The sequence below is a fragment of the Lygodium microphyllum genome, chromosome 19, assembly GCF_053477565.2.
Source record: "Lygodium microphyllum isolate KBCC chromosome 19, Lygodium_microphyllum_v1.1.10, whole genome shotgun sequence".
Taxonomy (NCBI): domain Eukaryota; kingdom Viridiplantae; phylum Streptophyta; class Polypodiopsida; order Schizaeales; family Lygodiaceae; genus Lygodium; species Lygodium microphyllum.
Window position 1 is genome coordinate 99550182 of NC_141153.1, and position 144179 is coordinate 99694360.

The window sequence follows — 144179 nt, forward strand, 5'->3', positions numbered from 1 at the left end:
AGTTCAAGTAATATAAGTCTGGTCTTTGATCAATTAGATTTTCTAAAGGCATCATATCTACTTCGTAGCTTAAAGTCTAGTCTCAAAGTACAAAATGTTCATATGCATCAAAGGTTGGTCATGAAATACAAGATATCATAGTGATCATATTGATATTTTAGATTATGCATTCATACATTTCAAGGTCTACCTTAATGTATACGCTTCCCTTAGAGACTACCTTGCTAGTACTATGGAATCTATGTGGCTAGTTGAGGGGATATAATAAACATACTAGTGGCTAATATTGAACTCATTCCCCTTGCCTTCCCCCCTACCTTGCAACCCCCCCCCCCCCCCCTTTTACAATTGGAGGGGACAATTGGTGGGGGCCTACCCCCAATGTATATGGTTTTTACTTTTTGGAAAAACTCCCCCCTCCCACCCCCAATGTAGATAAACTATTGCGGAAAGTAATGACAGCCATGTGTAAAGTGTTCTCATACATCTCATAGGGCCAACGCTCACTAGGCGACAAGACTACCCACTTGAGATCTATTTGGAGTCGAGTTTGTTGAATTAAAGGAAAATCGGTAGGGATCCACCATGGATGGAGCTCCCATCTCCATGATAGGAATTGGTGGGAGGTGTTGAGTTGAATAAGAAGAGTAATAAATGTGATTAGGCTCAATTGTATGTTTGTAACCACTAGGGCTCCCACACACCTTCTTGCCCATCAATCATCCTTGGCTCATGTACTCAATGTTGATCACCATTGCCACTCCTCAACTTAGTGGCTTGCATATACTCTATGCACATGACTTAACATTCGGTTACCTTGCCTCATGTGCTTTACAAGCACTTGCCACCATCTTGCCACTCGATCAGTTCACTTGTCCACTACAAGCAGTTGAGGCTAACCCAACTTGCCACTTAGATGCTGCACACGAAAGGAAGCACTTGATTGTTGCTAAAAATGACAATCACCACCACTCAATTGATATCCATAAGACACCTACACACTAGAGTCTTATTGAGACACACTCTACCTCTGTTGCATGCAAGAAAGCACTTGAGTCCATGCCAAAGCACTCAGTTGATACTCAAATTTACATATGCTCAAGTGACACTCAGATTTGACATCACCACCACCTAGACTTGTGGTAGATGACCAATCGACATGACCCATTGCACACATAAACACTTAGTTGCATAAGGCATCTTAGGCACTAGCACTTATAGAACACACATTAACATGCACACTCCACCATCACACTATCACTAGGGCACTTGTGCACGCCAAGGTTTGCAAGCATAATTAGGTTACTGCACTTACACACATAGTTGCACACATATGCACTTGTCTTTAGGTTAGAACAAGACCACCTTCAATCCACAAGGACACACACTAGTACATACACCAACCATAGACCCATCTCATCGTAGTCAAAAGAGCAATTAAGATTACACTAGTTACTTAAATCCTTAGGGCTAAAGAAGGACAAACTTTGACCATAGGACCCATGCCTAGGAGCCATGATCAAACTAAGTGCAAAAGGAAAAAAGTCTAATGAGGCTTGAACATAAGAAAATGGTTGCCACCAAGAGCAAATGCCAAAGATTATAACTCAAACTAAATTGACACATAAGAAGGAAAAGCTTAAAGGAGCTATTTGTGCATGTCACACCCTCTATGCAAGGAAGAAAGCCTAGTTGAGCACAGTTTGAATCAAATTCATTAATTGAAATTGCTAAAAGTGCTCAAACAATTCAAAACACAAGTGAGAAATAGAACCAATCAAGGGGAAACAAATGAAAATTTAAAATCAAAAGCTAACGTTGGAACTAACCAACAACAAAGCAAGGGGAAGCTCACAAGGGAATGCGTGAAATGAGTAGATCATGTCAATAAGGACCAAGTGTCACAAGTGCATGCACTCGCATAATAGATAATAAGTTTCATCTCCCATTGATAGCTGGCCATCAACACCACAATGTGCTCTTACACAAGTAGAAATCAATAAAAAAAAAGTACTAGTTTTTTCATTGAGAGGGTTATTCAACTCATATAACAAGAAAGGTAAAGATGCACAATACTCAGTATGGACAAGAAACTACTCTTGCAAAATGTGCCTAGAGAACTGAGAAATTTTTTGGGTAGCTTTTGTGCTACAATACAATAAGAACCTAGCCAACTAACCAAGTAGGAACTAGGAGAATTGTAATGAATGCTACTTGATCAAAACAAGGATACACTTGAAAAACTCATGGATCTAACCATACTTGCTCAATAAGAGAGAAAATATGGAGTGAAATAAATGACACAAGAAGGGTGCAACATAATAGTGGGCTTGCAAGATCTCTGAATGACTCAATCACCAATCTTGTGCGAAGGAAGTCGTTTGTGACAACTCCAACACCTTGCAGGTTGGGACGCATGTAGCCAACACACTATGTACAGGGATTGGACATCACATTGGGGGCAAGCAAAGATTCCATTGATAGCAAAACAACAAGAAAAGTATAGAGTGGGGGATGACCCCTAAAACTTTTGCAGAGCAATTCGAAGAAGTGTGTGAGGTGAATAACCTCACATCTAATTTAGAAAGTGCAAGCTTTTGGACTATGCCTCGACAACAAAGGACGAACATGATTGATTAGGTTGGATGCTAGTGAGAAATCATAATTTTCTACTCTTAACAATCTATTCATCATGCAATTCACCAAATTTGGATATGAGGATATTCTCATCATATAGCTCATGAACTTAGAATAACACAAGGGAGAGAATTTACAAGACTATGTCTTCAAGCTTGATTAAAAGAACTCCTATTATTGGAGAGATACCAAATGCTAAGGCCTTTGTAAAGGATTTTGTAAAGGATATCTGAGATAAAATAATCTACAAAGCAATGGCTAGCAATTCTACATTGGATGGGTCTAATATCAAGTGTACTTGATAAGGCTATACAAATTGATTACCTATATCAAGAGCGAAACTAAGACAAGAGAGGAATGGAAGGACATGACGTTGCATCCATGAGAAGTAGCTCAAAGCTTAGCACAACAAAAGAATTGCTTGTGGCCTTCAAGCAGAAGTGGTTTGAGATATCCAAGCTCATAGACATCCTTTAGCAACCATAGCCATAACATTTGTATATCCAATGTATATGTCCTAGAGGCAACATATACAATGCGGAGACAACCATTTACCATTCGAGTGTGTTCAAGACCCCCATCACTGTGTACAAATTGTGGATGCTTTGAGCATGAGGGATTATGAGTGTTTGATAGTGTAGAAGTAGACAATGAGTTTAGGGATTATGATTAAGATGTAGAGCAAATCAATAGACCCCAAATGTCGAGAATCGAGGGATCACTAGTTGACACCAAGGTGATAAGTGTTAAATATGAATTAGAATGATTGGCACATTTAGAGGTCTTAGATCATAAATGATCAAGGTACAAGCCCACAAACCCCATCTTAACTCTCAAAGTCCTTGCGACATAAGGAGATCAGGACATCGATGAGGACTCTCCTTAAGAGTCAGACACAACTAGTTCAAAGTTGAATGATAGCACTAACACAAACCCTGAGATCCCTCAGCCCCATAAAGCTAAATGAATGAAGAGGAGGTTACCCGTGCACCTAAGGAGACAAAAACTAAAGGATACTCAAAAGATTGAGACTTTGATGATGATAACCAAAAGAAACCACAAGATCTTCGCAAGAAATCTACTTGATTTATTAAGAAGATCATGTTATAGTGATGCTTAACACAAAAAGGGAGGAGAAATTTGGTGAACCAATCAAAGGACTTGCAAGGGTTAAAGAGGTAAACCTAGCCAAGGAAAAATCCCCAATTCTATATACATAGCTAATGGCCTTGTAGGACAAACAAATGCTCCAAGGCAAGTTAGATGAAGCCAAATAGGCCTATGAATAGCCTAGATTCAAAAGACCTCTATCCTAAATATGGTACAAGCGCTCATGAAGACACAGGAGAGAATCGCAAAGGAATGGCTTAATCAACGAGATGAGGAAGCCTTTCACAATGCATGTCAGCTTCAAGGTAGTTGAAGTAGGTTCCTTAAACGCCACAATTATGGGTGATACCTAGTCCAAATGCTTAATCTCATACATAAACCTTGCCTTGATGTGCATGTTGTGGGTGGTTCAAGTAAGGCCTTGCTACATGGGCTTGAAGAAGTAGGGTTTTGCTAGAAATTGTGTGCGCTAACTCTACCTCCAACCTTCTCATTATGTCTTCATCTCCTTTGTGCATATCCTCATGGTACAAGAGACACATGTCCATGAGCAAGTCTTCTTGCTCCTTTATGAATGCGGCCATTTCTTGTTGCATCTCTCTAACAAATTTAGGAAATGCATATGGTTTGGGTCGGGGCAACTCCATACACAATCAAACTTGCCCTTGCTTCAGTGCTTGTAAGCAGTTTCCCAAAGTAGAATATGAAAGATGCTCAAGGCAGGCCCTTACAACAGACTCTGTAGATAGAATCAAGCCATAAATCATTCAAGTTTTGCTTACATATGCCCCTTAACATAGCGTCTTCCATGAGGGCCTTGGGGATTCTACTAGTCAACGAGTTGGGCTTTGATGTAAGACTTGGACATGGTGTGGAAGGCTTGAGTTGTGACCCTCTTAAGTCTTTGTCACAATAGTGCTTGGAAGGCTAGTTTTCATAGCTAATGCTGTTGCCATTTGATAGATCGATTGCTGAATGGGATTGCGCTTTAAGCCAAGTGGTGGGTGTGGCAGTTGAGCTAATTTGGTATTGGCTATTGAATAGGGGGGCTTTGTCTTTTATCCAGTATTTGGCAAGTTGCTCCCCTTCCTTGCTTTGGGTGTGTGCTCGTGATAGGGATTGGGGCTTCTGTAGCTTTTGCCTTGGCTCCAGGAGGTGTCAAGTAAATGCACTTCTTGACATAGTCAGCATTACATTGCGCTTGATATTTGAAGGGACTACTTACTAGAATCACACACCTTATGTCTTCTCTGTTTGAAAGAACATAAAAAGATGGTGGGACACTTTTGGTCTTGATTACCACCATGAGTTTACACTTGCCTAACAAGAAGTAGGCCTTGCCACCATACGAATGAATTTTGATGTTGGTTGGCACAAGTGATCACTGGTCTAGTTGATTCCAAGATCGATAGGGCAAAGTATTGAAGCTGAAGCCTTCTTCGATAAGAGCTTCGACCTTGATTTCTTAAGGAGCTGTTAATCTAATCCTAAGGTAGACAAGTGGGATGATTTGTTCCTCGTCTACGTTAAGATCAGTGCCTATTATATCTCTCATATAGAAGCTCAATGGTTGTGTCTAGTGATCACATTGCCATGGTGTGGATACACATTTGAGCACCACTCGTGTCGTCTTAGTATATGACATCTAAAGCCAACGTTCAAGTTGAAAGTTCAAGTAAGGTCCTTATTAAAATCCTAAATAAGATTGTAATTGCAAAAAGACAATAGGTTGAAATTTGTTATTTAAGCTTCCAAAATAATATTTTGAGATCAACATGAGAATGAGTCCAATAAGGTTAAAAGTAGGGATTGGAGGTCACAGTATCTATGGAATTTGTCACTCCAAGCTCCAAATTAGTTGTTTTAACATAAGCTTTTGCCTAAAGAGAATTTTAGTTGGAGAATAGAATACTAGTTTTTCATGTTTCAAGAGTAAAAGGCAAGTTGAAACTCAAGTATATTGGTAAAAAAGATATGGTGGCTTTGTAAGATCATAAAACATATGCAGCAAGAAAGATGCAAGTAAGTTCAACTCAGGAATGAAACTAAGTAATGAGTTGATGGATGCTCCAAAGTTCAAGCCCAGTACAACTATAATTATACCAAATCAATTATTATCAAAATGAAATACTGTTCAAGGACAATGTAACTATGATTGTACCAAATAAATGATTATCAAAACCGATGTGTAAATTTGCTTATTGTTTGGGAAGTTTTGATTTCTAATGTGGTTAGAGAGACAAATATGTTAAAAGTAGGAGCGTGGGGTGAGGATTTTCAAAGGGTTGGAGGTAGGAGGCAAAAGGCCTACATCTAAGGCGATTGTTGATATTATTGAAAAGCAGAGAAGCAAGTGACCACAAATGACTCATTGGATGCTTTGTATTGTACAGCAGATACATTGTATCCTTGGTGCAAGTAAAAAGGATTGCTAGGATATCCCTAATGTAGCCAAGCCATTCCTGCAATTACTCAGCATGGTTTTTCTCTCATCGTGAATGGAGTGAATGTCTGTCGAGAATTTCTCATTGTATTTTTGAAGTACACGAGTTGGAAGTAATTGGCTCCACCTTCTCCGACAATGCACAACCGACACAATCTATCTTGCATACCTCTCTCTATTTTGTATATCGTTCTCTGTTGTTATTTTATGTTTTATGTATGAACCTTGTTCTCGATTGTTAGTTAACTTCAACATATAAATCTAACAGTTTCTTGGCTTGCCTGATTTCTATCTCTGGATCTTGTGTTATTATTGTGATCCTGTGTTTGACAAAAGACTTATCAAATTTGTGGCAAAACTGTTGAGGATATCATAGGCTAAAGGCCCTTAGGACTAGCCAAAGGGAAACTCTTTCTCATAAACTTAAACAACTACCTGCCTTGCTCTTGGGCTAGGAACAACAGACATCGTGCTATTGAACACCGTTATAAAATGAAAAAGCTGGAGAAAGCAATATTTAGTACAATTTGAGGTAACTTCATCAATACAGCAGATAGAACGTTCAGCTTTTCCATTATAAAATGGAAAACCTCAAGAAGACATGCATATACAGTACCATTTGAGGTAATTTCGACAATACATCAGCTGGGAACTTGATGGAAAGTCTAAAGAGCATTTTGCAAACCAAAGGTTGCTGGAGCAGTCTATATATGTGTAATACAAGTTCATATGAGAAAATTAAGACCAATGCAAACTTATAGCTAGATTAAGCCTTGTTCACGAACAAGCAACCCTCTCATATCATCAATCTGTATTTCTCACCATCTCCTCCATATGTCAACCAGTTTACAGCCCCCATAATATTGAGATAAAGCTCCAGTCCATTTTACAACACATCAAAGCAAGCAATGTGTTTTTGGTGGGTTTGTCACTTACAGTGCTATAATGGTATGCTTGCAAGTGAACTTCACAAATTCTACGAGACTCCAACTTTCCTCAACTCAAAATCATCTATAAACAAGGATGAGTTCTGAGTTCTCCTGTTTTGGAAGATCCTTGTCCTTAGCATGGCTAACATTATGTCAGTAGAGATACGGTGCTTGTGTGAGATGTAGACCAAGTAACCATTGGAAACCAAAAAGGGTTTCTCACCAATTTAACGCCCACGTAAGGGGAGTTTGCTGTGGAAAGGGGGAATATTGGCTACCAAAAAGGTTTCGCCCCAATGGAACGCCTATGTAAAGGGCAGTTTGCTGTGTAAACCATGCTTGCCTTTCTACAACAGCCCCCTGCTAAGGGTCCCTAACGAGCATAGACCTTATGCTATGGTAACACCACTAATGATGCTGTGAGATTGTTATCACTAAAAGGTAAGTGTATTCGGATAAACCCTCTTCAAGATTGAGATGATCTGATTCAAAGATAGAAATGTACTAATCAATACAAATCTAGGCATAGATGCTCGCAAGCTCTTAACCATTGCAGATATCATCTCCCTTGATCCGAGCTTCAACCGAAGGACTCAACCTGCCTGCTCTCTTACGCCTTGTAACTAATGATCTAAGTAGGTGCTGCAAGGCGTTGTCAATAGCATCACCAGCCTTGTGCAGATCACAGACTACCAACTCTTTCCGAAGGCTTAACTCCCTCAATAGTTGAGCAGCAGCCGCAGCTGTGCAGGTCCGGTCCAATGATGGTTGGGGCCTGAACAAACAGAGAACTGGAGGTTACACAAGCGTAAGATGTGGACAGCAAACAGGCATGAGATGTACAACATATTTTTGTATTGACATGTTATTTTAGGTGTCCTCACCTCAGATTATGCATCGCAGAAGCCTTTTCAGGGGACAGTGAAACAGATCTCATGTACTGCTCGGACCATGTCTTTTTTGCAAAATCCTGAAGCATAAATAGCCGTATATGTCAATTACCTCCTTAGAATGTTCTTCACATTCATATTCACGCTAAAGTGTTGTGTATTAACACCAAGCTATGCCAACTTATCAGCCAATACTATCATTAATAGAATAATGTATTGAGAAAATTTAACTGACCTGCAGTCGATTCACCATTGCTTTGGAATTAGTCCATGTACCATCAATCAGTATAAAGTTCAGCACTGGTTTATGATTTTCCTGAAAACAGCCAAGTTTCACCGGTTATATTAAAGGCAAGATTTTTCAAATAGTCGACCCATTCATTGATACACACAGATCATAACCACTTAAAAAGAACAATGCAGGATAAGGTGTGCATTAACATAGAATACTGCTAGCCACGTGTCATTTTCCTACACATGCAAGAGCCTTGTTTTCTTGGAATCATAGCTCAATGTCTACCAGGGCCCAAGTGCACATGTAACCATCAAAGATGAGCTGAAAAATGAGAAGGCTATGGCTGAAGCTCAATAAAGAATTTGTAATAATTGCCTTAAGGCTCCATATATGCAAGCCATGAGCATGCAATTCTGGATTGCATATCCATGTCAAACAACATGAGACTTAAAACAACAAATTTCTTCTACCAAGAATTAACGAGCTCCTTACCACTTCATCACAATCACGATTGTCAGGATATTTCAATACACAGCATTTGGAAACTAAGAAACTTTTCATTTTGTTGAAGGGACACTTCAAAGAGTGTCAAAAAACCAATCAACAATAACATTCATACTGGTTATCCTGGCAATCATATACAGTGTGAAAGTTTACAGAACAGCTCTTGCCACCAAAATAATATTTTAAAACTGCAACAACTCTGAAAGTGCCTTGTAGATATCTACAAAAAGCAGGTGTGAATGGACACACTAGAAGCGAGTAAAATATTTTTCATGTTTGGTGAAGACCCATGTCCCACTCGAGAAGAATTAAAGCCTTTGATTTGATTCTTTCTCAAACATTTACAATATAGTTACAAAAAGAGCTCACACCGTAGACATGGGGCAACTCATACATGCATAAGATGCATGTGTGATGAGACCATTCTTCAAGTTCAGGGAATGATAGCAAAGTTGAGTTTGCATTTGCAGAGGGTCTTGCACAATGTCACGTCTACCAACCTGAACAGCCCATGCAAAGCAGCAAGCGACACAGAGATTAATTTTGGAAGTGGTCTTTTCAAAGGTTCATGGCACCCAAGGCCGACTTCCTGGCTAGCATAGTTGTTTTCACTTGATTGTTGACCTACCTACTCCTCATCAGCCATCGCACCTTTTTATCTAAAAGGAGGGCGTATGGCCACCTGCACACTTGTACTTGCAATTTCTTGGCATGCAAAGAGAAACCTGATGTGTGCTAGCACTCGCCATTGTATGCTATATTCTACATTCTATATTCTATACTCTATTTTATATATTCTATACTCAATTCTAGCACTCAGCCATTGATGTTTCCGTGTACTATGTCTTTTGTGTTTGCAATTTGTGCATTGACTCTTTATTATTCCACTATGCCTTGCTCCTCTAGCATGATATCAGTTTCTGGGTTGGAGGAGTTATTTGTTGATTCTATCCTCAAGGCTCAGTTGATCTAGAAGTTTTTCCTGTGTTGGAGTGCTTTGATGTTGTTGTGAGCATGAGTTGATAATGACCACTTGCATTTTGGTGGTCAACCACTTGTGAGTTGGAGCTTGGCGAATGTTAGTTTAAGATGGTGGAATGACCAACATGACTGCACTAATTCTGACTTAGGGATGTCAGTGGTACTTATTCAATCTAGTGGTGTAAAAATTCCATGGCACAGCATGCAGAATCTGAGCAAGGAATAGAGAGTACACAACATATTGAGAATAACTAAGTTTTCTTTAATCGCAAACAAACTCATATAAAGATGGCTTTGTCCACCTGTTTGTTTCCACTGCAAAGCTTAGACAGCAATCTAGATGGATATTAGGTGAAGAGATTAAGGCTAGTTGAAAGAACATATATTGGGTGAAAAATAGATGATCATGGTTCTGAGGGGTCCTCCCTTTCAGAGCCCACAAAGGTGGTCAAGTTGGCATAACCAACATAAGTATTAACCTTTGTAGTACGCCAAGAAATATTCCCTTTACTGTCGGATCAAGGACACTTCCCTCGACCCTAACGAAGGAGGCCATTGGCCCCCATAGGACCCCCCAACCAACAATTGCCTATACAACCCCTAAGACCCAAATTAGGGACCCATGATAATTCCAACACCCCGCAACTCCATGCAATGTGCCTCTAGTTGCTATCAGCTTAACTACTCTCTCTTACCCAAAGGCTAGATCCACAAAGGTCATCTTTTTACCATCTAATCACATAGACTTTATCAGACATAGAAGTCACAATCCAACCAATGTTCGAAGGTTCACGCCTTCTACACCATCCACTTCCTCTACTTTGCATGTCTACATAAATTAATGTCATCATGAACCGTTATGCATTATATTTATGAAATTGTAATCATGTTTTGATGTTCCATTTAAACAGTCAGCCATTCTTTCATTGCATTAGCAAACATGTTCTCGTTTGCTTGAGTATACATATGAGTGTACAGACTGCAAGAAAAATTGGCTGCCACATTTTTGTACAACATTGTCCTACGGCAAACATGAAATACAAATATTGAAGTGTTTCCGAAGCATGTGATAGTGAAGGTGTTTGTTATGTAACGTCGTTGCCAATCTACATTATTTGTTTATTACGTTTGAAGTTTCCTTTTGACAATAATTGGTTTTTTGTATCTTCAATCACCCCTCATGAAAATGCCGCCTTCAAAATTATTTAGTTCTTATGAAAGCCCAACACCAAGTCTTTGAAGATAAACTCCAAGTAGATCCTTCATAAGAGCTTTCGTGACAATATCTACTCCATTCTCTACTCTACTATCCCATCCTCGATCCAATCATGCATGTAGTGATATTCAATGTCTATATATTTGGTGTATGCATAGAAGTTTTGACAATGGCAATGCCACTTTGGTTGTTACATCTTAGCACAATTAGCTCTTCATCCTACACTCCCATCATAGTTGTCAGGTACAAAAGGTGCAATACGATACGGTACGATAAAATATAGTACTAAATAGTACCTTAAGATTTTATAAGGTACGGTACGATATTAGTACAAAAAAAAACTTGATTATTTTGGACTAAAGATAATAGAATAGGTGTTTCAAGTCTAAATAGCAATGCTATCAGAGTATATAACATGAATATTTGTCAAAATCCCATGTTGTATGCGCAACATATGCTATTGCTATCTACAACTTACAACTACATAGATGGGAGTGGATACATAATACACCATACACGAATGATCATACAAATAAGAGAAGTGTGGGCTTGAGAGAGAGAATGTTGTGTGTGTGTGTGTGTGTGTGAGAGAGAGAGAGAGAGAGAGAGAGAGAGAGAGAGAGACTTAGGGGAGATGGTCGCATGCGTGCACCCCCAAACGCATGGGTGGAGGGGCTATTTTAGATGCCCAAACTCATATGCTGGCACTCCGTTGGTCTCTTTTTCGCGCCATGTGCTTGGATCATCATCCATGGGTCGTTAAAGCCCGTTATTTTATTGAGGATCACGGGCTTCTGCATGGTAATACTCAAATCCGGGGTTCTTGGTGGCATGTTCTTAATGCCGATTCTCGCTTCTCCAGTTCTTCTTCATCTCTGCTTGCCCATTTGGTGTGTTCCTGGAGACAGGTCCTCCGGAAGGTGCAGTGGCATCCAGCGGAGGATCGCTTAGCTACTAATTCTTTTCAATTGGAACTGTTGGCAGTCTCGCGGTTAATTTCGTGGGAAGGTAAACATGAGCTTCGACCAAAATTCAACCGCATGGCACGTTTGGGCTTAACTTCGGTAGCGGATGCCACCCTTGCCAGTCGCAATGTGTTGATATCATTTCGTATAGCCAAGAGGCTTTTCAGGATCCCTCGTGGATACAGGTATTTATGGGAACAGCTTTGGATGGTGCTCCAGAGCAGACAACCCTTTCTTGCCCTTGCTACGAATCGTCCCTGGCAGGACTGGGACTTTGCAGGCCGGCTGAATTTAGAAAAGGCTTCAGCTAACCAGATGTATCATCTTCTGATTAAAGATCATCAATGGCTGGTTACTAAAGCTAATACTCTATGGGGATTGCATAAATCCAGGTCATGGTGGAGGGTCACTGTGATGGAGGGCTGGTTGAACAAGACACCCTTCAAATATAAGGTCTTTCTTTGGAGGGTGATGATTGGTGGTCTTCCGCTTGCTTCAGCCCTTTCCAAGCGTCGAATCTCCAATGGCAACTGTTTCTTTTGCACCACCACTGTGGAATCTGCCCGTCATCGTTTTATTTCTTGCCCCATCTCTCAGAAAATCTGGTCATTCTTGTCGGCCGTCTGGCGAGCGGTGGTTGGTTTCTCGCTACGCCCGTTTGATTGGGTTTTTGCGCGGCCCAAATATCCCACACCGACACAGCCTCATATGAAGATCTTGTTTCACTTTCTTCGATATTGGGGCTGTTGGCATAACTGGACCATTAGGAATGCTTTTCTTTTTGATTCCGCCTTTAATATTCAACGGCATATTGCGCGGCTTAAAAGTCTCTTGTATTGGCAGATAGATCTTCTTCGGCACTCTGACATGCTCCCTCGGGAGGACTTACGTCCCTGGCATATGGCAATTTCCTTTGTGTCTTTGCCATGACTTTGTAACTCTTTGGTTGTTTGGTTCTTGTAGAGAGTCAGTGTGTACACATGATGGGGTCGAGCCATCGTGTATCTTGTAATCATGCAAACTTGTACCTTTTTTCATAATTAATATAATTACCTTTTACGAAAAAAAAAAGAGACTTAGGGGAGAGAGAAATAAAAAAGAAGGGAAAAAAAGGGAAGGAGAGAAAAAAAGAAAGTTGTAGACTTGAAGAAGAGTGGACAAGAAGTACCTATTTTTTCGTACTAAATTGTACGAATATGTATAGTACCGTACCATATGGATCAATCCATACTACGTACGGAGACAACCTTGACTCTCATATGCCATAGAATCCTCCTTAACCATGTTATTTCACATGCAATAGAACAAGTTGCCTTGTATTCTACTCCGATAAAAGACAATGCCACTGTTTGTTGCTTCTTACCAGTCCAAAAGAAGAATCGTACACCCAAAGAAAAACAATAGCAACAAACAAATTTTCAAGAAACTCTCACTTTCCCAATTTGAGTCATGATTCTCAACCAAAAAAGTATCAGAACTATATGTGATACCATAGTCAAGAGTTCTTGTTGAGTATCTAAGGACCCGCATTTCAACTTTTCAACAACTCTAACAGGGTTTGTTATAGAACCTACTTAAAATACCAATAGCAAAACTAATATCTAGCCTAGTATTGAACAAGTAGATGAGATTGCCAACCAACCTGCAATACCTCCTCCTGATGTCTTGTAGTGCTAATGTATCCTCTTTGCATTGATCTCCAACTTATAGCTATCTCCTTGCAATTTACCATGCCAAATGTCTTGAAGATCTCCTGTAATACTTCTTCTAAGAAATAAAGATCTTTACTAGCTCTTGTCAAACTTCAATACCCAAACAATAGTGCAACAAGCCCAAGTCTATCATTTCCACTAATTAGTTACCAAGAATAGAGTACGGGAACCCCCGGAACGGAAGGAATGCCCAAAGTTAGGGAACGGGAATGGCATATATATATATATATATATATATATATATATATATATATATATGTATGTATGTATGTATGTATGTATGTATGTATGTATGTATGTATGTATGTACATATATATACATATGTATATATAGTATATATATGTATACATATATACGTATATATGTATACATACATATATATATATATATACATACATATATATATATATATATATATATATATATATATATATATATATAGAGAGAGAGAGAGAGAGAGAGAGAGAGAGAGAGATGGCGGACGATCGTGCCCTGTCCGTCACCTACCTGCGGAAGCCCTGTCCCTGAGCCGCCTGCGTTGTCACTCCCTACCAGCGGACGTCAATCTGCACGCGGGCGCCTACCTGTGGATGGTTGAGACTCGCTGCAGACGTCCGTGTCTACACGTTCCACCTCGTTACCGTTTCGTTTCCTGCCTTCCCGTCTTGTGCCTTGGCCATCCGTCGTCTGCCCAGGTCGGGATCTTGACTCCCCCTGCTGTGCGACCGTGCTCACCTGCTCTGCGTCCTGCCTGAGGTCTCCCCTCAGACTCATGCACAGCCCGTTCTGCCCTGCCCTTGCCTATCCTCTCGACCCGTGCTGCCTCCCTGTGTGTGACCTTCCTTCTCTATTCCGCGCGCGTGCGCGCAAGAGAGAGAGAGAGAGCGAGGCTTGCGCCGTTTCTGCCTCCCGTGAGCTCTTGCCTCGGCATCTAACCGGCACAAGTGGTGATACACCATGGCTGGTCTGGATATGGCTTTTATAGACCAAACGGTGGCAGCTCTTGGTCCGGATTCTGATACAGAGGAACCAAAGGATATGGTTCCTTGCACAGAGGAGATGCCCCTGGTCTTGACTTCCAGCCTGCGGGCAAACGCACCAAGCATACTTCGAAAGAGACCATGGATCATCAGGAACGCTCTTATGCTCAGGTTGCCTCGGATTCTGTGGATTCTCGGGATGTTGACTGGGAGCATTTACTGGAGTTTGCCAATACTCTGCTTGGCGATTATGTTCAACATAATTATGAAGAAGTGTTTTCTAACTCTACAACTGAAGATGTTTTGGAAGCCACTGTGGACCCGAAAAATGTCTTGCGCTCATTTTCAGTGTTTTATGAACGTGTTGTTATACTCTTCTTCACTGGTAAGCTCCCAGTGCTTTCCCGTATTCGCCAGTGGCTGCACAGTCTGCTACAAGGGGAGTGTGTTGAAGAGATTTTTGTTGGGCCCCGAGGCTTTTACGAGGTGCTGTTGAAATCTGAGCAGCATCGTGTTGATCTCCTGTATAAACTGCCATTGTTCTTTGATTGCCGTTTGGTCCATGTTGTGCCATGGGACCCAATGGCAGATTTTCAGCGCCTGCTTCAAAGTGAATGCCCGGTGTGGGTTGAAGTGGAAAATTGTCCGGCTGTCTATTGGCCACTGTTAAAGGATGCCATAGCCGTGGTGGGCACTGTTCTGGTCCCCCCGAGCCTCAGGGCCGTGAATCGTAACCGTTTGTGTATGTTATGGGACACTGCTAGGAAAAGGCCTGCTTGGTTACGTCTTAATTGCTCTGGCATGCATCCTTTGCACTTTCACTTAAAATGGGGTAACTTTGTCGGGCATTGCTTTTCGTGTGGAAAATTGGGGCATTTTATGGCTGAATGCCCAGAGAAGCAACCGACTTCAGATGCTGAGCATGTTGTGCTGCCCATGGAAGATATGGTGCTTGATGCTCCATCGCAGGATGCAACCCAGCCACCTAAAGTTTTGGATAAAGATAAACAACATGTTTCGGGTTTGGATTCCCATGGCAATGACTGGGTAGATGTACGTGCAAAAAAAGGTAAAAGGTTTGATGCTGGCATGGCGTATACTGTGCCTACTGCTTCACAAGCTTCCATGCGCACTTATATGCACAGGAAAGAAATGTTGTCTTCAGAGCACACTGCTCATGATATGGTTTCTCCTACTCACCGTAATCAGCCTACTAGGAAAGTATATACAGACGGTCCAAAGGGTCCACCTGCTAAGTTCGCTTTTGATACTAGAGGTAATGTGGTTACCCCATGGGATCGTCGTTAACCCCATCCCATCCCCAAGACAGATATACCATCTACCTCCAAATCTAGCGGTCAGAACTCTTTTGCCGTGTTAGCTGATTTTTTGGATGAGGGAGTCCTTGACATTCTAGCAGAAAAGGTTAAATCGAAATGTCAAGCAGAAAAGGTTAAATCGAGGCAAGCTGTGCCTCGTACCTGATTTTCTTTTTGAATACACATGAAGATAGCCACGTGGAATGTGCGAGGCATTTGTTCTCGCCATAAGCAACATGCCATGTGGACTGTATTGTATGAGAATCAGTGGGATGTCTTGTGTGCTGTTGAGCACAAGAGTCACGGTGAAGCAGGAAAGTTGTGGATTGCCATGGCTTTCACTTGTTTTATGCGGGGACACATGCCATGCATTATTCTGGTGTGTTTATGATTGTACACGAGAAATATCAGCCTGTTCTTCTTAAAAATGATGTACATGGCCGTTTTGTGGTAATTGAAGTTTTATTTGAAGGAGAGATCTTATGGTTACTTGGCCTTTATGCTCCGAATGATCCTTTATCCCGTCGGGATCTTTGGAATACTTTGCAGTCCTCCTTGTCACTTGGCAGACGGGGTTTTTTGCTGGGGGATTTTAATATGTGTGTTGATTCTTCACAGTCCACATCAGAGCATTCGGTGATGGATGCTCCGGAAAGTCATCTGTGAAATGCGTTTGCTCTTGCCGTACTTAAGCAAGATCTCTGGTCTTGGCTACACCCTTCTTCTACAGGGTTTACTTTCCATTTTGCGCAGTATGCAACTATATGGTCGCGGTTGGACCGCATATACATAATGTAGAATGATGATTTTCTTCCTGAGATGCTCAAAATGAAAGTGTTGCAGCAATATGCCTTGTCGGATCATTTCCCTCTACAGCTTAAGATGCTTGCACAACCCATTGCACCTTTTAAGCAGTTTCTGGATAGACTCCCTTTGCGTTTGAACTCGTCTTGTTTGAAGCATTCAATCTTTCAGGGCTATATGCAGCAACTGATTAAGAGATTCCTATTGGACTTCTCCTCTGAGGGCAATGCTTTGTTTGAACGATTGCTCTTTAATGTGCAGCGGGTTGCTCGGCAGTATGGGATCCATCATGCCTCTCTTTGTTGGCGGCGTCAACAAGCAGCAGAGGACTTACTGGCTTTGGTTCGTTCTCTGTTGGTGGACACTCCAAATAATGTATTTCTGCTGCCACTGGCGATGCGTTTGGCTGATCTTATTAAAGAGTTTCAGTTGAAATCTTATCAGCAGGCTAAATTGTAAAATTTGACTGAGACTTTGCAAGATAGTGCTTGTCAGACTCGTAAGTTCTTTCGAGCTCTACATGCATCTCTTGCTCGAGAAAATATGACTAGACTCCAGGATCCAGAAGGTCAAATGGTCATTGATCCTCAGACTATTGCGAACATGTGCAGGAATTATTTTCTCGACCTTCTTGGTTCTTCTCCTTCATCTTCTAACCAAGTTACTCATGCACGTTCAATTTTCGATGATTTGGTCCGCAATTAGGTTCCACATGACATGCAAATTACTTTGGAGACAGATATTTGTGAGGCAGAGGTTATGGATGTTTTGTTACACCTGCCCAAGGATAAGTCCTGGTTGGGATGGTCTCACCAATGAATTCTTTGAGGTTTTTGCTACTCAACTGGTGAAACCATTGACGACTATGTTTCAGCAGGTTTGGGAAACGGGGTTCATGCCTTCCTTATGGAAAGGTCTTATCAAACTGCTTCCCAAAGTTCCTTTGCCGTCAATGTTGAAACATTGGAGACCAATTTCTTTGATGGGTTCGATGTATAAAATCTTTTCCAAAGTGATGGCGAATCGGCTCCACAAGTATCTTCCGGCCATTGTGCATCCTCTTCAATATGGTTTCATTAAGGGCCGAAACATTTTGCATAATATCTTAAATGTGCAAATGGCTATTGACTTTGCAAGGCACTCTAAATAGGAAGTGGTAATGATTCAATTGGACCTGGAAAAGGCGTCTGATTATTTAGACTGGTCTTTCATTGCAGAACTTATGTCTACTATGGGTTTTGACACTCGGATGTCCTGATTGATCTACACCATTAGTGCTGCGGCTTCTTCGCGAGTTATGCTAAATGGCGATGTTACCGAGCCATTTGTCCTTGCATGCTCTGTGAGACAGGGTTGCCCTTTTAGTCCTCTCTTCTTTGCCCTTGCGACTCATCTGGTTCTTTCGATGTTATCTTCTATTGTAGCTTCGACTCAATTGGCTGGATTGTCGCTTCCTTCTGGACAGCACTTCATTAGTCAATCTTTGGCTGATGACAGTTTTATGATTCTGCGGGCGGACAAGGATAATCTTCGCAAAGCATTGGATATTTTGACGCTCTTTGGACACGCATCTGGTCTTCATATCAATGCTTTCAAATCAGCCATTCTCAGTTGCACGGAGTCAGATTTACAGTCATTGGGCTGGCAGGGACTGGTTGCTCCCCGTGGTTCCATTGTCAGGCATCTTGGGTACCCTTTGGGTGTTGATGTTCGGCCAAAGCAACTACTAGAGTGGATTTTACAGAAACTGGCAGCTAAGTTTCTTTATTGGAAGTCGCAGGCTTGGCCCTTCCATGTTTGCCTCAAAGTAGCTCAGACAATTATGTTGCCAATGCTCATATATTTCTTGCCATTGCTGCCTTGGACTGATACTACTTTGAATGCCCTTACTCAATACATTCGTTTCATGTTATGGAAGGACTCCTTGCATGCAGGCATTTCATGGATTTCTTGGTCACATGCATGTACCCCCAACACATGGGTGGTGGGGCTATTTTGGATGTCGAAACTCATATGTTGGCTCTTCGTGTCAGAGTGCAACGGTGCGGAAGCGTAGGACTGAGAGAGAGAGAACGCAGAGAGAGAAGAGAGAGAAAGAGACAGTGGACGATGAAGATCTGCTGTATAAAGAATGCTGAATACAAAGATATGCAGATATATACACGGGCGCAGTGCGCTGGACTGCGTGTCTCCACCTCGACGATGCAACCTGCTGTTCACCTCAAAGTCCGCTGCAGTCTGCACTGTCTGCTGTCTGAAATCTGCGAACAGAGACGGAATCTGCGCGTGTCACCGGTCTGTAATCTGCGAGCAGAGAAGTGTACCAGACTGCTGAAAGTGCCAGGTATAAATAGCTGAAAAACCGGGGGAAAGAGGGCGCCAAAAATAGCCAGGCGCCGACTGGCTGCTGCAGGTCGGACTGCCACTGTGCAGTCCGACTGCCAGTCCGACTGCACCAGCCTGCTGCCCCTGATCAGGCTATGATCTGATCTCTAACACCCCCTCTCAGAGCCTAGGCAGGGCAGAAGCCTGAGGGATCTGGAATGTCTCCGAAGTAGAGCCTGAGGAAGCGCCTTCGTAAACAAATCCGCAAGATTGTCCTCCGTCTTGCAATACTCCACAGTGATGGTCTCATCCAGAAGCTTTTCTCGGATGAAGTGGTACTGGATCTCTATGTGCTTCGTCCGGGCATGAAAAACAGGGTTCCTTGCCAAGGCAATGCAACTCTCATTGTCACATCGCAGCAATGTAGGACGAGTCTGGGGGCACCCAAGCTCCTCCAATAATCGCCGAAGCCACACAACCTCACATGTGGTGGAAGACGCGGCCCGATACTCCGCCTCAGTAGACGAAAGGGCTACCGTGGGCTGCGTCTTGCTACTCCATGAAATAACACCTGCACCCAAAGTAAAACAGTAACCTGTAGTAGACCGCATGTGGTCCACGTCACCGGTCCAATCCGAGTCGCTCCAACCTGCAAGTACAAGATCTGACCCATCTGTCCCTGCGGGGTAATGAATCCCTAAATTAGACGTCCCCCTCAGATACCGAAGTATCCTCTGAGCAGCCTGCCAATGCACCGTCTTAGGTTCACTCATGAACCCTGCCAAGAGCCCAACAGCAAAACATAGATCAACCCTGGTGTTGAGAAGCCAAATCAAAGACCCAATTAACTGTCGATAGCGGGACGCATCCGCCAAAGGAGAAGCTGAATGGGAAGTGGCCTTCCAGTTCGGATCCATAGGAGTAGATAGGGCCCGACAATCCTCCATCTCAAAAGACACCAAGAGCTCCTGTACATATCTCTGTTGAGAGATAAAGATCCCCCTCTGAGACTGATAAATCTCATGGCCCAAAAAGAAATGGGGTAGACCCAAGTCCATCATCTCGAACGTCTGATGTAAAGCTGACTTCGTCTCTTGGACCTGCTGTGCATCATCACCTGTGACAATCAAATCATCAACATATAAGACAAACAGCACACAACCATCCTCGGAAGTGTGAACATACAGCTGCGGATCGGCCTTGGACCGCCGATATCCCAACTGAGACTGGAGGAACGAATCAATCTTCTCGTTTCATGCACGCGGAGCTTGCTTGAGGCCATACAAGGCCTTCTTCAACCTGTAGACTTTCCCATCTGAAGAACCAAAGCCAGGAGGGTGCTCAACATAGATCTCGTCCTTCAAATCACCATTGAGGAAGGCCGACTTCACATCCAACTGATAAACAGGCCATCTTCTATGGCCAGCCAAAGCAAGAACAGCTCTAATGGTCGCCATACGAGCTGTGGGGGAAAAAGTATCATGACAGTCAATACCTGGGCGCTGTGCAAAACCTTTAGCAACAAGGCGAGCCTTGTGCTTATCCAAAGAACCATCGCTAAGGTATTTAGTCTTGAAGACCCACTTGACTCCAATCACCTTCTTCTTCGGGGGGCGGGGTACGAGTGACCAAGTGCCATTCCTCTCAATAGCCTCCAACTCAGCTTCCATAGCTTTCTTCCATGGTGCGGACTGTAAAGCCTCCTTCACGGAGGTGGGCTCTCGATCTTGCATAACATGGGTCATCAAACAATAGTTGGAGCAAACAAGCTCCGTAGAGTGTGCCTGGTGCCTCCGTGACCGCCGCGGATCATCCTGCGGTCCCCACTCCTCAGGAACGCTCGCGATCCCTGAATCACGGAGTGTGTCACGGGCCCAGCGAGGAGGAGGCCGAACCTCCCCTCGTCGTTCTCCATCAGCAGAAGACTCTGGAATATCCACCGGCGGTAACTCCTCAGAGGTGTCCGGTGGAACAGTAGACTCTGTGTCAGAAACAAAATCATAATCAAAAGGCACGGGCTCCAGTGGAACTGTAGAAGGAGCTCAACTCTCCCCTGGATCTCCAAGAACGGGATGCTCCTCACCCGTTGAAGTAGCCGGAACCTCCACAAACCGCACATCACGGCTAGTGTACACATCTCGCTTGACGGGATCATACAGTCGGTAACCTTGGGACTGGGAGCTGTAGCCAACAAATACCTGTTTTCGGGAAGCTGCTTCAAATTTATCACGGTGAGCCTTGGGAATGTGAACATAGGCATCACACCCAAAGACCCGAAAGTAAGAAACATCTGGCTTCGTTCCAAAATAAGCCTCAAATGGAGTCATCCCTTCCACGGCCGAAGTAGGGGATTGATTAAGGATGTGAACTGCAGTAGCCACAGCCTCGGCCCACAGAACCTGAGGGGTCTGTCGGTGCTCCATCATGGTGCGTGCCATCTCGATCACACTGCGGTTCTTCCGTTTAAGAATACCATTTTCTTGAGGAGTATTGGTATTGGCAAACTCCTGGTGAATTCCTCTATCTGCACAAAACCGAGCAAACTCATTAGAAACAAATTCACCTCCCTTGTCGGATCGCAAGGTCTGCAACTTCCGGCCCGATCAGTTCTCCTCAAAGAGAAGCCAATCCTTGAAGTGCGAGAAAGCTTCTGACTTTAATGCCAAAAAATAGGCCCATGTCATCCTGCTGTAGTCATCCACGATCAGCATGAAGTACGAGCTCCCACGCAAGGACTCATTCCTCATAGGGCCACATAGATCCGTAGATACTAGCTCCATCGGTGAAGTAGACCGCCGCGAAACTGTGTGGGGAATGGCATCCCTATGCTGCTTCCCCCGAATGCAGGAGCCACATGGCTGCTGGCTCACCACTATATCCGGCAACCCTCGAACAAGCTGTCCACGTGACGCCCTCCGAAGATAGTCATAGTTCAGGTGACCAAACCGAGCATGCCATAACTCTGACTGTGACTCAGAGGTAAGAAGAAGTGTAGAGAGGGCGGTGGAAGACTTCAGTTTATAAATGCCATTCTCCTCATATCCGGATGAGAACACCTTCCTCGATCCACGATCAAGGACTCGCACCGTAGTACTGTCAAACTCCACCAAAAGGCCAAGGGAGCAAATCTTATGAACTGAAAGGAGATGGTACCCTAATCCTGGTACATGCAAAACCTCTCAGGTATGGGTACCACCTCGCCCATCGGGAATAAGCTGCATCTTACCCCGACTTGCAATAGAAACTGAAGAGCTATCTCCAATGAGAATCTGCCCACGCGAGGGTCGCAACTGGGCAACACCATCTGATGAAGGAGTCATGTGCCGTGAGGCACCACTATCAACAATCCACTCTCGAGCCTGGGGAGCCGTCATCGCAACATCAGAAGCATTCGGTGAAGCGTCCTCAGTGACAGCTAGATGAAGAAATGTAGCTGATGAGGGTGCAGCCACCGCTCCAGAATCCTTGGTATCCTTCTTCTTGGTGTCCTTCGTGTCTTTGTCAGGGCAATCCTTCTTCCAATGGCCAGTCTGTCCACAAATATGGCATGTGGAATCTTTGTCCTTGTCCTTCTTGGACTTGTTATCCCCCTTCTTCTTCTTTTGGTCCTTCCCCTTCTTCTGAGAGGCTTGACCTGTCAACGCCTCCGACTTGGAAGCATTCTGTCCCTTTAACTGTCCCTCTTGGTCCAAGACCATAGGAACCAACTCTTCCCACCGAAGAGTAGACTCTCGTCCCGAAGCTATAAGGGCAGAGTAAAATGTACCGAATCGTGGCGGCAACTGGGACAAAAGTGTGATCGCCATGTCTTCGGAGGAAATCGGCTTCCTCGCATTCTGAAGCTGTATCTGAAGCTGCCTTAGCTTGTTAATGTACTCCCGCAGCGAAGAAGACTTATTTACGGACAAGGTCCGCATCTGTACCTCCAAAGAAACCCGCTTCATTAGGGTCATCCGATTGTACATCTGATCAAGCTCCAGCCATATCTCCCGAGCCACCGTCAAGTGCTCGATATGAGCGATCACGGCTGTAGTGCATGATAGAAAGAGAAAGGATCGAATCCTGGCATTCAGTTTGTCCCAATGAGACTGGGCCTTGGCCAAATCCGCACGAGCATCGGAAGAGAGTTTGGACTCATCTCTTACCGAGGGCCGGTCAATCTTCTCCTGTACCAACTCCGCCAAATCATAGGACTCAAGAATGGCCAACATCATGACGCGCCAAATGCGGTAGTTGTCGCCGTCGAGCTTCTGACCTGCAGGAAGAGCCGGTAAGACAGGCACCTTCCGGTCCATAATCGCCTAGAACTCCAAGTCAATCTCTGTAGACATCTTCACCTGCAATGCCTTCACAAACGCAAAAGCAGCCCCCTCTGACTAGGAAAACTCAGCCTGCTAAGGTTCTTTCTTCCGCGTCCTGAACCTTCTTCACCCGCCGGAGGCGATGAAAAAGCAAAAACCTGCACTTGTAGGCTGAAAACTCAAACTTCCTCCGCGTCAAACAGCAGTAAACAGCAGCAAATCCACCACCTGTACTCCTTTCCTGTGCGCCCACACTCGTTTCAGCCTTGTTCCAAGGCGCAGCCCTCCTGTCTGCCCTTAAACGCAAAAAACGCAAATTTGTGTCGCGATGGAAACTCCTCTTCAGGTTGATTCTGTGCTCAGTCAGCCCTCAAACACTGCTCTGATACCATGTTAGAGTGCAGCGGTGCGGAAGCGTAGGACTGAGAGAGAGAGAACGCAGAGAGAGAAGAGAGAGAAAGAGACAGTGGACGATGAAGATCTGCTGTATAAAGAATGCTGAATACAAAGATATGCAGATATATACACGGGCGCAGTGCGCTGGACTGCGTGTCTCCACCTCGACGATGCAACCTGCTGTTCACCTCGAAGTCCGCTGCAGTCTGCACTGTCTGCTGTCTGAAATCTGCGAACAGAGACGGAATCTGCGCGTGTCACCGGTCTGTAATCTGCGAGCAGAGAAGTGTACCAGACTGCTGAAAGTGCCAGGTATAAATAGCTGAAAAACCGGGGGAAAGAGGGCGCAAAAAATAGCCAGGCGGCTGCATTAAATGCAGCCGACTGGCTGCTGCAGGTCGGACTGCCACGTGGCAGTCCGACTGCCAGTCCGACTGCACCAGCCTGCTGCCCCTGATCAGGCTATGATCTGATCTCTAACACTTCGTTGGTCTCTTTTTCGTGCCATGTGCTTGGATCATCACCCGTGGGTCGTTATAGCCCGTTATTTTCTTGAGGATCATGGGCTTGTGCATGGTAATACCCAAATTCGGAGCTCTTGGTGGCATGTTCTTAATGCAGACTCTCGGTTTTCTAGTCCTTCCTCATCCATGCTTGCTCATTTGGTATGCTCCTGGAAATTAGTCCTCCAGAAGGCTTGGTGGCATCCAGCGGAGGACCGCTTACATACAAACTCTTTTCAACTGGAATTGTTGGCAGCCTCGCGATTACTTTCCTAGGAAGGCAAACATGAGCTCAAACCAAAATTTAACCGCATGGCACGTTTGGGCTTGACTTCAATTGCGGATGCCACCCTTGCCAGTCGCAATGTGTTGATATCATTTCGTATAGCCAGGAGGCTTTTCATAATCCCTCGTGGATACCGTGATTTATGGGAACAGTTTTTGCTAGTGCTCCAAAGCAGACAACCGTTTCTTGCCCTTGCTTTGGATCATCCTTGGCAAGATTGGGACCTTGCAGGTCGCTTGAATTTGGAAAAAGCCTCAACTAACCAGGTGTATCATCTTCTGATTAAAGATCATCAATGGCTGGTTACTAAAGCTAATACTGTATGGGGATTACGTAAATCTCAATCATGGTGGAAGGCAACTGTGATGGAGGGCTGGTTGAACAAGACACCTTTCAAATGCAAGGTCTTTCTTTGGAGGGTCATGATTGGTGGTCTTCCTCTTGCTTCCACCCTTTCCAAGCGTCGCATCTCTAACGGCAACTGTTTCTTTTGCACCATCAGTGTGGAATCGGCCCCTCATCGATTTATTTCTTGCCCTCTCGCGAAGAAAATCTGGTCACTCTTGTCAGCGGTTTGGCAAGCAGTGGTTGGTTTCTCCCTAAGCCCTTTTGATTGGGTTTTTGTACGGACCAAATACCCCACACCGGCACAGTCGCATATGAAGATCTTGTTTCACTTTCTTAGATACTGGGGCTGATGGCACAATTGGACCACTCGGAATGCCTTTTTTTTTTATTCGGCCTCTAATGTTCCGGGACATATTGCGAAGCTTAGAGGTCTCCTGCATTGGCAGTTAGATCTCATTCGGAACTCTGATTTACTTCCTCGGGAGGACTTACTTCCCTGGCATATGGCAATTTCCTCTGCGTCTTTGCCATGACTTTTGTAACTCGATGGCTTAGAGCCATCGTGTATCTTGTAATCATGTCAACTTGTACATTTTTTTCATAATTAATACAATTACCTTTTACGAGAGAGAGAGAGAGAGAGAGAGAGAGAGAGAGAGAGAGAGAGAGAGAGAGAGAGAGAGAGAGAGAGTCAACACTTAGAATCTAGAGATATGAAGAATTGAAACACATAAATGACTTTAGTAATTTGATCACAAAATCATTGACCAGCCACATGGCATGTACACATAATTTTAAATTGATCTATTAATATCCTTTTTTGATATCAACCATAATTTGTGAAATTGGAGACATAATAATCAAGTTTCAACAATAATAAAGATTCCTAACAGTATAATCAGCAATGGATTGTCGCATTTTATAATCAACAATGTTGCATAAGTCCAACAAGTGTGCATTGCAAAGACACAAAATATGCACTAAACTTTAAAGTCTAAAGATCCAAGTTACAAGAGCTCCAAGTTCCAAGTCAATACTCTAAAGTCCAAGAGGCTAGCCGTTGAGTGCTCTCATTCATGGAAGATGGCTCCACCGTGCCTAAATGCTCATCTTGTTGAACAACATCCTGGCCATCACCATCATCATCACCATCATCGTCGTCATCTTTTTCCCAACATATAAAAGAATCAACCTTTGCAATTGATGTACGAGCTAGCAAGAGAAGATTGGAGCTCATATAAGCTAGGTCATTTGTCTTCATTGTACCAAGACGATTTCTCTTCTTTGAGTGAATATGATTGAATGAGCTCCATAGTTGCTCTAAACAAGAAAAGCTAATTGTTTGGCTAAGAATACGAATAGCCAAACTCTGCGACTTTGGAGCTTCTTCCCCGTAGTCCTTCCACCATAAAGCAGCCCCAATATTTGTCATGTCCTCTAGTGTATTTGTTGGGAATAAAGGCCTCGTGCCTTTAAATGTCCTCGGGTGTGAACACACCCTTAGCACTTGTACTTACACACATATATCTATCTAAAAACCTAAAGGTACACACTCGTCATTGTACCTAAAATTGTGCACACTCTCTACTCTGCTCTCTCTGATTCTCTCTGTCTCTCCGCGTGCAACAAACACCTGCTATCTCGATCTTCATGCCTAACCCGTCGCTACAAACTGGTATCAAAGCACAGAGTGCACGCTCCCTGAGGTCAAAGGCAGCTCGCATACAGCTACTGAGTGTGTGATCGTCGGCAAATAGGAAACAAGTAGCAGTTAGGCAGAAGCAGGCAACATTTCCAGGTAGTGAGCAGGTCAAAACATCATTAATGCAATCAGGCAGGTGTGAAAGACAAGTCACAGGTAGTCGACAAGACTGCTGAATGACGGGTGACAACTCACAGGGGGCAGGCAACTTGTAGTAGACGTGATGGCAGCAACGGGCAGCCGCAACCAGGCGCCAGAAGGCGCACACGACCAAGAGACGACTACAGTGCTGACAACACAAGCGGGCAACGGGCAACGTGTAACGGGAAACAATGGATGGTGTGTTGACCAGCATGGCGACTGACGATTAGGCGTGCGACGGCAGGCACACGACGGACAAAGCTGGCAGCGGGGCTCACGGCGTACGACTGACGGGTCAATGGACCCGTCATCCATTTTTTTTCCTTTTCTTCAAAATCTTTTGAAATTCCTCTCCCTCTAACCAAGGTTCGCATGCGCAAGCACAAAAGGTCAGATTTGTGCAATCTTGGCTCAGAAATTTGGGACTTTTCTCGGATTTAGGGATTGTGATGCAAGACAAGCAAATTTGTCTCAGAAATTGCAAGAATTTGTGACATTTTGTCCCCGACATTTGGGGCTTTTAATGTACATGCACAAATTGCGCTGAAATTTACCCAATTTCTCGACATTTATGCACATTGGACCCCGTTCAATTTGGGGCTTTTGCAGTTTGGGCAAAATTTGTGCACCATTTGGTCATTTAATGTATATGCAAGTTAAATTCCATGCAATTTGGACATCAACACTTGAAAAAATCTGGGGGTTTTGCTGAAATTGCTCTATTTTCGCAAAATTGGCATGTTCTATGCATGATAGAGAAAATGCAGATGTGTGGTTGATGCTTTGAGCACAAAAGATTTGGGGCTTTTGATCGTTCGTGTCAAATTTTATGCTCGTGGGTACATGTACAACAGAAATTGCAGCTAAAATTTGGGATTTCTCATGTAATGTGATGCATATACCCTTGGAACAGCTGTAATCAGTTGTGGAATGCTGTAGCACATGGTTTGGTGCTTTGAAAATTTAATTACAGATCTGAAATCTGTGCTTCTAAGTGGTCATTTATTGCTGGTTGGTACTTGTTTGTACCTTAGTCACTTTGGGGACAGTTTTGGGCCCACATTTGTTGTTTTTCTGTCACATTTGAGCTAAGAATCATGGCTGGCAGCAATGACAGCAGTAATCTAATGCACATAAAGAAGCTTGAAGGAGCACATAACTTTGAAGTTTGGCAAAAACAGTGCTACAATATCCTATTGCAAAAGAAGAAAGCAAAGCCAATTAAAACCAAAGGGGCAAAGCCCGTGGACATGGAACATGAAGATTGGGATGAATTAAATGAGCTTGCACGCTCAACCATCGAGCTATCGATTTCTGATGCCTTGTTGTTCAACATTGAAGGTTTGGATTCTGCATATGCTATTTGGACTAGACTGGAAGAACTGTACTTACAGAAGAGTGCTGCAAGCAAAGTGTATTGGCTGAAAAAGCTTATGGATTTGCGTATGAAAGAGGGTACAGCAATGTCTACTCACTTGAGTGAGTTTAACTCCATTTTCAGCCAGCTGGTTGCCTTGAAGTTCATGATTGATGAGAAATTTAAGGCTACTTTCTTGCTTTGTACTCTACCAGAGAGTTGGGATACATTTAGGACTGCTATGAGCAATTCTAATGCGATCCTTTTGTATGTTGATGTAAAGAGTACTCTACTCATGGAAGAAATGAATCGGCAAAACAATGCATCCACTACGTCTTCTAGTGCTTTGCATACTAGGGGCAGATCACAGCAGAAAGGCAAATATGATAGCAAAGGACGTAGTAAATCACGTGGGAAAGATGTTGAATGCCATCATTGTGGCAAGAAGGGTCACTTTAAACGTGACTGCTAGAAATGGAAGAAAGAGAAAGAAAAGGGCAAGAAGACAAATGATAGCAAGGAAGAGAAGAAAGATAGTCAACCTAAGAAGAGTAGTGTCAAAATTGAAGAGGTGAATGTAGTCACTCATGATAGTGATAGTGAAAGTGACGTACTCTTTGTCTCTTCACACTTTGGTGCACATGTTTTACTTGCAGATACAGATGCTGACATGCATACCTGGATTCTCGATTCAGGTGCTTCCTTTCATGTCACTCCTCATCGTGAGTAACCTCTGCCTATACAGGGGGTCGACATGGTGTTGTCCATCTTGGGGACAACTATACATGTGATATTGCAGGTATTGGCAGTGTGCAGTTGCACTTTCAGCATGGCTCTATCTTCACACTTCTACATGTACGACATGAGCCTCAAGAAGAGCTTAATTAGCACAGGGCAGCTAGATGATGATGGTTTTGATACCACCTTTGGTGATGGAAAATGGAAGATCTGTAAGAGATCTAGGGTTATTGCCAAAGGTTGCAAGAGTGATACTTTGTATCCACTTCATGTATCTAGTTTGCGTGACCATGTTGTTGCCGTGACCGAGCAGCCAAGTGTTTCTTTGTGGCATGGCTGGTTGGGACACATGAGTCAAACAGGAATGAAAGTGCTTTCTCGTTTGAGTTACTTGCCTTGTCTTCGTTATGCTGATTTTGAGCATTGTGATCATTGTATTTATGGCAAACATGCACAAATGTCTCATAAAAAGTCTCTTTTGCTGAAATCTTCTCCTCTAGAGTTAGTACATTTAGATGTATGTCAGATACCAGGATTATCTTTAGGGGGAAAGATATATTTTGTCACCTTTGTTGATGATGCTACACGAAAGATATGGGTTTATCCTATTCGTAGCAAGGATGAAGTGCTTGACAAGTTTAAAAAATTCTTGGCATTGGTTGAAAATCAGACAGATAAGACACTTAAGTGTCTTTGCTCTAACAATGGTGGGGAATATGTGTCCAAGGCCTTTCAGGCATTTTGTGACAGCAAAGAAATAAAGAGAGAGCTGACTGCCCCTCATAATCCACCCCAAAATGGAGTTGCCGAGCGTATGAATGGAACCATACAGGATAAGGTCCGTACGATGCTGTCTCATGCTGCATTACCCCATGGTTTTTGGGCAAAGGCTGTTATGACAATCGTCCACTTAATTAATCGGTCACCAAACAGGTCTTTGGGGGGGGGGGGGAGTTCCCCAAGAAGTATGGTTGGGCAAGCCACCTTCATATGCTCACTTGAAAATGTTTGGCTGCGAGGCTTTTGTGCACATTCGTAAAGAAAAACGCAGCAAATTTGAGCCAAAGTCCTGTAAATGCATTTTCCTAGAATATGGTGACGAGGGTAAAATGGGGTATAGATTGTGGGATCCCGAGAAAAGGAAAGTAGTACGCAGCAATGATGTTATCTTCCGGGAAGATCGCATGCATAAACAGCCCGAAAAGACTGAGAAGGTCCGTAGGGTTGTTTTTTTTTTTTGTAAAATGTGGCTGATTATATTACTTAAAAAAATTGATTACAACGGAGTACTCATGCTCAATAGACCAAGCTGGAGCTGGTGAAAGTCACAGATACATCATATATACAAGCCTCTCAAGGCGGTCTAGGGGGGATAGGGGCAAGAAGCCATGGAGGGGGGTTGTATCGCCATCTGGGGCTGCTTGCCTGCATCACGAAGAACAGGTCCTAGCCACCCCAAGTGCGCATGAAATGACCTCGGAGCTCCTGACAAGCCTTGGACTCGCCCTACATGTGATCCCATCAGCCTCTAAGGGAGTGGATGATGGAGATTCAGAGCTTTGCTAAGGTCGCCTGTACTAAAAGTCTCTCTCCGCCGAAAGCCATTTGACACCGCGCCTCCCAGATATACCAACCAGCAAGACTCCCTATGATTTCCCATACCTCAGAGCGGTCTGCTGTGGGCTCTAGTACCTGGCGGATGGGTAGAGCCTCTAAACCCACCACTGTCCACGACCCTGCCTCGATAATGAACATCGTATCCTTCATCCCGGCCTCATACAGAAGGTGACGGCCTTGGCTAACCGCCTGCCAGCAGAAAGCTCCCAAGAGATACATACAAGGCTGGGTGCTATGCGGCGAAGGATGCAGCATACTCCTCTCCACACGAGCTGTGCCACTTCACATGGCCAAAGGCAGTGCTTTGGGGTTTCCATAGACTGCTGTGTGTAGCACTTACAAACTCTCTCCTTCTACATCTCGGCAAGCCAGCTTCCCACCGCCAAGCCTCCATGTGCCACCAGCCATAAAAAATACGATACCCTCCTTGGCCTCTAGCTATCCCATAGGCGGCACCAGAAGGTCCGTCAGAATGGCTCCGTGATGCTGTGCTCCGCCCAGTGCCTGCTACGTGACGGTGCCCAATCCATATCCTTCTGCATCAGTATGTGTCTGCCAATCCTGGCGGTGTGCTCCAGGAACCTCGGTGGCTTCTTAGCGACCACAGTTGGCCGGCCAAAGCCATTCTCCCAAATCCCACTCCAACTCATCAAGTGGCCTTTCTTCCCAGATCCAGAGGCGCCACTCCCTAAGCTCCTGCCAAAAGACCGAAGGGTCCAGCCACCATGTCTTCCCCTAAAGGCCAACCACCCGGATCCTCTTCCATGAAAGGACACCTATCCCCTCGTTCTGCTACCCTCTATCAAGAGCCAGACGCCCCCCTTCTTGCACTGTGAAAAACGTCCCAGGTGGAGTGCCACCCACTCTTTCTGCCACCTGTAGGGGGATGTCTGCTGGTGAAAACCTAGCGGCCCATACCTCTCCGGGCTCTATCGGCTCTCGGATGAGGAGAGCAAGCCAGTCCTAAGGTATCGTTGTATCTATCTCCCTTCTCCTTAGCTCCACTCCTCGCTGGCAGCCTGATACTTGCTACAACACCTCGTCCACCATCCTGTACACCTCCCGCCATGTCTTGATGGTACGAGCTGGGCCAGCCTCCCAACCAGCCCACTAGATGTGGGGGCGCTCGCCAATCTGTGCCCCTTCCCAGTCCCTGACCTTGGGGTTCCAAATCACCGTCTGATGGTCTATCTCCTCCAGGCAGCCTGGGGGGCTCTAGATTAGGGCCTTACAGAGGCCCTACCACACGTAGAGCAAGCTGCGTAGGAAGGGTGATCTGGGGGGGGGTCATTTGGGCTGACGTGAAGATCCATCTTAGGGACGGTCTCCACTCACCACCAAGCCTCGGTTTATAGTCCTGAAGACTCTCCTGCAATAGGACCTTCCAGGTCTGCCCTCCCGATGTGAGGCTGCGGACAACTAGCTTTCCCAGGAGGGCCATACTCTGATACTCTGGGTCTATGATCCCAAGCCCTCCCTCTAACCGATATCGTATAATGGTCGCCCACGCCACCTCGCCTTGGAATCCCTGGAGCCGTTTGACCCGGACCAAAGGAAATTCCGCACTAGGAGGTGAAGCTGCATTACGCAGAAGGAGAAGCACCAACACGAGGCGATGTACCAAGCCGTCGCTAGGAGGACCTGGTTAACTACCGGGGCTTGGCCGGCTAGTGAGAGGCGAATCGTGCTCTAGTAGATCAACTTCCTCCGAATAGAATCGAGGATTGGAAGAAACTGTTGGGTGGGAGTGATGTCGAGTCCCACCTGGAACCCTAGGTACTGGACGGTCTGCCCTCTACTCACCCATCTAAATCCTAGGTGGACGCTCCACTTCGTGCTAGAGTCCCGGTCTGTGAGGAAACCAACCGACTTTTGCCAGTTGATTTTTGCTCCCGCTGCAGAACAGAACACCTCAAGAGCCAACCTCACTCTCTCCAGCATCAACTCGTCATCCTCCACGTAGAGCACTGTATCATCTACACACTCTGAGTCTAGCAACTCGGTCTCCTCTCTTACTGGAAGTCGGAGGCCACATGATCCGCTCACACATGACCTGAGGAAGTGAGACATTGCCTCTGCAAAGAGAATGAATAGGTACGGGGCCAGGGAGCAGCCCTGTCAGACCGATCTCTCCCGCCAAAACTCCTCCCCTCGCCTCCCTCCTATGAGAACCCTGCTGGTGGCCGATCTGTAAAGTGCGGGGACCCCAGAAATCCAAGCCTGGGGGAAACCTAACCTCACCATGGTGCCCTCTAGGAAACCCCAGTCCACCCTGTCATAGGCTTTCTCAAAATCCAATAGTACGGCCAATCTCTGCCCACTATGCTATGCCCACTCTCTCGCCTCAAAGAAGGTGAATACATTGTCCATGATACTCCTATCCTGGACAAAGCCTGTCTGCGTGTCATGGATGATGTCTGGAAGCAAGGGGCGTAGTCGCCTACCAATCATCTTTGCTAGTGCCTTATAGGCCAATGACAATAAGGTGATCAGTCTCCACTAGGAAAGCTCCAACTGGTCTCCCCCTTTGGGGAGAAGACTGATAAGGCCTGCCGATAGACTCCCTGGAATCTGTCCTAAAGTGAAAATCTCCTGAAAGGCCATCAATAGGGGATCCTTCACCACTTCCCAGAAGGTAGTGAAGAAAGCCTTAGAGAGGCCATCCTCTTTCGGGCATTTCTGCCCGTCCTGTGTATGGAAAGCCTCCTCTACTTCCTTCTCTATGAAGGGGGCTAGGAGGGAGCATCCCATCTCCTCTGTGACGAGGGACAGGATGTTATCCCACACCTGCTGTCTACATCGTTGTTCTCTAGCTAAGGCTGTTTCCTGCTAGAAGAGGCAACTATAGTAGTCGGTGGCAATCTCCATCACCTTGTGTGGGCTAGAACGGGTCTTTCCATACTGATCTCGGAGGCTGCGTATCTGCTCTCCTCTAGGCCAGCAATGACTGCTCGCGCACGCACCTGTGCGTGGAGAATGGGATCCCCTAGCGCCTCCTGTAATAATCTTCAGCGTTGCTGCAAGGTCCCGCCGGAGTGCTCTCTCCTCTCAGCTTTGCTGCCTGGCCTGTATGGCTACCTCTTTGCAGATTTTGCTCGACTCAACTAGGGCCTCTGCAACCTCCTCTGCGATCTGGCCCCTCCTGCCCCACTCTCTGGTCCAAATCTGCTTTATCTATCTCGTCACCTCCTCCCTTCTATAGATCGAGTCAAGGATCCAACAAGATCATGTATCTAGGGCAGATGCTGGGGGATCTCGTGTCAGGAGAACCAGGCAATGCTGGGGGACCTCCGTAGGGGCATAGATATTAAGGACTCCAAGGCAACAATCCCCAATATCCAATCTGATCCATAGCACCCTCCCTGCCACTATCGTCTCGTGGTCTCATACACAAGCGGTAAGACTCAGACCAATAGAGGTGCATACGCCTCCACTCCTACCGTGGGTACCTATGGCATGCTCCTAGTAAGTGTGCAAGCTGCATGGGAGTACCTTCCCTATCTGCTAGGCCTGGGTGGGGGTGAGCTTGTGCTCCTGTAGAAGTAAGATGTCAATCCATCCGGCAAGGGCAGGCTGCAACTCCTGCCGAACAATCAATTTCCTGGAACCACGTGCCCCACTGTAGTGGAGGCTATTCACATTCCAGGATGCCAGGTGTAAGCTCATGGGAAAACCTGTGACTGCCCAAACAGGCATTTGTTAGGTGTGGAGGCTGCTGATGAAGAGGAGGAGCTATGAGGCATGCAGATACGCTTTGCCGCCGGTCTGGACGACGAGCTCCATTCTCCCATGGTGGCCCTCGGCCGGGACCATAGGGGTGATAGAAGTTCCAGGTGGTACTATCAATGCATCTATCAACCATGGTGAGAGTCCAGACTCTGTGCACTGGTAGAAACAGGCTGCCTATGCCAGGGGCCACTCGATCACATCCCTCGGAACTCTCCACTATGGAGGGGCTCGAAAGATAATGCTCAGGTGAGGGACCTCGGCACCAGCCCACCAGTTAATATCCATCATGCAACCAGGCCACTGCTATGCAAACAATACCAGTCCTTCTCCCATCCACTGGGAGGTGTGGTCCACCACCTGACTCTTTAACTCTTCCTCTATCTGTGTCATCGTCGACTCCCCTGAGTGAGAGGACTGAAGAAAAAAGGTGTAGTTTGGTCCATCCGGTGGTGCTAGTAGATGGACCTTGCCCTCCTTGACTTACGAACCACGAAGATCCCCACCTCTAGAGGTAGTGGGAACTCTCTGCGCTCCGCAACTCTCAAGTAGAACCATGGGCCACTGCAGAAGAATTCCTGTGGCAACAGGCGTGCCTGTCTCGGGAAAGTGTGACGGGCGGCAAGGGTGGATGAGCTGGTGGCTATATGGGAGGGGGAGGATTGCTAATTCGAAGAGGATGTAGGCATGTGTGGCTCATCACCTCCTGTGGGAGGAAGGGGAGTGGGTCTAGGGGGGATCGCCTGAACCAGGTGCCGATCAAGGGGGGGTACTCGGTACAGGGGGTGGTGGAGGGGAAGATGATCGAGGGATGGTAGGATGGACGAAAGTACATGGCGGTTGGGGGTTGGGGGGGGTGTGCTGGTGGTCCTGGAAATGGGGGGCTGTGGGCCAGGGTCAGTGGGGGGGGGGGGACCATGGGATGTGGAGAGAGGTGAGTATGGGGGCTGTGGGGACTCATGAGAGGTAGTTTGTAGTGCGGGTGGTGGATGTGGGGGGCTGTCGTCCTGCCGAGTGGGGTTGTGGAGTGCTCTGTCGAGGGGGCATCGCACGCCCACCTGCTCCCTACTGCTGAGGCTGGATCTGAGATGTTGGCTACGGCCCCCCTGCCGTCTCCCTCTCTGTCGTCTCTGGACCCGTATGAAGCCATCAACGTCCACCTGTGGGCCTGTCGGCGGAGCCACCTTGGCTCCGAAATGCGTGCAACCTGCTGCCTGATGCCCAAAGTCGTGGCAACGCAGGCACTGCCCTGGCTGCCCCATCACAATGACCTGCTGCCTAAAGGAGTGCCCACCCACCTCAATCTCTAGGAACTGTGGGATATTCTTGACCTCTTTCACTGCCACTTGTACCTTTGGGACTCCTGCAGCTGTCACTGCATCTGCGAAGGACGCGGGAAGGATAGTGCCGAAGAGCCATCCAAAGTCTTCCACCAACTGGCGATACTCAATCGCCAGGCCGGGGAAAAGAAGGGTAACCGTGTGCTGAAGAAACCTGTTGTGGAGTGCAAATGCCTCCACAGTAAAGCCCATGTACCAAGAGACCATGTGTATGACCCCCTTCGTGGACGCATATGGTGAACTGGCGAGTAACTCGCGAGCTGCATCCGCCGAGCTGAGCCGGACCATGAAGATCCCTTGGCCCAATAGGACCGCCTCCTCGATCTGCGCTATGCCAATGCGCAACGTGGAGTGTAGCTAGTCCCGAAGCTGGGCCCTTGCTGGGGAATGTCCTACGTGACCGTAAATTTATGTTTCCATTAGCTCCATCTCCTTAGCTCGGACAGCTAAGAGCTGCTCCTCAGAGAGAACTACGCGCCAGGTGTTCGACTGGGGGGCACTCGCTGAGTGCGTCGGCGTCTGACCAGAGGTTTCCATTGCGCGTCCCTTCTGAGAAAACTACCAATCACGTCGCGGTGCTGCCTGGGGGGGGGGCGGGCGGATCTGGAGGAGAGGATAGCTTGGGGAGGGGGGGGCGGATCTGGAGGAGAGGATAGCCTGGGGAGGGGGATTTGAAGCAGAGGATAGCCCGCGACAAACGTCGAGGCGAGGAGGCAAGCGATCTGGGAGGGGCCGCGATCAGGTGGGGCGAGGGGCGCAATGACGACTGGGGGCCGGTGCGATCAGACGGAGCGGGGGGTAGAGACCTTTCGACATGACGAACGGAGCGCATTGCGTGACGGTGCTTAAGTCACTTCTTCCCACATTTCAATGACCTCAATGTCCATAGGGTTGTATTCCGGGAAGAAATACCTTTCGGACAGCAAAATGTGCCTGTTGTACAGCAGCAAATATCTGCTGTAAATGAACCTGTAAATGCAGAAAATGATGCTGGAAATGATCAGCCAGCTATTGCCCATGATAATGAGCCACTATATGTGCAGGAACAACCAGGACAGCAAGCTATTAATGCTGATTTGCAGGCTGAAATGCCTGGACAGCATGCTGAAAATAGAAATTTACAAGAACAGCCAGCAAACAATGATCTTTGGGTTAGGAGATCCTCTAGGGCTACTAGACAACCTAATAGATTTGTTCATGGTGCAAACAATGTGGCTGATTATGTCATGTTGACCGACTGTGGTGAACCGTCTTGCTTCAAGGAAGCAATGGACATACAGGACAGCAAGAAATGGTATAAATCCATATTGTCAGAGATGGAATCTCTTGAGAAAAATGGAACTTGGGACTTGGTGCAGTTGCCTGAAGGGCAAAAAACACTTCCATGCAAATGGGTTTACAAGATCAAGGTCACTTCTGGGTCCTCACCAAAGTACAAAACAAGATTGGTTGCAAAGGGGTACAAGCAGGAGCATGGAATTGACTTTGATGAGATTTTCTCCTGTAGTCAAGATGACTACATTGAGAACCATTTTGGATTTGGTTGCACGTGAAGATATGAAGCTTATATAGATGGATGTAAAGACTTGTTTTCCATGGTGATTTGCATGAAGACATATATATACAGCAGCCTGAAGGGTTTGTGGAAAAAGGGAAAGAAAAGATGGTATGTAAACTCAAAAGGAGTTTGTATGGGCTGAAACAAGCACCCAGATAATGGTATCATAAGTTTGATACATTTATGCAGTCTCAAGGTTTCCATAGAAGTCAAGTGAATCACTGCTTGTTTACCAAGAACACAGCAGATGGCTGCCTGATTATCCTGGTCTTGTATATAGATGATATGCTGATTGCTGGCAGGGATACTCATGCCTTGGACTCACTGAAGCAAAGTCTTTCTGGCAGCTTTGACTTGAAGGATCTTGGTGATGCAAATCACATTCTTGGCATGCGAATACTCAGAGATAGGTCGAAATGATTACTCTATCTATCTCAGCAAGAGTATATCTCCAAGGTTTTGCAACGTTTCAATATGGAGGGGGGGAAACAATTAGGATTCCATTGCCTCCATATGTGAAACTCAGTGCAGAGGACAACCCTACATCTGATGATGAGAAGGCTGAAATGACCAAGATACCATATGCTTCAGCTATTGGCAGTTTGATGTATGCTATGGTTGCTACACGTCCTGACATTGCCTTTGCAGTGGGAGTGGTTAGCAGATACATGGCAACCCCTGGCAAGAAGCATTGGAATGCAGTGAAAGGTATTATGAGATACCTCAAAGGCACAAAGGAGTTGTGCATCTGCTTTGGAAAGCAAAAGGCATTTGTTGTTGGCTTTACAAATGCAAACTATGTTGGTCATGCGGATTGCAGAAAGTCCACTTTTGGGTATGTGTTTACTTTCATAGGAGGAGCAGTCTCTTGGATCTCCACGCTACAAAAGTGTGTTGCATTGTTCACTACAGAGGCTGAGTATGTGGCTGCCACTGAGACATGCAAGGAGGCTTTATGGCTTTCACGTCTGGTGGGAGAGCTTGGCATCACAGAGTTACCTGTTTTCCATTGTGATAGTCACAGTGCTATCATGCTAGCACGGAATCCTATCTTCATGCAAAGACAAAGCACATACAGGTGAAGTACCACTTCATTAGAGATGTACTTGACAGCAAGAGTATGAGCTTGTCAAAGTACGTACACATGATAACCCTGCAGACGTTCTCACAAAGGGTCTTCCAGCAGAGTAATTTGCTCATTGCCGACAAATGATGGAAATTGGATAGATATATGTATTTCAGCTTTATACATACCTAGACTTAGCTGGTTCTTTTCTCCTCTTAAGGCACATTGCCTTTAGGTGGGAGGTTGTTGGGAGTAAAGGCCTCATGTCATTGAATGTGCTCGGGTGTGAACACACCCTTAGCACTTGTACTTACACACATATATCTATCTAAAAACCTAAAGGTACACACTCGTCATTGTACCTAAAATCGTACACACTCTCTGCTCTGCTCTCTCTCACTCTTTGTCTCTCCGCGCGCAAGGAACACCTGCTGTCTCGATCTTCGTACCTAACCCGTCACTACAACATCCTCTATATCAAATATCCTTAATGTTTGCCGATACACAGAGAGCTGATTTTTAATTTTGCGTTGCATTTTACAACTAGGATAAAGCCTTGCAAGCAATGTGTTCCAAGCCTTGACCACCTCAAGGTCTCTTTCCTGCATCTTTCCTTGAAACTCAAGATCAAGCACATATGTTGCAACATGCATAGGAGAGTCATACTCATTCCATCTGCTAATGCGTAACTCCTTGATCTTCTCATACTTGTCTACATTTGGTTCCAAACTCCCCAACTTCTCAATCATGCGATCCATACCTTCATAGATCTTCCCAATGCATGGATCCATGCCATTTGCAAGTCTCAACATGTGTATGATAGGATCAACCATTTGGTTGGTGCGATTCACCTCATCCCAAAAATCTCTATCAGAGACATATACATTACAAAACACAACAATAGTAGTAGCAGCTCCATTCGAATTTTCATACTCATCACTAGCAAATAGCTCCCTAATTGCACTTTTGCAATAGTGCAATTGACCAAGCATAAGAAAGTTATATGCAAATCATGTATCCAAGTACTTGAGAAGTTCTTTGTCACTTCTCTTGCGAAACTCAGCATGCAAGTACTGATGATTACATATAAATGTGACAAGAGATACAATCCATGGCAAGTCCCCAATATCCTTCAACAAGTTATTTAAGCAATCCGCCATGCATGGACTAAAGGTGATATGTGGATACATTGCCATTAAAATGTTTCATTCTGCCTTCTTTGTAGGTTCACCATCTACCACAAACTGCACTATATTTTCTACCCCAACAGCCTGCACTGCCTCGCACCACTCGGATGCCAATACATTTGCACTCTTTCTAGTCTCTCAAGCATCATGACTACCAATGAAGTATACATCCCCATGAGAATATGCAACAACACCATGTATGGACCTATAGCGTGTATCACTCCATCCATCTGCTATCAATGTCACTCCATTTCTTGCCCATTGATTGTGAATATTTGCTGTTGCAATCTCTATGGCTGCTTTCTCCTTCTGAAGCAATATAGTCTTGATATATATGGGTCCATACTCTGCAATCTTTGTCACCATATTTAAAAAATAAGGTGACCTCGCTGATTTGAATGCAATATGGTCATGGTAGAAAAAGTGTGCCACTGCTGCATTTGTTTCCTCTTTTTCCTTTGGGTCCCATGAAGTGTGCAAAGAACTCTATCTAATACCACGACCTGCTGCCACTGATGGCCCACGAGAAGGTTGCGTAGCCACTAATCTTGGTGGTCTTCTGCATGAAGCACCATGCCCTTCTAGCCTTGAAGTCCATGTTGTTGGATCCATTGCTATGTTTGGCGTCCTCCTTGAAAGTGTGAAATCCCCATAGAAGTGGCTATGCGGTCAAGTAACTCCTCCCTTTTCTCAATTGATACATTGGTGCAAAACACACCTCTTTCCCCTCCTCATGTAGAAGATGGGCTCTTACTTTATTAGCCTCACTAGTGCGAGCATAAGAGCAAAGTTTGCATTTTCAAGGGTGAGCCCCTCCACCTCTCAATGGTACCCTTGCATCTACCTCATCCCACCATGACCAAGTAGTGCTTCGACTTCGTCCAGTTGTTGACGAAGTACCTGCTGAGGATGATGAAGATCCCATAGATGTCAATGCTGCCATCTATATAAAAGTTACAAATAATCAGTAAAGTTCATATCCGCAATATACTCTTTACAAGAGCACCGACTTTGATACCATGCGAAGATATGCTAGGGTTTGCACATAGCATACAGAAACTCTCGAGAATTGCTCCCTGTTCAATAAAACTTTTGGTAGTTTTTATGTTTTAGAATTAATCGTATGTAATGAATTTTTAGCTCAATAGATGTATGCCATGATAGCCACTAGACCTTACATAGCATTTGCAATGCGAGTTGTCGCTCATTATATGCCAATACCTAGCTAGCAACATTGGCACGTTGTGAAGGGTATCATGAGATACCTTAAGGGCAATGCAAATCTGTGTCTTTGCTATGGCAACCAAGATAATGGAGTCGTGGGCTACACTCACTCAGATTATACAAGACGTGTAGATAGTAGGAAGGTTATGTCTTCACCTTTGGTAGAGGTGCTATGTCTTGGATGTCTAGGGTACAAAAATACACTACCTTTTCTACTATCGAAGATGAGTATATTGCAGCCCTGAGGCTTGCAAGAAGATCCTATGGTTAGGTCATTGGGTTGTAGACCTTGGTATTGCTTCTATGACTTCTACCCTACATTTGGAAATCCAGTCTCCCATGCGAAGACCAAGCATATTGAGATGTACTATCACTTTACCAAGGAGGTTATTGAGGATAGGTAGATAGAGCTTGTCAAGATCTCTACAAACGAGAATCCTGTTGATCTACTTACTAAAAGTCTCCCAATGGAATGTTATGTCTTCTTTAGGAAGATGATGGGTGTAGGATGAGATGATATCTTTCCTCATCTAGTTATACTTACATGTACATTTTATATTTTTCACTCCTTACTCCCAACACATTCGCCTTCGAGTGAGAGGTTGTCTTGTACTTAGTGCCCATACACCTGCATACTGCAAGTGGCGGCACACATCATTGTCATCTTTATTCTTTACTATGGAATAGTGAAGGGAAGGCACGTCACACATTATGATGATTGGAGTTCCCACATAGCGGTCTTGCTCTCTTGAGTTCAAACCTCCACAGGCATAGCTCTTGCTTACGCTTGTGATTTTCTCACTCTCACTCTTGCTCAACCTTTCACAATGGGATCCAAGAGAGTAAATGTGGAGGGATCCATTCCTTGATAGACCTTGCAATGTGATCTTCTTTGGCTACACTACTAGACTAAGGAGAAGAATACAAATAAGCACGACCTAGTAGCATGTGCGAGCAGCAACGAGCCAGTGGAGATACAAAGATATTGCTTGTGGGACTGCCCTAGAGCCCATGAGGTTTAAAGGAGAGCCCTCAAGTTAATATTTCACGGCATAACAAAGACCACGGTAGCAACCTAGGGAGTTGTAGCATGGATCACAGATAGAGGCCCAACATGTGTGACTATGAGCATGTTTGGGGGAACTATTATTTTCTCATCATTGGTCAACATCTAAGTAGGATCCCCACTCTAGATTACTCACAATCACAATGGATCCACAAACACTGCCACAAATAGGAGTCGATTGCAAATACCATAGCCTGGTATATTTGGGATTGTGAGATGTAGTCATGCTATTGACCTTCTAGATGTATCGACAATGGGGACTCTATTAAGAATCTAGATAGAGATCATTCACTCTCTTTGCAGAAGATGGGAGAGAATGCAAGGCAGCTCTGAGAGGATGAGGTAGAGAAGAGAGGCTTTTTGCATCGAACATGGGATTCAAGCACTTTCTTTCATGCTGCCACTAGTATGGTTTGGCATTACAACCCACTAGATTGGTTGTTCAACAACAATTGTATTTGCGATGTACTTAGTTACTCTTCATAGAGTTCCTTGTACATTGTATTTTACCTTGGCTTTTCACCAAGGTGTTATTAATAGAAATTTCTTTTCTTGGGAAAAACAATACAATCAAAGAAGAAAGAGGACTTTGAAGTAAGTGAATGAATATTGTAAATGAATAAAAGAGAGTACAAGATGCTCAAAGGCAGAGCTATCCGACAACCGGTGGCTCTCATAGAAGTGGATTGAGGGAGTAGACAAGAGTAGACAAAGTATAACATCCATCAGAAACGGATCACAAGTGTTGCAACTACCAGTCCGAACTGAGATGAGGCTAAAAGTGGAAGGGCAGCAGGCTAGAAACTAAAATATAGCAATCTCTAGAACATTACTGGTAAATACAGAAACATAACCACCCAAATGTGAAGATAGTTGATCACCGACAGTAAGTAGGAGTTAGGCAACAGCTAAAAGATGATGATCTAATGCACAACAGCCTGCTAAAATAGAAAACACAAGCTGTAGGAGCAGTAGCAGGGTGATAACTAATGACATTAGCTGTGTGCAGCAAGCGAAGTATGAAAGAGAGTGCCATGTGGTTGGCAACAACTAGTACCAGGTGCTAGGTGCTAAAGAGGACATGGTAGCAAGAGAGCAAATGGCATGGATCTACAACACAAGGGATGAAGCTAAGTGGTGGGCAGCCTATCTATTTACAAAAGAGTTTGACCCTCCCAAATTAGGGTTTTGGCTTATGGGACACAAACGCTCTCTAGAACAACACACCATTTCATGAGACTTGAGGTAATTTGCATGTTTTGGGGCCGTTTTAAAGAGCTCATCAGTTTATAATGCATTTTTTAGCTCAACACCCACTCTCAAGCCCAAAACTAGAACTAGAAAGGGATTGCAAACGTAGCTCTAACCCATAATCACCCCGATGCATCCCACCCCAAAGCAACCAAGGCATTTGGACAAAGAGTGCACATTGACTACCCAATGAGTGGTCTACCAAGATTACAAAGGTGATGGATTTCTTACATCGGAAGTCCAAAGGGTCACCCTAGAGAGGCCAAGGCATTGGAGAAAGGGTGCTCAGCGTCGACTGCCCAATCACTTACCAGGACATGCAACAATAGATAGAACTGTTAGCTTGCCGTATTTTGTCAATCTCTTATCTCCTAGTTGTGAGTCCTAGTCAGAGTGTCACAGGGACATTTAGAGCTGTGATTGTGCTTTCTCCTCTGTTCAATGCGCATTTCCAATGTTTGTGCTGCCCGGCCAGTTGCTGCTGATCATTCCCCAGACTGTTGCGATTTATTTTGGCCTGCCAAGTTATGCAGTTTGCTGCATTTATTGCAGTCATACTGCATTAAATGTAGTCTGCCAGTTTTCCTAGGTCGGCTAGCTCAGCCATCGACCGGTTTTGCAGAGTTTCTGCTATTTATTGCAGTCGAGCTGGCTGGGAAAATCATTCTTCTCTATCTCTTGAAAGTGCTCTAACAGTTGGCTGCAGTCTTCTCCGTCTCCATCATGGACTGCAGGCTGCACATTCTCCGTCACCATCTCCGACACCATCACAACTGCTGTTATCACTATCCAGCCTGATTCGGTGCCCTCACTAATGCCTTGGGCTGCATGTACAGACTGATCAGTCCTCATTGTATTCAACTTTCCTTCATTGTTCAGTGCAGATTTCTCCTCTCTTTCTTCTTCCTCTTCTCCTCTCCTTTTATCTCAGTGTTCATGATATCTCTTCCATTGCACACTCTCACATGGAATCATTGCCTATGTGAGGACACGAAGTTTCTAGCCAAAGAGGAGACCACATTGTTGCTGAAAACTCAAATTTCAGCCTTCTATTTGCTGCAAAAAACACATGTTTTTGCATATTACAGGTGCCCTATGACAAAGGCGGGACATCCAAAACTCTTTTCTTGCAGGTGTTGCTGATTTTCCCTCTGTTCGGGCTTTCCTATAGCAAAATGCAATAACTTTTGTGTGTTTGCAGGCTATACAAAGGTGTCTGATCCCCGATTCCAAGGCTATGATGACTTGAACGAGGAGGTTTTCTATCACTCCTCTAAATGGCGGTGTGATTATTGTGAAGACTCGAAGTCACTAAGCCCTTTCATACAGTTTCATCATTCAGAGCAGCCTTCTCCTCCACCCTCCCTCCATATTTCACACAAAGCCTGTTCTATGGGCTTTAAAATGCCTCACATGGCAATAAGGTAAGTAATATGCTTTTTATTCAATGTAGATTAAGTTAGAGAATATACATGCAACTATGATAGAGAGAGAGTGAGGAAGGAAGGAAAACTCTTTTTGATTTTGAGTTTGCAATTAGATAATGTAATATTACAACGATTGTTATTCTCCTACTATGGAATATCAAAGAAGTCTCATTCTATAGATGCAAATATAATACATATCATAGTGAAGATATATAGAACGTTGATATTTTGACGACGTGATTTATATTCTATGGTAAAGTTCTAAATATAAATGTTATGATAGATATTATGGAAACACAGAGATGAGAATCTTCATCTTATGAGATGAGATATATTTACGATGTTATATTGTTGATAATGATTGAAACTCTTTTGAGAGACCTTAAGATGATTGAGCCTCTTTAGAGGGGAGATCTAGATGAGACTAAGCCTCTTTGGAGAGAAGATCCTACAAATGTTTTGCAAGAGACATAGATGAGAATGAGAATGAGAGTGTAAATGAGTATGTGAATGAAAAATTTACTTATCATTATCACAACTTAAATGTGTTTAAATGCAATCTCTAAGTAAGAGTATGACTTAGAAGTAGACCAACAAAAGAAAGCTTGCAAGGATCTAAAGTCTAAAGAGCCAAAGTACTTGAAGACGTTTATGATTGCTATTTCAATGGTTTGAAGGCAAAGGTGGCAAAGGGGAAGAAGATAAACAATGATCTTTGTATGCAAGGATCTAAAACCTATTACTATGAAGGACAACAAAGAACAAAGAACGCGTATTAAATCATAAGATAAGTTTTCATAAGCATCATGGATGCTATCAATAGTACATAGTTTTGGTTATGAAATAAAAGTGAATTATTATACGACTCTTCGCTATGAGAACCAAGTGTCTTAATCGTAAAATTGCACTTTTCTCTTACTCTATTTATGATGATTAAACATTACAAGAGTTCTAGTAATCCATCTAAATTTGAATATATAAAGAGAGAAGGGTGGAAAGAGAGATGTAAAGAGTGAATTAACCTAAAAGCTTAGTGTAAAGACGGGCTAACCTAAAAACTTGCTTTAAAAGAAAATAGTGATTCCAAAAAAAGCAATGGTTCTAATCTTAAAACTCTCATTATTCTCAATTTGCCACACTCTTACAGAAAAGGTCCACATTGGAGACGTTTTTTCACTCAAATTATCTAAGATTGTTAATGAGAACGAGATTGTGAGTAAGATTGAGATTAAAATTGTGATTGTGATAGAGATCCGTCATGTACATGAATATAGCTTAGGGGTGGTTGGGTCAATTAGCTCCATGTCGAAGTGCCTGTATTGAATGTGTTGCTGGCTGCCACTACTCCCTATAATTCAGTCATATATTTCTTCTTCTCTCCTCTCTACTATGTGATTCTATGTTTTTAGTCAACTATTTTATTGATTTTTATAACAAGGTGACCACTCGTGTTTTAGGGGGCCAATAGCTGGCCACCCCCTGATTCATGAGGCCTTCACCATGTTGTCGCCAGGCTCCTTTTCATCCACTTAATTCAAGGTTGATTAGAGTCAGATTTGTAACTCTTTGAGTAATGGACAGCAGGCATTAGATTTATTGTAGTCATCGATTCAACGCACTCCAATCTCCAAACACGCTCCAAATCCAAGCTTCTACTCTAATACCAAATGGTGATAATCAAGAACTCAAGAATGGACACGACAAAAGATTGATGGGTAAGATTGAGAGCTCAATAGTCTTCCTCTTCTTTTTCATTCTTCATTCTCTCCTCCTTCTCTAATACACCAATAGAGATAAAAAAGTGGATAGTATCTCTTGACTCTTCTCTCTTAAGTAACTATACACACACACACACTTAATCTAACTTTTCTCTCTTAAAACATAGGCAAACGAGCAAGGAGAGCCTTAAAGGCATGAACAGGTTTGTGGGTCAAATCCAAAACCAAAGGATAGTGATCTGACAAGACATGCTGTCGCTTCACCCACATATCAATGACTGCAGGAAGAAAAGAATCACTCTGACAAATGTAGACCCTATCAAGTCCGGCCCAGGTGTTTGGATGCTAAAGAGAACGATAAGTAATCCAGACTATGAAGGATGCATCTAGGGAGAAACATAGAGTGTGTACGGCAAACACTGGGAAGAGAAGAGAAGAGAAACTAAAATGAATGAAATGAAATAATGAAGTTAATCTAATACAAGGGTGCCATAGAATGAAGGATGCCCTAGAGCAGGGTTGTCACGTACGAAAGGTACGATACAGTACGGTACGATATTAGTACGAAAAAGAAAAAAAAAACAAAAACTTAGTTATTTTGGATTATAGATAATAGAACACATGTTTAGAGCTGAAATAGCAATGTCACTTGAGTTAATAGGATGAATACATGAGGATGACAAGGAAAAACCTCATGCACAACATGCGCAATGTGCTACTAGAAGACAGATGGAAGTGTATATGTAATACATCAAACTTCAAAGAACAAAGCAAAGTTTAGGGTGAATGGACAAACAAGCTCTTCATTCTTTTGTGTGTGTGTGTGTGTGTGTGTTTGTGTGTGTGTGTGTGTGTGACGAGAGAGAGAAAGAGAGAGAGACTTGGCAGTTTTACGAAAAAAAAGAGACTTGGCAGTTAGTTTGAAGAGAAATGAAATGAAATGAAATGATATACTAACATCTACAAAAGACCAAAATGACCTATGAGACCATGAGTTACAATCATGTGTATGATGGTACAACTATTTGGGCAAAATATGTATGTAGCACAAAGCAAAATAAGAAAGACTATAGCTATGTCTAAAACATAGAGCTCTATCTAGTAACAATGAGCTCCAAATGGTACAATCTCATGTGGGTATGGAGGACCTAGCTCTAGCTCGAGCAATAATCCCCTGTATCCGCCTATGAAGGTGTCGTCGATGTCTGTGCCGAGGCCTAGGATGTCTAGATTGGCTAAGATGAACGGCTCGATCAATTAGTACTCCTTGTCTGTGTGTGGACTATGGCGATGAGAGAGGCTCTCGTGTGGACTGTGGCTGTAACTGTATTGAAGTCTTTTGAGTCTCCTTTGCAAAGAAGTCTGTGAGCTGTCTCTGTGAAGGGCCTCGATGTCCTGGAGCAGCTATACTCCTAAGGTGCATGTTGCGAAGCTATCGTATCTCAAGAAAAAAGAGGCCAAGGCATCGCTGATCGGTAAAATCCATGACTCTGGATAGTGGTCCAAATCTGTCTCTAAAGAAACAGTGGAAACGACCACGGACCTCATAATACGCCGGGCAGCGGCAAATATAATGCTCCTCTGTCTCTGGCTCTAATTGGCATATCTGGCATATGCGCTCCTCTAGTGGGATGGATCTATATTTGTCAGTTTCAATCTCTTGTTAATGTGAGGAGGTGCGCAACTGGCCAATAGTACATCTAGTCCCATGGGAAAGGTGGGTGTCTATGTATCTCGGGTGAACAATAAATCCATCGTCTGTAGTATGAAGGAAATGCACGCGGTAGAAAGCCATCTTTGTCCCTAGCTCCTGCCCTTGCATCAACCATGTCCGCCTAATATCCAACTGGGTAAGATCCATCCTGATGATCTTGCGGATCTCTAACCTGCTCTGAGAGAGAGAGAGAGAGAGAGAGAGAGAGAGAGAGAGGAGGGGGGAAAGGAATGCTCTTGGAATTGCATACTCAACTTGAAAGTTGGGAGAGAGAGAGAGAGTGTGTGTGTGTGTATGTGTGTGTGTGTGAGAGAGAGAGACTTGGAATTATGATAATAAACATAAGGCTTAGGAGTTGAAAGATATTATACGGTCTAGTCTTCAGAGGCCAAAAATAGCCCTTTTTGGTACAAAATGGTGCGAAAACATACCGTACGGTACGGTACGAACCATACAGAATGAACTAGTCCGTATGTAGTACGAATGCAACTATGCCCTAGAGCAAGAAGACTACCGAACAAGCCTCTGAGTCCACAAAAGCAGGGATGATGAAGTGTCATCTAGAGCAGGGACATTGCCCTCAAAGTGGAGCCTCTGAATCCACAACTCACGACTGATGATTGGTGATACCTAGAGCAGGGGGACTACTATCGAAGGATGAGGAGCCTTTGAGTCTCCAAATGTAGGCCTAAAGACTGACGCCAACTACTCTGGAGTGACGTCAGATGTGAAGGAAGAGCTAGAAACATAAAATGCAAATGTAGGCAGTCTCTGAAGATGGAAGCCCCAGTTGGAAGTCTAACGCATGATGAAGGGGAGTGGCCAAGAACCAAAACGCAAATGTGTGGAGTCTAGAAAGTTGATGCCAAGCTGATGATACAGACGCCAAGTGAAGGAGAAGTGTCCACAAGTGAAGGAAGCTATCGCCAAGTTGGGGATGCTGGCATGAGGTAGAGATGAGTTGTCACCAGGGTGAAGAAGCTGACGCTAGTAGGATGGGCTCCAAACGCAAACTTGATGCTGAAGCTCACATGGCACCTGAAGAAGATGATGAAAGGAGAGAGGAGAGAATAAAGTCTCGGAAGAAGTGAGAGAGTGTGTTTAGTACAAGTGAAGAATGTATGGGAGATGCCGTATACATAGGCACAAACAGTCTGGAGTCTTACCACTAAAGTCTCTCGTACGACACTCTGACACTCTCAAAAGACCCTAGAAAGCCTTTTTGGGGCTGAAAATTGAAACCAAAAATGGGAACGAATAAGGGAAACTATACGGAATGATGTGGTTTCTCAACATGGCAAGGGTGCGCGACAAGGCAGCTAGGTAGGCCCTCTAGATCAACTATTGGGTTTGGTGCAAAGCTCATACATGCACACAAAGTAGACACACAATCATGAGACATAGGGAGAGAGTGTGTACACGTACAGACGCATGCATGTGTGCTGGAAGATTATCACTTGACAATGAGTACAAGTGCAAGTACACAACATTTAAGGTACTAAAGTGCCACCACCAAGAAGGCAATCGCACAGGGGAAAAGTCCCTCCCCAGCATGAAGGTAAAAAGTGTCTGTGTGTAAGACACTTTTCACACCAAAGCTTTTCCAAGAGGAACACGATAAGTGTAACATCACCAATATCCATGTAGGTGTCTTCTCCCCAACAAGGAGCTCTAGATTCTCTCCAAGCTGACTCCCCCAACTGTACTCCACCTTTGAAGGCATTGGCTAAGGACGTTGAAATCAAAGTGAGGATGGGCAACACTAAGACCAATGGAAGCAAGGCCTACAGCTGAATAAAGCAGAGTTGTGAAGGAGATAATGTCAAAGCTATTCAAATAGTACTCTGTCAAACTGTGTCCCAAGATGAAGAGGGAATATGGTGAGGATTTGTGGCCTTCAAAGGTGAAGGATGATGATACCATCTCTTAGAGCCTTTACAGATGAGGAAACAGGATGAGAGGGCACAGGCATTGATGGTGAAAGCTTCAAGGAAAACAGCTGAGACATCAAATATCAGCATGTGCTCTAAAAATCTCTGATGCTCACAGTAGCTCAAGTGTAAAGAGCACCCAGCTGTGATACCATGTGACAACCGGAGGGTTAACAGAGTGCACAGAGATGTATGAACAACACAATTAACAAATCAAGTTCACACTATGGTATGGAATGAAATGGAGAAGAGGCAGAGACACATAGCAGAGGTGGAGAGGACAGTCCCAAGTTGGCAGGAGAAGGTGAAGAGGGACTGCAGATGGTGTGAAGGCTGGATATCAAAAGATCAATATGCACAAAGGAAGTAACAAAGAAAGTCTGCACAACCTGTTTAATGTTTGAGCTATCTCAGCATTGGAAGATCTAAAAAGTCAAACAACACATGCAAGTATACCAATCACTTCAACTTGATCAAGTTTGCACTGAACCATCTCCTTTGCAAGTCTTGAGTGTATTCAATCAAGAGTAAAGCTGATCTACTTCAGATCCAATCAGCATATGACTTGAGAAATAATTATTGTAGCATGCTCAATAGAACACCCTATTTGTTCAGCTCTTCTGGATCACTACCTTCAAAATACAAAATAACAACTAGATTCATTTCGCAGACCGAGTTGAGAGGGAGTTAAAAGTCTTACCAAGGGCAGTCCTAAAATGAGAAAGCAAGCACGTCATTAAGCAAGAAGGTGATGCATAACCAGGCATAGTGTGTGACTAAGTCAGCAGATAGATAATATATTACCATAGGTTGTGTGAGAGCCACTGAATCTTCAGGGATTCTGATTTCATCAACCCGGTAGTTCACCATAGTGCCTTCTGGGTACAGCAACCAAACATTTGCCTGGCCTGTATAAAACTTAAGCTTTTTAATACTCTATGTTTGAATGCTTAAATCACAAAAGGCAAGACGAAAACTGTTGCAAACCTGCATTTCTTATAGCATCCCACATTGCATCTTCATGTTCTTGAATACCAAAAATACAGAGACAAACCGACTTTGATCCAAAAATTTGCCAAAGAAGCTTTCCTGAGTTGTTTTTCCGCAGATAATCCTACTGATGCACCAAAAAGAAAAAAGAAGGCGTCAAGCACTTCAAGCTTTTAGTATGGAATAGAAGATAAGGTAAAGCATTTCAGTTTAGACACAACACATAACCATCATGCTGTATGACAATACACAATCTTCCCTAAAATGTATCATCAAACAGTCATATTTTATAGCCCACTAGTTTATGATCAAAAGCAAGCATTGTGATGGTGTTGGAAAATATAAGATCCAACGAGTTTTTGGATGCATGGACACATGCTTTTTCCTTTTGTGATACCATATTTCTTAGATTACTTAACATATCGGACTGTCCTTTATCATCAAGATGAGGGTGCCCCCAGAATAGAGCCACTTCATCCAGCTCTTGTGATTAATTGCGAAGTTATCAGCCTTTCACTGTTCAAGGCCTTCAACCTATTGCGTTCTTTCATACTACATATGAGAAAGCAATCACTCCACTTACTCCCACAAGGGGATGCCCAACTTCCTTAAGCACTCAATGTGCAAATCACTGGAATTCAAGAGTCATGCACCAAACTCCACCATATTTCATCTTTTGCAATGGCACAAGTATATTAAGCCCCTTCTAACTCTGCATCACTTTCTTAGCCCTTCTCTGTTGAATTGTGGTCCAAAAATAACAAAATACCAAGCAAATTTTTCTAGTATTGTATAGGTCCAAAACAATATGTAGAAATCATAATAACATGCTGCAATCTCAGACCTGAAACCTGTCAGGACTGCAGAACAGCAACCCTGAACCTGAACAGCTTAAGTGCAAACACATACTAATATTATTCAAAACCAAATATAAAGACACAAATAAGGTGAATCAGTTCCCATCAGTGCACATTCCCAAAAGAATCATCAATCAAATAAGACATACATGTGCTTCAGCCATCCTTGGAGTCATAGCTACTAAATGCATATCCTATGAACCATAAACATTCCTTTACACCTCATACTGATGCGTAGACTTAGGTCATAAGTGGTCTATCTAGGGCTTAACACAAAGCACAGCCCAATGCTGTCAGAGTGCAGCAGTGCAGAAGCGTATGACCAAGACAAAAAGTGACAGAGAGAGAAGAGAGAGAGAAAGAGGCAGTAGAACACAGAAAATCTGCAATGAAGAATGCTGTATAAGGATGAAAATATGTACACGGGTGCAAAGAGTATGTTTGTGTATGTCTCCACCTCAAAGATCTCACGCTCCGTGAACCCCGAGGGCAGTCTCCACGATCAGCAGCCTGGAAACCTCAGATCAGAACTGAGTGAGTTTGTGGAGGCTGCACCCAATAAATAGCCAACAAAAAACACAATAAGTAATGCAGGTTGGCTGCATTAAATGCAGCTAACTCTACAGCTGCTGTCCCCAACCTGCACCTGACCGGCCTGCATCAGCTGTACGGACTGCCTGCCACATGGCCTGCCTGGTATGACTGCAGAAAACTGCTCAGAACTAGAACTGCCTGTCCAGGGAATGCCAATCTCTAACACCCCCTCTCAGATCCTGGACAAGGCAAAAAGCCAAGGGATCTGGAGTGATGTCGAAGTAAAGCCTAAGGAAGCACCTTCGTAAACAAGTCTGCAAGATTGTCCTCTATCTTGTAGTAGACCAAGGCAATAGTCTCATCAAAAATCTTCTCCCAAATGAAATGGTACTGGATCTCAATGTGTTTTGTCTGAGCATGAAACACAGGGTTCCTGGCCAAGGGAATGCAACTTTCATTGTTGCACTGAAGAATAGTAGGACCTGTCTACAGGCAGCCAAGCTCCTCCAAGAGCCTACGAAGCCACACTATCTCACATGTGGTAGAAGGCACCACCCGATACTGTAATATTCTGATTTGCTAAAAGAAACACACGCGTGAACTGCCTCAAATAAAAATGAAATTTTTTTTTGTTATTCCCCCTTATCCCCCCAGCCGACTGACGAGCTGGAGGGGGAGGGAAATAGAAGGAGCGATTAAGCTCCTTGGTGGAGCTTGGAGTGAGGGGGAAGGCATGTGTGATGCCACGCAGGGGAGGGAGGATCCCCCTCCCCTCCCCTATTTAAATCAGGGGCCGCAGGCTGAAGGGGGGGCCGCCGGAGATCAAGACGCTGTTAGCCGTGAGGGAGAGAGGAAGGAGATATGTGAGGACGAGGGGAGAGGGCGCTGTCGCTTGAAGACTGAGAAGGGACGGACTCGCTGTTGCTGGCTGCCTGGGCAGTGGATAGGTGACGCCGTCGAGGGAGGGAGGAGCCGCCTCCATTGCACCGTCAAGAATGACGGTCATAACCACCCCCCAAGCTTCTGGAAGCTTCCAAAGGGGGGGGCTCTTTAACCCCCTTCCTATACCCTACTACCCCTTTTTTCACCCCCCCTCCCCCGGTTTTAATTCCTTTAAGCCCCCTTTCCCCCCCTTGCGTTCTTAAACAAAGGGATTCTTACCCCGGGAAACAAAGCCTTTCCCTTGCCTTTCCCCCCGGGTTTTAAAAATCCCCTTAGCCCCTTCCCATGGTTTTTTGAAACCCCCCCCCCCCCCGCCCCCCCAGGTTTTAAATTCCCTTTTCCCCCCAAAACAACTCAGACCTTAAAAGGTCTTATCCCTCCCCCCCCCCCCCGTGTTGGATTGGAGATTTTCCCCCCATAAAAGGGTTTTTTGACCTTAAAGGTCTTATCTTCCCAGTTTTTATTTCCCCCTTAGGGCCCTTGCTCATTATAACCCTCGGACTTACCCCTTATATCTTCTCCTAAGGCCTCGTTAGGCCCCCTTTTTCAATAACCTTTAAGGCTACTTTCCCCCCTTGGAGTTCCTCCCTTAGAATTCTGTAAGGTCTTTTTTTTCCCAAGAGAATTTGTCCTTAGCCTTTCCTTCAAACTCGAAAAATACCTTGGAGTTTTGTTCTTCTTCCCCCACTTGAAAAAGGGAAGAGAGTGCTGAGTGTTTTTCCGAAAGAAGTGTAAAGCTGCTTCCACGTTCAACGGACTACAATTGCGATGCCTCCTAAGAAAGTCCAAGGCGTAACTGCGGGAGGGTCATCTCCCGGTATCCATGTGGATATCTCACCCCAAAGCCAGGTTTTTCTTCTTGGCTTTAATTCCGTTTTAAGTCGATCATGCAAAGAGAAATTGTTAGGGATAGGATATATTTGTCCAAGTTATTTGTAATGAAGGAGTTTAGCTTATTTGAATGAATGATAATGTATAGAACTTAGTTTCCTTCGAATTGCATCAAGTATTAGAAATTACGAGCAAGATTATCCATAGTAGTATATTTTAGTTAAATCCTAAAGGTATAGAAGTTATATCTTGCACCATTAGTCTTATTCCTTTCGCAACGAATCATTGTAAATGATTAAACTCATGAAAGGTTTCTTTCGTTGCTCAAGTTATTAGGAAGTTATCATTGCTAATTGTACATCTTAGCAACGGAAATGTTTGTTATTTGGCATGAGTTCATCTGCAAGGAAAAAGGAAGTTTAAATTGAACTGAAAAGTAAATTATCACAAGGATAACAAAACTGTGACAAGACGATTAATATTACCTTCCAAAAGATATCCAAACCAATCTAAACATAGAAATATTCATATCCTAAGCACTTGACTACTTTCCTTATTGTAGGGTCAAAGAAATTCGTAAAGATAAAGAACTAGGGCTGTCCCCGAGATACTTAAAAAGAAACCCTAGGCCGACATAAGTCAGCTTAAAGAATCTAAAACGGATTATTCCATCGCAGGACTTGCGCAGCAAGTACGAAATCATTTAGTCTTGTGATTGATTCACAAGGAGGAAGGGTAAAAATCCTCAATAAGGAGGGCAGATCCCTACGTAAGTTATCTTGCAAAAGGACGTATTTTTGGATATCCTTCTAAATAAGGAAAGTTGTAAACCGGAAACTAGCATATCTAAGGAACTTTAGGGTTAACCAAGTTGGGTTAATAAGGTACGCCCTACACCAGAATGTAAAGGATCTTGCCAATTTACAAGACACCTTGGAAACGAGTGCTGATACACTCAAAAAGGGAAGAACACTTCCTTAGCAGTTTGCTAAACAATATGGTTGATTAATGGAAATGTTTGTGCTTGCTAGAGATTTTAGGGCTCTGTTTGAATTATGAATTACAAATTAGATGAGTACCTATACTTCAGGATAAAGGCCTGAAGGAAGAGGCAGTTTCAGTTACCCCCGACTACCTGCCTAACCCTAACCAAGGGGGTTGTTCACCGCGCCGGGAACGTGGACCCAACCCGCCGCGAGAGGTCTCTCCGTTGAGCTCTACTTGGAGTAGAAGGACGCTTGGGTGCCCGGGGGGGCTCTGGCCATAAATCCCTCGCCTTCCGGGTCCTGCACAAGAGGCTAACGTGACTCCGGATTGGATCTCGAGGCCCGCATACTAGTTTACGGGCGGAAGCTTGAAATAGTGATCCCTGGGGATTACTGAATAGCCTTCGGGCGGATTATGGACAAGCCTACGGGCGGAACTCCTTGTATTTCAAAGATAAAATGATGAAATGTTAAAAAAAGAACTTGCTTGATATTGTTTTTCTATGTCGCGTGATAAGATTACGTGAAGGAACCAGTGCTTAACAGGATTAATTAAAGAAGCTGATTGTTATATGTCAAATTAATGTGTTAGATAATTACATAACTAAAACAAACCGAGGAAAGTGCGGAGGATGGACCATGGGTCCGTCCTACGGTTGGGTGGTCCCGGTTAGCCGGAAACTTTTCTCAAAAATCTCGAAGAACAGCGGGATGATCATCATCATCAAAACGAATAACGAGAGCGATGACCTAGAGTTACATCTTACACGATTTACGCTGTTTTAGGGGAACGGAATGGGACTATGCCTTATGGCAGAGAGGTTGAGCCTTGCATCCCTCTCGTTTCCCATTCTCCTTGAACCAAGTGCAGCGTAAATCCGCTTCGGACCTCGCGTTTCTGCGTAAAGTAGTTCGCTCGGGTCTGACGCTAGTTGCTGTTAGCTAATGACCAATCAGGAAAACCCCAATTCCGGTCGATCCTAAGTGGGAACGGCCAGGATACTTTCACTACGTGGCAGACGCGGAAAGACCTAGATCGCAAAAACCCGTAACATTCCATGGGAGTGTCGGGCGGAGTTTTCTAGACATCCTTTCCGATGGACTGCTAAGACGTGTCCTGGATGATACTAGGGGACACGTTACAGTTGGTATCAGAGCCGACCAACAACGGAATTGTTTTTATGAGATCTCAATAAAATGAAGTAAAGAAATTGTTGCTGTCCAAACATTTTCTCATCTTCAATACTGTCTTGCAGAATTATGAAGCGTGGAACAAGTTTTTGGTATTTCGGGTCATGTTTATGACTGCAATGCATTCTCCCCTTTATAGACAAAGAATTAGGATGATGAACATCTTGGAGCAGATTTATAATCCATCACCTTTATACATAGAACGAAGATGGACGGGGTCTTCAGGAATCTACTATATAGCCGCCCACCGGTTTGCTTATCTACAGACCAACCTAAAGAGGATTAAGTGGTTGGAAGACTTGAAAGTCGTGAAGCTGTTCATTTTTGTGGAAGCTCATGTAAATTCGACTTTACATATTCAAGGTCGGAGGGTTGAAATGAACTCATATGTATATGAGGAAGTAACCCATGTAATCCCAGCCGACAGGATTAAAGTGTTGGGCCGCCATGAGAAGTATGGATTCCAACGAAAAGGGTATCCTGAACTATCGATTCCTAAAGATCCATGACCCAAAACCCTACTATTACACAGTTCCTGTAGACAAATGCAATACAACGTTGTTCTCCCCAAACTGAATGTAATGATTGGATTATCATCACACGAAACGTTGTATAAGGCTATGCCCATGTAAATACAAATAAAGACTTCTTTTTATCAATATCTGGCTGTGCATAAGAGTTGTTAAAAAGTTAAGTAGCTACATTTTTTACGAGATAGCTGATCTAAAAATGAAAGATAAGCTAACGTCGATTATCATATAATAACGTTAAGAAAACTTTTATCCAGGCACAACCCCAGGTACAGGTTCCAAATTTGCCTCCTACATCAAGTACTCCTGTGACCCAGGAGAAGAAGTTCCTCCTCAAGCAGATAAAGCCACCCGAGTTTGACGGGAGAGGCAGATTCGTCCAGGCTGATGCTGAAATTTGGATTGAATCCATGGAGGATTACTTTGAAGCAGCTGGTACTGCACCTACTAATCAGGCCATGCTCGCCAAGTTAAAGCTCACCGGCGAAGCCAGACTTTGGTGGAAGCAATGGTGCAGGGATTTCAGAGGGGTCCATTACCTGGGAGAAGTTGAAAAAAGCCGTGCAGGGAAGATATTTACCACCTGCATATCGTACGCAGAAAATGAATGAGTTCTACAAGCTAAAACAGTTAGGACTCACTCTTGACGCATACTACTCTAAATTCGTCTCACTTTTAAAGTATGCGCCACAGATGAACATGACGCAGCAAGTGTCCAAATTTTGTGCGGGCTTAAATCCACCTGTAAATACCCGTCTCGAATCTATGCGTCCATCAGATCTTCAGGATGCACTCATTCGAGCGGCGCCTATAATTCAGGAGGTGCAAGCTAGACCAAGGGGTAACAAAACTTGGTCCTATAATGACCCGAACAGAGGAGCATTCAGACCTCAAATGAAGAGAGTTCAAGGTCATAATCAGGGACAAAGGAAGAAAGCAAGGACAAATAGCGTCAACAACTTTGTTCCTACTCAAAGTAATGGCCGAAACCTCCGATGTTTCCACTACAACGAACCTGGTCACTTTAAGAGGCAATGTCCCAAGCTCAGCGGAAGACATCGTCAAACGCCTTTCCAAGGTGCAGGCCGCGGTCAAGGAGCCGTTACCCGTGGAAGAGGAAGAACCGCTTGCATTGCCAATAGGCAAAGATGCGAAGAAGAAGAAGAAGAGGAAAATCCGACTATGGAAGCTGAATTCGAAAAAGCGACAGTCCATGCCGCTTTACACAAGAAAGGGCCGAATCACCAGTTCTCGGTGATTCAGACACCGTCGGACTATCAAGGTAAAGGTTTCAAAACCTTGATTGATTGTGGCAGTACACATTCCTTTATCTCACCAGCATGTGCAAAAAAGTTTAGGAATAACCACAGTAGAAGCACCTACCCTGCTTGTGGAGTTGGCAAACGGTCGTGAGGTAACTTGTACCAAGCAAACTGCTAAGGTGGAATTCTTTCTGGGAGGAAAGAAGACTTCAGTCAAATTCAGAGTCATGAATTTAGGTATCCATGAGTGTCTACTCGGGATGAATTGGCTTAAGCCCAACGACGCCCACATCCACTGTGGAAAGGGTCAAGTTTCCTTTCGAAACTCTAAAAGGGAATTTGTCACAACTCAAGGTGAGGCAAGAGTGCCAAGAATCCAATTAGCCAAAGTATCTCAGATCATAAAAGGAGTCAGAAAAGGATTACCAGTTTACCTGATCAAACTCAACAAGTTAGATCAAAAGCAAGAGTCTCATGAAGGACCTTCTTGGCTAAAGGAATACGCTGATGTATTCCCTGAGGAATTGATTGAACTTCCGCCTCAAAGAGAAGTAGATCATGAGATTAGGCTAGTACCTGGAGCTGCACCAATTGCAAAGAGACCTTATAGAATGTCCATACCGGAAGCAATTGAGTTGAAGGAACAACTCAAGCAATTGTTAGATCAGGGTTACATCCGGCCTAGCAACTCACCGTGGGGAGCTCCAGTACTATTCCAGAAAAAGAAAGATGGGACACTTCGACTATGTATTGATTACCGGGGGTTGAATCAATCAACAGTCAAGAACAAGTATCCTATTAGAATAGATGAGCTTCTCGATCGTCTTCAAGGTGCAAAAATCTTCTCCAAGATTGATCTCAGGTCAGGTTACTATCAGATAAGGATCAAGGAAGAAGATATTCCAAAGACGGCCTTCAATACAAGATATGGGCACTTTGAGTTCCTGGTTATGTCATTCGGGCTTACAAATGCACCCGCCACCTTCAATAGATTAATGCAAGATATTTTTAGACCATATCTTGATGATTTCGTGCTTGTCTTCTTCGATGACACTTTAGTCTATTCTAAACAAGAAGAAGATCATGAACCCCAACTTCGGATTGTTCTTGAGACAATGAGATCTCATAAGCTGTATGCAAAAATGAAGAAATGTGCATTCTTCAAGCGTCAGATTGAATATCTGGGATTCATAGTATCATCAGAAGGAATATCAGTAGACCCAGCCAAGGTCTGAAGCAAAGTTTGGTATCAGCACCTATTCTAAAACTTCCTGACCTCAATAAGGAGTTCGAGGTAGTAACTGATGCTAGCATTCTTGCCTTGGGGTGTGTACTTATGCAGAAAGGTCATCCAGTAGCATACTCTTCAAGGAAATTGAAGAGTCATGAAAAGAATTATGCCACGTATGATCTGGAATTACTAGCTGTCATCCATGCTCTAAAGCTTTGGAGACACTACCTGTTGGGTAACAAGTTTACTCTAGTAACCGATCATAAGAGTCTCAAATGGATTTTTACCCAGAACGAGCTCAACATGAGGCAACGTCGGTGGATTGAAGTATTGGAGGAATATGATTTTGAAATCAAGTACCGACCAGGGAAGGAGAATGTAGTTGCCGATGCACTCAGTCGCAAGGCATTCCTAAATTCCCTAATCTTGCAGAATCCATCAACGGCCAGATCTCTGGCTACAAAAGTATCTATGCCAAACAACCCTATACTTGAACTAACTAGAGAGGAAGCATGCCATGATTTGGCCTACCAAACAATGATAAAGGAAATATCTACCAAGGAGCAGAATCAGAAGTTGCAAGCTAAGTATCAGGAATTTTCCATTGATAATGGACTTGTCTACTACAGAACAAGGCTATGTATACCAGCAAGCCAGTCACTTAAGCAGAAGATATTATGGGAAGCTCATGATTCTCCTTTCGCAGGACATCCTGGCTATGCTAAGACTCTTAATGTAGTTAGGAAGAGCTACCATTGGGAGAGGCTTAAAGGTGACGTTCTCAAATATGTCACTGAGTGTTTGTCTTGCCAACGTATCAAAGCCGAACATGTCATGATGCCAGGGAAACTGCAACCGCTTGACATTCCCCAAATAAAATGGGAATTCATCAGTATGGATTTTGTTGTGGGCTTACCCCAAGTCCAAGGAGGATACAATTCCATTATGGTTGTGGTTGACATGCTTACCAAGGTTGCACACCTGATTCCAGTAAAAACAAACTATAAAGCCTCCGACATTGCAAGATTGTTTATCAAGGAGATATTCAAGCTACATGGGTTACCTAGAAAAATCATTAGTGATCGAGATTCTCTCTTCACATCACACTTCTGGAGAGCTATCTTTGAAGCTATTGGGACTCAACTCTGTTTTAGCACCGCCTACCATCCCCAAACGGATGGCCAAACAGAGCGAGTAAATCAAGTCATCGAGGATATGCTTAGGGCATACTGCTGTCGAGAGCTGAAGAGGTGGATTCAATACTTGCCTTTGGTTGAATTTGCCTACAATGCTTCTTACCAGCAGAGCATTCAAATGACCCCTTTTCAAGCATTGTATGGTCATGATTGCAGAAGTCCCCTAAACTTTTCTGATCCAACCCTAAGAGTTGAAGCGTCAAGACAGATGTTGAAAGACATGGATGATCAAATAAAGTCAATAAGACAAGACATACAAGCGGCCAAGGATAGACAAAAGGCATACGCAGATTTGAAACGTCAAGAAAGAGTCTTCGAAGAAGGAGACATGGTCTTCATTCGGGTACGCCCTAAAAAGAGTTCTCTATCCCTAGGAGAATGCAAGAAGCTAAGTCCAAGGTATTCTGGGCCGTACAAAATCCTCAAATGCCTAGGAACCAATGCTTATAGATTGCAACTCCCTGAGAACCTAAAGGTTCACAATGTATTCCATATCAGTCTCTTGAAAAAATATGTACCCAACTCTAATCATGTACTTCATGACCAACAAATTGTAATGCCTAGTCAAGGAGTCCTTGAACTAAGGCCGGATAGAATCTTAGATGTTAGGGAGAGACAGTTAAGATCTAGAACCCTGAGACAATGCCTCGTCCAGTCGAAAGATTATCCCGAAGAGGATGCCACTTGGATAGATGAAAGCTCTCTCAACCATCAATATCCCCAGTTTATCTCGAGATAGGACATCTCGATTCCTCCAAGGGGGAGAGAATGTAATATTCCGATTTGCTAAAAGAAACACACGCGTGAACTGCCTCAAATAAAAATGATTTTTTTTTTTAAATTCCCCCTTATCCCCCCAGCCGACTGACGAGCTGGAGGGGGAGGGAAATAGAAGGAGCAATTAAGCTCCTTGGTGGAGCTTGGAGTGAGGGGGAAGGCATGCGTGATGCCACGCAGGGGAGGGAGGATCCCCCTCCCCTCCCCTATTTAAATCAGGGGCCGCAGGCTGAAGGGGGGGCCGCCAGAGATCAAGACGCTGTTAGCCGTGAGGGAGAGAGGAAGGAGATATGTGAGGACGAGGGGAGAGGGCGCTGTCGCTTGAAGACTGAGAAGGGACGGACTCGCTGTTGCTGGCCGCCTGGGCAGTGGATAGGTGACGCCGTCGAGGGAGGGAGGAGCCGCCTCCATTGCACCGTCAAGACTGACGGTCATAACCACCCCCCAAGCTTCTGGAAGCTTGGAAGCTTCCAAAGGGGGGGCCTCTTTAACCCCCTTCCTATACCCTACTACCCCTTTTTTCACCCCCCCGCCCCCCCCGGTTTTAATTCCTTTAAGCCCCCTTTCCCCCCCTTGCGTTCTTAAACAAAGGGATTCTTACCCCGGGAAACAAAGCCTTTCCCTTGCCTTTCCCCCGGATTTTAAAAATCCCCTTAGCCCCTTCCCATGGTTTTTTGGAACCACCCCCCCCCCCCCCCATGTTTCAAATTCCCTTTTCCCCCCAAAACAACTCAGACCTTAAAAGGTCTTATCCCCCCCCCCATGTTTTAAATTCCCTTTTCCCCCCAAAACAACTCAGACCTTAAAAGGTCTTATCCCCCCCCCCCGTGTTGGATTGGAGATTTTCCCCCCATAAAAGGGTTTTTTTACCTTAAAGGTCTTATCTTCCCAGTTTTTATTTCCCCCTTAGGGCCCTTGCTCATTATAACCCTCGGACTACCCCCTTATATCTTCTCCTAAGGCCTCGTTAGGCCCCCTTTTTCAATAACCTTTAAGGCTACTTTCCCCCCTTGGAGTTCCTCCCTTAGAATTCTGTAAAGCCTTTTTTTTCCCAAGAGAATTTGTCCTTAGCCTTTCCTTCAAATTCGAAAAATACCTTGGAGTTTTGTTCTTCTTCCCCCACTTGAAAAAGGGAAGAGAGTGCTGAGTGTTTTTCCGAAAGAAGTGTAAAGCTGCTTCCACGTTCAACGGACTACAATTGCGATGCCTCCTAAGAAAGTCCAAGGAGTAGCTGCGGGAGAGTCATCTCCCGGTATCCATGTGGATATCTCACCCCAAAACCAGGTTTTTCTTCTTGGCTTTAATTCCGTTTTAAGTCGATCATGCAAAGAGAAATTGTTAGGGATAGGATATATTTGTCCGAGTTATTTGTAATGAAGAAGTTTAGCTTATTTGAATGAATGATAATGTATAGAACTTAGTTTCCTTCGAATTGCATCAAGTATTAGAAATTACGAGCAAGATTATCCATAGTAGTATATTTTAGTTAAATCCTAAAGGTATAGAAGTTATATCTTGCACCATTAGTCTTATTCCTTTCGCAACGAATCATTGTAAATGATTAAACTCATGAAAGGTTTCTTTCGTTGCTCAAGTTATTAGGAAGTTATCATTGCTAATTGTACATCTTAGCAACGGAAATGTTTGTTATTTGGCATGAGTTCATCTGCAAGGAAAAAGGAAGTTTAAATTGAACTGAAAAGTAAATTATCACAAGGATAACAAAACTGTGACAAAGACGATTAATATTACCTTCCAAAAGATATCCAAACCAATCTAAACATAGAAATATTCATATCCTAAGCACTTGACTACTTTCCTTATTGTAGGGTCAAAGAAATTCGTAAAGATAAAGAACTAGGGCTGTCCCCGAGATCCTTAAAAAGAAACCCTAGGCCGACATAAGTCAGCTTAAAGGATCTAAAACGGATTATTCCATCGCAGGACTTGCGCAGCAAGTACGAAATCATTTAGTCTTGTGATTGATTCACAAGGAGGAAGGGTAAAAATCCTCAATAAGGAGGGCAGATCCCTACGTAAGTTATCTTGCAAAAGGACGTATTTTTGGATATCCTTCTAAATAAGGAAAGTTGTAAACCGGAAACTAGCATATCTAAGGAACTTTAGGGTTGACCAAGTTGGGTTAATAAGGTACGCCCTACACCAGAATGTAAAGGATCTTGCCAATTTACAAGACACCTTGGAAACGAGTGCTGATACACTCAAAAAGGGAAGAACACTTCCTTAGCAGTTTGCCAAACAACACGGTTGATTAATGGAAATGTTTGTGCTTGCTAGAGATTTTAGGGCTCTGTTTGAATTATGAATTACAAATTAAATGAGTACCTATACTTCAGGATAAAGGCCTGAAGGAAGAGGCAGTTTCAGTTACCCCCGACTACCTGCCTAACCCTAACCAAGGGGGTTGTTCACCGCGCCGGGAACGTGGACCGAACCCGCCGTGAGAGGTCTCTCCGTTGAGCTCTACTTGGAGTAGGAGGACGCTTGGGTGCCAGGGGGGGGCTCTGGCCGTAAATCCCTCGCCTTCCGGGTCCTGCACAAGAGGCTAACGTGACTCCGGATTGGATCTCGAGGCCCGCATACTAGTTTACGGGCGGAAGCTTGGAATAGTGATCCCTGGGGATTACTGGATAGCCTTCGGGCGGATTATGGACAAGCCTACGGGCGAAACTCCTTGTATTTCAAAGATAAAATAATGAAATGTTAAAAAAAGAACTTGCTTGATATTGTTTTTCTATGTCACGTGATAAGATTACGTGAAGGAACCAGTGCTTAACAGGATTAATTAAAGAAGCTGATTGTTATATGTCAAATTAATGTGTTAGATAATTACATAACTAAAACAAACCGAGGAAAGTGCGGAGGATGGACCATGGATTTCTTACGGTTGGGTGGTCCCGGTTAGCCGGGAACTTTTCTCAAAAATCTCGAAGAACAACGAGATGATCATCATCATCAAAACGAATAACGAGAGCGATGACCTAGAGTTACGTCTTACCCGATTTACGCTGTTTTAGGGGAACGGAATGGGACTATGCCTTATGGCAGAGAGGTTGAGCCTTGCATCCCTCTCGCTTCCCATTCTCCTTGAACCAAGTGCAGCGTAAATCCGCTTCGGACCTGGTGTTTCTGCGTAAAGTAGTTCGCTCGGGTCTGACGCTAGTTGCTGTTAGCTAATGACCAATCAGGAAAACCCCAATTCCGGTTGATCCTAAGTGGGAACGGCCAGGATACTTCCGCTACGTGGCAGACGCGGAAAGACCTAGATCGCAAAAACCCGTAACATTCCATGGGAGTGTCGGGCGGAGTTTTCTAGACATCCTTTCCGATGGACTGCTAAGACGTGTCCTAGATGATACTAGGGGACACGTTACAGATACTCTGCCTCAATTGAAGATAGGGCAATCGTGGGTTGCTTCTTGCTACTCCATGTAACAGCACCGACACCTAAGGTAAAGCAATAACCTATCGTGGACCTCTGATGATCCACATTGCTAGCCCAATTGGAATCACTCCATCCTATAAGGACCAAGTTTGCATTATCTATACCTGTTGGAGAATAGATTCCAAGATCAAGGGTCCACCGTAGGAACTGCAAAATTCTCTGAACAGCCTACCAATGCACCACTTGGGTTCACTCATAAACTCAGCTAGCACACCTACAACACAACATAAGTCAACACGAGTATTGAGAAGCCAGATCAAGGAGCCAACCAACTGCCTATAACAGGTAGCATCTGCCAAAGAAGAATCGGAAGGAACTGTAGCCTTCCAATCCATGGAAGTCATAAGAGACTTGCATCCCTCCATCTCACATGTAGTCAAGAGCTTCTGCACATACAACTGTTGGGAAATAAATATCCCCTTTAGAGTCCGATAGATCTCATGACCTAGAATATTATAAAGTCCCATATCCATCATCTCAAACTTCTCATGAAGTGTTGCGTTCCTCTGCTCAACCATCTTGGCATGTTCACCTATCACAATCAAGTCGTCCACATAAAGGACAAACAACACAGGATCTCCACCTGAGATATGAACATAAAATTGGGAGTCGGCCTTGGAACACCAATACCCAATTTCTCTTGGAGGAACAAGTTTATCTTCTCATTCCAAGCACGAGAAGCTTGCTTAAGGCCATAGAGAGCCTTCCTCAACCTGTACACCTTACCATCGGAAGAAGTAAAGCCTGGAGGATGCTCAACATAGATCTCCTCCTTCAACTCCCCATTCAAGAAGGCAAACTTCACATCCAGCTGATAGATCAACCATCTCCTATGGCTAACCAAGGCAAGAACAGCACGAATAGTAGCCATCTTAGTAGTAGAGACAAAAGTATCATGGAAATCAATGCCTGGGATCCATGCAAAACCTTTACCAACAAGGCGGGCCTTGTGCTTGTCCAACGTGCCATCACTGCGGTACTTGGTCTTGAAAACCCATTGGACTCCAATGACCTTCTTATGAGGAGGCTTCGACACAAGGTACCAAGCGCCATTCCTCTCAATTGACTCCAACTCCTGCTCCATTGCTCTCTGCCAATGATCATGCTGTAAAGCCTTCTTCACGGAGGTGAGCTTCCAATCCTACATGGCATGAGTCATCAAACAGTAATTAGTGTATACAAGCTCGGTGTGGTATGCTTGGTTCCTCCGAGAACGCGCGAGCCATCTTGCAGCTACCACTTCTCAAGGAGCCCCTCAATCCTTGCATCACGAAGAGTGTCACGAACCCAATGAGGAGGAGGCCGAATCTCACCTCATCGCTCTTCATCTGCTCAAGTTTCTAAAAGGTCCACTGACAGCTGCGGCGCAATGGATGAGTCCAGTGACTAAGAAGTAAGCTTCTCATCTGAAGAAGAGTCCTCAAGAAGCACAGGCTCCAAAGGAACAGTCACTGGTGCCCAACTATCACCCAGATCTCCAAGAACAGGGTGTTCCTCACCCCCCTCTAAGGCCAGAACTTCCACAAACCAAACATCATGGCTTAGATAGACATCCCGCTTAACGGGATTATACAATCGGTAACCTTGAGACTGTGAGCTGTAGCCCACAAACACCTATATTTTGAAAGCCGCTTCAAATTTGTCACGCTGTGTTTTCGAGATGTAAACATAGGCATCACACCAAAAAACCCTGAAATAAGAAACGTCTGGCTTAGACCCAAAGTATGCCTCATAAGGGGTCATACCAACAAACGGAAGTAGAAGATAGATTAAGAATGTGAGCTGCAATAGCCACAACCTCAACCCATACACATTGAGGTGTTTCTCAATACTCATCATGGTATGGGCCATCTCAATCACATTGCGATTCTTCTACTCCAATATGCCATTTTCCTAAGGGGTGTTTGTGTTGGCAAACTCCTGGTGGATACCACGATCTACATGAAAACAAGCATGCTCATTAGAAACCAATTCTCCGTCCTTATCTGATGGTAAGGTCTCCAGTTTCCGTCCCGATCAATTCTCCTCAAAGAGCAACCAATCTGTAAAGTTGGAGAAAGTCTCCGACTTCAGCTTTAAGAAATAAGCCCATGTCATCCTCCTGTAATCATCCAAAATTAGCATGAAATACAAGCTCCCTCTAAGGGACTCCGTGCTTATCGGTCCATAAAGATCAGTAGAAACAAGCTCCAAGGGTGTGGAAGACCGCCTCAAAGCCTTGTTGGGAATAGCATCACGAGTTTGCTTTCCACAGATGAAAGATACACAAGGCTACCGACTCACCACAATATCCGCAAACAAGCTCTCTCTTAGACGCCTTCTGTAGGTAATCATAGTTGAGGTGGCCAAAATGAGCATGCCAAAGCTCGGACTCTATTTCAAAGGTAAGGAAAAGAGAAGTCAAGGCAGAAGAAGACCACAACTTATATACTCCATTCTTCTCATAACCTGAAGCAAAAACCTATCTCAATCCACGATCAAGAATCCGAAAAGAGTCCACATCAAATTCGACCGCGAGACTGAGGGCACAAATCTTGTGCACTGAAAGTAGATGGTATCCCAAGGCCGGCACATAAAGCACCTCGAGTGTATGGGCACCACCTTGCCCATCTAGAATAAGATGCATGTTACCCTCGCCCTGAATAGGGATAGAAGAACTATCAACAATGAGAATCTGGCCATGCAAAGGCCACAAATGAGCAACACTTGCTGCTGAAGGAGGAGTCATATGCTGTGACGCACCACTGTCAACAATCCACTCCCAAGTGTATCGAGCCGTCAACGCAACATCAGAGGCCTTCACGGTCAATGCCTCAACCACCTCCAAGTGGACAAAGCAACTAACGAGGGAGCAACCACCCCTCTAAAATCCTTTGAAGATTTCTCCTTCTTCTCCTTTTCCTTCTTCTCCTTGTCGACGTAATCATTTTTCTAGTGACTTGTCTTGCAACAAATGTGTCAAGTGGACTCTTTTTCCTTGTCCTTTGATTTGTCCTCCTTTTGGTCCTTCCCCTTCTTCTGAGAGGACTAGCCTACCAATGCCTCTGATTTTGAAGCATTGGTCCCTTTCAACTACTCCTCTTAGTCCAAGACCATAGTAACCAACTCCTCCCACCGAAGAGTCTCAAACTACCCTAAAGCTATCAAGGCGGAATGAAAACCACTAAAACGCGACAGTAACTGTGAAAGAAGAGTTATCATCATGTCTTCAAAAGTGATCATCTTCCATGTGTTTTGTACATGCATCTCAAGCTGCCTCAACTTATTAATATGCTCCTGCATAGAAGATGATTTATTGACACTCATGGTCTTCATCTACACTTCCAAAGAAACTCATTTCATGATGGTCATGCGATTATACATCTAATCAAGCTCCAGTCATAACTCCCGCGCCACCGTCAAATGCTTGATATGAGAGATAACAGCTGTAGTGCATGAGAGAAATAAAAACGAGCTAATGTGAGCATTGAGTTTTTCCCAATGTGCCTGAGCCTTTGCCAACTCCAACTTATCACTTGAAGAGAGTCTTGACTCGTCTCACAAAGAATGATGATGAATAGCCTCCGTAACAAGCTCCGCCAAATCATAGGACTCCAAAATGGCAAGCATCATATCCCACTAGATGCAGTAGTTCTTGCCATCAAGCTTTTGATCTAATGGAAGAGTCGGTAACACGGGCACCTTTTGGTCCATGATCACCTGAAGCTCTCTCTCGGCCACAGAAGACATCTTCACCTACAATGCTTGCATAAAACACAAAAAGCAGTTGGACGCCCAACCGCTTTATTCTTTATTTAGACAAAAGCAAACACAAAAGCTAAAGCATGCTAATTGTAAAATTGGGCTATTTTTGAGCTTTGAGATGAATAAATTTATAAACACATGCCTTGTGAAGCACTCACACAAGGCATAGGGGGAGATTATACCCAATTTATCTTTTTGCCTCATGTCATGCAAACTCTCTTCTTGCTTTTTATGAGTTTTAGTAGAGTTCTTTGTTCTTGGGGACCTTCCGACGCTCGCTAGGTATACATCCAGCATCCGATTTACGCACCATTGAAGTGCCCGCCAGCGTTTCCTGCTTCAGCTCCTACACCGCCTGTGGCTGGTCTGCACCCACCACGTGTTGTGCCTGCAAGTCTACCACCAATGCAACGCCCTAGTCGCCTGCGCCTCCGCATTGTCACATGCTCCCTCTGCAACGGCGCTTGCTCCAATTCTAGTTGACAACTGCGCCATCAGCGCAAGGCCAGCCAACATCTCCTACTGCAGCCCTTTTGCCAGTCCTTTCATCAACTTAGCATAAGAGGTATTTTTAAAACAAAAGACACATTTTTTTAAATTCAAAATTTTGAATTTCAGCAAGGGGCTTCTTTTTGCCCAGGCAATCTCGTGTCTTGGACACACTTCTGGCGAGAATTTCTTAGGAAGTGAGCCAAGAAATTTGGGGCTTTTTGATTTAATGTAAGCATTGGCACATGAACTATAGGTTCAATCTGAAATAGACTGAAATTGTGCATATTGGACAATAAAATTTTGGGGCTTTTGCATTGATTGTGTTGTTGAGCACTGTTTGTGCATTGGACATCATGTACATTGACAGTTTTTGACAAAGTGTGACACAAATTTGTCAATTACAACATATTGCATGCTGTAATTTCTGGAAATTTCCAGATTTCCAAGTTTTTCCAGCTTTAGCTCTTGCTCTTGGGCTCTTTGAAACAGTGAAATTTCCTATGGCCAATCAGGGACAGAGTGATGTATTCACATATGTATCCAAGGAGGACAGATTAGATGGCAATAATTATTCTCTATGGTCTTTCGTGATGAACAATGTGTTGGTGAAGAAGTTCATCCTAGAGTTGTGGCTCCTACAACACCTCCTCCAAAAGAACATGGTCCAGCTCAGCCACTTCTCCAAAGATCAGCAGCACAAAAGCCTTGGGACACATGGGATGCTCAAGCATTGTCACTGATTGCATTGGCAGTTTAACAGTCTATAATCCCACACATACGGTCTGCAGCTTCTTTACGTGAAGCATGGCTTAGACTTGAGCAGATGTTTGTTGGAAAAAATGAGACCCGCATCTCTTTCTTGAAGAAACAGCTTGAGAATGTGAAGATGGATGAAGGCGATTCTATGCAGGATCATCTTAACAAAATTCAAGACTTGCATGAGCAGTTAATAAATGTAGATGAGTATTATTTAGATGCACAATTGATCTCTACTACTTTGAATTATTTGCCGTTGTCTTATTTGGCCTTTCATGCGACCCTAAATCTCACCATGAGAATGTCTCCACGACCACTTACTTTTCTTTAGTTGGCTAGTTTGCTTCTAGAAGAAGAGCAAACAAGAAAAAACTATGGAGTGGATGTAATAGCCTCTGAACAAGCTTTTATGGTGAGGCAGAAGGGCAAGGGAAGCCCGTCTAAAAATGCTTCGTAGAGTTCTAGAAGTTTAGGTACTTCACAGAGCAACAAGAAACAGGGGGCACACAAGCCAAGAAGGGCAAGTGCCACTATTGTAAGAAACCAGGTCATTACATCACAGAATGTAAGAAGCACATTGCCAAGGAGAAGATGGAGTCAAGGATGTCTGTTTCTCATGCACCTTCTATTGCTATAGAGTCCACGTCTTTTGTTGTAGACCGCGACTATTGTTTTTACACTTGCAATTCTGCCTCTTCTTGGGCTGACATAGCATTTAGCTCAACTGAGGATGCAAGCACTTGGTTCTTTGACAATGGTGCTTCTAAGCACATTATATTCCACAAGGATTTGTTTTCCTCTGTTATTGCAACTCCTACTGGCAAGTCTGTGCAATGTACCAACAATGCATCTTACCCTGTTAGAGGTGTCACGGAGATTGTCTTAAAAGCCATTGATGGCTCTACTCTCTGTTTACAAGATGCATCATATGTGCAAAGCATAAAGAAGAATTTAATGTCCATTTCTTCTTTGGCAAAGTGTGGTCTGCAGGTCACATTTGATGATGGCAAATGTATGGTCAAGGATAAAGAATTCTTTGGTTTTGACTAGCACCTTATGTTATGGACTCTATGAGTTAAATGCCTATTCGATTGATCAGTCAATCTATTTAGCATCTACTCTTACTCTTACTATGTCACAAGTAGAGTTATGGCATGCTCGCATCAGACATGTCAACTATGGCAGTTTGATGCTTATGCAATGTACTTGGATGCTAGATAGCTTACCTCTCTTGGGGAGACCTCTTGAGCCTATTTGTGAGAATTGAATTTTGCAAAAAATGCATCGATTCTTGTTTCCTCATGGTGTTGCTTTTAAGGCAACCGCCAAATAATTTTTTGAAGCAAAAAGGCATTGTCCATCAGTATACTACTACATATACTCCACAACAAAATGGAGTTGTAGAAAGGAAGAATTGGTCACACATGGAGATGGCCAAATATATGCTGAAAGCTAAGAGTTTGCCACATGGCTTTTGGATGGAAGCAGTTATGTATGCTTGTCATGTTTTGAACAGGTGCCCTACCAAGGCATTAAAAAATGTTACACGTTTTGAGGATTGGAACAGCCAGAAACCTTTAGTTGGCCATTTTCGTATTTTTGGGTGTCTTACATATGCCCATATTCCCAAAGTACTAAGAAAGAAGTTGGACAACAAGTCTGTTAAATGCATTTTTGTGGGGTATAGCAGTGACAACAAAGGATATAGACTATACAATCCTGTTTCCAAGAAAATCTTTGTGTGTAGGGAGGTGGTTTTTGATGAAAAATCAGAATTATCGCTTGCTAGTTTTGATACATATTAGGCTGCAAATGATGTGTTTAAAGGGTTAATGGCCATTTCTTTTGGTAATACAGCTGGAGCTTCAGTAAATGAATACAATGTTCAGCCAGCTACTCCATTGAACAATGCAGCAATTCAGCTTATGGCTGATCTGAATATTCAGCAAGATGCTGAATTTGAGGTTTAGCGGGAACTTGTACACAATCAGGAAGCTAGGCAAATGCCTAGATGGTACTTGCAGACTATGAAAGATAGTCATTTTGGATGCTCCTATTGCTGGTCATACTAGAAGACAAGCTCGCCTACATGATCATGCTAATACAATGGAGTTTGTTATGGCAGCACACACTTGGTGATGAGTAGCCTGAATGTTTTGAGGATGCACAACAAAGTGTGCATTGGATGGTAGCAATGCAAGCTAAATTTGATTCTATCATAAAGAATCAAACATGGGATCTAGTGACATTGCCTATTGGAAAGAAAGCCATTGGTACAAAGTGGGTCTATAAGCTGAAAATAAATGCAGATGGATCCATTGATAATATAAAGCCAAGCTTGTAGCCAAAGGCTACACACAAAAGAAAGGCATTGACTATGAGAAGACATTTGCTCTTACATCCCGTAAGACTACCATTCAATCTATGGTTGCTTTGGCTGCCGATCATGATTGGACTATACACCACAGCTTGATATTAAGACTGCATTTTTACATGGGGAACTTCAAGAAGTGTATATATAGCAACCCATTGGTTTTGCAGTTGAGGGATCCAAACACTTGCTATGTAAGCTGAAAAAGGCTTTGTATGGTTTAAAGTAAGCTCCATGAGCTTGATATGCGAAAATTGATGCCTTTTTACTCAGCCAAGGATTCATTAACAGCTCATTAGAGTCTCCTCTCTACGTCTGCAAAGAGGAGGGATCCTGGCCGGTCATATATCTTTATGCAAATGATCTGCTCACAAGGACACATGCTCATCAGATTTGAGCATTCAAAATAAATTTGCAGCAAACTTTTGAAATGTCAAATTTGGGGCCTTTACACTACTATTTGGGCATTCAATTCATTCATGATGCTAGAGGCATTGGATTGTCAGAGTCCAAATATATTGGTAGACTCCTTGAGAGGTTTGGCTTACAAGATTGCAAGCTAGTTTGCACACCAATGGAGGTTGGACTCAAGTTGTCTTTGCATGATGACAATGATTTGTTTGACATCCATACATATGCTGTAGCAGTTGGATGTCTCATTTATATATGCAACACAAGGCCAGATATTCAGTTTGCAGTTTCAGCCCTAAGCAAATATATGCACAGCCCACGCATATCACATTGGCAAGCTATGAAGCGTGTTTTTCATTACTTGCAAGGTACTAGGACTCTTGGACTGCTTTATGGCCAAGGAGGGACCACTGCAACTGCATGCTTACAATGATTCACATTGGGCTGGTAATTTTTGATTCACATCACTCTACGAGTGGAAACTGTTTCTTTCTTGGCTCATCTTGCATCTCTTGGCTTAGCAAGAAACAATCCATTGTTGCCACATCATCTTGTGAAGCTGAATGCAAGGCAACTTTCACTACCACAGTTGAATGTGTATGGCTAAGACGTTTGTTAGTTGATTTCGATGTATCCATCACAAAGCCTACTCCTTTGTTTATACTGATAGTCAAAGTGCCATTGCAATGGCACGAAACCCAGTGTTTCATGCATGCATGAAGCACATAGAGATCCACTACCACTTTGTCAGAGAGAGACTACATGCAAGAGATATCAGCCTTGTTTACTACCCTACCACCAGTAATGTGGCAGACATCTTCACCAAAGCTCTTCCTCATGACAAATTTGAAGCATTTTGCAATGCTTTAAATTGGATCTTCTTTGGTGGATGATCCTTCTATATTGATCACTTTTCACTCCAAGGGGGTTTGTTGGGTTTGACTCATGCCTATGCTCACAAAGGAGTGTCGGTGATCCACAGTAGGACACTAGGGTACTTGTTACTCTCATTATGAGAGGTTTTTTCCCCCAATTATATTATCTTTTATTTTATATGCCTATGTTACACAGATCGGGCACTTATCGTGTTTTACACCTTTCAAGTGTGAACACACATTAACAACCCTAAGGTTTAAGGGTTGTACTTTGTACTTTCATTACACTTTGGTAATTGCATTGGGAGTCGTGCTATATCTTCACTCTCACAATCTTCACTATCAACTGTGTACTCTCAATTGAGCTTCGATCCTCCATAACTCTCACACTCTTCATTGTCAACTGTGTACTCTCAATTGAGCTTTAATCCTCCATATCTCTCACACTTCTACAGATAATAAGTTACATGGACCTGACTATCTTACATGGAGTGCCGTGATGAAAGCTTGGTTTGTACAAAAGCAAATCTGGGACATTGCTAATGGAGCTATTCCTCAACCTCAACGCCCTTTTCTCTTCCTAACAATTTTAATGAGGACAATCATGAGGAAGCCATGCTTGCATGGGATTCGGATGATGTGTGTACCTATTCTGCACTACTTCGGTGTATTTCTAAAGCAGTCCTACTGGCGGTTAACTCTTGCAAGACATCCCCAAAAGTATGGTCAAAGCTTCACATGTTGTACAAGGCACCTTCCACCATGCGTGCAGTGACCCTTTATGGACAATCCAACGAATGAAGTTCGAGTCTAAGGACAGCATTTGATCATTTTTGCTCTGTGTCACATAGGTACAGTACCAACTTCAACATATGCCATCTTCCCTTTCAAAGACACATCTCATGGGAACGATACTTTGTTGAGCTAAAACACGTTCTACAGCTGATTAGCATTTTTAAACAACCCCAAAACACGCTTAATTAATGAAAAATGCAAATTTGGTGTGCGGTTCGAGAGCATTTCAATGGTCCCCCAAAACTCTAATTTTTTGGGGGACCCTTCAACATCTATAAATAGGCAGGCTACCCACCATTCACCCTCATCCTTTTGTGCTGGTTTCTCACTCTATTGTGTAGATTTCAGCTATCAGCCACCTACCATCTGTTGTCCAGCCATCATCGACTACAGCCCATCACTATCCAGCCCTAGGCAGCATGTCTTCAGCCATCACCTTGCTGTTTGGAGGTCTCCATCCACTGCCTTATCATAGCACCTGATCAGCTTGCATTTTCAGCATTTGGTGCTAGGTGACAAGCTGCTGCCATCTCTCCTACCATGCAACTACTACAGTACTTGCATCTTTGTTATCCAACAAGCCGTCTACATCAGCAAACACCTCTCATGTTGTCGCCTCAGTTCCCTGGCACTCTGATGATCAACACTTGGTGTTTTCTGCACTCCGACTGGTCGACACAACACTTGGAATCCATCTTCGATGGATGTCACTCTCCGACACTGCATTGGTCTGCCCTTGGGCATTTTATATACTCTTACATTCATTTACAACATTCATTCACTTCAAAGTTTCTTCTCTTTGTGTTTGTCTCTGTATTTGAGTTTTGAATTTTTGTATTTTGTGTTTTGCATTTAGGGTTTCAGTTTTGCTTGTCTTTGTCTGAGTTTCTGTTTAAGTCTTGGTCATACATGCTGTGTTTTCTCAGTGCAAACCCTAGAATATCTACATGGTATCAGAGCCGGTGCTCTTCTAAAGAGTATCTTACGGTGATTGTGAAGGCTAGTCTTTGTGCGAGACTCGCATGTGACTCGATTCTGACTCATAATGTCTCAGGCACCTTTTTCTTCCGATCCTATGGTGCCCTATCAGGCTTCTCCATCATTGGGGGTGCTGAGAAGGCATTATGGTCTCGAGTAGAAGGTAGAAACACCTTCACCTTTACCATCTTCTTCTCCTCATTTTGGTCATCTTATAAATGAAGAGTTTTAGGAGTATTTGCATATCACATATAGTTTGGTTTACACTCCTCCGACGAGTGCTACTACTCCATCTGGACCGATTGGTGAGACTGGCTCTCTCTCTCATCTTGGAGGGACCACGACATTCGGCTCATCTAGTGATCCATCTATTTTATCTCAGCCAAGCATTTATGTCAAGTTTGTATAACCCTTTTGGGTTGTATGAGCTAAACGTTTCTTCTTTTGTTGTGCAAGATCTAAATGATTTTCAATATCTTAACTTTAATCGAGGAGACTCTCGTAGCAAACACCCTTCATTAGGTATATCTCCACCATCTATTTCATTTGAGCACGTAAATCACACTTCTCAACTCCCTTCCATTCCACCACTATCTTCTCCACATTCTGATCTACTCATATCCTCATTTCAAAATCTTGGATTACATTCCACTTCCGCTTAAAGCACACTAGGGGTTCGATCTTTCATTTCTACTCCTAACACCTTATTTTCCCTCCCACCATCTACCTATCCTCCATTCACTCAACCTCTTGGTACATCGTTAGGGGGAACACCACCCTTTAACATTGTACCTTCCACATACCCCCATTTTACCACATCCTTACACCCTGAGACGGCTGTGATAGGTATCCCCCTCACTACCCCCAGACACTCACCAACCCCCCATACAACCTTTCAAACCAAGGATATCCATCCTTTGGTTATGGACTGTCATCACACATCCCTTGGGTCACTCCTATGCAGGGATTTCCATCCCCTGATCCCTGTGTTTCTATCTCTCCACCATGGGCTTCTCAAGCGGTTACCATGCCCATCCCCAATTTGTCAATGCCCACATTTGGATCCATTGTGCACACTTCTCATTTGCATGGTAGGCACTCTGGGATTACTTCACAAGTGTACTCCACTCCACCTCCCTCTCCCCTCTGTTCACCCTACCCCCATTACATACCTTCTCCATCTCCTAGCCCTATCACTCCTGTTGCAATGGCCAAGAATCCCTTCATAGATAAGACACGTTTCATCACTTGGCCGATTTTTATGCAACAAGTGCTAGAATCTCAAGGACTTTGGGACCTTGTCATTGGTACCAAGCCTATGCCGGCCGGACCCTTGATTTTCATCCTAATTACATCCATCAATGGAGAGCCTGCAATGCCACAATCAATGTTGAGTTAATGCAAGGGTTGCTCCCTAAATTCCACTCTCAGTTACAACATTTTCCCCTCACATCCAAGCATTGCAGTCATCACATTGACCACTATGTAACACCAGATCGCACGTAACGTATCAATCTCGATTTTAAGCTTCAAGAGTTTTCCATTAAGGAAGGGGATGATCTGACAGTCAAGTTGGCCGAGTATCGGCGGTTACTCACCGAGTTTGCCACTACTGGCTCTCCAAAGTCAGATGACGATCACGTCGCATTCTTCTTAAACAAGTTGCCCAACAAATACTTCCATTTTATCCAGCACATTATCTCACTATCTAGATTGCCAACCTTCTACGAGTTTTGAGTGTCAATTCTTGTGTTATGCGAGGTTGCATGATCAAGTCCACAAGAAGTCCTCCACACACATCCATTTAGAGGGGCGAGGGTTGGTTGCCAAAACCACTAGTGGCAAAAACTTGCAAGATACGAAGGCAAGTCAAGAGTGACACCACTTCCTCTGATGGAAACAAATAAACACGACCCCTTTGGTAACATACTCCTAAGAAAAATAGGATTTGCACACATTGTCAGAGGTCGGGCCATGTAGACAAGGAGTATTGTACCAAGGCCCAAGGTCTTCCTCCTAGAAAACCACAGCATACTACTGCAACTACCCCTACTCTGGCTGGCCAATCCAGTGGGACTACGCCTCCCATTGCTATACCATCTACTCCAACTGCCCTACGGCTACTGGATATGTGGCATGCCAACAGCCTCAACAACCTATCTCCTTCACTACTCCTAAAGGATTGGCTGATTGGTCTGCTAGTAACTTACCTATTGCACTTTACGCATCCATTTCTAGGACATCCACTGCACCTTCTAGGATGACTTCCCCACCTTGCCGTATGCGATGGTGGCCACACACTCAGCCTTTCTCTTTCTAGACTTCCATTGCATACTTACATACTCATTGCATTGCACTTAGCTTTGCTTCCTTTTATTTTCTTTTCAGTTTTGTTTTTGCAGCATCTCACTACTCACATCTATGCTTGCAGATTTTGATCTCTTTTGCAGGGTTTTGTATTTCAGTATATGGGCTAACATGTAGACTTACACCAATCCTTTTTGAGCTGGAGACGAGATGTGTGTCATTCCTTTCCTGGTTCCATCTACTTGGAGTTTTACTCTTCTACAAGCATGGAAGCTTTCCCTCCCATAGCCCCCCCCCCCCCCCCCTCGGTTGTACCTTCCCCTATGCATTGCATGATTTCATTATCTTTGTACTTGAGCACTTATGTGAGTGAACAATTTCACCACAAGGGACACTATCCAAGTGACACCTGCTGCATGAGCATTCTGTTGCATGTAGCATACTATGTATCCCATTGTACAAAGCACCACTAAACGAATCCTATGCTATTTCCACCAATGGATTACACCACCATTCTTCTTTACATTATACTTCATCACCCTTTGGGTAAGCTTGTACTGTTTTGTAATGTGTTGGGTGTACCATCCCTACTTCTGTCTTCTAGGTCACTATTACTTAATCAGCCACCATCCCTAAAATTCACTTTCCACAAAAAAAAACAAAAAAATGTTCAATGTGGTTCCATCCACCTATGTAGGGCTTGGTAGGCCACTGGGCAGCTTTACAAGTATCCTTTGTCCGATGCCCTATCCTCTCTAGGGTGACTACTTGGACTCCCTTGGTAAGATAACCATCGCCTCTATAGTCTTGGTAGGCCACTAGACAGCCAATGTATACTCTTTGTCCATTGCCCTAGCTGCTTTGGGGGTGGGACGCCTTGGGGTAAAAATTACTAGCCTCCTCTTTTAGGCTCAGTTTTGGGCTTGAGAGGGGGTATTAAGCTAAAACATGTTTTACAACTGATTAGCATTTTTAAACAGCCCTAAAACACGCTTAATCAATGAAAAATGCAAGTTTGGTGCATGGTTCGAGAGAGTTTCAGTGGTCCCCTAAAACCCTAAATTTTCACGACACCCTTCAACATCTATAAATAGATAGGCTGCCCACCATTCAGCCTCATCCTTTTGTGCAGGTTTCTCACTCTATTGTGCAGATTTCAGTCATCAGCCACCTACCATTTACTATCTACCCATCATTGACTGCAGCCCATCACTATCCAATCCTAGGCGGCATGATTTCAACCACCGCCTTACCGTTTGGAGGTCTCCATTTGCTGTGTTATCATAGCACCTGATCAGCCTGCGTTTTCAACATCTAGTGCCAGGCGACAGGCTACTGCCATCTCTCCCATCAGGCAACTACCGCATACTTTACATGCTTCCTACGGAGTTTGATGGAGTGGCAAACGCTTTGAGGGCGCAGACATCATCTACACTTGTGAGCTTTACACATATGTCCTTGATACTACTTGAGCATAAGGCATCTTTGTGCTTACAGGGAAGGCTTCCATCTCCTTATGGAAGTTCCAGTGAGGCCTTTACTACTTCAAAGAGGGGTGACAGGGAAAAGAAGTCGAAGGCCTAGTGTTATCACTATGATAAGAAGGGTCACTTGCGGAAGGGCTACAAGGAGTTCATAGCCTCACAAAAGAAAAAGGACAAGAAGAGCCAGTAGGATGCAAACTCCTCCAACAAGTCATTCTCTTTCTCAAACTCCAACTTTGATCAGTGCCTCCATAGCCGGTGACTCACATTGTATCAGTACTATCTCATGTCTTGGTATATCGATTCCATTTCCCGAGCATACATCTGAGTTCACATCTGTATTGTGTTATCTCTTTCTTTTCTTTTGTCTTGTGTTCAGCGGTTTATTTCAGCACATGTTTATGCTTCCATTGCTGCACCACTTCTGACATGGTATCAGATTTCAGGATTTGTGTTTCTGCTGTGTTTTCTTGCTGATTTCAGGATTGTTTTCACTCTTACTGATCAGACAGCTGCTGCTCCAACCAAGCGACCTATTTTGCTTGCGTTTTTTGCTAACGTCAGCATCCATACAGCCTACGCATGTGTTTCAGCCTGCGTTTTGGTGCCTCTACATCTCCTCCTGATTGGGCTTACATTATCAGGCCGTTTTTGCTTTTTTTTTTTTATACTTCTTACAGCAACTTTTGTCTTATTTTGATCAGATTTTGGGTTATACTATATGTGAACTCTTGCTTTTTGCAATTTATGCTCGTGGTTTGGCTATGTTCCCTATCTCCCCAACCCTTCTTTTCTCTACTTCTTTTCTAACTCCTCTCCAGATGGCTCCTCCATGCACATCCACTAATGGCAAGCTCCATGGACCTGATTATTACACATGAAGTGCAATGATGAAGGCTTGGTTTATCCCGAAGCGGGATGCGGACTCCTCCGACGAGTCATCCTCTATCTCAAATTGCGATTCCGATCCTCCAGCCAAGGCGAAGTCCAAGGCAGAGAAGGGATCCTCTTCTTCCGATTGTGGAAAGGGCTTAGTGGCCCCTTCCTCAATTGCTTTCTAGTGGTGGTGATACGGTCATCCCTCACGACTCTCTAGTGCCAGAGAGGGAGTGTAAGAGGGTGGTGAGATAGGGCAACCGCGCCTCATCTATATTTCTATACAGATGTATAGGATCCAGAGAGGGACATCCCTGACGCATCGACCGAAGTCTGGCAAGTACAAATCCTGGAGCTAGGATTGACATCCAGGTTCATGATGGGCTGGTTACTTGACAGAGAGTGGGTGGCTTTCGTCTGGAGCTCACATGAGGAGACACTTTGGCGGTCTGACAAGGAATCCATGGTCATTTATGCATTGTGGCATTGGTGACAGGATGGTCACATGTGCTACTTTAGCAGCATTGTTGATAGACATTGAGAGCTACTATGATCTTCTCTATCTTCCAGAGCTGGTACGATCGACATCGACATCAGATTCTCTCCAAGGCACCTTGGTGGTGGCTTGCGCACTCACTACTTGGGTATCCATGGTTCTACTATGATAGACATTTTTGTGTGTACTCTGATGCAACATTATCGTTGTATATTGTATTGTATCAAATCACCCATGATCTGAGAGAAGGTGTTAGCAGATTAGTCAGCTCAAGGTTGAGTCTGGACTTGTGGTTCAGCAAGCTGGGCACAGAGCCATTTTAGGCATTTTATCTACCATCGTTTATTGTGGTTTGGCATTATTTGCAGCCAATCAGCCAGCATTTAATATTGGTCGCCCAATCATATTTTAGGCATCTATTTGTCCTATATATTGTCTGGCTCCCTCCTCCACCATCTCATTCATCACTTGACAGTTTCTGGGGAGAGGGAGCAGGTACCAATTTCTCCACAGCCGGTGACTCACATTGTATTTGTATTGTCTCATGTCTTGGTATATGGATTCCATTTCCCGAGCATACATCTGAGTTCTCATTGTATTGTGTTATCTCTTTCTTTTATTTTGTCTTGTGTTCAGTAGTTTATTTTAGCACATGTTTATGCTTCTATTGCTACACCACTTCTAACACAATGTAGTGCAATCGAGGACAATTACAAGGATTTCAAGGGGGAGGTCTATCACAAGGACATGAAATTTTCGGATGCTTTGCTTTTGCTAGAGACATTTGATTAATTTAATGATCAAATGTGCAATGTTGTGATGCACATGTGATGTGCAAGCAAATATTTCATGGTAACAAGCCAAGGACCCTGAGGAAGTAGTGGATGTCAAAGACAAACATTGTGACAAGTTATACCGGCTAGGTTTTGAGTGACAGTTGGTGTCAGTTTGGCCCTAGGACAATTAATTGGCCAAAGTGTTAATGGTGACACTAGGGAGTCGGTATCAATTAATTAATTACTGCTTGTCCAAGGGTCAATTAAGGCTGGGGACCACTTGGGGTAGCAAATGGCCTAGCCAATTAAATTGCAGATAGACACATCTAATTTTGGTTGGGTCAAAAGGGCTAAAATTATTTTTCATAATTAATTAATGGCTGAAAATTACTAGAAAATGGAATTAGAAGGGTACCACTTGGCAAAAATGCCCATGCAATGGGGGAGAACGCTGTTTGGGGGCTGGAGAGGTAAATTCAATTTATTCAAGTTGTGTGAGAGAGAGAGAGATAAAACAAGCTACTAATTAGAATTCCCTACCATAGAGAACCCCCAGAGGCTGGCGACTACAGCAAGTGACCCATTAGGAGCAAGCGACAACATTTATGGCACCTCCAACAACAAGCAACAGAATTTAATGCAGGGTGATAGTAGTCTAAGGCTCCTCGAGTAACAAGTGACAACATTTTGGGCAATCTCTAACAGGACACCAGCCATTTTCAAGGGTTTTCCATAAAGAAACTCAAGAATTTCTCTCTAAAGCTTTCTCTCACCTTCTCTAGCTTGTGCTCAGCCATTCTCAGCAGACCTCAGCCATCTCAGCCAAATCTGCTGGACAGCAAAGGAATTTCTATTGTAAACCCTAATTGATAACAAAAATTAGGGTTTAGTAGCCACCTTGGGACCCATACCAGCAATTGGGGGCATTGAAGACTGAAATCAGCAGCTAGAATTCAAGGAATTGCCAAAGATTTTAGATGTCCCCCCATCCCATTTGATTTAAGGTAGCTTTTGGCCAATCAAGAATCCAATTTGTACAAGTCTTGCACGTGAAGATCAAGGGGCAAATTGCCCAAAGGCTTGCCGATCATTTATGACAAGACATTTGGATCAAGGGAGGAGATTGAGAAATCTTAGTTGTACTCCATCCAACTGCAATACAAGATAAAGAAATACCACAAGGAGCGCCAGTTTTGGGGTTAACAAGGTGTCCAATGTCCAAGATTGTTATGGTAAAGTGTCTGTTTCAATTTTGTGAATTTACTAATTGTTGTAACTAAGTGCTTAATCAGGATTCCACCACCCTCTTCAAGAAGGAAGGCTGATTTTAGGCTCCTCGCCCGAGCTCACATGAGGGGACATTTTGGCAATCTAGCCAAAGTTGAGGAATCCTTGGTCACGTATGCTCAGTGGCATTGCTAACAAGGTGGTCACGCATGCTAATAGAGATGCATTCTTAACAAACATAGAGAGCTACTATGACTACTTTCTCTTTTCAAGAAATGGTACGATGGACGTTAGATTTTCTCTTGTTAGTGGTTTGATCATCCACTGCTTGGGTATCCATGGTCCATCTTGATGGTGATTGTTGTATGCACTATGATGAGTTTGCATCATTGTATATTGTATTGTACCACATCACCCATGATCTAAGCTGAAGTATTAGCAAATTCTTCGGTTCGTCTATGAGTCTATGTGTGGATCAATGGGCTAGACACATTTCTTTTCATTCCTAGTTAGGGTTGCATTATTCTTGTCTTATTTATTGGCATTTATTGCTAGCCAACCAGTGTGATTACTTTACTATTTTTGGGCCGGCAGACTTTTTCATGGATGTAACCTATGTATAGGTTGGCCTCCCTCCATCATTGTCATTGTCAACATAATAAGACATTTGCATGTCCTATTGAAAAGAGAGAGCCAATGCCAATGCCCACTCAGACGGTAACTCACTGTTATACTATCTCTTGTCTTGGTCTATGGATTCCATTTCTTGATCATCCTTCTTCTAAGTTCTTTTGCAGTAATCATCTTTCTTCTTTTCTTTGTAGTCTTTCTCTTGTCTCATGTTGTGCAGTTTGCATTGTTCAATCACTAGTATTTTTCTTCCATCATCATGGAGACTAGAATGAGAAAAACACCTTAAAGTAATACAATGTTGTCAAGGACACCATAGAGCAAACACCAAAGGTAGATAAGGAGGATTCAATCTCAAAGAAGGGCAAACACAAGTTGATAGGTAGACAAGAAGGATTCAATCTCAAAGAAGGACAGGCGCAAGTTGATAGGTAGGCAAAAGACCCCAAAAAGCTATAGGGCTTGGTCCGTAAGCTCATCACCTTTAGAAGATTTGATCCCTTCTCTATCAATCCTGCAACTTTAGGCAAGCACACCAACTTCCATGCAGAAGATATCTAGATGGCAACCTTCACATGTAGTCTAAGAGAGAGTGCGTGTTTTTTGCATGACAAAGGAGAGGAGTTATACATCATGATGAACATCAAGGACAACCTACACACATCTGCTTGGAGAGTGGGTAGGAAGGCTACCCAAGATATACCATAGGGGAGAGCTCGAAAGAGTTGTGAGAATGGGCAATGGAAGAGGAAACACAAACACGAAGAGAGAAGGGAAGAGAAAGACTGAAATGAAAGAAGACAATGGAAGAAGAAAATCTGCATCAAACTCCAAAAGAATGCTGAAGACAAAGAACTAATCAATCCTTGCATGCAGCCCAAGGCATCAATGAGGGCACCGGATTAGACTGATAATGGAAGTCAACACCAGAAAATGGATAAGAGTCCCTATGCATAGGAGTGTGTTGAAACTTGCAAGAATGAATCTGTGAATAATCAGCCAAGTGTGGGAGGAGCTATAAATAGCCAATCCCAATTTTGTAGAGCATTCACCTAAACAACTATCCTACAAAGTTCCCATGCAATCCCACACTGTTCCTCTCACAAACAAAGGAATTTATTGCGACAAGATTGTGAAAACATTGCTTTCTTCACAACGAAGCTACCCAAAAAGTGCAACATGCTTGAGATCTTAGAGGAGCAAAAAGGATCTCAGCCCATAGTGCTGTGATAACCTGTTTTTCAAATATGTATATCAAAAACAACAGCATATCTTGCTGTAAATGGAGTTACAAAGCTGCCCAATGGATTCCTCATGCCAAGAGGAGATCGGCTGCTATTCACACTTCGTGCAAAGTGTAGGTGCATGTTGCTAGTGTAGAAGGATTTTAGGAGATTTCTCTACCTAAATTGTTGGAGCAATGGTGGCAAAGTGGAATCTCTTCATATGAGGGTGAAGGGTTATCACACATTCTTCAAGGTATCCTAATTAGAGATCTTAAGGCTTGTGTTGCTCATCCATCACAAAGATCCAACGGGGTATTTAGCTATCAAATGTACTTGACTATCTTGGAATAAACCACAAGGGCACAATGGGTATGGACCAATCTATTGTTGGTGTCTAGGTGAATTATGCAAATGTGCATCGGCAATTTAGCTCCATCTATGTGTTGTGCTCTGAATTTGACTCAAAGGTTTGAATAAAAGCAACATTGTTAATTCCCAAAGGTCCATTGTTAATAGTTCCGTTGTCAGGATCATCATCACTCTTTGAAGCAAGTGAATCCATATTGGTTGGTTCCAAACCAAAAATTCAACACATTGGAAAGTGAGAAAGAGTGGATCACTACGAGTCTCCATAGGACGTAAAAATTAGGATTAGTCACCAAATGTCAAGCAACAACAACAATAAGGCATGACATGGTCATTGAAAGCCCCTATAAAAGAAGATAATGATGTTGTTTATCAAGCTTATGTATGAAATATCTTAGATATAATATTGGATTTGGCCAAAGAAAAAGCATTTGTTGAGACCAAATGGGACTCCTACCTATCCATGGGCCCAAGATCCCCCTCTACAATAGATTTCTAATCAATGGCATCCAAATTGCTTTTGTGGAGATCCATTTTTCCACGTCATGGTTGGAGGGATGACTCATGGTGGTGCACCTCTCAAGCACACATAGACATGCAAAGCAATTTTGGTGCTAGAGAGTGCTTTTTGATCTTTTTCAAAGTGTCAAATTGACACAATAGTGTTAATTTCTACTGCCCTTTAATTCTTCAAAAGCCCATTTCAACAACCATGACGTTTAAAAACAGAGAGAATTTCACAACATAGATCATTAGGTTTGGCAACAATGGTTGCATAGATGATGCAAAGCCAACCATAGCACATAGAATTCCATTCCATGACCTAAGGAACATGGAAACACGTTCCATAAGCATCAGTGTCCTCATTCCAATTTCACAAACATGCATGGTGTAACAAAGCTATTTTCAGTGTAAATGGGTGGAATTATAAATGTAAATCATTTCTTAATCATGTCTTGAAATAGTTATATGTATTGGGCCTATTATGCTCGTTCCTATTTCCAAAAGGAGTCTCACTCTATCTATGCATTCCCTTTCCATGTGACTATGAAGCCAACACTCCAATTAAAGCTCACACTTTCTAGGGTATACAAATCCTAAACACAATGTGTGAAAACTAATCCCATACACAAAATGCAAAAGTCAATGGCTCCCTAGGAAGAAATATGCATGTAAGAATGACCATGTGATAGGATCCAAAATGACCATAAAGGGATTAAGGGCAATGCCAAATGAATCCAACATCCAATCATGCACCTCTCCAAAGAGCCAAAATGGATGCAAGTCAAGGTCGAGTCATTATCTTGAAACCTCAAGTATTATGGCATAGAAGACACACATGCAGCATCAAGATGATTGCATTGGTAGTAAACAATGCAGCCAAGAGACCATCAAACACAGCCATACAGCATCAATTTGGACCAAACTAGGGCACTCATCACGTGCCAATGCTAGGGACCAAAAGTCTCTAATAAAAGTGCACTAGTGGTACAAAATAATAACTTCCTTTGTTTTTTAAGCATGAATATGACAATAAAATATTAAAACAACGAGAAACACAGAGAACATACTAACCTTTGGGTGCATATATACCCACAAGCGAATACCTGGCCATAAAGCCATAGGTTCTATCTTTTCACATATGCAATCATTAAAAGGGAGCCAGCACTGCAGTTCATGGTCAAGAAAAAAAAAAGTAAAAATTGTAAGTTTATCATGCTACTTACTGAATAGATGGTACCATCAAAAAGCAATCTATTCATACCTGTTCGCAGACATAGCCCTTGCTACCCAAGATTCTACATGCAACTTGTCGGGCAGAAAAAAATTGTAGCTTCTCTTCATTATCAGACAGTTGTGTATATGCAGCTCGGTGCTTCCGATCCTCTACAACTTTTGCTCGCCCCTATATGAAATCAGATAAATAATCTCAGCTAGTCAGCGCCTTCGCTTTTGCTAGGTTGAATGGGAACCAAATCCAAGGATAACTTTCCACTACTTGTACTTACAAATCACACTTGATAAAATGCAATCTTCAAGTCCAATTGATAGTCTCCTCACACAAAATTCATATACAAATTGCATATATAAGTTACAAAGTAGTCCAAATTCATACATCACAAGAGTGAGTTAACCTCCATTCCAACTACTAATAGTTTGCTTAGCAATGCTCATGGTGACTCATATAGCCAAAAAATAGCACTAACTGTTGAGATATCGAGCTCCACTCATGATATGCCAGGGTGACCATTGTGCATTTATGTCACCGACTTGTCAGTTGTAGATGCGGTTGGTACACCGTCCATGAATAATAGCTAGATGACAGCTATCCTTATCTACTCTAGTTCGTGGCTCAGTTAGTATGCCACCTTAGTTAGTTGAGTTTGGTTTGAGACCCATATATAGGGTTCTTCTATTTCTATGTACTTGAGTTCTTTTGGCTTACACAACTAAGAAGAGGAAAACTGTTTTCAGCCTCCACCTTTGTGTGTATTCCCCCATTGTGCAAGCAAAAAAGCTACAAGTGAGACTCCTTCCTTCTCTCCCACAATCCTGACATAGTATCAGAGCCTTGTTCGTGGTAAGGAGCTCAAGAAAGTAAACCAAGTTCGCGGTGTTCTGGTAAGAGGACCAATGCTGCTTTCATTTTTCCGTTTTGGGAGCAAGTCTCTGCAGGTAGCACAGCCGGAAAGTACAAGAGTGCATTGTCTCAAATTGAGACGTCCTTCGCGGTGTAGCAAGAGGGCAGTATATGCTGCGGGGGATGGCTTTAGCCCTTGGTTGCTCTGTTTTTTTTATTTGAGGCCATTTTGGGGCTTGTTTTGGAGGCGGAAGTTTTCTGCACGCATTCAGGAAAAGACCCAGTTTTATGCTATGCGACCACTGTTCTACAGGTCGGTGAAAAGTTACTGTAGAAATTGCATCGTATGCCTGTGCGCAGAGACATTGGGAGTTACAGAATCATCCTTGTTGCCTGTTGATGCAAAATCGTCACTAGGAAGTGACTATGTGGTCAAATACCACTTTCGTCAGTTTTGCAGATTTGCCCTTGTGAGGCTGAAGCTGTGTTCTTTGCAGTGACAGAATTTTTTACAGTGTTCTGTAATGGCGTCTGATTCTCTTTCACAGATTGTCACTGAAAAGCTTGACAAGAACAACTTCCAAGCATGAAAGTTTAGAATGACGAATTTCCTTATGAAAAAAGGATATTGGGAATTCGTTGCAGGAAATGAAGAAGAACCAGTTCTTCCTGATGTTCCCAATCAACAGCAAATGCAGGCATTTAAAGCATGGCATGAGAGAGCCAGGAAAGTTATGTACTGGCTGTCTATCAGCATTTCAGACTCTATGATTGTGCATATTCAAGATGCAAATACGCCAAAGGAGACATGGGATACTTTGTCAAAAATGTATAGCACAAATACGCAAGCCAGGAAAATGCAACTCAAGCAAGAGTTGTACAATGTGCAAAGAGAAAATATGAGCATCAATAACTACCACATGAAGGTGAAGAAGATTGCAGATGCACTTGCTTCCATCGGGTCGCCAGTGGAAGATGATGATTTAGTTTCTATGGTCTAGGAAAGGATTATGCACAGTTCCGAACATCCATTTCCGTCCGTGAAAGATTTCCTGATTTTGAGGAGTTGATTGCTCTTCTAATTTCTGAGGAGCAGAGAAATTGTGGTGCATCTTCTTCAGGAGGAACTTCAAAAGAAACTGTCTTCTACTCAAATGTTGGAAGAGGTAGAGGCAGAGGTAGAGGAGGCCGATCTGGAGGCCGTGGTAGAAATCAGAATATGCAGCAAACTCAAGAAAACCAGTCCTATGGAGGAGGACGTGGTAACTCTAGAGGCAGGGGGAGCCAAAGAGGTCGTGGTGGATGGCAAAGAGGTCAAAATGCAAACAGTAATGTTAAATGCTACTACTGTGATAAAATGGGTCATATGGCTAAAGACTACTATAAAAAGCAGAATGACATCATGAATGGAAAATTGCAACAAGGGAATTATGCATCTTCTAGTAGACAGGGTAATGACAGAAATGAGCATTTGTTTATGGTGCAGCACATGAACAATTCTGTGATAAGTGCAGAAGAAAGCAACGATGTATGGTATGTTGACTCAGGTGCATCAAACCACATGACAGGTCATGCAGAATGGATGGAGGATGTAAGGAAAATGGAAAAACCAGGATTTGTGGAGACTGGTGATGATACTGCACATCCTATTGTGCAAATTGGAAAAATTCCTTTGTCTATGCAAGATGGGAAAAAGAAATACATGTCCGATGTATTTCATGTCCCGAATATCACCAAGAATCTGGTTTTTGTTAGTCAAATGGTTGAGCAAGGCTTGCAGGTCAGATTTAATCCTCATGGATGCTTTGTTGAGGATATGAAAAATAAAGATCGCTTGATAGCAAAAGGAAAGAAGAAGGGCAGAATGTTTACGTTGGATGCAGACATGCCTGAATTGAGTGCAGCAATGTTTGCACATGGGACCGGTGTAGTTGCAGATATTGATATCTGGCATAAACGCATTGGTCATGTTAATGTACAGCGACTTAAATCAATGCAGGCCCAAAATATTGTTGCAGGATTGCCTAAATTCAAGGTTGCAGAAATGCATAAGGTATGTGAAGCCTGTCAGTTTGGAAAACAGGCAAGGAAACCATTTCCTAGACATGTTCAAGAGAGTAAGAAGCCATTGGAATTAATCCACTCTGATGTGTGGACTACTAAAGCTGCATCTCTTGGAGGCTGTCATTATTTTGTCACTTTTATTGATGACTATAGCAAGAAAAGTTTGGGTGTATTTTATGAAAAAGAAAAGTGAAGTTTTTGGGCATTTCAAAACTCTTAAAGCTATGGTTGAAAAAGAAACAGGCCTGCAAATAAAATGCCTAAGGTCAAATGGAGGGAGAGAGTACCTCTCAAATGAGTTTGCAAGGTTCCTGCAGGAGCATGACATAAAGCAACAATATTCATACAGTCATACCCCACAACAAAATGGAATTGCAGAAAGGAAAAACAGGCATATTGGAGAGGCATCTCGTGCCATACTCAATGAAAAAGACCTGCCAGATTTTTATCAGATTTTTATTGGGCTGAGGCAGTTGCTACAGCAGTCTACATAATGAACAGGACTCCCACTGCAGCAATATATAGGATGACTCCAGAGGAGAGATATATTGGTAGGAAACCAGATATTTCTCATTTGAAAATTTTTTGTTGCATTGCCTAGGTTCATGTGCCAGATGAGTTGAGATCCAAGTTGAATCCAAAAGCTGAGAAGTGCATCTTTATTGGTTACTCTTTGCAGCAGAAATGATATAGATGCTATAACCCTTCTACTCGTAAGTTTACAGTGAGCAGAGATGTTTTTGATGAGATGAGTAGCTGGTATAAACCAGTAAATGTGATTGATGATGTAGATGCACAAAATGGTAATGCTGCACAAAATTCACAACAGCAGTCACAAAATATTAGTGGACCTGGAGCGTCCTCTAGCAGTGGTTCACATTCTTCGCCATGGACAGGTAAATTGAGATCAGGAGAATCTTCTCAAAGCAATGCAGATAGTGGTATGCAGGTATCACGAAAAGGAAAAGAGAAGGTAGATCAGCCCATGTTTGATGTGAATGCAGGTCACTCTTATGTGGATGGTGAATCCAGTGGCTCAGAACAGAGCATTGATGATGAGTTGGGTATTCCTTCTATTGTTACACCTGGAGTAAGGAAGACCAGGGATGTTTTGAGAGCACCCGGGAGTGAACCTACTGCGCAGGTCTACCAGAGCTAGGTATCCTGTGGATAGGCTGAAATATGGTGGATTTACAGCCATTCACTATGCATATATGGTCAAAGTGATACAGAAACCAGAACCCACTTCTTTTGAGCAAGCCATGGGAAAAGAAAAATGGGAGAAAGCCATGGATGAAGAAATGGATGCACAAGGATGGCAACCGTAAGAGCAGTCATTGCTATGGCTGCATCAAAGGGATGGTCTTTATATCAGATGGATGTAAAGAATGTCTTCTTGCATGGTGATTTGCAAGAAGAGGTCTATATGGAGCAGCCACCAGGTTATGTGCATGCTGTTCATCCTGAGTTTGTTTGCAGGTTGAAGAAAGCCTTGTATGGCTTGAAGCAAGCACCTAGAGCATGGTCTGACAAGATAGGACAGTATCTTGTCACTATTGGCTTTCAGATTTCCAAGGCAGATTTCTCACTTTATGTGAGAAAAACAGAGAAAGATATTATGCTACTTGTCATTTATGTTGATGATTTGATTATGACAGGTGACAGTGATGAAGATAGCCTTCATGTGAAAATGCTATTGAAGCAGAAGTTTGAGATGAAGGATTTGGGAGAGCTGCGTTATTTCTTGGGCATTGAGATGATTAGATCACCAAGTGGGATACAGCTCTTGCAGAGGCAGTATAGATTGGACATGCTGTCCAAATATGGAATGACAAGCTGTAAGCCTATTTCAGTTCCTTTGGAGTAGAATGTGAAGCTGAGCGCAGATGCAGGTGAGCTTCTGGAAAACCCTACTATGTACAGACGCATAGTAGAAAGTTTGATTTATATGACTATTACCAGGCCAGATTTGAGCTATGCTGTTGGATTGGTAAGTCAGTTTATGCAAGCTCCAAAGAAACCGCATTTGGATGCGGCTAGACGCATACTCAGGTATGTGAAGTCCACATTGCAGTATGGGCTACTTTATGAGACTGGGATTCAGATACAGTTGTATGGATACACTGATGCTGATTGGGCTGGTAGTATTTCTGATAGACAATCTACCAGTGGATATGTGTTTTCTTTTGGGAGTGCTGCAGTCACTTGGAGCAGCAAGAAACAGCCTATAGTTGCCTTGTCGAGCACAGAGGCTGAGTACAGGGGCGCAGCAATGGCTGCATGTGAGGTAGCTTGGTTGCATAAGCTACTTTATGATATGCATCAGCCTACAGAAGGGCCAGTTGTCATTTATTGTGACAATATGAGTAGTATACACTTGGCAAATAACCCAGTCTATCATGCTAGAACAAAGCACATTGAGGTGCATTATCACTATGTGCGGGAGAGGGTTTTACTAGGTCTTATTGATCTAGTTTATGTCAGCACAGAGGATCAGGTAGCTGACATATTTACGAAGGCATTGGGCGTAGAGAAGCTGCACAAGTTCAGAGACCTACTTGATGTGTAAGAATTGGGATTGAGCTCGAGGGGGAGTGTTGAGATATCGAGCTCCACTCGTGATATGCCAGGGTGACCGTTGTGCATTTATGTCACCGACTTGTCAGTTGCAGATGCGGTTGGTACACCGCCCATGAATAATAGCTAGATGACAGCTATCCTTATCTACTCTAATTCGTGGCTCAGTTAGTATGCCACCTTAGTTAGTTGAGTTTGGTTTGAGACCCATATATAGGGTTCTTCTATTTCTATGTACTTGAGTTCTTTTGGCTTACACAACTAAGAAGAGGAAAACTATTTTCAGCCTCCACCTTTGTGTGTATTCCCCCATTGTGCAAGCAAGAAAGCTACAAGTGAGACTCCTTCCTTCTCTCCCACAATCTTGACACTAACAACCCTTACCAAGCATTGAATGTAGCACTCTTCTATAGTCATATCACTATGACCCTGTTGAGCTAAAAATGCATTAGCTTCACTTAAATAGCCCCAAAACATGCTTAATTAAGAAAGAAACCTTGTTTATTTAAAAGAAATGTATTCCTAGAGAGTGTTTGTATCCCATAAGCACAAACCCACTTGGGAGGCTCAAACTTTCTATAAATAGGTATGCTGCCCTCCATTCAGCCTTAATCTCGTTTTTGCAGGTTTCAGTGTTTTCTTAATCTCGTTTTTGCAGGTTTCAGTGTTTTCAATTTGCTGTCCACACCTCGTTCGCGAAGGACATCACAGTCCAAGCGGTCCATTGCAGTCTTCACTCATCTGGCACCTGTTTCCAACCCTCCATCATTTTGCTACTGTTTCCAGCCAGGCGACTGCTGCTGTCCACCCATCCAACTATCGTATAGCCTCCCACATCAGCATACTACTGTGTTTGCAAGCCCCAGCTGCCGCCTTGCCAGTTTTCTCTCTCCTCTCAGCTGTCACTACTGTTTTCTCTCTCCTCCGTGATGCGTTTTGCAATTTTCTCTCTCCTCCACCCGTTGCCATCATCATCTCAGCCTGCATTTGCAGATTTTCTCTCCTCAATCTGCGTTTACAGCACAGTCTCTCTCTAGACTGCCATCTACATCAAGTCCAGCCACACACAAGCTGTGTTTACTATTGTTTGACACTCCGAGGCTGCCTTGCTGCGATTCGGGATCCATTTGGAGTACAACACACTCTCCAGCTCGTAACCCCTGCCTTGATCCTTGAGATACAAGAGTTCGAGGTTCAATATGCATTCACTGCATAGTGTGTTTGCTACATGAGCATTGTATATTCAGTAGTCATATCACTTCATTCATTCTTTGTATTCATTGTCTCTGAGTTACCCTAACCCAAACTATGTTCTTCTATCTTCACACGGTATCAAAGCCGAGTTCTCTGAGAGAAACCTAGGCCTTGATTTGAAAACTCTACACAAGAATCAAGAACAACAAAAGGGCAAATGACTTCAAACACTACTTCCACACCACTTCTCACATGCGAGCTAAATCCATCAAGGAACGAGTTGGAGTGGGCCTCAGAGCTTGCTTCATAAGCTCCCGACATGGCTAGGACTACCGTGGAGTTCCACGACCTTACGAGATTACTGCAACTAAGTATGATCTCATTTTGATGCATAGGGCCCAACAAAAGATAGAAGGTAAGTCTGACTTTCACCCTTAGATTCGGTGCACCAATCTACTGACCATGCAAGAAGGGTAGAATCTCCACTTAGGACTGGCCATCCGCAAGTGGAAACTGGCATAGAGTGCACTCCATTGCCTTCATACTTATTCTCTCTGGTGCCAAGTATATCTACCATTTCAAATTCTGTTAATAATGATTCCCCTTCTCCTATTGGTATGGATGATTTTCATGATGAAGAACGTATACAAAACAATTTCTGGATTTCCCATGGCAGCTACCTCTTCACTTGGGCACGGCTCCCATTTCTTGGCCAAGCCGTAAGCAAGAGATGGTGGTAGCTTCCACGATCGAGGCTGAGTATAGGGCTCTCTTCGATGGCACCACCGAGGCCATCTACTTGAGGAGCTTACTGGCGGCGCTTCACTTCCCTTGTGACTCTCCCACCGTTGTCTACTGCGACAACCAGAGTGCCATTGCCCTTACGGGCAATCCGATCATCACACCACGGACGCCGCATGTAGAAGTCCACTTATACTTTTCCAAAGAGTAGGTTGAGCTAGGCACTATTCGCCTAGAGTTTGTGCCTTCATCAGATAATTTTGCAGACATTTTGATCAAAGTGATGAACTGGCCAATTCTTTAATACCTTCTACCCAGTATCAGCTTGGGTACACCCTCCCCTACTTCTTTAGATTGACGGAAAGAGGATGCTTCCCTCTTGCTTTTCTGTCTAGTTTGAGAGGGAAGAACTACTTCTCTTGATAGTAACAGTGATGATGCTTACAGTTTTTAGACATTCATTCATTCATTTATTCTTTTGTATTGTACTTATGGACATTTGTAACTTCATCTGCACTTTCAAGATGACATGATTGTAAAAGGACACGGGCAAATGAATAATTCCCCTGTGAGGATACTATCCAAGTGGTACCATTGCATTGCATTTTGTGTGAGAATGACATCTTACATCTCCCTTTGCATTCCATGGCATTCTGTTCATGTAAACATGCATCTATGCACATTTATCCCTTTTCGGTCTTTTGGAGTAGTCGACTCTTGATCCACCATGTTCGTAGCATTGCACGTAGCAATCTCCAAGGCAGTTCTTCCTAGCTTGCTTGCTTGCTTTACTTGTCTTGCTTGCTTCATATCTTTGCTATATTTGTATCACCCACACCTTAGTCATTTTCTTTCTTCACCAACACCCAGTAATGGTAGGGATAGTATGCTTGTTTTGTGAAGGTCTTGGGTCTCTGACCATCCCTTATCACACTCCATTTTGGAACGCGGATACTCAATAGGACGAAAATTGATTTGAAACCCTCACTTAATGTTAAATCTATCAAAACTACAAAACCCTTCAAAAAAAAAAATCCATAGTTGATTCCATCCGTCATTTTAGGACTTGGATGGCCACTCGTCAACCAACATGCACCCTTTGTCCGATGCCCTAGCCTCTCTGGGGTGATCATTTGGGCTCCATTGGTAAGATAACCATCACCTCTGTAGTCTTAGTAGGCCACTGGGCAGCCAACACGCAACCTTTGTCTGATGCTCTAACTGCTTTGGGGTGGGACACCTTGGGAAAAAAGATAAAGAAAAAAATAGCTTGGTTGACCTACTTCTCGTGGCACCATTGTTAAGCCTGAGAGGGGATGTTGAGCTAAAAATGCATTAGCTTCACTTAAACAATCCCAAAGCATGCTAAATTAAGGAAGAAACCTTGTTTATTTAAAAGAAATGTGTTCCTAGAGAGTGCCTATATCCCATAAGCATAAACCCACTTGGGAGGGCCCAAACTTTCTATAAATAGGTATATTGCCCTCCATTCAGCCTTAATCTTGTTTTTGCAGGTTTCAGGTATTTTCAGCTTGCTACCTATAACCCATTCTGAAGGACATAGGTGTCCATTGCAAACTTCACTCATCTCGCATCTATTTCCAACCCCCCATCATCATTTTGCCATTGTTTCCAGCTAGGCAACTGTTGCTGTCCACCCATCCAGTTGTCGTACAGCCTACCACGTCAGCATACTGTTGCATTTGTAGGCCCCCAATTGCCACCCTGCTAGTTTTCTCTCTCCTCTCAACTGTCGCTGCTGATTTCTCTCTCCTCCCTGCTGCATTTTGCAGTTTTCTCTCTCCTCCAACTGTCACCGTCATCATCTCAGCCTACATTTGCAAATTTTCTCTCTCCTCAACCTGCGTTTACAACACTCTCTCTCTAGACTACCGTCTGCATCAGGTCCAACCACACATAGGTTGTGTTTACTATTGTTCGACAATCACAGGCTGCCTTGCTGTGATTCAGTATCCGTTCAGAGTACAACACACTCTCCAACTCATTACCCTGCCCCGATCCTTGAGATACAGGAGTTCGAGATTCAGTATTCATTCACTGCATAGTATGTTTGTTGCATGAGCATTGTATATTCAGTAGTCATATCACTTCATTCAATCTCTGTGTTCATTGTCTTTGAGTTACCCTAACCCTAATTGTGTTCTATCAGTTTGTGCTCTGTTGTACGGTGTTATTTGTATTTCTTTGTTAGGGTATTTCTTCACAAACCCAAGTGTCAAGGCCTCCAAATAGTTTGCAAATGTTATTTGCATACATAAGATGGATGTGTCTGATCCAGTTGGACACAAGGAAAATACAAAATGGGCAATGGTAGCATGTAGACACGCTTGTGCTCAACTTGTTCAAAAGGGCCTAAACAATTCAACCACCAAACCATTCATCCATAGAGGACATATTGCAATTCAGTCAGTCTTACATTATTTTCTCAATAATATCTATCAAATCTCGTCCTAAAAGAAGCAACGGTCTAAAGATAGTAGATTCTTTTTGGCTGTGCAGAGATTTAAGGCATTGCTGCATCAGTGCTTGGTCAAATCTGTCCCCAGTCTTTCAACTGCAAATCAGATGAGTGGAGTCCCATGTGTATCATCATTCTTTTGCCAGAGATAATTGAGTTCCACATGTGAAACCATATTCCAGCCAAGGGGAGCAAAGAATTGCCAGATCTATGCTCTTTAAGCTGGAACCGTAAAGCATGAAAAACACCAATTTGTTATGGTGTTAAATGGGTGTGCATTAATAAATGATGCCTTTCATGAAAAATAGAAAATAATCAAAGTCATGGGAGAGGTAATCCCTCCCAACCAGCTGGCATCCACATACATTTACAGCAATAGCTTACGAGTAGTAAAGGCATTATGACAACAGAAAAACACTTTTGTGCACCAATTGTAGCTGACCAACAATTCAAAGCCTCACTATAACATTAAAATTTCTCCCTTCCAATGTTTTATTAGCACGATCGTATGTGAAGTCCCCACAAGAAATAAAAATAACCATCATTCTAGAACAATTATTGAAGTCTATACATGTGAAAGCATTTGCCATTTGGCAATCAAGGATGGGATCCATAGTGTGCTTTTTGAGCTGAAATTGTCGAGTTATAGGAAAGGCCAATCTATTGAGGTGACAAAAATTGTTGTATAAACATGAGAGGTATTCCCCCTTAATTTATGTGGAGAAAGACCAGCTTGCATCCAAATATAAATGTAAGAATAGCTTTTGACGCAACATAATACATCTACTTTTGCTTTGATGCCACAAACCCAAGGATGATGTGCAAAGTCCTCGATAAAAGTTATGATGGAGTGCACATAGCTCCATATGCATACCATGAACAAGTTGTACACACTCCATCCTTGAGAAATGAAGGCATGTGCACCGTAGGGATGGAGGGAGTGAGGACCAATTTGAGCTAGGTTCAAATGATTATTTAGACTCTCTTGAGTTCCCTCTCTTCATGAGGCTGCAGAGATTGCAGCCATGAGGTAGGATAGAGTTTGTACCTGTGGTCTGTGGAGCAATACCCGTTCAAGAGACTCAAATGCTCCCCATGAGGATTCTCTCATGGAACATTCGAGGCTTTGGTGGATAACTATATTCTACGGAGGACAAAGCCAAGCATTCGAGGTTTTGTTAGATAACTATATTCTACCGAGGACAAAACCTTGTGAGATGAGATCTTAGCTCTTTGTATACCAAATTTGGGTTTTAACCTACTATTTGGTCATGGTCTTACACAACTCGGTACCTGTGTTGTATTTACACAGGATGTAGTGACTATGGAGAATGCTTCTACAAGAGCAGTTCTTTGGACAAGTACACAAGAGGGGTGGGCTTTATATGCTCATAGCCCTTGCCGTGAGGACTTACCACAATCTAGTACTACTTTGGCATGCTCGATATGGGCACCTAAACTTTGATGCTATCAAACAGGCTTCTCGAAAGAAGATGGTGGAGGGACTTCCTGATTTCCCTCCCATTCACACTCTATGCCCTAGTTGTTTGAAGGGCAAGCAGAGCATATATAGCCCCAACCACAAGTTGCCTCTCTGAGGGCTTCTACACCATTTGAGTTGGCCCATACCAACCTATGCAATCCTATGGGCACAGCCTCCCTTGGGAAGGCCGAGTATTTGATATTGATCATTGATGGCTTCAATCGCTATATATGGCCTTATTTTCTGGAATACAAAAGCAAGGTGTACTCCAACTTGAGCAATTGAAAGGTGTTTGCGGAAATGCAAACATCTTTCAAGGTTTAAGGCATACGAGCAAATCATGGCGATGAGTTTTACTCTAACCTCTTTTCTAAGTTTTGCAGGGATAACGGTATCCGGGTGGAGTACTCCCATTCAAACACCCCATTCGAGAATGGTGTGGTGGACTATGCCAATTAGCCCATGATAGAGATGGCGAGCATAGGAGTCTTCGCAGTGGCTATAGTGGTTTACATCTACAACCAATCTCCTACCTTTGCATTACAAGATATGACCCCCTACGAGGCTTTCTTTGAAAAGAAGCCTTTCGTTTCCCATTTTCACATCTTTGGATGCAAAGCTTTGTTAGTGTGGACAAGAAGAAGAAAGTACATAAACTGAGGATCTTTTGCCAATTGCACAAACATTTCAACTACTATCCTCAGCTGATCTTTAAACCGATTATCAAATTCCTCTCCCTATTGCTGATCATCAGCTTCAAGAGGCCTAGAAGAACCCATCTCTTGTCCAATTCCCTCATTCTCAGCTTGCTTCCCATGTTGTATGCCTTGTCCAAGATCAAGCATTGCATTTCTCTCTTCATCATGTGAATTTTCAAACTGAGAGGCATCATCGTTGCTTGATCCCATCTCACTATGTGAAGACATTCTTGCTATAATGCTCAGTTGATTATAATTTCAGCACTAGAATAATGCTTTTGCTTTCCAATCAAGTGCCACGGGCCCACCAATTCAAGGGAGTTGATGGTATACCAGCAATAGAACCATCAAACCAGCCTTCCTTCTTCGAAAGGGTACTGATGACCTGATTACACTTAATTACAGCAAGAAGCAAATTCACATAAAATGAAATACACATTGAGGTCAAATTTGATGCATTTATTATACGGGCTTGGAGTTTAGTACCTACATAACTTCATCAGATAAAACCAACCACTGTTGAAGAGAATTTGAGGCAACCACTTCTCTTTAACCAACTAAACGGGATAGAGCGAGGCCACACCATTGGAAAGAAAACGGACTTAAAATGGGAGGTTTTCTTCATGGATAGCTTCTATAGTGGGAGAGTGGCTTGCCTTTCTCCTCACTCACGCACCGAGGCAAAGACTTCATGGCATCAAAGGGGCTAGCAACGTGATGAAGGAGCATCACATACATGGTACCCCCTAAGTGAAGGACCACATTGACACCTCTCAAACATGGTTTGAGCTCTTCAACAAAGGTGACATCCAACTTACATTGGTAGCCGCTAGCAAAGAGAGAGTATTTACTTTCTCAATACAAGAGGATGGCGAGCTCAAGAGGGAGGATCTAGATCAATTGGAGTTCACGGGACACTCACAACAAAGAATTAGGGTTATGGCTCATTGTGACAGGACCCGATATCTAGACACACACCCTAAGACATGCAAAATGGATGGCTGGAGGCATTGGTCATACATAAGGAGGCCTCTTCTGATACTACAATGGGACCCTTGGGAGAGGGTATGGAGAGATCCATTTGCAAGGACACCTATGAAGGTTTCCATTTTTGGGATACACCATTACATTGGATAGAAGGATATAGCTGAGCAAGATCAAAGTGGCACCAATGGCAACTTAACATTGAGCTGCACAAGATATATCCCCGCATTTCCTTGCTAACTTCTAGAGGAGATTTGAGGATGAAAGGGATGCAGGAGACGCGGGAGAGAAGAGCACACACAATGTAGGTGTTGTCAACAATGTTATGACAGCCTTATTGCGCTTTCATATATGAATAAAGAATATGGGCGGTCACTATACACGGGCAGGCCCAAGGGTCTTTTACCCCAACAACCTTCCACTAAAAGGCCAATGGGCCAGGGAGTGAAAAAACAAATCAAAACAAAAGAGACAGGGTGAGAAATCATGACATCTCACCCAACGCCCAATCAAAAAGCGAGTTGTGCAATAAGTGCCGAGAATCTCCAAGTCCAAGACATCCAGGAGGCAAGTGATCCCGCAGCTCCATACAACAGAGCAATCCAACACAACTCATAAGTGCAAGGCTGTACATCATTATCATCAGAGTAGTGCATAGTATCAACGTGGCGCATACAAGACAGCGGAGAGCATCCAAACTCTCCAGAGTCAATCACTAAAAGAGGACCAGCATCCCAGACACAAGTCAAACGGGGTCTCAAGATAGTATGCGGCCACAGCGAAGCAGAAGACTGACATACGGCTGTAGAATCAGCCATAAAGTGCACTAAACGCACATCAAGAGGCCTGAGAGATGTCTGCGTCTCATAAAAGACAACATGACAACTGCGTAAAACCTGCTAGGCATCCAAATCCCAAAACCTGTAAGCCGTAAAGTCACCATCTCCATAGCCAAGGAGAAGACATCTGCATGACAAGCTCATGTGGCATACTGGCAGTGGCCTGGCAGCCAAATATCCTCAAGTGATCATAGGAGGATCTCATACCACTCCATGCCTCATGCGGTGTAATACCATTCAAAGTCAAGCACAACGTCCTGTTAACCAAGTAGATTGCCGTCATAAAGGCCTCAGCCCAAAAGCCATAAGACAATCCAGCTGTGGTAAGCATAGCAGCAACCTTCGCCTGTAAGGTCATGCACATGCCATGAGCAATGCCATAATATCGGGGGCATAAGAAATCAATGCCATATTGCTTACAAGAGATTCGTAAGTTGGGAGAGATAGCATGAATCTCATAATCCATCTGTAAGCATCTAGACCTGCTACCAACAGAACCATAAACCTATCAAGCATAGTAACAGCATCCTCAATCCGTACCAAAGGGTAAGCCCAAACACGGTGGGAAGCATGATCCATGAAGGTCATAAAATACGACGCTCCACCAAGTAACTGGGAAGGCATAGATCCATTTACTACAACATGGACTAGATCTAGAGGAGCATACCTCACACGATCGCCATAAGCCAAAGAGGCTCTACACGGACCATGAGTACAATGAGGGCAAGTAGCATGGGGAAGAGCAGGCAATAAGTCCATATCACATAAAGCATCCATCTCAGTGTGTCGTACATGGCCTAGGCGACAATGCCATAACAATGCATGTGGTATCTGCGTAACTGCAACCATAGAATCTCCCACATGAGAGACATGCACTATATAATCACTGCCATATCTAGCACCTCTAGCCAATACCAAGTAACCACGACAGATTTTCCATGAAGTATCCCCAAGAGAGACATAATATCTTGCACCATGCAACTGACTGACAGAGATTAGGCTCTTACTGAGTGTAGGTATATGCAAGACATCACAGAGCATAAGAGAAGACCCATTTGGCAAAGCCAAGTGTATATCCCTTGTACCAATAACATGACAATCCTGCTCAAGGCCCAAAGAAATACATCCGTCAACCTCCCTGTAAGAAGAGAACCAAGCTCTATGTGGAGTAACATGACAAGATGCCATACTGTCTAAAAGCCAATCAAAGGTATAGGCCGTACCATTAAGCAAGTAATCTGCGGGATAACATGATGCCAGGAATCTAGGCTCAGCTGCATCATCATGGATAACTACATGCACCATACCACTATCAACAGTGGTCTCACCTACTGTATCACTAACTCCGCTCTCATGTCTAGTGCAGCGCAATCTTTTCTGCTCTCTAATTCACTTGAAGCATTTATGCTTCACATGCCCTGTCTTTCCACAATGAAAGCAAACAGAACCTGTAAAACCTGTAGAAGAGGACAACTGCTCTGTAATAGCATGAGTAGGACTGTCCAATACATCCAAGAAGCTCAACGAATCAGGGAAACTCTCATCAGAGAGAACAGGCTCATAAAGAGGACTGTTTGCATGACTAGAAGAGCTAGAAGTCGTCATAGCATACTGCAAAGGGGACTCATCCAAACCAGAAGGGGAGAACACAAAGGCATTAACCACAGATGCAAAAGCTCCCACACGGACAAGCCTAGCAAACAAAAGCATAACATATCCAACCACTGTAGCTCGCAACCATAAAAGCATAAGCATGCCTCGGAGCCATAAATGCATAAGCATCTCCGAAACATAGGAGTATACATAACTTTGCAGTGTCTCATACCATGTACTGACATACATGTCCAGCCAAGAACGGCAAGTGGTAAATAAACTTGCAAGAATCAAGCTCCAATAAAAGCCCAAATATCTGTGTAAAAGCATCCAGGTAAGAGGCTCTATAAAATACATGGTAGCACACCATGTGCATACACGGGTGGCCATAAAGATCAACTGCTCCCTGACATACATAGGCAATAGCAGCCCAAATAGCATAGATGCCATACAATAGAGAAGCAGGACAGCCATAACTATAAATCCCAAGCACTATCCAAGTCCACTGATCAGTAAGTATCCCGCATATCAAATGCAAACGAGCAATCACAGCTCAATAGGCAATTGCCAAAACAAGGGAGCAGTTCACTATTCAATACCTGTAAGTGCATCCAAGTAATAGCCAAGATCCATAATCAGAGCATCAAATCCCATATAGCATCCAAGGTCGTAACGGAAAAAACCAAGTCGTAATGGAAAAAGCCAAGTCAATATCCAACTGCTCAAGGGAATACTCAAATGAATGTCAAGATGAGCTCAAACAACTGCCATCCACAGCCAAAGCATAGAGCATTCACCAAGACATCATAACCCGTACTGGATAGCCTAGGCATAAACCATGTCATAGATGAAATGTCAGCTGCAAAGAAGTGACAGTCAAACCCAAATCGAGCTCTAATCTCAGCTCAAAAGCATTCCGGAGCATAAAAAGACATGTGGTATAGTCCAAATGCGTAAATACATCAACCCAAGTAGCCGAGAGCACCCCGTATGCAATAGGCATAACCTGGCAAATCATTAAATAGCTTCAGCCCTGAAGTTTCCAGCAGCATATAACCTCCGTAAACTAAGCAAATCAATGCTCAATCCACGCTCAAATCCATAGGCAAACCATAGGCATACATTCCCGTATGTATAGGCACCAACCGGGCATAATCGGGCATCAAGGGGATAAGCAAGAGTCCAATGAAGGCCTACAATAGGCCTACACAAGCCTAGAACAAGTCCAAGCAAGAGGTGAAGAGAACAAGCTTCAATGATGGAAGCTATGGTTGCCTCTTCATGAAACCCTGCTGTTCATGTCAAAGAATGGCTGAGAACTGAGTGAGAAGCAAGCTCTCATACCTCGTGTAGATGCCGGGAAGGCTAGGAAGCACTCGCGAAGGACCTGCTCTAATACCAGTTGGAAGGGATGCAGGAGACGCGAGAGTGAAGAGCACACACAATGTAGGTGATGTCAACAATGTTATGACAGCCTTATTACACTTTCATATATATATAAATAAATAATATGGACGGTCACTGTACACGGACAGACCCAAGGGTCTTTTACCCCAACAGAGGAAAGTATTAGACCAAGAAAGATCTCACTCTTTCTTTGGTTTCTACAGTGCAAAAGTTTAGCAATTGGACCATGGATTGGCTCCATGTCCCTTGTGTTAGATACAAGGAGCTAGAGGAGACACAAAGATAATGCATTTGGGATTGCCCTAGGGCTCAAGCGGCTTGGAGGAGAGCCCATAGGATGGTGTGTCATGGTCTTGTAGACTCCATGATTGCTATGCGGGGGACAATTGCTTGGGTCATGGATAGAGACCCAACTTGCAAATACTAGGATATACATGGACGTCATGCTTACCTTGTCTTGAGGCAACTTGTGAGCAAGATCATCACATAGATGGTGTGGACCAAAGGCATTGTCACATATGGGAGATCATAGCTAGCATTATTGCTTGGTACATCTAGACTACCAAATGCAACCATACCATAGATTTCTAAGACATATATGATGCAAAGACTTTCTTCAAGATTTGGATAAAGATTGTCCACCCTCTCTATGGGAGATGGGAAAGGATACAAGGCGTTTTAGAGACTATGAGGAGAGGAGAGGTGAGATCTTTTCCTTACGACTAGGTATTTTTGCATTTTCTTCCATTGTCAATTCCATATAGTCTAGCACTATAGACCTCCCAACTAGTTATTTATTAAGGCTTTGTAATAGGCTTCCCCTTGTTGCACATATACTTTGGTATATGGAAGTTCGTTGCAAGGCTCCTTTGTACTTTGTATTTTGCCTAGGATACTTTGTCTCAAGGGGATTTATTGATAGCATTTTTTCTTTTCATTATTGGGAAAAAAATTTAAGGCACGTGCATCTGCCCAAGCATGTATGAGAGCATGCAACTGCAACAGCAATGAAGTTATATGCATCTATCCAAGTGGGTCTATAGAAACTATGCAACTGCAGAAAATCATGCACCATATCATACCTTTATAGGCATACCAAAGCCATACAACCATCACAATTTGAATACCCACATCTAGCACACCACAGCACAATCTTAATACAAACGATGCTACCATGTTGCAACAAGAACATCTCTAGAAACAGCTTTCTTAAACATGTCAAGCTTGATAAGCTGCTAATGAGAGCAGTTTTGCCTCCATTTCTATCCTGCAAAGAGATCGGCCTAATTGGCATATAGCAAGCCAATGCAAATGTCAATATGGAGAGCAGAAATAACACATTATCGATTGTCACGTTGTCCTTATTAGATGCAGTGCAACACATAATGCCAATACCCTTATTGCTAGCAATGCTTGGTTTGCACGTGTGATGATGTCCCTTGAAGAGTTTTTTAGACTGTACGAATGCAGAACTTAAGGCTAGCATTTAGGTGGAGACAGTGAGTTGCTTGAGACTCAAAATGAAAAACACTTGCGATGTGTGCCAATTGAGTTCCTAAAACAAGTTCATACGTTGAATTTCTCGTTTCAAGTCCTTCTAGATGAGTAGGATGAATATGATGCAAGCACGAATAGATAGCATTAGTCACTGTAAATTCTTTGCTAACTATCCAGCTAATGAGGGTCTCAAAACTAATGCAGATGCTTCCAACTGTTGAGCTTATCTGAATGCGAGCCATCAAACATGCAGACAGCAAATGGCTACCTGAAGGCTAGACCGAGGTCCTCCAAAAACAAGCTCCTCTCCTAGTTCAGTCTCGAGTGACTTAACTTCGTGCATGAGCTTCCTCACCAAGGGAGGGAACATAGAGGATTTTCCAAAAGTTCGCCAGGCCTTCAGAAAAGCTTCATCGTCGTCTGCGTGGAAGCTACCAGAAGGAGTGCACTCCATGTTCTCGGGAGCAGCCCCATTTGTGTCCCTTGTAGTGATGGTGTCAATGGTAGTCTCATTCTGCATAGGACCTTCGATCACAGGCGGGGTTGGTGCCGAGGAGCATGAAGCGCGCATGCAGAGATGTATTAGGCCTGGTCTTCGTTGCCAGCTGATGACTCGCTTGGAAATACGATGCATCTCGTACTATTGCAAGTGTGATAATAGGTTAACAATGCTAGTGCCATAGAGTGTGATAATAGGTTAACAATGCAAGTGTGATAATAGGTTAACAATGCAAGTGCCATACAATGACACCTTGGAAGCGACTAAGCTTGGTTACCTTAGACATTAGTAATGGCCAACCCACGCCTAAGCCAAAAGACTTAAGCAAATAAAAGTAAGGGTGAAAGTATCAGGGCCGCCCGTACATTGATTACACAAGGGCCTGACAGTAATGAGAGAGAGGGTATTTGAGGTGACATACAGTCACTTAGAGAGAAAGAGAGAGAGAGAAAGGTCTTCGAGAGAGAACACAATTTCCACCAATCAATGATTGCTAAAATTATTTGGACTTCTCCAAGTTCATGGAGTAACACCATATTTACCCCCTAATGTTTTGACACAAAGTAAAGATTAGTCAAATAAACCAGCCACACGCTACTAAACTTGACTATGTAAAGTCCCTAAAGTTCTAACGTCAAGAGTGGTCAAATAAACTTGCCACATGCTATTAAACTTGATTATGTCAAGTAAAATTTACTTAGGTGTGCCCTTGCTTTTGAAGTTCCAAGGTTGGAAAAAAATTTAGCTTCCTAACTGTCGTAACTTGCAACCTCAGTAAGCTAAACAAATCACATGTATAATACTTATAATATGACATTCAAATATGCTGCAATGCAAGTACCACTTTATAATACCTTAGAAGCCACTATGCTTGGTTAGCATAGACATTAGTAAGTTGGTTGGAATAATTGTAACTTCCTAAGAGTCATAACTTACGATGCTAGTAGGCTAAAAATGTCATAATAGTCTTACAATAGTCGTAATTAATGGTGTCTGAATATGCTAACATTACAAGTGCCATAACACCTTAGAAGCCACTATGCATAGTTAGCCTAGAGATGAGTAGGTTGCTTTTGAAGTTTGAAGGTTGGGACATTTTTAGCTTATTAATGGTCAGTAGATTCGTGACTATTAATAACAATACAAGAAGTTCAAAGGTTTGGAACTTTTTTCGCTTGCTATTGGTCAAAATTAACGACCTTAGTAACTTACAACACTCTAACAATGCAAGTGCCATATTGTAACACCTTAGAAGCCATTATGCTTGGTTACCTTAGACACGATAAGTGGCTTTTGAAGCTCTAAGGTTGAAACTGTTTTAGCTTACTAATAGTAAGTTGTCACTCCTTCCTTAGTAGTTTTGACATGCCATAAACAAGAACACGTGGTCTGAGGTTCAAATCCATAGAAACTTTGAGCTTTGGAGTTGTTTTAGGAAAAGCTTACTAAGAAAGCTTCGTAATCTCTAATGCATCATGTAAGTCCTATTGTTTTGACATGCAAGCCTATCTCACTCATATAATGCAACTCCCACTTTCTTTACTTACCCAAGGGGCTTTGAAGGGCTCCTATTCAATATGGTATACTAGGTAAGGCAAACTTGAGGTTCTCCGAGAGATGGATCATGTAAGAATGAAGAGGAGGTCTAGATTAGCTAATGTATCCAATAATCTCATTTATCACTTATATATGCAACCCATTGGCTACTCTAGGGCTTGAGGGTTTCTCTATGCTTGCTAGCTTGGGGTTTAAAATCACAACAATTTGAATGGCACCAATCTGTTGGATTCCTAAGTTCCATGTGTCCCTTTGGTAGCAACTCTCAATTATTTGTTTTAAATCTCTCCTTGAGTATTGTAGGAAGATTAGCAAATCCAATCCAAGGCTAATCATGGTGAGTAACAAAGATAGCATATGATCACGATGGATTGTAATAAATAAGGAAATTCATGACTAATGATGCAAGAAGACAAACAAATTGCATGCTCAACAATTGTTCTCTATTTTACGCTACATACGATACTTACATATATAGAAGGGAGCCTTATTTATGTATCCTCACATTTTCCATGTGTGTCCCCATGTGACACACCACTCCTCACACTTTACATGTGTGTACCTGTGTGGCACACTTCTCTCCACATCTCATATCCAAGTTTACCTTGTCACCCATACAATGCATCATTGCACAACCATAATTACTACCTCTCAATATTCCCCTTCAATGCTATATTAGAGTGCTACCACATGACTAGATGCATCTAGTCTTCCATTATATGCATATCACTATGTGTACAATGTTTGTTTGAGCCCCACTTGCTTGGGTGAATCCACCCAATAGTTTTTGAACTACTACAACACTCAAGAAAGGCATGACAAACCCAACCTATGCATGCTCTCACACATCGCATACTAAAAATAAAAAATGTTGAGATGTCAATATCAGGCAAAGGACCCTACACAAGACATTTCTTGTGCAATCTCAACTTGAACAACCTTTATTGAGACACACATGCATGTAAACAATCACTTTTAAGCTCTATGTAGCTTGGGTAGGAAAACCCTTTTATAATGGTGTAGTACATAATTTTCATTTTGAGCTCTCAAACTCGGATATTGTTATCCACAACACAAGTGAGCATCTTTTCACAAACCAACATTTACAATGTTATCAACTTTTTGTGTGCAATCATATACAAGGCTATCATTAACTTGAGGTTTCTTTTAAATACAAAAAATATATACTTAATAGATAACAAAGAGCCACATGGCATTCTCCTCTTCCTCTTCTACTATATCGTCGTCCTCCTTTTTATGCTAACAATGTTGTTTGATGACATAGCAAACTAAGCTCGCATTAGGAGCCAAAGGAAAGTGGAGCCTCTCCTACTCTTGCTTTCCTCCGTTCACAACATCATACCATGTTTGATTTAGGTTGTCTACATCCATGATTAATCGTACCCTACACACAAGATGCCCCACGTTGCCTTGGGCTTCTTTCTACCTAAGATGACTTCCAACAACTATTTACTTGCTAGTGGCTCAACAATATATCACTGATGAAATGAACAATGCCTAATTTGAATTAAAATACGCTTCAAAGCCAAGGAAATCAAGAAATCACATGTGAGAAAATTAGCCATAGCTATGACATGACTGAACTTTGCATTAAACTATAGCACAAGGTAGCAATAGCTAACTTTGAATCAAATACAATGAGAATCAAGATGAAAGGTTGTTGCAAGAAATCCGCCTCTTGCAATGGTGGGTATTGAGTATCCACTCTTAATGTTGGTGGGGAGGTATGAAACCCTCAAGCTCCAACAATGGAGAAGTTTATAGATGATTGTGAGAATATGTGTTGCATTGGCACCCTCTTGCCTTTTATACCCCAACTTGAAATAAGCTACTAAACCAAACTAAAATGTATGAAATTTGCTTTATTACAATCCATCCCTACCCAAAAGTTTAGTTCTCAAAACTTGGAAGACTAAAATGGTGAATGGATAGTGGATATGAAGAAATGATAGTCCAATGCTAAAATATCCTTGTAGAATTTCACCATTGAAGAATGAAAAAGAATCTTCCATTGAAAGAAGCACCACCAAAAAATTAAAATAGTGAAATTCTAAAATGCTAGCTTGAATAAGGTAGCTATAAAAAATGGCACATAACTTTGGATAGGAATGTTGGATTGGCACGTATAAGGTATAGAAATGAAGTATACTTCATAAGATATCTGTCCATACCATCAAAAGTGAATTTTAATGTCGATATGCTAATTATTTTCAGCACAAAAATTTATAACAATAAGTTGTCCACTGCTCATTGAATTAAGTATCTTCTCAAAGAAGCCATGGAAATTGATCCAAATATAGAGCATGTTGCCAAGAAGACTCTTCCATGGGCAAACTCTTCGACTTAACAAGATATTCCATGACAACACAATTCCTTAGCACCTTCTCCCTCTTGCCAACAATCCTTTTGGGCCCATAAATGATCAAACCATCCTCATCAACTGAAGGTAGTTCTTCAAGAACTTAAATGTAACAGCCAATATACTTATTTAATTGAGAGACATGAAAGACATTGTGAATGCATCTAGTAGAAGGCAAATCAAGTTGGTAAGTAAGATTTTCAGCTTTCCTTATGATTTGGCATGGACCATGATAGCGATGAGTAAGCTTATTATGTCCTCCCTTAAGAGATGATTAATGAGACTTAAGTACTCTTAAAAATATCCATTCTCCCTATTTAAAATCCACATACCTTCATTTATCATCCACATAGGATTCCATAGTCTTTCTGATATTTTCCTTGCATTGCTTCATTAAGGCCTCTATCTTTTCTAACTCTTCTCGAGCAAGAGGACTCACTTCATCGTGAAACAATGTTGAAGATACTTAGACCTTGTAGCCATACAATGTCTCAAAATGGGGACATGCTTATACTCATGTGATAAGTATTATTGTAACAGAACTCCACAACATGAATCTAATGATCCCATGCAATTTGCGTCACTAAATTGATTGCTTATTACACATTCTCTATTTAATAAATTCATGTCAATAAATTAATGACTCACTTTTCTTTAAGTATTGATGATGATCTAGCATGGCCATGAGACCATTTAGAGACTAGTATTCCTAATGTATCACTTAATGGGGTGATCAAAGCACTATGACGGGGATATCTGGTACAGGCAGTACAAGTTATGAAGGGGGAAAGAAGTGTCTGCCAAGTGTAAGAGTGTACACAAGAACCAAGGAGTTACACATAAATGAAGATGGATCGAGTTCTAAGAAAAGGAAGTGCATTAGCATTGTTTTATGTATTTATGTGTGCATCCAGGGACGCCTGGGAATGTTTTACTTGTGTGTAATGAGCATTGCATTCATTTGGGGTCATCCTCTCCCCTACAAGTCAAGGTTTAAGGTCTTTTCTTTCATTAAGAAAGACGAGAGAGGGAGTTCTTTCACTAAGAAAGACAAGAGAACGTGATCCTTTGGAAGTGAGGAGAGAAGTGATTTTCTCTTTCCAAGGTCTAAAATGACACAAGATTTTGTGTGGAATTCAATCTTAAGGTTGAGGCCCAAGGCAATCTAATGAACTCTCCTTATCTATGACTCAAAGTGGTTGCATGGACCACAAGTTAAGAGTACAAAATCTATTTTTAAAATATCTCGCAATAGAAAAATGATCTCTAAAAACGGGCCGCGATGGTTATCGGAAACAACGAGATCTACAACTTTCGTGTTGGACGTTTTTTCATCCAAACAATGCACAAAGAGATATCTTGAAATTAGTGCTGCAGAGTGGAACAACCACATCTTGCATGAAGAACAACTCAACTCTCTCTCCAAGAAGAGAAGCTCTTGAAAGCCTATAAAAGAGGAGGATCTCTTTGGGGTGTAAGGGAGGGGTGAAGGAAGCATCACTTTGCATGTATCCAAGAGGAGAACAGAAGGTGCAGTGCTGCAGAAGCTCTGCTGAAATCAAGTTCCTAGAGGAGAAGAGAAGGTGCAAGTGCTGCAGAAGCTCTGCTAAAATCAAGTGCCAAGAGGAGAGCCCTACACATATTGTGTAGGAGAGAAGGAGACTCAAGAAGGATCAAAAGGTGCCAACTTCCAAGTTGTGCAAGTGTTAGCCGGTTGTATACCATGCAAGGAACCGTGATCTTGTTTCCAAGATCTACAAGTAAGAATTGGCTTATGTGTAATGAAGGAGCTTGCTCCTTGTCAATAATATAACTCCACAAGGGGGGGGGACTGGTCCATCTTCCAGTCCCTAGTGTGTTGCCAATTTCTCTACCTCTCTCTCTACATCTTTCTTTTCTCTCATCTATTCTCCCTCTGTGCCAACATAATATTCACCATATATATTTTAAGTATATGAGAAAGTTGAGCATGTATCTCGGATTTTATAACAGTTTGTGTATCATGACAAAAGTGTCTCAAATAGATCTCTATCCATTTATTAACCTTTTCAGTTTGTCTATTCGTCTCTGGATGATAGCAACACTTGCAGTTAACTTGGTTCTCATGGAGTGATGCCACTTCTTAAATGAAGAATGGCTAATATTTCATGCTTATAGATATGGAGTTCCCTTTTTTATCATCCAACTTCCTACTTTCATTAGTAATAACACCATGATCTTGGCATAAAATAGCCCCAACACCACGACCACTAGCATTAGCAAATATGGTGAACTCCTTGGAAAAGTTTGGGTATACTGAAATAAGTGCTGAAATAAGAAGAATTTTCTGCTCATTGAATCTCTTTGTGGCTGTAGCATCCTAAAAGAAAGCTTCTTTTTTCAATCTATCAATGTGAGAGGAGTTGCTACATGGACATAATTCTTGATGAGTCTACGATAAAAAGAGGACACTCCCAGAAATCCTTGCAATGAAGTAGAATTTTGTGATATGGACCAATCCCTGATGCATTGTACCTTGTTTGGGTCCACCATGATCCCTTTCTCACCAACTATGTGACCCATTTATTCTACCTCATTGGCCATAAAGATACACTTGCTTTCCTTTGCAAAAAGCGTATGTTTTCTCAATGTCAAGAGGACTTCTCTGACATGCTACAAATGATTCTCTCTATTCCTGCTATGTATGAGGATATCATCAAAGAATACTAAGATTGATCTATACAAGAATGGCTATAAGATCTTATTCATGAGAGTTTGGAAAGTTGCAGGTGTATTGGAAAGCCCAAATGGCATAACCAAGAAGTGATAGAGACCCCTTTCTGTCTTAAAAGCCATATTGTACTCATCACCTTCCTTCGTCCCGATTTGATGATCTCTTAACCTCAAGTCAATCTTGGTGAACAATTTTGCATCATTGAGTTCATCCAATAAATCATCGATGTGGGGAATTGGATACTTGTTCTTTATGGTGCTCTTGTTAAGGTCTCTATAATCAATGCACATCCCAAAAGAACCATCTTTCTCCTTAACAAATAATATGGGAGAAGCAAAAGGAGATTGACTAGACTGAATAAACCCCATTTCTAAAAAGTCTTTAACCTATTTATTCATTTCTTCTCTTTCACACTTTGATAACATACAGGGCGGTTTGTTGATAGGTTTAGTGTCAGGTGCCAATTCAATAGGATGGTCTACTTCTTGCTTAGGAGATAATGATATAGAAGGCTAAAGTATATCTTTAAACTCATCCAAAAGTTTACATAGACATGGATCTTGCTTTTTGGGTGAAGAAGGTTGTTAATTTTCATCCACCTTTGAAAGAAGAATTGTGAAAATGTAAGACATAGCATTGATTTCCTTCTTCATCTTCTTCTTTTTGTTGAGCATTTCCCTTTATTTCCTCTCTATACCAAGAAGTATTGATGGAAGCAAACAAGTTGATAGGCTGAATCATCATTCTCATAATGATTGAAAGTCAATCTCCAATGATTGGGAATCAAAATTTATTCAATCAAAGTTGAGAATTTAATCAATTAATGAAGGTTTCAATCAAGCAACAAAGATATACTCAAGCTAACCTCTCCTTTAGCAATTGATTACACATTAACAAATGGAAATGGAGAGATTAGAAAAGAGTGGATGAAATGCATTTTTCAATACTTGATGAAGAAGAGTGCTGAGCTTGACAAATTGCATCCATAATATTTGATGGGAAATCCTCTTGAAGCCTCTATATATGCAAGAGAAGAGAATACTCCACAATCCCAACAATTTTCTTCAATGCTGGCTTAAGGATAATAGATTAACATTGTCTCCACCTTCTATGAGTGGATTCTATGAAAATACCGATGATTAGAAGCCTTACTGATGACCAAGATTTCAAGAGGAACTTATAATATTCTGGAATACATAGAGTTTAAGAGGAAGTAATCCCTTCAATTCTTGAACAAATTGAAGCAATCTTGGTTAATCCTTGAAGTATGTTGCTAGGGAAGTATCTTGGAGTGTTTATTGGACAAAGGTCCCTTGATAGGACCAAGATTAAACCAAAATTTCAAAAAATTCCTATGTTGCCTTGTTTATGGCAACCATGGAAGGAGGGATGCATCAATTCACCTACTTTAACTTCTTTTTTCAATGCTGGAGGATAAGCTTTAAATCATCCCTCAGCTTGAGTGGTTTCTAGTCCCTTCTAAGGTGGAGGTAGTGGAGCGGAGATCCTTTAGCTATTGTCAAGTTCACCTAGCTTTGCATCTCAGTGCAAGGACAAAGTAGCTAATCCTTCATCTTGAAAAGTTTAGGCAATATAGATTAGGGTCACTAGTTGAAAAGTCTTGGATTCTCAAGCCAATCTTGTGCAAGTCTTAAGTGATATTATGTAAGCCTTACGTATGCCTCCCCCTAAAAGTTGAGAAATTTTCCAATGGTCTTTCATTATCTTGTTCTTTGTTTCTTGTGTTATTGTACTTTCTAGCAGGTGCATTTCATGAAGAGGCAAAGAACCACAAATCCTATCCTTGTGGCCATTCAGATATTTCTTCACAGTCTATCTCTTCCCATTGAATGCACTCATTGTCTATCTTGGCTCAAATGGATTAGGGTAAAACCCCCCCCCCCCCTTTTTTTGAACTTGTTGCGAGATTTTTCTTCTCTAGTTTTTATGCACCTACTAGAGCTTCCAATTTTCCCTTTTAGATTCTTCCCATGGACTTTAGGCTTTGGTTTTGACCCACACCTAAACTTTAGAAACTCATATCTATGCCCACGAGTGATTGTTGGCAAGTCATATGTTCTAGGCTCCTTCATAGTGTGTGGTCTTATTACCATGCACATGCCGCATGCAAAACTCTAGGCTACCTAGTGATTGCATTGTGCTTGCTCTATCTAGTGCTCTTGAATGGGATGTATACACCCTCATTAGGCTTTCAACTACTAGAGGTAGTTCCTAGATGGTACAAGCTCATTCAACTGTTGAGGTCTTTGTTGGGCAATTGAGGTTTGTTGTTGATCCTTCTTGAGTAGTCATAGTGAGTCATTTGCCCTTGACTTATGGAATGCTAATGGAAATTGTGGAGGAAGCCTTTCAGTTAAGCCTTGGAGTGAGGTTTTGATAACTTATTCCTGCATTTTGGGAGCAACATTAAGGCTTGAGAGTTCTAGTGTACAAGGACCAATGGGAGGTTTGTTGTGTGTGCATAGTTGTGTGTGTGTAATATGCATGGTGCAACTAGCTAGGGTATCACATAGTAGCTAAGGTGCAGTGCTTTGGGAGATTATGCTTCCATGTGCTAGAGTATACTAGTGGCCTCTGTCAAGCATGATGGAGGAAAAAGGATCCTAAAATGGGCGATACAAGGGACAATGTAGTTTTGACCTAATGCCTAATATGTGTGGTTAATGTAGGATTGGTTCCTCTTGCACACACGATCTTCAGTAGAAGAGGTTCTACTAGGGTTGGTTAGGTTATTTCCCTTAATCCAAACAATTTACCCAATCATGACAACAACTATCACTCCCAAAGAAAGAGAATAAAGATGATACTCCTTGGAATACTCAATCAATCAATTCCATTTACAACATATCATGCAGTGCTCATAATGAACTCTATTATAGAACATGTTCCTTCTCATCATATACAATTTACTTTGCTCACCTCTTTTGTAAAGAAATGTTAATCCTCATACAACTAGTGCTAATGTTTGTAAAAAATAAAATAATGTTGGAAGGGAGAAAAATACTCGACCATCCCTATAAGATAAACTCTTAGAGCATCTCTCATCCTTTCTAACAAGAACAAATGTATGAGGAAAAATGTATGAGGTTGCCAACAACTACCATATCTATCACCTTCTTTTACAATAAAAGTGACCATCAACAAGGATGCCATGATTACCTTTTTGACACAATTTCTATAATCATACTAGATCTTCCAAAATCCTTGGTCAAGTTCACCCAATGCCTCCAAACACACAATGTCACAACTACACTACCATGTTGACACCTTGGCAATCATCATCTTCTTATTATTATGCATGTACCTCATGCAATTTTAGTGGTATGTGGAAATTGGGAGTGTGGTGATAGGGCATTGACTTGTGAGGAGTGGAGTTTGAGCTAAGGTGTCTAATAGGTCAATGTGGCTTAGGTTGCTCATTATGACTATAAACGATCGAATATCAATTGTCATTGTTGTAAGTGTGAGCACATGTCAATTGTCCTCATTATAGGTGTGAGCATGTGGCAGCTTGATCCACCCATGGGGAGAGCGGAGGTTGCCTTAAAGAATTGGAGGGGTGCCTACACTAACTACTACCATGCAAAGAGGTATTGAGGATACGACTTCATCCACAACTTTATCACACTCATAGGCTTTCTCAAATTTCTTACTTTCTCAATCATTATTTTGTAATTCTCCTCAACATCTACCATCAAAATAGCAAGTTGATGGTTTTAAAGATATGCATCCACTTGCACTCATCCTTTGGGGTATATTTGGTGACGAGTCTAGAACTAGGCACACTTCATGAATCTTCCTTGAGCATTGCAACAATGGCATCTAGGTCACAATCTCTATGCACAATGAAGAACATTAGTCCATTATACCAATCTTCAATTTCTCAAGAATTTCTCATCTAATGTCAACCTAGCAAGATATCATAGTCCACTCCCTTCATAACAACGAAGTTCACAAAGAATTGGATACCTAAGCTTTTCATTGGCCATTCCTTCAAGGCTTCAAAGGGTTTTACCCTTGTTTTATTAGCCAATGTTACGTGGAAGTAGACCATCTCCCAAAAGGGTTATCCCATGCTTGCAAGGCTCCAATGTTGACAAGTCAAGTTGTGTCCCGTAAGGCCATTATTGGTAGGAATGCATGGACTTAGTTCCATTCCAAAAGGTGTTGATATGTAAAGCTATAAGTATTGGGTTAGGTGTTACACTATGTATGTGTGTTTTAGAGTTGGGTTTCTACATGTTTGTGTAGGTCATTTTTTTCTATACTCCCATGTATCCAAGCTTTAATAGCTTGCCACAATACACAATTTTGATTTATTAGTAGACCAATAGGCATTGACACTTGGCTAGAGGCTAGGTGGCTATTAGACTCGAGTCTACTTCATTGATCTTATTTTTTCTAGACCTTTGAACTTTAGGGACCATGGAAGGACATGGTTAGTTTTTCTTCTAGTCCTTGGCTAGGTGAGTGAGACTCTAGATTTTCAATAGCTCTCAGGTACATTGGGGTCATAGGTGGTTCCATGCTTGATATATTTTTAGCATATTGATGTAACATCAACTCTACATCATTAAGGTGTGCATGAGCCTCTTCTACCCAACCTCTAACCTTCTTAGTGATTTGCATTTGATGCTTAGGATTAGAGTATTTACATATCTTAGTGTTCTCTTTCTTCTTAGTTTTGGGTGTTGAGGTTTTTACTTTTGCATCTATAAATTTTTTTCCTATTGTGAGCATGGTGATGCTATCACTTTGAAGTTTAAGTTTTCCCTAATCTCTGTTCTTGTTTTTCTTCTTGTTCTTCTCTATACATCAAGATGAGATATGCCTAGCATGGTCATAATTCTAATAGGTTACTAGGTCTTGAGATTGCATGCCTCCAAACCCACAACCCCTTCCTCTGCTAACTACTAGCCTCATAATCACTAGAATTGGTCTCCATAATCTAGAAGGATCATGTTACTGACTTCATTGTACAAGATGTAAGGGTTCACATATGGTTCTTTGTCCAATGACTTCTACACATAGTGAACAAGAGAAGCACTTTGTGGTAGCATTACTGTAGATGCAAAGGGTCTTGGTATCCCTATTGGATTGATGTTTACCCTAGTTGTTAACTATTTCTACTCATTAGGCATAGACAATACTAGAGGGGCTCCTTTATCATAGGGTGAACTATCGATTCATTTGATAGGGATTTTGATGGTAGGACTGAGGATAAGTATGTATCTTTAGTAGTTTGCAATTGGCTGCATCAAACTCAACCCTCCCCCAATTGGTGCAAGATCTCACTTGTGGATCCATGTATATTTTCAAAAGATGGTTGCCTTCATAGTGCACAATGGATAGTAGGTTTCTTGGAGCTTTGCAAGATCCATATTGAGCCTTGTTTATTAGGGTTTGTTTGATCACTGTAGATAGTGGCTCATGGATCATGATGATGCCTATTAGTTGAATGGCTTTACTATTCCTTTTCTTCAACAAGTCATTAACTCTTATGATCTTTTCATAAGTATATGTTAGCCAATAATGTCTCAAGCTAGAGGTTTCTCGCCATAGCTTTGCACATTTCATTGTTCTTTATCTTGTTTATGAGGATTGTGATTACAACCTTTTGATGGCTGATAGGACAGCTCAAAGAGGTGAAGAGTAGTGCTCTTGGGGTGGTAACGTAGTGGATTCGGGTTGAGTCATGTGATTTGGAGTAGGATCCCCGCGGTGGTAGCCTTCAAAGTGGACTTGGTGTGGTGATGTAGTGGATTTGGGTAGAGTCATGTGATTTGGAGTAGGGTCCTTAGGGTGGTAGCCTTCAAAGCAAACTTGATGTGGTGTTGCCTTAATGCTGGGTAGGGAGGTGCAACTCAGGAGTAACATGATTTACTCAAGGATGCCTACTAAGTACTGGGTGATCATATGGTAGTGGCACTTGAAGTATTACATGGCTTGGGGTGGTAGAGTGTAGTGATGCTAGCTCGGGTACATATGGACGCTTGTAATCTATATGATGCTCATGTAATAAGTTAAGCTTGAGGTGACTATTGGCCTATGCTTGAGTTGGCAAGGTGAAGGTGTGATGGCACTTGGTGTAAGTTGAAAGCTGAGGTGGTTGAGAGTAGAGACTTGGGCTAAGGGGGTGGCCAACTCAAGTACTGTGGATAGAAAAGTGGGGATAGATTCAATGTTCTTCTTTTAGGCAAATTTTCACTCTTTAGGCTAAAAATATAGGTCCTTGCATAATTAGGTGAAAGGTCATTTTTGAACCCTCAAAATTATAATTGTCGCCTGTATTGAAAATTTTGGCATAAAAATTACGTTTTGATAGCCTAAAATGGCTTTTTCTATAGAGGAAAAGTATGGATATCCATAGAGATCCAACAAAAGTATATAGCAACATGTGATAAGGTACCTCTCAAACTAAGGAACTTCTCATAAAACAATGATCAATTCTCAAAAGACATGTCTTTGAAAAAAATCATTCGATAGAAGGCAATGCGGTTAAGGTGGTTGATGGTGAAGAGTGGAGCCCCACTTGAGGTGGATCAAGATGTGGTCTCAAGGTAGGGAGAGGTGGAATTCCACTTGATTGGAGTGTAAGGACCCAAGATGTGGGGAAAAGGCCACCCGAAGTAAGTGAGGCCAAGCTAGCTCAAGGTGAGGGATGTAGATGGTTATAGATAAGGGGTACAAGCCAAATTTTCCACCACTAGTGCTTCCAACTCATGATGGGTGTATGTATACATAGAGTAGGTCTTGGGGCCCCCTAAGGAGGGTTGTACTAAAATATTTGAATTAGTTCTAAAGGTGAACTAGAGGTGAATCAAGGTATAAAATTGGGGTAAGCCTTGATGTCAACTTTGGATGAGAACCTCAACTTTAGGAAATTGTGATGTAATACTCGAGGTAAACAATGGATGCAACTTGAGGTAGGTGCTGTGACCTTGAGGTAAGTTAGTGTAGATGTTTGCTTGTGAGGACTGTCACTTGAATTGAGGTTCCATCTTTGAGTTAAGTGCAACCAACTCCTCATTGGGGGTAGGATAGATGTGGACTTGAGATAAGTGGTGGGGGTCCACACTTGAGATAAGCGACCAATTAGAGATATGTGTGAGTGTTGACTCACTATATTTCCATGGCTGTTGTGCCTCGCACTAAAGTAGGGGACCCTTCGAGGTAGGAGCATATACCAATTTCAAGGTGAGAGAACAACTCTAAGAGTGTCCCTCAAGGTAGATGATAGTGGTGCTTAGGCAAGTATGCTCACACCAACTCAAGGTAGTCTGATAGTCCAACAACTTAGGGTTAGGCACTTTGTGTAAGTCCAACCAATCGAAAGTGAGTAAACCAACTTGGGGTAAGTAGTGCAAGTCACTTGAGATGAGTTGAGGCCAAAATCCAATTTGAAGCTAGATTTTAAGTGAACAAGCAAGGTAGTGGAGGTCTCACTATGCTGGTGGTGATGTTGCTAGCCAATTTGAAGTGAATGTCAAGTGAACAAGCAAGGTAGTGGAGGTCTCACTATGGTGGTGGTGATGCCATTGGCCAATGTAGGTGTATGAAACTGAGGGTTAGAAAAAAATCATGGAAGCTTAAAATTTTTTAGCAAAAGGTTTATATATTTTTTGGGTTTCAGCTATTTAAAAACCCTCAAATGTCAAGTGATCCAATCTATGTCCCAAACTTGATTCTACATGGCACTATCAAATTGCCAACATTCTCTGATTGATGGTATGCAAGTGAGGAGTTCAAATCAGGTCATACCACTAAATCTTATTCTAAAGACCTAAAACTTGTTGCCCAAATCCTTCCATGCATGATGGACATCTAACAAATAAGCAATCTATGTGCTAACAAGTCCAAACAAGCTTCCCATTGACCTCATGGAACCTTCATGAGGGTCCTTGACTACTCAAGATCAACTCAAATAAGACAAAAACAAATAAATTTTAGTAAAATGGCTCATGTGGCATGGCCATACAATTCCCTAATCAATATGGTTCTCTCAAGCCCAAATAATCTAAGCAGTGCCCTCGCAAGGTATGAGTTAGTCAAGCTCTATTGGCAGACTATACTTTCCTAATGAAATATCATGTAATCCTCATCCATAGACCTCTTCCAAAATCTATATATAGCAAGTTTTTAGACTTTCTTTGGCTGGAAAATTAGTTCAATGTGAAGATTCACTCAAAATAAGCATCATCAGTCCCAAAGTGACTAGCTAGTTATGCTCTTAACTAGCTAGGCCAATGTAGTAGTTGTTTAGCACACCAATGCTAGTCCAAAAAAAAAAACTAAATAAACAAACCAAAGATATTTCAATAATAATATTAAGAAATCATTAAATCAAAACAAGAAAATAAAGTATACAAGAACAATAGGAAATCAAACATGCATCTTTCTTTCTCACATAAAGTGAGTGATCAGCATTAGAAACATAACAGCCAATGTTGATAAGATACTCTCTGATCTAGTTAGACCATACTCTAGGTGCTTGGTTCAGTCCATAGAGCACCTTCTTTAACCTTCACAAATATGTGGGATGCTCTAAATTCTCATAACCTATTGGTTGCTCCATACACACCTCTTCTTATAATTCACCATGCAAGAAGGCATTCTTTGCATCCATTTGCTGCAAACTCCATCCATTTGCTGCAAACTTCAAAATTTGGCTACTACGAAAGCAATCACACAACTAATAGTTGCCATCCTAGCAACTAGACTAAATGTTTCTTCCATGTGTAGTCTAGATGGTTGTTGAGCTTTGAAGATTCCTTCAATCTTGATAGCTACTCCTCCTTTTAGCTCCATGCTCCTCGATCCCATGATCTTGCATCTAAGACAATGAAATTGTTTTCTTTTTCCTCCAAGTCAAAGTAGGTTTGTGTAAAAATCACATTGTACAACAAATAGAATTTGAGTGAGGAAAAGAGAGTACACAACAAATATGAGAAGAAGTAAAAGTTGCTCTAATTCCAATCAAACTAATATAAAGATGGCTCTATACACTCATATGCTTCCATTGTGAAGCTTAGATGGAAATCTAAATAGATGATATACAAAGAGCTTAGGACTAGTTGGAAGAATTTTGACTAGGGGAGGAGTCTTTCTTTTATAGCATGAAAAGGTAGTTTAATTGGCTTGTTTGACCATATTATGCACCTTTCATAATTAGTGAAGGAATATTCCCTTTAGTATTGGGATGGGGCACTACCCTCAGACCCCTATTAGGGTGGCCATTGGTCCATTCTAAGATCCCCCAACTAGGAGCCGCTTTCATAATCCCCAGACTCCAAAATAGGGACCATGAACTCCCACACCTTGTAACTTAATGTAATGTGCCTCGAGTTCCTACCAACTTACCTACTCTATCTAACAGAAAGGCTAGACCCACAAGGATCATCTTTTTTTGTCACCCAATCACATAGGTCTCATTTGATATACAAGTCAAGACCTAACTAATATCCAATCTTATGCATGGCTTCTTCTCATAACGAGGGCCTTACAAATTTGATCACCATGGATCATTGGTAGTACCTTATAAGAGTGGGGCATTGAGCATATTTAACACCCCCATTAATGTCCCATAGGTGAACTACATCCTTGGCCCAATGCTAAGTCTTTGAAGATGAACTCAAAGCAGATCCTTTGTAAAAGCTTTGGTGAAAATATTTGCTCCATTCTTCTTTATTGGATAGTAGACAACCCTATTATCCTATCCTCAATTAAATCATGCAAATAGTGTTACTAGATTTCAACGCATTTTGTTATGCGCATGAAATAGTGGATTTTTGGAAATAGCAATGCAACTTTGATTATCATAGCTTAGCATTATTAGATCTTCATTCTATACTTTCATATGCCATAGGTTCCTCCTTGACTATACTACTTCACATCCAATAAAACAATACTTTGAACTTTGCTTTGGTAGAAGACAATTCCACTATTTTGGTTCCTTCTTACTAATCTAAGAGAAGATTCTTGAATCCGAGAAACAAGATCCAAAAATTGACTTTCTGAAATCACTGTCACCTAACTCTTTTAAATTACAATTTCCCACACAATGGAATTTTCGGAGCATGATATGATACCGTAGTCAAGAGTCACTAGCATTCCAACTTTCTAATGATTTTCTCGTAGTTTGTTTGAGAACCTACTCAAGAAACCAACAACAAAATTGATATCTAGTCTAGTGTTGCACAAGTAGATGAGATTGTCAATCAACCTCTTGTATGCCCCGATGTTTGTTAGTGTTGTTATATCTTCAATGGATAACTTTTCATTGATCTCCATAGATGTAGATATCTCCTTGCGCTCGATCATGCAAAATGCTCTCAAGACCTCCCATGTATACTTCTTCTGAGAGAATAAGATTTTGCCAGAATTTAATCCCCAAACAATAGTATAGTAAACCCAAGTTTCTCATTTCAAACTTAGAGCTCAAAGCCTTTCGAGTGATGAAACATATCTTCATAGTCACATGTAATAAGAAGGTCATCCACATATAGGATAATCACTATGGAGTTTTTACCATTGTTGTAAATGTACATATTAGCATCTAAGGCATATCTATTATGTTGCCATACTTAGCTTGCATAGCTACTCTACATACTAAATTAGTAAGTGCTTCTTCCAAGTTTCCTGGCTCCTATACTTCTCTCACTTAGCCATTAAGGCCATATTGACTATGTGAGCAGAAGCATTTTATTGCTTCTCTATTCTCTAAGATCTCCTTGGTCCATCTTCCTTTTCCTCAATAGCTATAGGGACACAAGATTATTGTGATCATAGAGTTGTTTCATCCATTGCACAAATGGCTTTTTCAGTGGTATGATTACATGTTGGAGAACCTTCACCTCATCATCCGCAGGTGACACTTTCTTGTCCTTGAGGATAGGGATAGCTTCATAGTGAATAACTTATTCACTTGATAATAAAGTGGAAGAACTTGTCTTTTCCTTCTCTAGTTGTATGTGGCCACTCCTTGAACATGACATCACGACTTGTTATGATACTCTTTGCCTCTTGGTTGTACACTTTGTAAGCCTTTTGCTCATCATTATAACCCAAGAAGATACATTTGGTGCTCTTATTCTTTGGGACATGTGCACAACTTTCACATCCAAAAGTTCTAAAGTGTAAGATAGATAGTTTCTTTACTAGTATAGGCTTCATGAGGATATTTTTCCTTGAGAGTCCTTGTGTAACTCTGATTGAGAATGTAGAAGATAGTATTCACAACTTTGGCTTAGGCAATCCCTTATCTTTAAGCATGAACCTTGCCATTTCTACAATGGTGTAATTTTGGTATTCAATAATGTCATTTTGGCTATGGTATATGAGGTGTCTTCAATTGATGGTTAATCCCTTTGCTCTTGCAAAAGTCTTAAAACTCCTTCGGGTTGAACTCCCCATTGCCATCTATTCTAAATTTCTTCATATTTTTTTCTACTTCATTGTCAATGGATTTTAGCCATTCTTTAAACTTACCAAAAGCTTGAGTCTTACCACAAAGAAAGTATAAGTTCAAAATATTCCTATTGTAATTGTTGAAGATCAACATAAAATAAGAAGATTCCTCCAAGGTTTGTGTAGACATTTTGCCATGCAAGTCAGTATGCATCAACTCTAGAGGAGCCTTCACTTTGTTCTCACTTTCTTATGGAAATGCATTTCTCTGTTTCTTACCCGTCATACAAGCTTTACATCATTTCTTCATTTTGGTTTTACTATAGATAGGTGAGTAACTATACCTTGCTTATGCATATCCTCTAACCTTGCAAATCCAATGTGACCATGCCAAAGTTTCCTTTGGAATATGAAATGAGGAGCTTTATAAAGACTTGGCAGGCAACTTGAGCTTGCAACGAGACGCGCTATAGCTAGGGTGTTTAAAGAAGCCATTCGAATAGATGACCAGTTGAAGGAGAGGAGATCTAGGAACTCAAACCAAGAAGAGACCAACTCTAGAAGTTCGGAGAGAGCTTCAGCATCCAGTGAGCAATCAGGCATAAGTACCCGAGATAAGGGAAAGACCACGAACACCAACGAGGAATTAACTAACATGAAAATGGAAATAGCCAAGATATAGGAGATGCTAAGATGACCAACGCGCCCACACATCCAATGCATGTAGTGTGGTGGAAACCACTTGCCAGTCTAGTGTCAAGACCCCTGGTCATGACCTTGTGCTAATTGCGATAGCTTTGGTCATGACGTTGCGCATTGTAGATTGCCTAGAAGACTTCCATACTCACAACCATACGGTCAACCTTACCTAGCAAATAGGCTACAACAATTCTTCGGAAGGGGAGACCCATCGGCCCTTCCCGTGCCAAACAACGTTAAGCCGATTATTTCTAGAATAGACATAAATCCTACTGGAATACCTAGACCACCTGGTCCCTATGTGACCCATTCACTGAGCGACGCTCCAATCCACTACATGGAAGAGCTAAATGAGGAAGAGACTTACGTATACCCTTACGTCTTGCACGATGATGAGGGCAACATAGTCCTTATGGACTATCGACCAGTATCAGTGATGGCGTTAGGTAGGGGACGAGGCAGAGACCTAGGAGGGTAGACCCAAGAACCAATCATATGTTGGACTTGTGGTCACCCAGGACACATCTTATCATACTGTCCTAAAAGGGAGCAACAAAATAGAGACAAGACTGACCTAAGGTGTCTTGAGTGTGGAATCACTCATCTCTTCATTGACTGTCCAAAGCGAAAACCATCCTCGAGTTTGGCTAATGTGCCATCTGTCCCATTGGGGCTATTCGGTGTCGAGAATCTCAATGGGGAGGCTACACCTATCCCATTGCATGTCATGACTCATGCACAAACGAAGCAAGCCGTCATATCACTGCCACGTCCTAGCAAGCTTGATGCAACCTCGATAGGAAAGAAGAGCCATAGGCGAAGGAAGAAGAGACTCGAAGCTAAATTCACGCTCAAAACTGAGAGTACCACAATGCTACATGCTGGAAAGAAAGTCACTGATGGTGATGCATTGACATCAGCCCCAAAGACAGTTGAAAAGGGAAGTGCTAAGGTCGAGGAGTACCCCAACCTGAAGTGCCAACTAGAGGCCATCAAGAAGGTGAAGGAGTGGGTAAAGGAGGCCCAAGAACACCTGAAAGATGCTAAGTCCATCTTAGAGGACGAGATCGAGGATCTCTCCAGCATAAGCATGCCAGTTTCACCCCCTCGACCAAAATCAAGAGATGCGACTGCGCCACAAGCAGTACCGCTTAGGAAAAACCATAATGCTACAGCCTAGCAAATCCGTCACGGCCATTGGCCAGGAAAATCCAGAATAGGAGAAAGACGAGTAGCCAATGACCTCATCACCACTCTAATGACCACCCCTATGACTCTAAGCCTGGGAGATATGCTTAGGTAGCATCCGACCCTATGGTAAGACTTGAAGCAGTGGGTTAAAGGATCACGAGAGCAAGTTGTTGCAAACCTACAAGAATATGATGCAGAGATGCAGATATCAAGTTTGACGTTGCACTCCATGCCTAAGTCCTTGCATGGAAATGCTTTTTGGGAAGGCACCGAGATGCATGCGGTCTTACTGGGGTGACACAACAAGGAAAGGGATTGTAGACATAGGGGTGAGAGTTAATGTACTAAGCCACGCAGTGCTCCAGACTTGGGGCAACCCACCTGTCAAGATTGCTAGGTTCAATGTCACATTAGCTAACGGAATGAAAGTGAAGCCATTCGGAGTGCTAAAAAAACTGGCCAATGAAAATTGCAAGAGTCCAATTCTCAGTTGACTTTATAGGTATGAAGGGAGTGGACTATGATATCCTATTGGGCCGACAATGGATGTGCAATGCCAGAGTGATCGAAGATTGAGGGAATGGTCTCAGCTTCCTAGGCAATAGAATAGAAGCTGTAAGGGTAGAAATGGACTCCTGGAAGACTACACCTGTTGACCTTGATGCCATTTTTGCGATGCTTAAGGGTGATGCTTAGATCAAGAAATCCTACAGGCCCCTGACTAAGTATATCCCATGTCCTGAAGATGAGAGAGATTGGATGCATGTCCTTACTGCCATCGGCTTGCCGTTCTCAGACAATAAAGTACGAACAGGCTATTAAAATGATTGGCAAGCCCAAGGGTACACCCTCGATACCCGATATGCATGATGGCAAGAAATCTCCATAGAAGACCCAACCCTGTCACTTTCCAAGTGCCAAACAAGAAGAAGGAACTCCATGAGAGTTTAGAGTATTTGACCGAACAAGCTGATGAGAGCGGGATTCATCTAGGAAATTGAGCACACAGACTGGGTATCACCCATAGTCATTTTAATGAAGAAAAACAGAAAGATTAGAGTGTGCGTCAATTATAAGAAGGTGAAGGCTACCACTAAGAGGGACAACTATCCATTGCCGTACACTGAGCACATGCTTGAAAGAGTGGCGGGCAAAGAGGCCTACAGTTTTCTAGACAGCTTCTCTAGATAAAATCAAGTGTAGGTGCATCCTGACGATAGGCATAAGACTGCATTCACCACTGAGTGGGGTGTCTTTGCCTACATAGTCATACCCTTCGGGTTGACTAATGCTTTAGACATCTTTCAACGCCTTATGTGCACTATATTTAAAGACATCCTCAAGAAAGAGTTAGAAGTCTTTGTAGACGACGTGTGTGTTCACTCGACCTAGAGAGAACACTTAGATAAACTCCAAGCAGTCTTTGAACGGTGTCGCCTATATCGTCTCTCTCTAAATCCCTTAAAGTGCCAGTTTTGGGTAAAACACAGATGCATCTTAGGGCACGTGGTGTCAAAGGACAACATTGGCACGGACTTTTCAAAATTCAAGGTCATTATTTATCTTCCATCCCAACCAACCATAGGGGAGTTCAATGCTTCCTATGTCATATAGGGTATTATTGGCAGTTTATGCTGAATTATGCATTGATTGCTAGACCTCTGTACAAATTGATGATTATATTCGAATGGACTAAAGAATGCCAATGCGCATATGAGGAATTGAAAAAGACTCTGACCACAATACAGATTCTATGAGCCCAGATTGGACCATTACCTTCCACGTGCATATTGATGCTTCAAAATTCATTGTGGGGGCAGTGTTGTGCCAACCTGGCAAACACAATCTCGACTGTCCAGTGAGCTTTGGTAGCAGACAACTCACTGAAAATTGAGATGAACTACTTGACGGTAGAAAGAGAAGGTCTGGCCACGGTATTTGCCGTGAAAAAATTTTGGCATTATTTATTAGCCACACCTTTCACTTTCTTTGTGGACCATCAAGCCTTGCTATATTTAGTAAACAAGCCTTGTGCTACAGGGTGCATAGCTTGATATGGAAGTGTGTTGATAGCCATCATCCAGGAGGCTGTAAAAGAAGCTCAGTAAGGAGAAGAAGGAGAGGATGAGACTCCATATAGGTCACCGATTAACCAGGAGAAAGAGCCATCGAGCGATAGGACAAAAACTGAGACAGGGAAGGAGGATCAAGAGGCTCAATCCAGAAGGAAAAAAAGCAAAGAAGCCCACTAAAAAGACAGCTCAGAAGAAGAAACATGATGAGGGTAGGAAGAAGGAAAAAAAAGATCTAGAGAGAGCCAAAAGGGAATCCCTAAAAGAGGCTAAAGAGAGGAAGAAGAAAGAGAAGGAAGATGTTGAAAAGCTGGCAGAAGAATCAAGGAAAACATAGAAAGAGTGAGAGAGAAGAGCTGTGAAAAAGGAGGCGGAGTTGAGGAGAAAGACATGGCCGAAGCAACTCACCGGTCCATAGAACAACTAAGCTGACTTGATGACCTAGGGGCTTTAAGTCCACCCAGGGATGAGGGGCCTGGCTCAAGCACTCATGTACCCGAAGTCATACCACTTGTGGTCATTGAAGGCAAGGGCAAGGCTCCCATCCATCCCATCCCGCCCCTCTTGGTGCCCACCAGTGAAGTAACCACTCTCACTCCAACCATCCCGACCTAGCGCCGATGTAAAAAATTTTGTGGCTTGGATATAGTACTTCATTAATAAGGAACTGGCCCAAGGAAAGAGTGTGGAGACTATGGCCACTGGGCAGAAAAGACCGGCCACAAATGCTGAGTCTAGGCAGGATCCAAAACGCCAAAAGGTAGAAGCTTCGACCACTCCAATCCCTACTACTATGATGCCACCATCAAACTATGATGAATATGTTGTTGAACTGCTCTCTCAGCTAGAGAAGGCAAATGAGGAATGAAAGATAGCGGCGACCGAGTTGGAAGTGGAAAAGGAGTCAGTGGCAACCTTCCAACTTGAAAAGACGAGGCAAATAGCTATGCAACAAAAGAAGATCTTTGATCTAAAACGGAAAACTAAAGGCCAAAGATGACAAGGAGGAAAGATGGTGACAATGGCTCGAAGATGAAAATCAAGAGCTAGTGAAAATGCAAAGAGGATATAAACTTTTAATCATGCAACATGAGGATTTGGCAACAAAAACAAATCGGATTGAACGAGGCATGGAAGAGTTTACCATAAGGGAAGAAGGAAGCAAGAAGAGGAGAAAAACCATAGAGAGATGGAAACCATGACCGAAAAGTTGAGCCTTGAAAGAAAAGAGCAGGGGAGAATGAGCAGGGAATCGAAAGACCAGGAGTAGAGACTCATGGCCCTGGTACAAAGACAAGGAGAAAGTATGGAGGAGATGAAAAAGAGAGCCGAAGAGTGGGCATGCCAAAATGAACAAAGAGTGAAGACCTTGGCGTGTCGCTTGGCTCTCATGGAAAAAAAGAAAGTCCTAGCAGAAAGCAGAACAGAGGTAGCCCAAGTGTGCTTCAATACTCAATAACGTGCTTTCCTGAATACTCTGATGGATTCCACTCACACAGAGGAAGGGGAGTCCCTTGAGGTGGTAAAGGAGTTGTTGGGGGTAAAGGTGCCTCCGCCTAGCTGCCCATGTATTACTACACTAAAAGTACCTGCCACTACATACTACAAGTGACCGGCACCCATCACCCTCACTTTATTCTTTATTCTTTTAGTGACAATTTGAATAAAAGGAAGGCCCGATCACACATTGTGACTGTTGGAGTTCCCATTTGTGTCTCTCTCTCTTGTTGCTCTTGCTCTCCGCCATAGCTCACTTCCAAGCAAGCTTCGATCCTTCTCACCTTTCAACTGGTATCAGAGCAAGGCTTCCCAACTTCTTGACCTTGGTTCATGGCATTCTTAGCTCCATTCAAATACCTACAACATTGGGTCTCCTTCCCGGCAGCCATAGCCGACCTTCCCGAGCTCCCGTCACTCCTTGACTTTTGAAGCACCTTCTCAACCTATTGAGGCACCCTCAAGGCAATGGGCATTGCTACAGAGGTATTGAAGTGTTCTTTCAATGCTTTTATTCAATTCTCAGGTTGCAGTCAATCAAGGCAACCATAGCTTAAACCCTTGGAGCTTGTATCTTGCTTCCTCTTGCATTTGGGCACTTGAGGCTTGTTGTGTGCCTCCTTGGGCACCCCCTGGAGCCTCTAATCATTACCATTAAGTCCTCGTGGGTGTACAGTAGTAGAAGCATACATCAACAAATTTGTGCCATTTTTTTGGTTGATCTGGATAGCATAACATAGTAGCACACCTACTCCTCAGTGATGGCTATGTCATGCTTCTTCGGGCTTGGCAATGCACTTGGCAATAGTCTCTAACATGTGTTGAAGCCTCCTTGATCATTGGCATCGGATTTGGGTCTGATCTCTACATTCCAGGACTGTTTACAACAGTCCCATAGTCATGTTATGCTGAAGTAACATTGGCATCTAATGCTATGCTTGTTTGGGCACTTCTACTTAACCGGTTTGGTACCTATTGATGCTCGATTGTTTGGGGGATGCAAGGCACATGTTATGCCATCATTTTGGACTGATTTTCTTACTAAAAATACTCAATTTTGAATAGTAAATCACTATTGAAAAACAATGGGCTGAGCCTATTACTTCATGTTTGGTTATGCCTATTGGTTTCGGGCTATGTCTTTGGGATATGCAATGAAGTATTGACCTTTGGAGTACAACATCAAGCTTGTCTTTGGTTCTGGATCTTCATTTGAGCTTGAGCTTGACTTTGAAATTCATTTGATGCTCCGTCTTGGATGTACATATGACACGCATGTTACCTATGTCTAACTAGTCTTGACATGCTTGGCCTATGCCACTACTATATGCTAGTTACATTGTTTGGAGCCGATTGCTACTAGTGCCTTTTCTCGGCTTGCATCTAGATTCCCAGAACTTACTTGGGATATTTCTTGGCTTGCCAGAGTTGTATTTGGGATACAGTTGATGTCTATGGATTCTCTAATTCGAGGCTACAGAGCCTATATGCTCATGATGTCTTATTGATGTCTGGTCTTGGATCTTTCGTCACTGCTACTCTCATATGACTTTCTTGAGCTTCTTGGCTTGATCTGTACGGCTTTTGTGCCAGTGGGAGCATCTTTGGATGCTTGACAGACATTGAGCAAGTGGTTTATGCTATTGAGCTTTGAGTCTTCTGAGACTGGGATCTTTTTCACTTGGATGTTGCATGGTTGATATGTCATGGTCCGCATAAATGTACTTGGGCTCATTTGGGCTATGCACTCTCACTGAGCATACACCTCTTTGTGTTAGGTCTTGCCAGTGTTGTGTACATTTTTCCCTATTACACAGGGGGTGTGTCGGCTTACTGATGGATTCGTTTGACATGCTTGGGTGTTTGCTCGATGTTCATATGACTATCATATGTTGATTTATGCCCACTTGATGCTGGTTATGCTTTGTCAGTCAATGGTTGACTTGGTGTATTGATTTTGTCTACAATTTGCTCTCATTGTACCTCGCTATAATTTATTATAGCAAGCAGTTATGTATGGAATAATGTGGAATTTTCATGTTGAATCATCCTGATTTTATGTACTTTTGATTGTACTTGGTGGGCAGCATCATTAGCTATCAGTTCTTGGTCATTTTGCCTTAGTTTTGGTGGTATTTTGGCTATTTATAGCAAAAAACAACAAGCAGTTTTTAACTGTCTGCACTGTTTTGGACTGCATTATGGATTCTTCTTCCACTAACAGTGCTATCTTCAATATCATGAAGCTTGATGGTACGAATTATGCCTATTGGAGGAGCCAAGTTTGGCAGGTATTGGTACAGAAATCACAGATAAAGCCACTAAGGATGCATGGCGAGCAGCTTGAAACTATGTTTGATGACGAATGGGATGAGCTTGATGAGTAATGCAAGTCCACCCTCATCTTGTCTCTCATTGAACAAGTGCATTACAATGTGGTTGAGGAAGCACAGAGTGCTTGGCAGCTTTGGGATAAAATTAAGAACCTCTATGACAAGAAAAGTCCAGCAAGTCAGATGTATTGGTTGAAGCAACTTATGGATGTACGCATGAAGGAGAATATGACAATGTTTGCTCATTTGAGCCAGTTCCATGCTATTCTCAAGAACTTGACTTCGCAAGGTATTACCTTTAATGATGAGGTAACTCCATTATTTTTGCTTGGGACTCTAAGTGAGTCATGGGATATATTCCGCACTGCCTTATGTGCTCATGCTACTCTTTTGAACTTGCCTGATGTAGAGAGTGCTCTTCCGTAGGAATAGATCAACCGTAAGAACTTGGATGTCTCTCGTGTGTGTCGATGCTTTGATTGTTAGAGGTAGAGATGGTAATGGCAAGAATGACCTTGGGAATGGCCGTGGCATAGACTCGTAGAAGTCTAGGTCTAGGTCACGTGGTAAGTCACGTAGCAAGTCTCGCGGGAGAAATGCTAATGTGACATGTCATCATTGCAGCAAGAAGGGGCATATATGCCCACAGTGTCATGAGTTGTGCAATGAGAAGCGCAAGGAGAAGGGGAAATACAAAGTACATGAAAAGTCCTTTGATCGCAACATTATACCTGCAAAATCTAGTGTGAAAATCGAGGAGATAAATGTCATGTAGATTGATGACTTTGATGGGGAGTACATACTTGCAGCTAGTTCTTGTGATGCTACATCGTTGATCGATATTCACTCTATGTATACGCAGTGCTGGCTTTTGGATTCTAGTGCTTCATTTCATGTTACACCATGCTGTGAGTGGTTCCACTCCTACCACACTATCTCTAGTTCAGTTCGCTTGGGTGATGATAAGTCACTTGCTATTATTGGCATTAGGGATGTACGGCTGCAATTCTCTAATGGCAGTACTTTTTTGTTACAGGATGTACGTTATGTACCTACGCTTACACACAGTCGTATGTCTGCATGGTAGCTTGATGATGATGGGTTTCATTTTTCATTTGGGGATTCTGCCTAGAAGATCACCCATGGTAGACTTGTGCTCGCTAGAGGCGCCAAAGCTGGCAACCTCTATCCTCTTGTAGTTGATGGGTCCTCTGTCGACCATGTTTTGTCAACGGGTTCCATCCCACATATATCTCTTTGGCATGCTCGTTTGGACCATATGTCCTTGAAAGGAATGAAAATGCTTTCTAGTTTGCAGTACTTACCGCCCCCCTTGACTACACATGTTTTGATTCATGTGAGCGCTTTATGGCAGACAGGCAGACTAGGAATACACATAATAAGTTTGGTAGGACATGCATGAGTGAGCCCCTGGCATTGGTACATTCGAATGTCTGTGGGCCCATACCTTGTCAGTCTATGGGTGGTGCAAAGTATTTTGTGACATTCATTGACGATTTTTCATATAAAGTCTGGGCTTACCCCATTAAGCTTAAGTCAGAAGTCTTGGCTACGTTTCAAAGATGGCTTGCATTGATTGAGAACTAGATTGGGCATAGGATGAAATGCATTAGGACTAACAATGGGGGAGAATATGTGTCACGTGCTTTTGAGCAACTATGTGTTGACGAGAGGGGTATTAAGCATCAGTTGACCGTCCCCCCATACCCCACCCCAGAATGGTTTGGCTGGGTGGATGAATAGAACTGTCCGGGAGCGTCTACACAGTATACTTAGCCATGTAGGCTTACCACAGATCTTTTGGGCTGAGGCAGTTAGTACAGTTGTGCATGTCATAAATAGATCACCTTCAAGTGGTTTGGATTTCCAAGTTGCAGAGAAGGTATGGACTAGGAAACCTCCATCTTATGCACATCTACGTGTCTTTGGATGTGAGGCATTCTGCCATGTGCCCAAAGACAATCATACTAAGTTGGATCCTAAGAGTGTTAAATGCATTTTCTTTGGCTATGGGGATGTAGCCGAGATGGGTTACTGCCTCTGGGATCCGCAAGCATGGAAAGTCATCCGTAGCCATGATGTAGTCTTTCATGAAGACAAGATGCATAGGTAACCTGAGAAGGTGGTAGAGATATGCAGGGTTATATTCCAGGAGCAGCCACGTACTCTTGCACAGCCAATTGGACAACCTGCAACAGCAGTCAGTACACATGGCCAGGGTGTTGACTCGGCCGCAAAGCCTGCTATGAGATAGTCTACTAGAGATAGACGTCCACCTGATAGATTTGAGCCCTCGATGCATTATATCTTGGTTACAGATGTAGGAGAGCCTCTCACCTATGATGAGGCTATATGCATGGGTGACAGTTACTCCTGGGAGAGGGCTATGCAGTCTGAGATAGACTCCTTGCACAAGAATATTGCTTGGGATTTGGTTGCATTGCCTCATGGCAAGAAGACTTTGCCATGCAAATGGGTGTGCAAGATGAAAAGTACCCCTGGACATCCCAAGCAAGCTTATAAGGTAAGACTTGTTGCTAAGGGTTTTAAATAGGAGCATGGAGTTGACTTTGATGAAGTTTTTTCTCATGTGGTCAAGATGACCACCCTACACTTGGTTTTGGCCTTAGTCGCGCAACTTGACTTGGACATGTATAAGATGGATGTCAAGACTGCATTCTTGCATGGGGATTTGCATGATGAGATTTACATGGAGTAGCCTAAGGGCTTTGCAGAACCTGGCAGGGCGCACCTAGTGTGCAAATTGAAGAAAAGTCTCTATGGCTTAAAGCAAGCACCTAGGGAGTGGTATCATAAGTTTGATGCCTTTATGCAATCACAGGCTACAACAAGAGTGCTATGGATCCGTGTCTTTACACGAACAAAGCCCGTGATGGCTCATTGCTTATTTTAGTACTTTATGTGGATGATATGCTGATCGCAATGAAAGCTCATGCTGAGCTGGATGCTCTTAAATCTCAACTAAAGAAGAGCTTTGAGATGAAGGGTTTGGGACAGGCCTCTCACATTCTTGGTATGTGCACTAACCACGACATGCATTAGGGATTACTCTACCTCTCCCAGAGGGAGTACATTCATAAAGTCCTTGAGCGTTTCCACATGCAGGACGTAAAGCCTATTGGCTGTCCATTACCTTCTTATGTGAAGGTTTCACAAGTCGATTGTCCGCAGAGACAGATGAGCATAGGGTCGAGACCACCAAGATTCGTTATGCATCGGTTGTGGGCAGCAGTTTGATGTATGCCATGATAGCCATTCATCCAAATATTGCCTTTGCAGTTGGTGTTGTGGCACACTATATGGCTACAACTTGCAAGAAACATTAGGATGTCGTGAAGGGTATCATGAGTTACCTGAAAGGTAAAGTATATATGTGTATTTGCTATGGCTGCCACGATACTGGAGTTGTGGGATACACAGATTCTGATTATGCAAGACATGCAGATAGTAAGCAGCCCACTTCTGGCTATGTATTCACCTATGTTGGAGGTGCTATCTTTTGGATGTCCAAGGTTCAGAAGTGTACGGCTCTCTCTACCACTAAGGCCGAGTATGTTGCAGCCACTGAGGCTTGCAAGGAGGCCATATGGTTGCGCCATTTGGTTCATGACCTTGGGATTGATACTATACCTACGCTGCATTCGGATTCTATGAGTGCTATTCAGCTAGCCAAGAATCTGGTCTTCCATTGGAAGACAAAACACATTGAGGTGAGGTATCACTTCATAAGTGGGGTCGTGGAGGACAAGTCTATTGACCTTGTCAAGATCTCCACTAACAAAAATCATGTAGATTGGCTCACGAAAAGCCTCACTACTGAGCACTTTGCCTTCCTTAGGAGATTGATGGTGGGTGTTGGATGAGATGACATTTTTTCTCATCCTGTTGTACGTGTGTACATTGTACTTTTTTTTTTCACTCCTCACTAGGGCAGATTCGCCTTTAAGTGGGAGGTTGTTGGGGGTAAAGGAGCCTCCGCCTAGCCGCCTACGTATTACTACACTGATAGTACTCGCCACTGCACACTGTAGGTGGCGGGCACATGTCACCGTCACTTTATTCTTTATTCTTTTAGTGACAGTTTGAATAAAAGGAAGGCTTGGTCACACATTGTGACTATTGGAGTTCCTATTTGTGTCTCTCTCTCTTCTTGCTCTTGGTCTCCGCCATAGCTCACTTCCAAGCAAGCTTCGATCCTTCTCACCTTTCAGAAGGTGAGCATAGCATGCAAAGCTCTACAAATAGGGCTACACATGCCACCACAACCCGTTGTAGTTGGGTTGGGCCTTGATGAACAATGTAAGTACCTATTGTTGGATGGCCTAACCCCCCAGGAGATTAATGCACTGGGGTTTGTAGAGGAGGTATAGCAAGAAGATCGCCAAAGGGGTGAAGCTGAACTACAATTTGACATGGGCAGATTTGAAGAAGAAGTGATCCCGCAACCCTCTTCACCCCACTTTGAAGAACAACAGCAGTCATCAACAGACACATCCACCGAAAGAAAAACCGCCCTGAGGGAAAAGAGAAAGAAAATGGTGGAAGAAGCTAGACAAAGATTGAGGGCCAAACCTATGGCACAGCAGTCCGCACCTCTTCCACCATGGCCAAGTGACTTGCTGGCCAGCTTCCATGTAGAACTCGTAGTCTAGGAGAGACAAGAATAGGAAAAAGGACCTTGCCGCAAGAGCTGATCATGTAAAAAGGGGTGGGTGCCCATGGAATTTTAGGGCTTGTATATTGACTTTTAGGGTATAATGAGTCTTTTAGGGTATAATGAGTCTTGTAAATCCTCTCTTTTGATGCTTCTCCATACACCTTAAGTTGTGCTCTCTCAAGCTTCCTCTTCTCTAAGCTTCATACTTACATTCCTACAATCCTAAATCCATTAGTGTTGATTATGACTTATTGCCCTTATATATAATCATCTCTATCATAGTTTATATCTATATAAAATTAAGGTGAGTGTGATTGTCTCTATGATAATTATGCATAAAACAAGGAGAAGTTACTTTTGCATGAAAACACATATCATGCAAAGTTTGTGACCAAGGACAATTTCTTGCTCTAGTATAAATAGTATCTTCATATTCCTATGTTCCCATTTGCAAGTGGATCTAATTACTTAATGTTTATTGGCTCTAGATGGCTTAGAATGGATGTAAAAGCTCACCTATTTAATAACATGTCTGAAAAGCTCACTTAAGCAAGCTTGCCAAAAAATGCACTCCATATTTGTATGCAAAAACAATATTAAAGGAAAAAAATGATTTAAAAAATGCATTCCATATTTGTATGCAACAAATAAAAATGAAAAAACCCAAAACTAAATAATATTTTACAAACTATGCATTAAAAAATTATAGGTGTTTAAATACAAAGGACATACATATCATTGAGCTTTGCATTGTGCACAAGGGACAAAGCTTTGAATAGGGTATGTATACTAGCATATTTACTAGCATAGTTAATTACATGTCTATAGTTTTCTCACACTATTACACTCACTTGTAAACATTTTTTATTGTAACAGCATTTTGTGTCAATTATTATAATAACGCTTGTGTAGAATGCTCCGCATAGATTGGTCCTATAACTAATCTAAACTTAAAAATCCGAATTGAAATATAGCATAGTATTAAGACAAATAAAAACTAGTTTACATATTGTAAAACCAAAGAAAAAGAAAAAGAAAAATATATTTCTACACAAGCTCTCAACTTGCTTCCTCTTAGTTGTTTCCTACTTTCTCTCTTAGAGAGCTGAAGAGGAAATCGAAAAGAAGCAAAAGAAAATAAGATAAAAAAGAGGAGGAGAAGAATAATAAAAGTAACTTACCTTCTTCTGTGTAGATAAGAAGTGTAAAAAATAAAATATGCTTTCTCCATGATAACTCTCAACCATGGCATCTCTCACATGGAAGCTCTTGGGCCTCATCTTGTGTCTTACTTATCAACCACTTTTTCAGTTAGTCCTCCTTTAGCATTGCATGTCTTGAAATGAGACTTAAAAATAAAATAAAGTGATGGTAGGGTTGAATATTTCTTCATGTTTTAAGCACATTTATATGCATGTTTAATACTACATTAGGTTTTGAGTTTTTCATGTGTCTACCTACATGTTTGTATTAGCATTAAAAGTCCACGATGTCGACAATTGTACATGCAATGTTGGATGCACTCTTGAATGTGCATCTAGCAATTACTTCAATGGTTTGATTCTACCAATATAGTGTCTAATGCACACATGTTTTTTGTATTAATGGCTAGTTTTATGAGTCTTTTATGTATACCATAGGGGTGTCCACTACCGCCTCTCTAATTTACACTAGTGTACGGATCCCTACTAAGAAATGTTGACTCATCGATCCAAAAGAAGGCCTTGGAGGCTCCTTGGAGAGAATGCCATTATCAAGTGCTTCTATGTTCACCATAGAAGTGTTTTGCAAATGATAATCCAAACATAATTAGTGAGGATGAAGGCAACGCCTCAAATCAATTATTCCAAGTTCATCAGTATTTGCATGAAGTGCATAGCTCCATCATTAGCCAAAATAGAGGTGCTTAGGCTTCACCATAGTAATGATGATAATGTGCTCTCAAAATTCTAGGTTAAGGAAATTGACTAGAAAGGGTGATAAGATATCTTGGACATCCAAGGATTAGTTTGACATGTAGGCAAAGGTTGATTTTTTGAAAGAGAAGATTGAAGGTAAGCTCAAGCATTGGGGTGGACTACCCTTATCATTGCTCGGTAAGATATGTTAAAGCATGTTCTTCAATTTGTGAATGTGTTTATGCCTCTTATTTCCCTTTCTATAAATTTGCATGAGAAAGAATTGAGAGTTAGTTCAAAGTGCTTGTGTGGCACAAGAGAAGTTGAGAAGGCTTGGCATTGTATTAGTTGGAATCAAATCACTTCTAGCTAGGAGTATGGTGGGCCATGCTCCAAAAGTTGACCAAGAGAGCTAAACTTTTTGGGTGCAAACTATTATGTAGATTGGACTCCTCCAATCTTGGGCTAGTCTACTTCAATTTTGGATTGAAATATCTCATGTGTCAACTCGGCCAATGGTTCATGGTTAGTTGGTAGGATAGGAACATGTCTATGCCCTATGAAATAGAAATTAAGCAATCAAGGGCGGTTGATAACATCATCAATGCTTGGATTAAGTGAATCTCTAAGATGGAATGGGAAGCCATCCAACCAAAGTTGATCTAACTAAAGGTGATGCAATTTTATTGTTGTCGATCTAAGGCAACCATCTTTCAATCAAAGAAGCCCATCATTATTTCATGCCAATCCAAAGTTATCCTAATCCATTGTTAGCAAGGGTATCACAATATGGAAGGGTTGATGGCCTACTTCATCGTTGCTTACTATCATGTTTAGGCTTAAGTTTTACATTGTAAATAACATTCCTCTTCCAAAAGTAAAGCAAAAGTCAAATGTTAAGGGTATAGGGTGGATGCGTGCCATTTGGGAAGTCTAGATGAGAATGGATCCACCAAGTAGTCTCTAAAGTTTGGATAACTATACCCTTTTCTAGGATTAGTTACTTTTCTTTGTGAAATATGGCTCTCAAGAAACTTCCCATAGGTGATACGTTGGTTGATACTATGTGTGATATATTTTCTAAAGTAAGAGAGAATGGTGTTTCATCATTGTGGAAACTAGGAACTCTAAGGCCCTTTGAAAAAAATGTAAAAGTGGTGGGTCACTTCAAGCCTGCATGACATAATTACATGGAAACCAACTTTATTGGGTGCTAAGAAACGAACTAGGCGCTCCGTGCCTAGACTCGCCCTTCACACCAGGGCGGGCGCAATTTTCGCGACGAGGGCGGGTGTTGGACGTGGCACCCACCCCCGCGTTTCTTTGTGGGGAGGTTGAGGATTGCCACATGACACCCGCCCCCAACCTCCCCTTAACTAATAGTAAAGATGAGTCTGAGGCTTTTTATTTTGTTCTAGAATGAAAGTTTCATCCTTATGGCCACCTAGGATGCCAAGAACGAGGTATGAAAAAAAGTAGATGGTACTCGATTAACCACACAAAAACCATTTCACCAAGTCTTAACCCTACAAATCATTTAACCAAGTTAACCCTACAAATTGTTTCTTCAAGTGGCCAATCTCCTTATTTTAACTTCCATGTCAAAAATACATCTCTCTTATTTAATAGTTCCCTTGCCAATATTACGAACCATGGTTGACATTAGACGTGAACTTTAGAGATTCTACATATTGCTTCCCTTTAAATCTAAAAACATAAGCGCCAAAGATGAGGCATGAATACAATGCATTATGCAAAGGTTACACCTTTGTTAAGCATATTGAAGATAAAACAACAAAGGAGCGAAGGTCAAAGATGAAACTTGCATAGCAGATTTTAGGATTAGGACTTTCTAGTCTGCCTTAATTACATCATGCATCCCAAATCATTCATTGGCCGCCTCAGCTACATCATACATCCAAATTGAAACATTCTCAACTACCAAGCGGCAAGGGTGCGAGGGTTTACAAGCGTTATACAATATGTGAACACTTGCGGGCTGCCCATACTATTGGCTGCATCATGCGGATACCGATTGAAGAATCCTCGGCACGATGTTGTGGAGGTTTCTACCTAAGAATTCTACGATGGTGCAAGGTGTAATCTTTATTTAAAGTTGGTAGCACTACGGTGAAACTTCCAAAGTGGAAGTTAAGCTACTGATCAGATTCCGGTAACTACCCATAGTACGATATGCAAAGTATTTTGTTGATACCGCGTGCAAGTCGTTGTATTGCTTCACGAGGATTTACCAGGTCGAACTTTGGTTACATCTAAAGGAAGCCAAGAAACGCAAGCTGTACGATGGGTTGGAACAATCGAGAATTAATAATATGTTTCTAGCAATCATTGCAACAGTTTCAGACAAAAAAAGGGTCTGTGACATGCTTGCTCATTTCTATTATCCGCTCAAAATTGTACAGTTAACAATCGCCGATTCTCAGCTGCTGGAGTATACTACACGACCGCACCCTTAACATTCAGGGTGGCCAAGCCACCTAACTCAGTATTCTATATGTTTCCCCACACAAAAAAAAGAGCCAAAAAACGGCGAGCTGCTGTGGTTTCCTCGAAGAAGTGCGTCTGGCTACGGCTATGGCTATTGGATAGTCTATTTAGCAGTAGTATATTCCCTACAAGGGATGGCAGTATGCGCCCAGGGAGTGATCTGCAAAACTGTTTCCTATTTTTGGACAAAGGAGGATCGCTTCGCTATTTAACTTGACGTAGAAGCATATTACCGGCAGGTGACCGTGGGGCGCGGCCATCAGTTGGCCTTCCGAGCGGTGGGGCATGCCAGGAGGGGCTGCTTCATCTCGCAGGAGAGCTTGAGGACTTCGGAGAGGTCCACCGGCACCTGCGGGTGGGGCGACCAGGAGAACCGGTGCAAGAGGCGAGCCGTCCACAGCTGCACGGTGGCGTACCCGAGAGCCCTGCCCGGGCACACGCGCCGCCCCGCCCCGAACGGCGCCAACCTCAGGTCGTTGCCCCGCACGTCCACGTCAGCCGCTAGGAACCTCTCGGGCTTGAACTTCTCCGGCTCCTCCCAGATCGTCGGATCGTGCGTGATAGCCCACATGTTCACCATAGCTGTCGTCCCTGCGGGAATGTGGTGGCCCGCCACGTGTACGTCCTCGATGGCCAGCCTGGCCCACGACAGGAGCGGTCCCGGGGGGTGCATGCGCAGGACCTCCTTGATCACGGCCTGCATGTAGGTGAGCTTGGGGAGGTCGACCTCGCGTACAGTGTCTGAATCGCCAACCACGCCGTCGATCTCCTCCTGGATGCGCCTCTGCGCCTCTGGGTGCAGAACGAGCTCTGCCAGAATCCATTCTGTGAGGATGGCGGTCGTGTCGGTACCACGGAAGATCATCTCCTGCACAACAGTAAGAAAGACGCACTAAGCAAAGCTGTCCGGATTCATATAAATACATTGACGGAGGGTCTTTTGCTCTACTACAAGCATTATAGTAATAGCCTGAGAAATCCTACTCGTGATTCACTCATAGCTTACTGAATGTCCCTCGACTTTAGGCACACACGTAACTAACCTAAAAGAGGATAGCACAGGGCTGAACAAAACCTCATTAACACACAACCAATGTGGCTTCGCAAAACCGCCAATCGTGATTCAGTTAACGGAATTGGGCCAGCATACAACCAATATAGTTTCACTCAACCACTACTCGTAATAAAGCAAACACAAGATATAACACAATTCATTAGCTCGTGAATTACTCACCCACAGGACAGCTATCATATCCAAATCGGACAGCCTTTCCGACTCTCCTAGAGATAGTAGAACATCGACGAAGTCCTTGCAACCGTCCTCTGCTGCGGGAGCTTGCCGGTGCTCGTCGATGATGGACTGCACAAACGTCTTGACGCGTCCGACGAGAGACTCGCAGCGCTGCGTGATGCATTGGCTATCGAAGAAGCTCAAATACCACGGAAGATGGTCAGACCAGTTGAAGGCTCCAAGGAGATCGAAGCCTTCGCGGATCATGCCCTGAAGCAAGTCCGCTTCGTGGCAGCCGGCGCCGAAGTCATAGGTGCGGCCGAAGACGGACCCCATAATGTTATTGACGGAGGCGCGCTGGAGGAACGGGCGGGGAGAGACGGCACCGTCAGAGGACGCGGCGACCACGATGGAGCTGAGCATGAGGGAGGTTTGGCGCTGGCGGAGGGGCTCGTGGGAGGCAATACGGCGGGGGGAGAAGAGGTGGGTGGCGGCGATGCGGCGGAGGCTGCGCCAGTAGGCGCCGTAGGGGGCGAAGCCGATGGCGCGGTGGAACATGAGCTGGCGCGCCGACTGCTTGATGGGGCGGTCCGCGAACGCCGAGCTGTTCAGGAGCTCCCGCGCTACGTCAGGCGCGCACGTCAACACGGCGCGCGTATTGCCGAGACTGAAGGCCATCAGAGCGCGCGCAGAGCAGCTGGCGGCCAGCTCGGCCAGGCGCACGTGAGGGCGCGGCCCGCCCATGTCCAGCAGGCTCCCCACGATGGGCCAGCCCCGCGGCCCTGGGATGTGGTCGGGCCCATTTCTCGCGCTCTTCTGCTGCATGGCGCGGCCCCAGGCGTGACCGCCCGGCGCGGCCCAGTACATTAGCGCAGTCGTCGTGCATATGAGCAGCGCCGCGGTCAGAGGTAGAGGGACAGACGAGAGCACATGGCCGGCTGCGGGAAAGGAAGAGACGACCGGCGCATAGGCCAGGAATGGCAGCGACAGCGACCACCATGCCGCCCCTTCAGAGCGTATCACCGCTGGCATGGTTGAGGTGGAGACCTGAGCTGCAGTTCCATCCATGGCCGCCGTTCCACAGACAACCGAGTAGAGCAGCTGCAACAAACATACCGATATCTTGGACAATACAGCAGTTGAAGAAGCCATGGTTTGAGGATAATCCAATCAGAACTTTAACCCCGCTTAGTGTGATATTGTTGCTGAAAGATGGAGACGGAAAAACAGTTGAGAGAGAGAGAGAGAGAGAGAGAGAGTGTGTGTGTGTGTGTGTGTGAGAGTGTGAATGCGTGAGTAGATATGCTTTGCTGCGGGGAATAGACAGTTTGTTTCAAGAGTTCGCAGCTGCAGCTCTTTTAAAGGGCCCCATTCCTGTCACGTGCCCTAGCAAGCTAAAGAGTATATATTTATTGCCGATATTAATGATGCGTTATGCCACTATCTCAAAAGAGAGAGTCTAGAGAGAGAGAGAGAGAGAGAGAGAGAGAGAGAGAGAGAGAGCCTAGACTCTAGAGGGGACTCCAGAGAGAGGGAGAGATCTGAGAGAGGTTCTAACTTCCTTTGTAAAGCAGCGAGGTTCTATTGTTTGCAAAACTTGTGGGCTGGCAAACATGTTGGGGCCCCTATATGGGACAAACATGGAGACCACATTTGGACCTTGGGCGCCCAACATCTTGTGTTGGTAACTTGGGTGTCGCTCAAACAGCTCCCCAACATTGTTCATTCTTGTTTTTTTCAGCAATTCCTCTTGCCTTCTAAAGCCATGTCCTAAGGCTCCCCTTCCCCCTTCTAAACAATTAAATTTATCTTTTCACTAGTTAAGGTTGCACACAAACCTTCCAACCTCCAATTGCTTTTGTAAGATAAAAGATTAAGTTACAACTATGTCTAGAACATGTTTCCTACATAAGCTTACAACATCTACAAAGTATGCCTTCAAAAATCAAGCTCAATAAACTAGGTTCGTGTTAAAGCTTCATGTGTGCATTGGTACTCCTTTTGGGTATATGACAAAGTAAAATTCAAATTGGATGAGAATAGGCCGCTTATGAATTTTTTGCTAGAGTTCACAATGACTTGATTAGCAAGTAACCTCACTCTCTAGAAGAATATAAATCAAGGCACACAAATATTGTCACCGAGTCACCGACTTTCTTAACCTTCCGACAACATATTTCACCAAAGGACATCACATGGAAACACGATTCTAAGAATGAATGATTTTTCATAAGACAACCATATAACTATTACCACGTTTCTATTTCCAACAAAAGGTTTGCATTCTCTTGCAAATATTGTGAGCGACAAGCACTTGCTTATGTCGCAACATTAAGCCCAATGTTTGATCCAAGTCAATGTTTGGAAGTTGTTGGCATGTAGATTATGCTTTATTTTGTGTAGGCTTGAGAAAACCTACCAACCACCACACATACTTCAAGGAATAACCCCCGACAAAAGCATTTCAACAAAGGTAAATATAGATTAGTAGTTGTAGTTTTTTTGTTCAAGTTACAAGAAAGCAACATTTGTGCTGACAATACACATGCTCGTGCCTCAAGATGAGAGTTAAATTTGAGATCTGGAAATACAAAAATTGACCCTTTGTTTCATGGTATTGTAGCATCTATAATGATTAACATTATTGATTGGACGATCATTAAATACATATGATATAGAGTTACAATTGAGGAATGTTTCACATGGTTAAATACTTGTGATATCTCTATGTGGCATTTTAAGGTTAGCAACTTTAGTAGGCACCACTTGAACTACATTTTTAAAGAGCGGCTATGAAAAGAAAAACTCCATGAAATCAACTTGCAGATTAGGTGTATATACTTTCAAGATATGATGAATAATGGTTATCATTATCTAATGCACAACTTCAAGATCTTTGCAAAAGGTTAATTTTACAATTATGTAAGGACATGTGTAATTAGGCTTTATGCTTGAGAAGTTGTTCAAGTAATCAAAATGCATGTTGATGTGAGCATGAAAACTTTCACCATTTAATCATCATATAGATAAGTAATCCCATTCTCAACTTCATTATATAACTATACTAGTTTGTTGTCAATATGTAAG

At 42.9% G+C, this 144179-nt stretch overlaps 2 protein-coding genes across 5 annotated transcripts; both read right to left on the reverse strand.

Annotated features, from left to right (window-relative positions):
* Positions 1-6745: 6745 nt before the first annotated feature.
* On the reverse strand, positions 6746-105055 carry LOC148020197 (uncharacterized). Of its 4 annotated transcripts, none has more exons than XM_087700919.1 (8): positions 104744-105055; positions 86017-86157; positions 85827-85919; positions 50636-50762; positions 50453-50556; positions 8245-8325; positions 8004-8089; positions 6746-7894 (listed from the first exon to the last, which is right to left on the reverse strand). In XM_087700919.1, exons 1-8 carry the CDS (start codon positions 105020-105022, stop codon positions 7663-7665), a joined length of 1143 nt encoding a protein of 380 aa, XP_087557045.1. In that variant the 5' UTR covers positions 105023-105055; the 3' UTR covers positions 6746-7662. The 4 variants fall into 4 exon arrangements, with proteins under 4 accessions (XP_087557045.1, XP_087557044.1, XP_087557046.1 ...); XM_087700918.1 differs by having other exon boundaries at positions 104723-105055; XM_087700917.1 differs by having other exon boundaries at positions 6748-7894; positions 104657-105055.
* Positions 105056-139742: 34687 nt separating this feature from the next.
* LOC148020198 (cytochrome P450 78A4-like) lies at positions 139743-142386 on the reverse strand. The gene is made up of 2 exons (XM_087700922.1): positions 141096-142386; positions 139743-140729 (listed from the first exon to the last, which is right to left on the reverse strand). Exons 1-2 carry the CDS (start codon positions 142242-142244, stop codon positions 140121-140123), a joined length of 1758 nt encoding a protein of 585 aa, XP_087557048.1. The 5' UTR covers positions 142245-142386; the 3' UTR covers positions 139743-140120.
* Between the last annotated feature and the right edge of the window lie 1793 nt (positions 142387-144179).

What these genes read in the sequence shown, in the direction of transcription:
- LOC148020197 (XM_087700917.1), bottom strand. Translation starts at nt 105,022, where the DNA reads ATGCATCGTATTTCCAAGCGAGTCATCAGCTGGCAACGAAGACCAGGC. An exon ending in AGGGCTATGTCTGCGAACAG is followed by an intron (nt 85,920 to 86,016) that starts GTATGAATAGAT and finishes CATGAACTGCAG; the next exon opens with TGCTGGCTCCCTTTTAATGA. An exon ending in GGATGCTATAAGAAATGCAG is followed by an intron (nt 50,557 to 50,635) that starts GTTTGCAACAGT and finishes AGTTTTATACAG; the next exon opens with GCCAGGCAAATGTTTGGTTG.
- LOC148020198 (XM_087700922.1), bottom strand. Translation starts at nt 142,244, where the DNA reads ATGGCTTCTTCAACTGCTGTATTGTCCAAGATATCGGTATGTTTGTTG. An exon ending in ATATGATAGCTGTCCTGTGG is followed by an intron (nt 140,730 to 141,095) that starts GTGAGTAATTCA and finishes ACTGTTGTGCAG; the next exon opens with GAGATGATCTTCCGTGGTAC.